We start from the raw sequence: 143,479 nt of genomic DNA on the forward strand, positions 1-143,479 counted from the left end.
GCTCCAGTCTTAATGGAAAAATCCAAACTCATCAAGCCGCAGCAGCACAACAGGTGTGTCTGTTGCAATGGAGACCAGCTGCACAGCGGCCATGACAGTGAATCAGCACTTTTTAATGGAGTGCGCATGGTTAAAGAAATGTCGTGTCTCGAGAACCCAGAGGTGAAATTAAAAAACATTTTCTCACAGTCACATTCAGAAGCCTTTCATGAATTTAATGGTGCAGGAATCATGTCTGTAGGATCATCCATTCAGCCAAAGCGAGGGTGCGAACACGAGTGAAGTTTTGGATTCGGGCGTCTCCAAAATGCATTGGAGCGGATGGGAGAAAATTTTGCACTCTTCTCAAACAAATGCCTCTGGAGAGAGAACCGTTTGTGATAGAGACAAAATGACTCAATTGTACGGGTCACAAGAAAAATTCCTACGTTTTGAGGGGTTATTGTGCAGATTGAGCCAGAAATGTGGCCGTACGGACGAGAAAATAATTTTTTTTTTTGGTTAAAATTCAGAGCCTCCCGCACTCTAACTGCCACTCTCCCACTCTAGCTTTTCCAATACACACCCATTATAAACTCCAAAAATGGCTGAAATTCTCTCCATACTTGAAGGCTCACAGTTTAAATTTGGTGAAAGATCTTGAAATGATATAACATACCTGAATAGAGGACAAAAATGCCTACGTTTTAAAAGTTAAATGACTTGTCTACGTGAAAGTATGACAAAGTTAAAATGGTTGAAAGTTGAAGGAGTTGAAAGGTCAGTTGAAGGGTTTTCCCATCCACTTCAATGTTAAAAATAATTTTAAAAAGTTGAAATATTTCAAAAACTTTATAAAATTTGAAAAAGTTTAAAAAGGTTGAAGAAAGGGTTTAAAAAGTTGAATAGTTTAAAAGTTGAATGGTTAAGATCGGTTAAGATTTGAAGAAGTTATAAGGTTCCAAAGTTTGAAAAAATCTCCATCCGTTAACATGGGGCAAAAAGTTGCACAAAAGTTAAAATATTTCAAAAAGTTGAAGAGATATTAAAAAGCTAGAACATAGCACCCATGTCCTTAAAAAGCTGCACAATTTGATATATGAACGGTTCAAATCGGACAAAATTTGTAGGAGGAGAAGCGTGCCAAAAAACGGCGGAAGAAGTCAGAGGAGGAATTTAATCGTGTGAATGCCTTCAGCCTTCAGCATTCACACAATAATGAGACTGTTCATGCCAGCAAGTGTGTTGAGGGAAGAGATGTTCTTCGGGCTCCAGGGACAGGAGACACCGCTCCAGTTTAATCCGTCTGTGCGCATGCGCAGTGCGCACCGTCTTCTCTGAGCCGCAGACAACGCAGTAGACAACTGCGGTCAAGCCCGCCCTCATTTCAGAAAGCACGGTCAACCTAGCACTCAATTGATTCTGTGGTGCGCGCATACTTTGTGCATTACGGGAACAGCGTTTTCACAGTGACTTCACAATAAAAGCTGGGTTAAATTGAATGTGATCTTACTTTTGATTTGGTTAACCAAGTTACGCTCTTTAAGTTTTCACGACCTGGACTGACAGGCACAGTAAAATAGATAATCTTCTGCGACAATGTCAGAACTAAATCTATCAAATCAAACACCAACACACACCAAACACCAACAGACGCCAATAACAAATACCCTGTTACCAACAACCCACTCCACTTCTGTCTGATAGAACCACACCCCCCCCCCCCCCCCCCCCCCCCCCGCCCCCGCAGGGTCCCATTCAACGATTGTCATCCAGATCTGATGTGTGGTTTCAAAATAAGAGCCCTCTGAAAACTGACATTTTGACTCATCCAAACGAATTCAAAGATGCATTGCTCCAAAACGCCCTGTTGCCGAGATACCATTCCACTTCTCACTGATAGACGCCCCCCCCAGGGTCCCAGTCACCGAGTGTCATCCAGATCTGATTTGTAGTTTCAAAATAAGAGCCCTCTGAAAACTCACATTTTTGACTCATCCAGCCAAATTCAAAGTTGCATTGCTCCAAAACGCCCTGTTGCCGAGCAACCATTCCACTTCTGACTGATAGTACGCCCCCCCCAGGGTCCCATTCACCAAGTGTCATCCAGATCTGATGTGTATTTTCAAAGTAAGAGCCCTCTGAAAACTGACATTTTTGACTCATCCAACCAAATTCAAAGTTGCATTGCTCCAAAACTCCCTGTTGCCGAGCAACCATTCCACTTTTGACTGATAGTGGGCCCCCCCAGGGTCCCATTCACCAAGTGTCATCCAGATCTGATGTGTATTTTCAAAGTAAGAGCCCTCTGAAAACTCACATTTTTGACTCGTACTACCAAATTCAAAGTTGCATTGCTCCAAAACGCCCTGTTGCCGAGCAACCATTCCACTTCTGACTGATAGTCGGCCCCCCCAAGGTCCCAGTCACCAAGTGTCATCCAGATCTGATTTGTAGTTTCAAAATAAGAGCCCTCTGAAAAAGCGCATTTTTGACTCATCGAGCCAAATTCAAAGTTGCATTGCTCCAAAACGCCCTGTTGCCGAGCAACCATTCCACTTCTGACTGATAGTCGCCCCCCCCAGGGTCCCATTCACCGAGTGTCATCCAGATCTGATGTGTATTTTCAAAGTAAGAGCCCTCTGAAAACTCACATTTTTGACTCATCGAGCCAAATTCAAAGTTGCATTGCTCCAAAACGCCCTGTTGCCGAGCAACCATTCCACTTCTGACTGATAGTGGGCCATCCCAGGGTCCCAGTCACCGAGTGTCATCCAGATCTGATTTGTAGTTTCAAAATAAGAGCCCTCTGAAAACTCACATTTTTGACTCATCCATCCAAATTCAAAGTTGCATTGCTCCAAAACTCCCTGTTGCCGAGCAACCATTCCACTTCTGACTGATAGTCGGCCCCCCCAGGGTCCCATTCACCAAGTGTCATCCAGATCTGATATGTAGTTTCAAAATAAGAGCCCTCTGAAAACTCACATTTTTGACTCGTCATACCAAATTCAAAGTTGCATTGCTCCAAAACGCCCTGTTGCCGAGCAACCATTCCACTTCTGACTGATAGTACGCCCCCCCAGGGTCCCAGTTACCGAGTGTCATCCAGATCTGATTTGTAGTTTCAAAATAAGAGCCCTCTGAAAACTCACATTTTTGACTCGTCCTACCAAATTCAAAGTTGCATTGCTCCAAAACGCCCTGTTGCCGAGCAACCATTCCACTTCTCACTGATAGTCGCCCCCCCCAGGGTCCCAGTCACCGAGTGTCATCCAGATCTGATTTGTAGTTTCAAAATAAGAGCCCTCTGAATACTCACATTTTTGACTCGTCCAACCAAATTCAAAGTTGCATTGCTCCAAAACGCCCTGTTGCCGAGCAACCATTCCACTTCTGACTGATAGTCGGCCCCCCCAGGGTCCCATTCACCAAGTGTCATCCAGATCTGATGTGTATTTTCAAAGTAAGAGCCCTCTGAAATAGCACATTTTTGACTCATCCAGCCAAATTCAAAGTTGCATTGCTCCAAAACGCCTTGTTGCCGAGCAACCATTCCACTTCTGACTGATAGTACGCCCCCCCCAGGGTCCCATTCACCAAGTGTCATCGAGATCTGATGTGTATTTTCAAAGTAAGAGCCCTCTGAAAAGCGCATTTTTGACTCATCCAGCCAAATTCAAAGTTGCATTTGCTCCAAAACGCCGTGTTGCCGAGCAACCATTCCACTTCTGACTGATAGTACGCCCCCCCCAGGGTCCCATTCACCAAGTGTCATCGAGATCTGATGTGTATTTTCAAAGTAAGAGCCCTCTGAAAAGCGCATTTTTGACTCATCCAGCCAAATTCAAAGTTGCATTGCTCCAAAACGCCCTGTTGCCGAGCAACCATTCCACGTCTCACTGATAGTCGGCCCCCCCAGGGTCCCATTCACCAAGTGTCATCCAGATCTGATGTGTATTTTCAAAGTAAGAGCCCTCTGAAAAAGCACATTTTTTACTCATCCAGCCAAATTCAAAGTTGCATTGCTCCAAAACTCCCTGTTGCCGAGCAACCATTCCACTTCTGACTGATAGTCGGCCCCCCCAGGGTCCCAGTCACCAAGTGTCATCCAGATCTGATTTGTAGTTTCAAAATAAGAGCCCTCTGAAAAAGTGCATTTTTGACTCATCGAGCCAAATTCAAAGTTGCATTGCTCCAAAACGCCCTGTTGCCGAGCAACCATTCCACTTCTGACTGATAGTAGGCCCCCCAGGGTCCCATTCACCAAGTGTCATCCAGATCTGATGTGTATTTTTAAAGTAAGAGCCCTCTGAAAAAGCGCATTTTTGACTCATCCAGCCAAATTCAAAGTTGCATTGCTCCAAAACGCCCTGTTGCCGAGCAACCATTCCACTTCTGACTGATAGTCGGCCCCCCCAGGGTCCCATTCACCAAGTGTCATCCAGATCTGATGTGTATTTTCAAAGTAAGAGCCCTCTGAAAAGCGCATTTTTGACTCATCCAGCCAAATTCAAAGTTGCATTGCTCCAAAACGCCCTGTTGCCGAGCAACCATTCCACTTCTGACTGATAGTCGGCCCCCCCAGGGTCCCATTCACCAAGTGTCATCCAGATCTGATTTATAGTTTCAAAATAAGAGCCCTCTGAAAAAGCGTATTTTTGACTCATCCAGCCAAATTCAAAGTTGCATTGCTCCAAAACGCCCTGTTGCCGAGCAACCATTCCACTTCTGACTGATAGTCGGCCCCCCCAGGGTCCCATTCACCAAGTGTCATCCAGATCTGATGTGTATTTTCAAAGTAAGAGCCCTCTGAAATAGCGCATTTTTGACTCATCCAGCCAAATTCAAAGTTGCATTGCTCCAAAACGCCTTGTTGCCGAGCAACCATTCCACTTCTGACTGATAGTACGCCCCCCCCAGGGTCCCATTCACCAAGTGTCATCCAGATCTGATGTGTATTTTCAAAGTAAGAGCCCTCTGAAAAGCGCATTTTTGACTCATCCAGCCAAATTCAAAGTTGCATTGCTCCAAAACGCCCTGTTGCCGAGCAACCATTCCACGTCTCACTGATAGTCGGCCCCCCCAGGGTCCCATTCACCAAGTGTCATCCAGATCTGATGTGTATTTTCAAAGTAAGAGCCCTCTGAAAAAGCACATTTTTTACTCATCCAGCCAAATTCAAAGTTGCATTGCTCCAAAACTCCCTGTTGCCGAGCAACCATTCCACTTCTGACTGATAGTCGGCCCCCCCAGGGTCCCAGTCACCAAGTGTCATCCAGATCTGATTTGTAGTTTCAAAATAAGAGCCCTCTGAAAAAGTGCATTTTTGACTCATCGAGCCAAATTCAAAGTTGCATTGCTCCAAAACGCCCTGTTGCCGAGCAACCATTCCACTTCTGACTGATAGTAGGCCCCCCAGGGTCCCATTCACCAAGTGTCATCCAGATCTGATGTGTATTTTTAAAGTAAGAGCCCTCTGAAAAAGCGCATTTTTGACTCATCCAGCCAAATTCAAAGTTGCATTGCTCCAAAACGCCCTGTTGCCGAGCAACCATTCCACTTCTGACTGATAGTCGGCCCCCCCAGGGTCCCATTCACCAAGTGTCATCCAGATCTGATGTGTATTTTCAAAGTAAGAGCCCTCTGAAAAGCGCATTTTTGACTCATCCAGCCAAATTCAAAGTTGCATTGCTCCAAAACGCCCTGTTGCCGAGATACCATTCCACTTCTGACTGATAGGAGGCCCCCCCAGGGTCCCATTCACCAAGTGTCATCCTGATCTGATTTATAGTTTCAAAATAAGAGCCCTCTGAAAAAGCGTATTTTTGACTCATCCAGCCAAATTCAAAGTTGCATTGCTCCAAAACGCCCTGTTGCCGAGCAACCATTCCACTTCTGACTGATAGGAGGCCCCCCCAGGGTCCCATTCACCAAGTGTCATCCAGATCTGATGTGTATTTTCAAAGTAAGAGTCCTCTGAAAACTGACATTTTTGACTCATCCAACCAAATTCAAAGTTGCATTGCTCCAAAATTCCCTGTTGCCGAGCAACCATTCCACTTCTCACTGATAGTAGGCCCCCCCAGGGTCCCATTCACCAAGTGTCATCCAGATCTGATGTGTATTGTCAAAGTAAGAGCCATCTGAAAAAGCGCATTTTTGACTCATCCAACCAAATTCAAAGTGAGATTGCTCCAAAATGCACTGTTGCCAAGCCACCATTCTGACTGATAGTAGGCCCCGGGGGCTGCTGCGTGTGATTTTGCCTGCCGCTGCAAGGCATGATGGGACGCGGGACTGGGTTTTGGGCCATTTCTTGCCGGTTTGCGTATTCTGTGTGGTTTATTTGTGTTTCATTTATTATGCATGTGTTTTGTTCATTGTTGTTCTCTGCTGTTGCCGTGTTTTCCTTCATTTTGTGTTCCTTTTTGTGTGCACCGTGGCTCAGGGGGACCTTTGGGGGAGGGATGCGGCCTTCGCGCCGCTGGGGAGGGCCTGTTGCTTGTGAACCTAAAGGTCAAACTCAGTCTCCTTCGTTGTCTCCGCCGCTCGAAATCGCCACATTGGTGTCAGAAGTTGGATGGAGCCACGGCAAGCTTCAGATAGAAGACGCCCGGAGAACGCAGGAAGGATCGCCGCGCAGTGGGGGACTCCGAGCCGGCCCGACGGGTCCAGCGATCGGCCGAAGCACCGTCCAGAAGCGGCGAGGATGGCTGAGGACGGTGGCGATCGCGTGGATGCGGGAGCTCGCCCACCCACCGCTCCAGCGAGAGCCGCCGTCAAGCTGCCGAAGTATGATGGCACCGGCTCACTGGAGCGCTTCATCAAGCAGACACGAGTCGCCGCAACGCACAACAGCTGGAGTGGCCAAGACACCGCCGCGCATCGAGCCCTGGCCTTGGAAGGCAAGGCCCAGCAAGTTCTCTTCGACTTCGTGCCCGGACAAGAGCGGATCCTGGCCGCATTAATCACCACACTCGAGCGGCGCTTCGGGCGGTGCACCATACAGGCCGCTGAAAGGGAAAAGCTGAATAACCGCCGCCGCCTTCAAGGAGAAGGGCGTCTTCTTTGGCGGCGTTAGCCAGTTGAACACGGGGCGGCGGTGATTTGGCGCCGACCCGCGGTGTGGAGGAGATTGTCTCGGTTAGTTCTGCTTCCCAGAGGGCCTTCTCCAGGGTCTGTGGTGTAGCGAGCTGCACATGCTGATGCAGCCGCCTGGGGCGGGAGTCCTTGCTGGAATGCATGGATTTACTCCAGTTACTCCAGCATGCTTACGGGGAAGGTGGGGAAGCCCTGCCGTGCGAATAACTGGACGTCAGTGGTGAAGGAGCCCAGGTTTTCTCCTTGGCGACGGCGGCGGTTATTCAGCTTTTCCCTTTCAGCGGCCTCTATGGTGCGCCGCCCGAAGCGCCGCTCGAGTGCGGTGATTAATGCGGCCAGGATCCGCTCTTGTCCGGGCACGAAGTCGAAGAGAACTTGCTGGGCCTTGCCTTCCAAGGCCAGGGCTCGATGCGCGGCGGTGTCTTGGCCACTCCAGCTGTTGTGCGTTGCGGCGACTCGTGTCTGCTTGATGAAGCGCTCCAGTGAGCCGGTGCCATCATACTTCGGCAGCTTGACGGCGGCTCTCGCTGGAGCGGTGGGTGGGCGAGCTCCCGCATCCACGCGATCGCCACCGTCCTCAGCCATCCTCGCCGCTTCTGGACGGTGCTTCGGCCGATCGCTGGACCCGTCGGGCCGGCTCGGAGTCCCCCACTGCGCGGCGATCCTTCCTGCGTTCTCCGGGCGTCTTCTATCTGAAGCTTGCCGTGGCTCCATCCAACTTCTGACACCAATGTGGCGATTTCGAGCGGCGGAGACAACGAAGGAGACTGAGTTTGACCTTTAGGTTCACAAGCAACAGGCCCTCCCCAGCGGCGCGAAGGCCGCATCCCTCCCCCAAAGGTCCCCCTGAGCCACGGTGCACACAAAAAGGAACACAAAATGAAGGAAAACACGGCAACAGCAGAGAACAACAATGAACAAAACACATGCATAATAAATGAAACACAAATAAACCACACAGAATACGCAAACCGGCAAGAAATGGCCCAAAACCCAGTCCCGCGTCCCATCATGCCTTGCAGCGGCAGGCAAAATCACACGCAGCAGCCCCAGGGGCCTACTATCAGTCAGAATGGTGGCTTGGCAACAGTGCATTTTGGAGCAATCTCACTTTGAATTTGGTTGGATGAGTCAAAAATGCGCTTTTTCAGAGGGCTCTTACTTTGACAATACACATCAGATCTGGATGACACTTGGTGAATGGGACCCTGGGGGGGCCGACTATCAGTCAGAAGTGGAATGGTTGCTCGGCAACAGGGCGTTTTGGAGCAATGCAACTTTGAATTTGGTTGGACGAGTCAAAAATGTGAGTATTCAGAGGGCTCTTATTTTGAAACTACAAATCAGATCTGGATGACACTCGGTGACTGGGACCCTGGGGGGGGCGACTATCAGTGAGAAGTGGAATGGTTGCTCGGCAACAGGGCGTTTTGGAGCAATGCAACTTTGAATTTGGTAGGACAAGTCAAAAATGTGAGTTTTCAGAGGGCTCTTATTTTGAAAATACACATCAGATCTCGATGACACTTGGTGAATGGGACCCTGGGGGGGGGCGTACTATCAGTCAGAAGTGGAATGGTTGCTCGGCAACAGGGCGTTTTGGAGCAATGCAACTTTGAATTTGGCTGGATGAGTCAAAAATGCGCTTTTCAGAGGGCTCCTACTTTGAAAATACACATCAGATCTGGATGACACTTGGTGAATGGGACCCTGGGGGGGCCGACTATCAGTCAGAAGTGGAATGGTTGCTCGGCAACAGGGCGTTTTGGAGCAATGCAACTTTGAATTTGGCTGGATGAGTCAAAAATGCGCTTTTCAGAGGGCTCTTACTTTGAAAATACACATCAGATCTGGATGACACTTGGTGAATGGGACCCTGGGGGGGCGTACTATCAGTCAGAACTGGAATGGTTGCTCGGCAACAGGGCGTTTTGGAGAAATGCAACTTTGAATTTGGCTGGATTAGTCAAAAATGTGAGTTTTCAGAGGGCTCTTATTTTGAAACTAGAAATCAGATCTGGATGACACTCGGTGACTGGGACTCTGGGGGGGCCCACTATCAGTGAGAAGTGGAACTGTTGCTCGGCAACAGGGCGTTTTGGAGCAATGCAACTTTGAATTTGGTAGGATGAGTCAAAAATGCGCTATTTCAGAGGGCTCTTACTTTGAAACTACAAATCAGATCTGGATGACACTTGGTGACTGGGACCCTGGGGGGGCCTACTATCAGTCAGAAGTGGAATGGTTGCTCGGTAACAGGGCGTTTTGGAGCAATGCAACTTTGAATTTTGCTGGATGAGTCAAAAATGTGAGTTTTCAGAGGGCTCTTATTTTGAAACTATAAATCAGATCTGGATGACACTTGGTGAATGGGACCCTGGGGGGGCCCACTATCAGTGAGAAGTGGAATGGTTGCTCGGCAACAGGGCGTTTTGGAGCAATGCAACTTTGAATTTGGCTGGATGAGTCAAAAATGCGTTTTTCAGAGGGCTCTTACTTTGAAAATACACATCAGATCTGGATGACACTTGGTGAATGGGACCCTGGGGGGGCCGACTATCAGTCAGAAGTGGAATGGTTGCTCGGCAACAGGGCGTTTTGGAGCAATGCAACTTTGAATTTGGCTCGATGAGTCAAAAATGCGCTTTTTCAGAGGGCTCTTATTTTGAAACTACAAATCAGATCTGGATGACACTTGGTGACTGGGACCCTGGGGGGGGGGCCACTATCAGTCAGAAGTGGAATGGTTGCTCGGCAACAGGGCGTTGTGGAGCAATGCAACTTTGAATTTGGTAGGACGAGTCAAAAATGTGAGTTTTCAGAGGGCTCTTATTTTGAAACTAAAAATCAGATCTGGATGACACTCGGTGACTGGGACTCTGGGGGGGCCCACTATCAGTGAGAAGTGGAACTGTTGCTCGGCAACAGGGCGTTTTGGAGAAATGCAACTTTGAATTTGGTAGGATGAGTCAAAAAAGCGCTATTTCAGAGGGCTCTTACTTTGAAAATACACATCAGATCTGGATGACACTTGGTGACTGGGACCCTGGGGGGGCCTACTATCAGTCAGAAGTGGAACTGTTGCTCGGCAACAGGGCATTTTGGAGCAATGCAACTTTGAATTTGGCTCGATGAGTCAAAAATGCGCTTTATCAGTGGGCTCTTTTTTTGAAACTACAAATCAGATCTGGATGACACTCGGTGACTGGGACTCTGGGGGGGCCGACTATCAGTGAGAAGTGGAACTGTTGCTCGGCAACAGGGCGTTTTGGAGCAATGCAACTTTGAATTTGGCTCGATGAGTCAAAAATGCGCTTTTTCAGAGGGCTCTTACTTTGAAAATACACATCAGATCTGGATGACACTTGGTGACTGGGGCCCTGGGGGGGCGTACTATCAGTCAGAAGTGGAATGGTTGCTCGGCAACAGGGCGTTTTGGAGCAATGCAACTTTGAATTTGGCTGGATGAGTCAAAAATGCGCTTTTTCAGAGGGCTCTTACTTTGAAAATACACATCAGATCTGGATGACACTTGGTGAATTGCACCCTGGGGTGGCCTACTTTCAGTGAGAAGTGGACTGGGTTGTTGCCAACAGGATTTTTTTTTTTTTTTTTTTGTTTTTTCTTTGGGCGTCTGTTCGTGTTTGGTGTGTGTTCGTGTTTATTTTGATACTTTGTATTGTCGCAGTAGAATATCAGTTTCACTGTGCCTGTCACTCCAGGTCGTGAAAACTTAAGAAAACTAACTCGGCTAACCAAATCAAAAGGAAGATCTCATTCAACTTAACCCAACTTTTATTGTGAAGTCACTGTGAAAACGCTGTTCCCGTAATGCACAGAGTATGCGCGCACCACAGAGTCAATTGAGTGCTAGGTTGACCGTGCTTTCTGAAATGAGGGCGGGCTTGACCGCAGTCGCAGACAGCAGATGGGAAGGAGTCACATCCTGCTCTCCGTCCTTTATGGACCTTTTCAGTCATCATATTCCTCGGAATCGTTTTGCTCCGTCATGCAACCTGCTGATTCTGATGTTGGTGATCTTTTGCAGCCGAAATACACAAGGTATGGAGCTTTTCCTGCCGTCTTTGTTCCGTTACAGTCCAGGCCGTGAGCACCTCCGTCATTCTTCATATAATGTTATTAAAGCGACAGAGAGTTAAAGTTCTGCAGAGATCACGAGATGAGTGAAGTTGACTTGTTCTGAAGGTGAACATCCTGGAGGACACCTATATTCTACTGTGTACAAGGCGGCAGTCTTTGTTTTTGTCATGTATTATAGATGCGGAAACAGCGGACTTTTCAAACTTTTCAAACAGATGGCGCGCGCCTTCGACAACCGTTGTCTACGGTGTCCATCACAGTACAAACTTCTGTGTACATTAAAACATAATCAACTATTTGGGTCAATACACCACAGTTTTCTTTCGTTAGTGGGTGTAAGTGTGTGCGTGTGTGTGTGTGTGTGTGTGTGTGTGTGTGTGTGTGTGTGTGTGTGTGTGTGTGTGTGTGTGTGTGTGTGTGTTTGTGTGTGTGTATGACGACACTGCATTGACAAGGAAAACCTCAACATGCTCAAAAAGGAGTAGGAAAAAGCATGTTATAAAATGCTGTTTTTTTCCAATCAAAGTTCAATCACCACAAAACACAGCAAAGAACGCAAACATCAAGTAAATACGCTGATTCACGGTACCAGCTCTCTATCCCATCTTCATGTCTTATTTCACTGTAATTCTGTGATTTTCAGAAAATCAATTTAAAAAAGAACTTAGAAAATTTAGAAAAGAACAAGCAACACAAAGAAAAATACAAAGCACAGTTTTAGTCATTTGATTTTAAGAATGTGTCGGTTATTTTTCAAGATTTCCTTTATTTTATTTACTAAGTTAGAATAATACCTTTGAAACTGTTACAGTCGGGTCGGAGGCTCAGGCGCAGACGACACGGGAGAACAGATGGCAGGTGAAAAAAAACGGATTTATTCGGAGAACAAAGGTGAGTCCAGAAGCTGAGTCGGACCAAGCTGGGTCCGAGGTGAGTCTGGGCATGTTCCAGTCCAAGGTTTGGATCCGAGTCCGGAGGTACTTGGAGCAGGCGGGCGGCAGGAGCGGCAGGAGGCTGCGAGGTGAGCGTCAGGCAGAGCGGAGAGCAGAGGGAAAAACTGAGTGAGTTCACGAGAGCAGGTCGAAGCAGGCACGTCTAAAGGCCTATTCATACTCCACAAGAACATGAACAAAGTTCGGCAAGGGAGGCGGTGCGAGAAGAAAGTAACGTAATTTTGTTCTCGCACCGCCTCCTTGCCGAACAAATTTCGGCAGCCTCGCGCCCTCCTCGTGTAAGAACTTTGTTCGGCTGGGTGATCGAGAAGTCTTCTCTGATTGGTCAGATTTTCCTGCTTCACATTGACACTCCCACTTATTGTCAAAGCGGAGCTGAATGAAGAGACGGTATTGAATGGAGCAGAAAGCTCCAGGTTTTGCAACAGTCCCTCATAAAGTCAGCCGATTTCATCTTTAGAATTATTTAACTGTCCAGGTAGGCTATATGATTACATTACTTGTACCTCTTTCTGTTTAACAAAATGTTACCACTGTTCAACGGAGAACTACACTGAAAATTATTCTGGACTCAGATCATTTTTAAACTGATTTTATTTAATGACTGAAGTGAACACATTTCCAAAAGATGGATTTCACCACTCTGATAATCTTCAACCATAATGGCTTTATTGCCAAGATATCACAAACACATTTCCCCGAAAAAATAAATAAATAAATACAACTTGCATAGTCCTCACATCTCTCCCAAAAAAATTGAACCAGAATTTAAAAAACGATATACTTCTGAATGAAACGTTTTTAAAAGACATGGCAGAAATTATTCACATTGATTGCTGTATTTTTTGTGTGTGTTTATTTTCATTCAAAAGATAACAAAAAATATACATAAAAGAAAATAATACAAGAATGAAAGAAAAAGGAGCAGAAAGAACAATAACTTGTAATGTCTGCCCCTTCTTTCATCATTCCCAATATTTACAAACATCATCATCTTTTTCACCTGATTTTACACGAGTTACATTTATTTAAAATATTTTTTGTTGGATTCTTGATTTTAAAATAAATTAATAACCGTCCCTATAATTCCCTCCTGCCAGGCTCCCGTCCCAGAGGAGTCTGGAAAATTCCAGAAAGTCATTTCTTGGGATGATCAGAGTCCTGACGTTTCTCTCTGGTCCTGGAGGTTGCTGGTTCCTCCACCCTCTGGTTCCTACACCTTGTACACTGCCACTAAGCAGGAGCAGCAGTGCAGGTGGAGTTGGTGGATGTATCTCATGGGTGGTGCAGCAGCTGCATCTGTGCAGATCATGATAAAAATAATTTTCAATGCCTTGCCTGTTAAAGAGATTTTTCTTCAGCGTGCCACTGGATCTAGAGACGGATCAAAAACACACAAGGTGTCTTAATACCTGATGATTTGATGGTCAAAGCAGGAGCAAAAAATCATGTAGAAATTGAAATATATTCGGAATTATTTTTATAATGATGTATAAATAAAATTATGTATATATATATATATATATATATATATATATATATATATATATATATATATATATATATACACGTGTGTATAAATTAATATTGGAGCAGCGCATATCTGTCTGCTATTGTAACAAATGTGGCTCCTCCAAATACTCTGAATAATAATTTAGACACGTATTACTTATATTAAGTTTTTTTGGGGGGGTATTACTGGCTAAATAGATGAACATTGAAATATAATAATGAAAGAACAATAGAGAAACTGATGAAGCTCTCACGATCAACTCTGCAGCTCTCTGATCTTTTTGCCATCCAACCTGCCTTGCTTCCAGCCAAAAAAATAAATAAACTTTTACAGCTGTTGCAGAACAAAATGGGCTTATTTCTGTTTATTTTATGTACCGACAAGAGATTAAACGATCAACAATACCTGAATGAGGACAGTGAAGTGGTGAATTCTGTTGAACCAGGAGACTGGAGTCCTCTTTTCTTCATCTGCTCATGGAAGGCAAGCTTCAATAAGTAATCCTCCACCAATTCTTCCATAAAGACGCCATTGTTACACTATCAGCCATGTAGAGTTGCTGGATAAAGTTGCTGGAAAAGCGGAGCCAGCACTGAGGGGGCGTGGCCTCAGAGGGGCGTGGCCTTTGAGTTCTCGCTTCGGCTGGAGTATGAAATGTCAGCAGGCTGCCGAACTTTCTTCGGCAGCTTGATGACGTCATCCTGCCGAACTTTGTTCTTGTTCTTGTGGAGTATGTAGGGGCCTTAACACACTTTAGCAGAGGTTAAAGGGGAACGGTCGTTTTTACAATCTGGACCTTATTTCACATTCGTCACAACAACATTTACGCACCCGTTTGACTTTCGTGTGATTTGCAGTTGGTTCGGAGATAATTAGATGCTCCCATATCCATATAACGGCAGCGGGCGGGGCACCGACATGCAGCCGTTACAGACGCTCTTTTCTCTTATGTTTGTTGTGGTGTGGTAGATACATGTACATTTATTAAGTCAGCATCACTTAGCGCTATTGGGAAGTCTGTAAACCGGCTAGATTAAGCAAATCTCCAGGAACTCTGAAGCGATGATGTCATCACACTGCGCCGTGGCGCACTGTGTTTGTTTACATGGAAGTAGCGTCTCTGCTCTGCAGTCAGACCACGGCATCTCGATCGCTTTTTTAGGCAGTCAGAGTTTATTTTCAGCTGGTTGTAACTTTGGTACAATGGTTCCAGTGTGCATATATCCTGGCTGTGAAAGTAAAATGACCAGCTGGACGTCACTGAGCTCACAGGCTCCCACTTCGTGACCGGCATTTATTGAAGCTATGGCTAATAGCGCTCAACACGGACCCCAGCATCACAGTTCAAACTTTACCACATTTGGATTATCGGGTGTGTAGTGCCCACTTCACATCGGAGGACTTCTTCCCAGTTCAGGAATGAAATGAAGGCCAGAAGATCCAGAGAATGAATCTCAAAAAGAATGACATTCCAGCGGCTGCAGGAGGAGAGCAGGTCGAGGTAACGTGATGCTAATAATATTCATTTTTTCCTTTACTAATGTCTAGAGTTGGCTAGAATGTTATAAACTTGTTCCTACTCCTTTTGAGCAACAGTGTACAGAATATTTTACTGTTTATGTACAACTCTTGTCATTGACAGATATACTTGTATCATCCTTTGTTGTTGCTCAAATGAACTAAACAGTAAAACCTCTAGACATTAGTAAAGAAAAAAATGAATAGCATAGCTTCATGTTACCTCGACCTGCTCTCCTCCTGCAGCCGCTGGAATGTCATTCTTTTTGAGATTCATTCTCTGGATCTTCTGGCCTTCATTTCTTTCCTGAACTGGGAAGAAGTCCTCCGATGTGAAGTGGGCACGACACACCCGATAATCCAAATGTGGTAAAGTTTGAACAGTGATGCTGGGGTCCGTGTTGAGCGCTATTAGCCATAGCTTCAATAAATCCCGGTCACGAAGTGGGAGCCTGTGAGCTCAGTGACGTCCAGCTGGTAATTTTACTTTCACAGCAGGATATATGCACACTCAGACCATTGTACCAAAGTTACAACCAGCTGAAAATAAACTCTGACTGCCTAAAAAAGCCGATCGAGATGCCGTGGTCTGACTGCAGAGCAGAGACGCTACTTCCATGTAAAGAAACAGTGCGCCACGGCGCAGTGTGATGACATCATCGCTTCAGAGTTCCCGGAGAGTTGCTCAATCTAGCCGGTTTACAGACTTCCCAATAGCGCTAAGTGATGCTGACTTAATAAATGTACATGTATCTACCACACCACAACAAACATAAGAGAAAAGAGCGTCTGTAACAGCTGCATGTCGGTGCCCCGCCCGCTGCCGTTATATGGATATGGGAGCATCTAATTATCTCCGAACCAACTGCAAATCACACGAAAGTCAAACGGGTGCGTAAATGTTGTTGTGACGAATGTGAAATAAGGTCCAGATTGTAAAAACGACCGTTCCCCTTTAAGATCCAGCGCTGATTACAGCCAAGGACACCACTTAAAATATGGACCGGGAGAACAGCTGAACTTCATCAGGCTGATGAGCTGGAACCACGCCTCTGAAAAACCCGCTCCAGCACCGCCCACCTGGAAATCAAACAAACAGCCTCCCCAGAGGAGGCCGGGGGGGCTGGCCATGACAGAAACAAATAGAATAATAAGTTTGAAACAATCTGCTCTTCTGTGCTTTCTTAAATGTAATTCAATGTATTTCATAACCAGAAGTAAAGTACAATTTGATACAAGTGTTTTATCTTTTTCAAAGTTGCCCTAGCCAGAAAAATAGCCAAGATCATCTGGTTTTATTTTTAACATTGAAGTGACTCAGTATCACAGAAGTCTTTCTGAATACTGAAAGATTTGCCTTCATTTGTTTTTTACAACAATCCTATGAACATGATGGATGGCAGGCAGAACACAGGATTGATCTTGTGTTGTTAAAGCGCAGAGTTCTCCCAAAATGACCTCAAACGGTTCACATCTAAAGCTGTAGAACTCGTCCACACCGTCCAGTAAAACATTTACTCAGGTCCAACAGGACCTGTGTTTGTGTGTTTTATTGTTTCATTTTGTGCAGTTTTTTTATTCACACCATTACTATTTCTTTGTCGCTGTTGCAAATCATCCTTACTTACAGACCGGTAGAACATATCTACAGACAGTTCTTTCTGTTTGTATGTGATGATTAATTTGCTTTAATTTATCTTCTATTCTGCAGCATCTTCATGACTTCAACTCCCTCATTGTTCAGGCCCACAGGGTTTTGATTCCTGTATAATTATGTAGTTATGTCTCTGTTTCAGTGATGTTGTTGTTCTTCCAGGTGTCTCAGTGACTGGTGGAGACCTGACCGTGGTGGAGGGACATGATGTTACTTTACCCTGCAAGATGACTCAGGAGAAGAGACTCACTCAGATATCATGGAAGAGGAAGACCAGAGGAATGCCTGGAAATCCTTTTTTTTTCACCATTTCAGAAGGAAACGGTCAAAGTTTTGTCGATGGTCCTGATCCTCGAATCAGTTTCATTGGACATTTTGCAGAGAGGAATGGAACTCTACAAATATCCAATGTTTCGTTAAATGATGAAGGAAGCTACACGTGTATTTTTTCTTTGTTTCCCAGTGGAATTTACAGTACAGAAATACCTCTAGGAGTAGAAGGTACATGACATTTAGTATGTGAGGTACATGAGAGAAAATTGCTGGTCTTGCCTTCTTGCTCGTATTTTCACCTTTCTGTCTACTTTTCATTCTCCTCCAGTCCCTCCAGCTACAAGCCTCAACTCCACCCTTCTTGTTTTGGGAAATGAAGAAGTTCTTCTTGCCACCTGCACAGCTGCTGCCTCCCGGCCCGCTGCGCAGCTGCGGTGGATCACTGGCGCTCTTGAGAAGAATTTAAGGGAAACGACCAGCGTCACGGAGCACGGTAATGGAACCACGACCACGGTGTCGTCGCTGTTTGGAGTGCCGAGGAGAGAAATCAGCGGTCATGAAGTGCAGTGTGTGGTCAACAGCTCGGCCCTGGCAGAAGAACACCGCGAGGCTTTCACCTTACAGGTCTTCTGTAGGTACTTTCCTTCCTCACTTGTTGATGGATGTTCTCATTCCAGTTCTTCCGTTACTTTATCAGTTTTATCAAGATAGTCACACTCATGTAGTCAAGAATGTTTACAGCAGATAGACATGACAGGACGTTTAAAAAGATAAAAGATTGTGATCAGTGTCAGAGGGAAGCAAGTTTGAACCATCTGTTTATCTAAATGTCATTTCAGGCTTTGAATTAATTCTTATTGCTCTGCATGTTGTATTTTGAAGATACTTTATTTTGTGACTGTTTGACTCACAGTCATGAAAACCCTAAGAAGTCTTCTGTGGTGAAGAAATCCCTTCAGTCACCTTTTAATTTTTGAAAACTCTTCTTTTACAAGCGACTTCAAAAAGAGTCAAATTCAAAAAATTGAAACCAGACGATATAATATCAAAAGGATGTGCCTGAATGAAGCATGTTTATATGGAAGATTTGTTTTTCCACCCAAATGTCAGCTTTTCAGTTCACTGCTGCAGACGAGGATCTGTGAGACTCTAACATTCTCCCCTCTGCTGTGGTTTGGTCTCCACTTCATTCGGCATCATTCTAATGAAAGAAGTGCAGTGCTGTGGCTTTTTTAATTTGACACTTCAGAAGTCGAAAGCAAAATTAGCACATCTGCATAAAAAGCTGCATCGACTGCTGAAAACTTTCGCAGCTAAAAGTAAGATCCGGTTTCTTTAAAATTTGCCAGTGAAGCAGAAAGAGCGTCTTTTCAGTGTCAGCTTCACGGACATCTCTCTTCAAATGTGTCATTGAGTCGCTGTGCAAAGGCCGAACCTGTTTTGATCCAGTTAATCTGTTTTCACTGCAAACTCAGTGTTATTTGGGACATTCACAGCTGCTCTGTTGCCAAAGGCAGAAGTCGCCACCAGGATCCAGTTCAACTTTTGTTTGTTCACAGCAGCATTTCAATGTCAGCACTCTTTTAGTAACACAAACCTATTTGTTGCTGAGCAGTAAAAACCATTTTTGTTTAAGAAATAACATTTTAACCAAACTGCTGGTTCAGAAAGGGACAAACCCCTTTTTGGGTTAACTTGTGTGGACACACACGGGGAGAACATGCAAACTCCACACAGAAAGGTCCCCACTAGCAACACTAGGGTTAACCCAACATCTGTTAGTGTGTACTGTTGGGTTAAATTTTGGGGCTATTTGTAGAAAGAGTAACCAATTTTCTAAGTTAGGCTTTTATTTTAAACCAGCTTCTGGTTTTTCAAGGTTTTGGACCATTTTTGGACTGTTTTTCAGAGAGCAGCCCATTTCGATTGTAAAGTGGGGCGTTCTTTTCTTTCTTTCTTTCTTGAGTCACTCATGTCAGCAGGGAGTTGTTCAGCAGGTGGCAGTTTGCTCCTCCTCTCATCATTTCCATCTGTTACACCTCAGCTGCTGCAGGCTGTGTCAGTAGTGGTAAACTGGTGGAAGATACCCGATCAAATTCAAACACGACTGACTTCACTAGAGGAAATCTTGGACATGATGCCTTCAAATATAATTTTTTATGTTTGAAGGAAAAAAAGAGGTGATAGTGTTTGGCTCCAGTGGCTCCAGACAGTGACTTTATGTTGGAGTCAGCCAGTCGTCACTCCCACGTCTCCAGGAGCTTCAGATCGCTGCAGACCGACTGCTGAGTGGAGCACACCAGAGGGAACACATCACTCCCATCCTGCCTCTCCTCCACTGGCTGTCCGTGCTCTTTAGACTTGATTTGAAGATTCTTTTGTTTGTATTTAAATCTCTGAGTGGCCTCGCCCCGCTTCACCTCTCCACTCCTGCCGGGGCCTCAGGTCAGCTGATCAGCTGCTCCTGGAGGCACCGAGGTCCAGACGGAGGCTCAGAGCTTTTCCTGTTGTTGCTCCTAAGTGTTGGAATGAGCCACGGCCCGTCAGACGAACCCCTGAACTCATCTGAAGACACTTTTTACTCCTTGACTTTTATCCCAGTTTGAGACTCGGCTCCTTTTTTTATTGTCTCCATTTTATTGTTTTCGTTGTATTTTTATTCTTTTATTGCTCACACCTGATGCTTTAAAGTTTTTATCTGTATTTACTGTGTGTACAGCACTTTGTTGCAGCGGTCTTTGTTTTTAAATACTTTATAAAGTTGAGGTGAGATCATTCATTTTCAGTCACACCAGAGAAAAGCATCTTGTGGTTGCAGTAACTGTGAAACTATTTCTGTGAATTCCTCTTTTAAGCATGCTGGAGCTGCTGTGAATAACTCTCTCACTCTTGTCCTGTTTGCAGTTCCCCCCATGAACGTGACCATCGTAGAAACGTCAGACGACACGCTTGAATGTGTTTCTGAGGGAAACCCAGAACCGAGCGTCAGGTGGACCAGGTACAGTTATCTAAATATCAATCTACACACTTTTAATCAAACTGGACTATTTTGTTTTGATGTTGAAATTCACCTGTATCCTGTAAGATCCCCCCCCCCCCCCCCCACACACACACACACACACAAACAAACACACACATACAGATGATCAAATGTTGTGAACTATTGACTCCTGAACTCAATGTGAAAATGTGTGTCGTCTTTTTGAATCTATAAATACACACATGGGAACCTGGTTTTCATAATGGAGCTTGATTTTATTTTATCTGCAGTCATGAAACTGATGTTTGCAAATGTTAAGCCAGGTTTACACTTGCACGATTCTGTGGCATGCATTGCCACGAATCGAGTCGCAAACGGTCGCAAACCACTCGTAAAGTGATGTGAAGTGTGCGTAAACCCGTCGGGACTGCGTGCCATGTTGGAACAAGAATTTTGAAATGTTCAAAATTTTGGTCACGACAAAATATCGCGAACCGGCCGTGAACTATGCGCCAACTGTCCGTGAACGCGTCGGGACAATGCGGGAGAATGCGTTCCAGTCGTGGCCACCGGCGAGTACCTGGAAAAGGGCCCCGTGCGGGGGATTTTCGACCCACTGTCGTTGCAGCATCAAGTGTAGCTCCTTGAATTTGTCATTGAAATTGACTGATGTCAGCCGTCCGTCGGGGCCCCCTTCAGCTCAGGGCCCTCGGCAGCGCCTTTTCTGCTGCTCTTCAACACAGAGCAGCTGCAGGTACAGGATCTTCTCTTCTCTGCAGTGATGGAGTCTCTGGCATTCAGCATGTTGTCTGTTCCACAGCAAATCCAAAAATGACCCGGGGTTGGGGAAGCCCCCTTTTTACTCATATATGACGCGCGTAATTGCGCGCGCAACCACGTCGTGCCGGTGCGGGAAGCTCGTAAACTATGCGCAAACTATGAGTGAATTTGCCGTGAATGCGTCGTGTCAGTTCGCGACACTGACGGGCGCATTTGTGAACTGTCCGTGAACTGTGCGCCAACTGTCCGTGAACTGGTCATGAACTGTGCGTGAACTAGTCGTGAACAGTGCGGGAGTCTGCCGGTTCGTGACTCCAGATTGGCACGCCTTGCCACGACAACATCATGGCATAAAGTCGTGCAAGTGTAAACCTGGCTTTAGAAAAGCAGAAGTGAGCAGTCCGCTACATCCACAAGTTGTTCCTCTTGATTTTCACTCTAACCCTCAGAGGAACTCCACACGGTCACTGCCCAGTTGGAATTCTCCATATTTTCTGCGTTGGGTCTTTTTTCCTTTTCTGCTTTGCAAACTAATTGGCTAAATGCTTGTATTTCGTTACCCGTCATAAACGTTGCCAGGTGAAACTCCTGATTCTGCATCAAAAAAAGGATGAACAAAAATATGGAGAGTTCTGACACAACTCATAAAAAAAAAATGTATCTTTGAAAATTTTCAAGTGAAACAAGAAAGGCTGAAAAATTTTTCAGTTTGTTTGATAAGCTTATGTTATTGGAATTTTGTAGTTTGTCATCTCTCATCAGTTACTCAGACTGTGGAACCATTTTATCAACCATGTTTCTCGTTTTTCTCGCCTGGGCACTTTTTAAAATAATGTATCTATTTCATCACCCATGAGTGGGAATACTAAATAAAACATTTCATTAAAGGTGCTGTAGGCAGGATTCGGCATCTCCACCATTTGACCCATCTAAGATGGCGATTTGAAACCCAGCACAGCCAATCCTGTCCTGTTTTCTCTGACATCACACCCTTACGCAAGTTAAGCCCCACAAGAACGTGGGACGAACGCCCCTCGACCAATCACGGTTAGAGCCTCAGGGGCTCTTCTGATTGGTCAAAGATACCTGGAGCTGTCGAGATTCCTTTTCAGCTCAGAACAGAGACAGATGGAAACGCTGCGCCCTCGCAGTAGTGCAATTATACTACACTCCTAAAGCATTATCAAAGGATACTCTAACATTTAATCCAAAGAAAACACAGAAAAATTAGCATTGACTAGCAAAATCCTGCCTACAGCACCTTTAAATATGTTGCTTGTGCTTTTTCCCCACACGTGAGTAAAAGTTTCATCATGGAATATACTTCAAGACATTGAAAGTCATTCGTCATTAATCAATACATCTGCAGTTTAATTTCATGATGGAGACTTTTATTCATGTTTGCTGAAACTCTCTGCTTTTTTCGCTGCATTTACATCCAAAACAAACATCTCCAGCATTACTGTAGAAGCTTTACTGTTTTTCTTTATTGTTATTTGAACTCATATTTTAGATCAATGAACTGAAACAAATATTAGAATCTAACATCCAATAGTAAAAACATGTTTCATACATTAAACAGGTTGAGGAGAGCTCCTTTTCTCAGAATACAACCGACAACAGAACTTTTGTTTGCAATTCCATGATGGCAGGTGATGTAGGTAGGGTGACCACCTGCTAATGAGTCCAAAGGGGGACAAGGGGTATGATTCTGAGGGACAATGTGGGACACCGCCCAGCGTGGTGGCGCCCCCACCCAGGGGGCAGACTCACTCACTGATACCGGTATACCAAGTTCCAGCAGATCCCACTTTACATGGTGTATTAATGTTAATTCTTGTTGCCCTGTTCCCCTAACAGATCTAATTGCTGCTGTATGCTCATAATAGGCCATCCTTGTTAATGAGAACTTAGCTTTCAATGTGTTTTGCTTTTCCCAGGTTCGTCGACCTTTTGACTCCAAATCACTTGTGAATCGCATTACTACAGTGTTTGATTCAGACATGTCATTTTGTTTTAGCTTTTGATATTTTCAATCATTTGTTTTAATATTTTTAGGAAAAATACAGTATTTTAGCTCAATAACTCCTAGGTTATTTGATATACTGTATCCAAATCACTTGCGAATCACATTACTACACAGTCTGGTTCAGACACACCTCTTTGTTTTCTCTGGCAATGTTCCTAATGATTTTTATTAATATTTTTATGAAAAAAGTTTTTTTTTCTCTATAGCTTGCAGGTTATTTTACCTATTTACTCCAAATCACCTGTGAATCCCATTACTGTAGTGTCTCTTTCAAACAACGCGTTGTTTTAGCTTTAAATATTGCAAAAATTTTATATTAATATTTGTAAGAGAGATAAAGTATTGTAGCTCAATATCTCCCAGTTCATTTGACCTATTGACTGAAAATCAGCATTAGCACAAGCTTTCCTTCATTTACTTTGTTGTTCAGTTTTGTTTTTTATCAACAGTATTCATCTGTATTCTATTAATTATGAATAAGGCGAGTGTGATCCAAGGCAGTAGTTTTGCAATCCTCTTGTTTTCGCTTTTACCGTAATGCGTGAAATATGTGTGCACCGCTAAACAACGTCGGCTCACCCCAGAGGTGGGACAGTTTGTGTCTCCATGATTTAGAGAGCCCAGTCCTCAAGGCAGGGTCACCCACACTGAACAGGTCAGAGACTAGAAACCAGACAGACTTCATAAAAACCAGAAATGTGCACAGAAAATGCATGTCAGTCAAGATAATGTATTAAAAACTGTCCTGTGGTCCAGTTCTTTGTTGGTCTGATTCCTCTCTCAGACCCTCCATCTCATGCTGGGTCTTATGTCTCTCTTTCAGATCTAACAAGACTTTACCCGAGTCTGACTTCAGAGTTGATGGTGGGAAGCTGACGTTTCTGCGATGCGCTTCTGATCTGAAAGGCTTCTATCAGTGTGAGGTTTCAAACCCATACGGACAACAAAGCCAGCAGGTCTACTGGACTGTATGTTCAGGTGAGGCTCAGGCACAGTTTTACATAGTAGATTGGTGTTGCTGATGTTTTTAAATAAACGTGGTATTTTTCTGTGACGTTGTGCTTCCAGAGGCTTGATAGGATAGTGGGCCCAGAGGGAACGACTTCTGTTCAGGATGAGAATTTATTTTCTCTTCTTTCAATGAACGACACAGAAATGCTTTAAAGTTTAACTCAGAGCTGACAGAAGTGGCGACTTTAGTCTGTTACCAACACAACAGAGACTAATGGCTTAATGGATGACTGCTCACCCTCCACCCAGTACACAACAGACAGTGGTTGTTCCATTAAGAACTTACAGCAAGTCCAGTCATGTTAATAAAGCTCATGGTCTTGGTAATCGACCCTTTGATGCTTTGGCTGCTCCAAAACTTGTCTCAACAAGAATATTGCTGTGTGTATCAGAGTTGAATGGCGTTTGGAGACAATGGTAGTGATGTAAATGTCATGCATAGTCTCAAAATGAAGGTCACAGCCAGAGCAAAAACTAAATATAAAAGCACACTTAGAACAGGGGTCAGCAGCCTTAAGTGTTCAAAGAGCCATATTGGGAGCCGCAAAAAATTAAAAGTCTTCTGTAAGCTTTATATGAAGGCAACACATGCTGTAAGTGTATATTAGCTATATTAGCCTATCAAAATTAGTAAGTTAGCTACAAATACATAATGAGCATCTTGATTGAATGTTATTTTCCCTGCAGCATCCTGGAAAGAATGAAACACCACATGACTACACTGCTGTACGATACTTGGTGCTTTAAGTTTAACTTCCATTACAATATTAATGTATTATGTTTTGTCATATTGATGAAATTATAAAAATACAGTAAAGAAATCACATTTTTGGTGTCACTTTTATTTTGAGGATTTGAAAAAACAAATGGAAAGTGCCTATTATTAATAGGCCTCCTGTAATGTCAGACCTTCCCATGTAAATAAAGTGCAATCCTCTTCAAAAATTCAGTAATACAATCCTCTTCTCTTTTCCATTATCTGGGTAACAGTGCAATGAAACACCTGCAGTTAAAACACAGCCTGCGGGGGGCGCTGTGGAGCATGCATAGGGAGTAAGCGCGTCCTGACCAGCTCCTGCATATATTTCGTTAAAATAAGTTGGCGAACTACTTTTTTGCTCTCAAAGCCCAGACTTGGTTAGCAATACCATCGGGATGACAGGGAGAGGCAGATCTCGCCAGGAGCGGGCCGAGAGGGGCCGCCAGATGAGGGCTTCGGACAAGACCGATGTTAGCCCTGATGCTAACCCGCTACCACAGAACATCAGCGACGACCCGGAGGAGGAGGAACCGTCCCTTACCTCCGTGATGAGACTGATTGAATCCTTCCGAAACGAATCCCGAGCCTCCATCGGTACACTCCAGTCCACGCTTGACTCATACGCCTCTCGCCTCACGGATGTTGAATCGTCACTCCAAGATATTGACGGCAGGGTCGCCGAGCTGGAGGCTAAATATGAGGCGCTGAGCAAGAGCAATGCGATGTTGGTGTCTAAGGCCGAGGACTTGGAGTCCAGAAGCAGACCATCCAATCTGAGGATCCTGGGAGTCCCCGAAGACATCGAGGGGCCTCAGCCAACATCTTTCATGTCAGTCTTTTTTTCTGAGCTACTGGGCATTGATAACTCCGATTCCCTCCCGTTGCTGGATATAGCCCACCGCTCACTGGCCCCTAAGCCCAAACCAGGAGCCCCGGCACGCCCGATGATTGTTAAAGTCCATCACTTCCAGGTTAAACAACGGATCCTCCGGCTCGCGAGAGAGAAAGCTCCACTGATGTACCGCGGACAGCAAGTGCGCATCTTCCCGGATTTCACCGTGGACGTCGCTAAACAGAGAGCTGCATTCAGCAGCATTAAGCAGAAGCTCCGAGCCGCTGAGGTCAGATACGGCCTCCTGTTCCCCGCACGTTTGCAGCTCACATTTAATGGCGAGAAGCATATTTTCAATACTCCAGGCGCTGCAGAAACTTTTTATGAGGAGAACATAGCACCAGTTCGACCACAGCGGCCGGTCCCGCGTCTTCTGACCTGGATGTTTAACTCTTCTCCGGGGTACATTATCTCCTGTACCCGGTCAACCAGGCGGACTCGGATATATTATTTTGGACTATCAGCTCGGTACCACTGTCTCCTGCTTCGGGGTGAGTCGCAGACTTTGAAGATTTGAGCTGTAAAACAATCTGGCCCCACAAACTATACTAAATAATACTGTATTATGTTTACGACTGGGGTTGGTTACAATTTCTCTCCCTCGTGCCTCCTTTTTTTCTCTTTTTCTCATCTCAGTTTAATTTCTCATTTGTAATTTCTTCTTTGTAGTTACGCTAACGCTTATATCCTTTTGGAGTACTGGTCTAGTGCACAGTTTAGATGCACAGCAGTTTAGGTTTTCGGTGCTTCGTTTGGGGAAGCACTGGGGTGGTTGGGCCGGGTTTTATTAATATTATTTGTGTTTGGTGTCCATTTCCCACACGTGTGGGGTTTTTTTCTTTTTCTTTTTTGCTATCTTAGGGATGTATTCAGTTTTTCAAACCCTGTTTGATTATGGCTGATGGTTCAGTAATTAAACTCTGCTCATGGAACGTGCATGGGATGCAGAACCCTGTTAAACAGAAGAAAATTCTTATTTTTTTAAAGAGGGAAAAGGTACAAATTGCTTTCATTCAAGAGACTCATCTGGATAACTTAGATCACCACAGATTAAAGAGGGATTGGGTTGGCCAAATATTTTACTCTTCCTTTACATCGAGGAGCAGAGGTGTGGCTATTCTGATTCATAAAGCCTTACCTCTCACAGAGGTGAAGGTCAGGAGTGATCAATTAGGCCGTTATGTAATGATCTCAGGATGTCTTTATGGTGATAGGGTTTCTTACTTGAATATATATGCCCCACCAATATGTCCATCTGACTTTTACACCAAAGCTTTCTCTCTGTTTTCTGACTGGATTGTCGCTTCCTCAGTAATTGCAGGTGATTTTAATTGTTGCCTCGATCCCCGTCTAGATAAATCCCATACTAGGTCGAGATCTAATAACAGTGCTAATCAGTCACTTCGAGGCTGCTGTAAAGATATGGATCTTATTGACACCTGGAGGGCTCTCCATCTCACAGATAAACAGTATTCATTCTTCTCTAAAGTACACAATTCCTCTTCAAGGATTGATTACTTCTTCACTCCTAGTCAGGCTCTTTCAAAAGTGGTTTCATGTTCAATGGGTAATATTGTTATTTCAGATCATGCCCCTCTGTATTTAGTTATGCACAGCAAAGAGCAGCGCCCCCCACCACAGTGGCGTTTTAAAAACCACCTGCTTAAAAACCCAGATTTTTTAAAATACTTTAATGAGCACTTCAAACTTTTTCTGGCTGAGAATGACACCTCAGATGTTTCTCCCAACGTACTCTGGGAGACAGCCAAAGCTGTGTCCAGGGGCATTACAATATCCTTTTCCACTCACCTCAAGCACAAGAAGGAAGCAAAACGGTTAGATCTGGAGCAGAAATTGGAGAAGCTCCAGAGAGAATTCGACCTTAATCCCACCAGTGACTTGAGATCTCAAATTGATTCCGTAACAGTAGCGCTGGACACACTTATGTCATCAGAGGCCCAGAAAGCCCTGTTTTTTGCTAAACACAGAATGTATGAGTTTGGAAATAAGTCCAGTAAATACTTGGCAAATTTAGTTAAGTCCAAATCTAACTCACAGGCTATTTCTGTTATAAGTGATGAGACAGGTAAACTAATCTATTATAGTAAGGATATCAACAGACGCTTCCAGGAGTTCTATGAATCTTTATATAAATCTGAAATTGAGCCTCAATCTCAGCCCCTGATGCAAAACTTTCTCTCGGTCATTAATTTACCTCAAGCTTCTCAGACCCAGAGAGATTTCTTAAACAGCCCCATTTCACGAGAAGAAGTTATTGCTTCTATCAATAAACTGCAAAATAATAAGGCTCCGGGCCCTGATGGCCTTACTCCTGAGTTTTTTAAATCTTTTCAGAACCTGCTAATTGACCCTCTGCTTAAAATGGTATCATATTCGTTTATTTCTGGCCACCTCCCGAATACCATGATGGACACCAATATTTCGCTGATTCTGAAAAAGGACAGACCATCAGAGGACTGTTCCTCATACAGACCAATTGCTTTGCTCGATGTAGATAGGAAACTTATTGCAAAAATTCTAGCTACAAGATTAGAGCAGGTTCTCCCAAATCTTATCTCTATGGATCAATCCGGTTTTATACAAGGACGTAATTCTTGTAACAATATTAGAAGACTGTTGAATATCATCCAATCCAGCACTAACTTGGAAACTAAAGCTGTCGTAATCTCTCTTGATGCCGAGAAGGCTTTCGATAGAGTTGAATGGCCATATTTACTGAATGTCCTCTCTAAATTCAATCTCGGAGATGACTTCATTAAATGGATCTCTTTATTATATGATTCTCCTCGTGCATCCGTGATTTCGAATGGCTTGAAATCCCCTTCATTTTCAGTTGCCCGTGGCACACGCCAGGGCTGCCCGATTTCCCCTCTTCTGTTTGCACTCGCTATTGAGCCCCTGGCAGAGGTAATAAGAAGTGACCCTCAGGTAGTTGGCATCACTATAAGCTCTCAGAAACACACTATTTCTCTCTACGCGGATGATGTTCTGCTTTTTTTAAGCAACCCTGAATCCTCTATTATTAGAATTGTTGAGATCATTGGAACCTTCGGACAGTTTTCTGGCTACAAGATTAATTATTCAAAGTCAGAAGCTATGCCCCTAACTTCCCATACCTCCTGGTCTTCCTTTAGTACAGCCCCCTTTCGATAGTCACCTTCTGGGTTCAATTATCTTGGCATATACATAACTCCCTCCCTCTCAGATCTCTACAAGGCCAATTTTGTTCCTCTAATCCGTAAAATTAAGGAGGACCTGGCCCGCTGGACCAGTCTTCCATTATCTCTTATAGGCAGGGTAAACCTTTTTAAGATGAATGTTTTGCCCCATCTGCTTTACAGGTTTCAAATGGTTCCAGCTCTTCTGACCAGAAAGTTTCTCTCTGTCCTAAATAGCTCATTATCGTCCTTTTTGTGGAGGAACAAACGCCCCAGGCTAAAATTACAAAAGCTGCAACTTCGCTTGGGCGAAGGAGGGCTATCTCTACCAAATATGAAATATTATCAATTGGCTTGCCTTGGCCGTTACCTCTGGGAATGGCTTCGAAATGACCCCCGAACCACATGGTTTAACATCGAAGCCGCCCCTTTGGATCCAATCCCTCTCAAGAATATCATTTATGTTTCTAAAAAATGGGTGTCGAATAAGGTGAGGGGAAATTATCTCCTGCAAAATACTTTGAAAGTCTGGAGGAATCTTAAGAAGATAGGGACTCGAGGGGATTTGCTCTCTCTTTCGACTCCCATACTTTATAATCCAGACTTTCCTCCCGGCCTTGATGGCAGTGCTTTTCTTCTATGGTCTGAGAGGGGCATCAGTACAATAGGTGATCTAATAGCTGATGGTACGGTCATTTCCTTTAATCAACTAGCTGAACGGCACGACCTTCCCTCCAGACAATTTTTTAGGTACCTGCAGGTTCGGAGTTTTATTTTTTCAAAAGCAAGGTTACATCCTGGTGGGTTCTTCTGCTGTCCCACAGAGGAAGTTTTACAAGATTCAGAGCCCCGGAAACTGATTACCAGGTTGTACGGTGCTCTGTCCTCCCCAGCTGATGGCACAGGCCACCTTAAACGGCTCTGGGAGGCAGATCTAGGGGTGTCAATCTCGGATCATGACTGGGGCGATGTATGGTTGGGCTCTGTTGGCTGTCTGTCCACCAACAAAATCATGGAACTTCAATTAAAAATCATTCACAGACTCCAAATCACTCCAGTCTTAAGGAACAAATTCAACCCCACACTCTCCAAGTACTGCAAAAAATGTAAGATCTCAGAAGGCTCATACGACCACTGTATCTTTGACTGCCCCCTTATTAGGAATTTCTGGTGCAAGGTCTGTAAAGAAATTTATGATATATTTGGTCGAGACCTGAATTTGACCCCACTGTCTTGTATCCTTGGTTTACATCCTGCTTTGAACCTTAATTCTTGCACGTCGCGTCTGTTGGAAGTCCTTCTGTTTGGTGCTAGACGATGTGTCCTACTGCAATGGATCTCTGACAAACCGCCTAATCTCTCACAGTGGTTGCAGAGTATAAGAGAACTTATTCCTTTAGAAGCAATGGCCTACTGGCTAAAAGATAAGCCTCTGTTATTTTATAAAATCTGGCATCCATTTCTGAGTTACATTGGTGTAGAGAATGCTCAGACTCTACAGACAGGCCTCTACGGACTTATTTGGACTGATATCCCCAAAGATAGCAATATTTAAGTTGTAAATCAACCAAACTTCTATACCCGTAATACCCAGATTTTTGTGAACAAGGTTGAGCTTTTTGTATTGAATGTTTATTTTTTGTTTCCACCGCGTGGGACTGTCCTTGTTCTTGTTTGTTTGTATGTTGGATGTTTGTATAATTTGGAAACTAATTAGGGGGCGGCTGTGGTTCAGTGGGGAGAGCAGTCGTCTTGCAATCGGGAGGTTGTTAGTTCGATTTCTGTCTCCCCCTGTCTGCATGTCGAAGTGTCCTTGGGCAAGACACTGAACCCCGAACTGCCCCCAGTGGATGGACTGAGCGCCTTGCATGGCAGCCGCCTCCACTGGTGTGTGAATGTGCGTGTGAATGGGTGAGTGCGTTAATGCAGTGTAAAGCGCTTTGGGCTCTGTCAATGCAGTGTAAAAGCGCTATATAAGTGTAGACCAATTTAAAAAAAAAAAAAAAAAAAACAGCCTGCAACTGTACAAATAGAACAGCAGCCTTTTGAAAAGGTAAATAGGTTATATAAAATGAAAATAAGCAGTTTAATTTTGATTTCAGTGCATTTCTGTGCATTCTGCAAATGCAAAGTTAGGTAGCCTAAGTCAGTGCAAATAAATAAAATGCAGAACAATCCTTTTCTATTTTCCCACTGATGGCAGCAACAGACACAAATGAAAAGGCCACACTTGGAAACGAGTAAAAAAATAGCCTGCAATTAAAAGGCAGCTTGCTTAAAAAAGTAAAAGACAGTAGAATAGCTTTCTGAAAATGTAAAGCATGAAGTTAAGATAAGGCAGTTTAAATTGGATTTCTGTGCATTATCCTCTTCTCTGTAGTTTTCTGCAAATAAATAAGTCAGTGAAGGGTGCAGCGCAGCAGCATCCTCTTCTCTTTTCCTCCTCCTCTCTCAGCAACAGACAGCACAACACCAGCAGCAATCCTCGGACCTGAGCAATAAAACACAATAATCTCCCTGCGTGTCATTCAAAATACTGACAAAAATCGGAAATCTCTTTATAAAAACAGGCACTTTGATGACAAATATGTGTCTTTGACAGGATTGTGTTCTCACCCGTTTAATGTGACTTCTGTTTTCGGACATCACTGGACAACTTCTCAACATCGGACATGTGAGATGAAACTTCAGTCTTCACACAGGCCTGCAGCTCTCCTCTGAGGCGGGCGGTATTTGCGCCTGCCGTTTCTCTCACCGTCTTTGCGGAGAGAGGCGGTTTTCCTCGCGTTATCTCTCGGATTGCAACAAAACTTGCAGCAGTCGAGGAGTTTGGAGATGCAATTCACTTCTTAAATCGATCTTTGTGCTCCTCTAATTTCTTCAGAAGAACTTTTTCTCTCTCTGCGAACTGGGTGGTCCGCTGCAAATGTAGCATGCCTTCCCTGAAAATGTCTTTCCAAATGACTAATTTTGTTATTTGACAACTTCTCGTTACAAAGCAAACATGCAGGCAATCTCCACATTGGCAATAAAAGCAAATGATTCAGTCCATTCTTACTTGAATATCTATCTTTCTCTTTTTACCTTTGGGATCCATGGCCCATGACAGACCTGCCGGTTTGTTTACAGCAGCCACCTGCCTGGTGCCGCGCCCCAGCGCTGTCGCAGGCTGTGACGTAAATCTTCGTTGACATGAATGTTGAAATGTATTATTTATTAAGCACGCCTTTACAGCATTGTAAAACTCTAAGAATGTTTCTCATGTTTGTCCTCCTACAGAAACCATATTCAAACAAAAATATATCCCCCCATATTTTTCCATTTTCATACATTTTTGAAGAAGCTCCAGGGAGCCACTTGGGGGGCGCTAAAGAGCAGCATGCGGCTCCGGAGCCGCGAGTTGCCGACCCCTGACTTAGAATGTTAAACAATGTATTTCCTGCTTTAATGACAGATGATTTCTTGAAGTCATTCTTTATTCTTTTGGTGTTTTTTTGCTTCCAGGATCCAACCCTGCTCCTTGGATCTTATTTGGTTTTTCGTTTTTCCTGAACGTCATCGGTGCAGTGTGGTACTGGTATAAATCTGGATACATTACAAGGTACTCAGCCCAATACCCCACAATTTACTCAATGAAATGTATGAATGTACATGGATATATGACATGGAACTTTTGTTGTGTGATTCTTGTTTTTCAGATCCAGTGGGGTCCTCAGGGTTCCGACTGATTCCAACTCAGCAGAAATGGTTAGGTTTGCTCTGCTCTCCTGTATTTTCATGTCTCCCTCTTTAAGTACAATTTTTTCCTGATAGAATTATTGGAGATATGTTGCATTTTACCTCTGGAGCTTTTGATGAGGAGCATTGCAGCAGGTTTTTAGATGTTTATCTTTCTTGGAGCTTGTGGTGGAGGGGCTTGGCTCAGCTGGGGTGCAGGACGGAGGGATGGCTGCAGTGGCTGCAGACGGGGATGTGGTGAGGGATAACTGTGATCTCCTGTGCCTGATTACTGACTGGCCCTCAGCCCTCCTTCTTCCAGGGCCGGCAAAGTTTTAAAGCCGCTCCAGCAGACAGTGAGGGGGGAATGGATGGCAGCAAGGGCGAGCGGCGCTCAGCCGACGTCGGAAAAGTCGCAGGACTTGGTAGCTGGAGGTCACCGAAAGAGGGCCTCCAGCTGTTCTTTAGTGTTTTGGATTTTGAAAAGCCTCCCCAGGTGTTGGGGTTTGTGTTTGAATAAAGAGACTTAAAGGGGAACGATCGTTTTTACAATCTGGACCTTATTTCACATTCGTAACAACAACATTTACTCACCCGTTTGACTTTCGTGTGATTTGCAGTTGGTTCGGAGATAATTAGATACTCCCATATCCCACGAGATGCCGTGGTCTGACTGCAGAGCAGAGACGCTACTTCGATGTAAACAAACAGAATGAATGTGCGCCACGGCGCAGTGTGATGACATCATCACTTCAGAGTTCCCAGAGAGTTGCTCAATCGAGCCGGTTTGTGGACTTCCCAATAGCGTTAAGTAATGCTGAGTTAATAAATTTACATGTATCTACCACACCACAACAAACATAAGAGAAAAGATCGTTTGTAATGGCTGCATGTCGGTGCCCCGCCCGCTGCCGTTATATGGATATGGGAGTATCTAATTATCTCCGAACCAACTGCAAATCACACGGAAGTCAAACGGGTGAGTAAATGTTGTTGTTATGAATGTGAAATAAGGTCCAGATTGTAAATACGACTGTTCCCCTTTAAACTTGCCATTGGCTGTCTCCATTCATGCTGCAGAACCCCGCAGATGGTCAGCGAGCCGTTACAGAGCTGTTGAATCGCTGTTGTTTTAATGCTCTTTCCCTTTTGAGTGTTTTAGTCTTGAGATCTACAGACAGTCTGTAGAAAAGCCTTTCTGTTGGAGAGAGATGTTATTTTGACCACTTGTTATTGGCCCAGTTTTCATGAGTGTTTTTTACAATCCGATTGAAAACAGTCTAATTAAACGCGTTTGTGTACATGGACGGCTAATAAAGTGGTCCTCGTTCAATCGTCGTATAAATGGGCCCTGGCTGAAGAGGATTACATGGTGTCCTCCACAGTGGATGACATATCTGTAACATGCACGTCAGGTTTCTTGTGGAACTTTCAAGTTCTGATCTTTAGCTTTGCAGTCGGCAGTCCTCATCGCCCAGCAGTGCGGTTTAATCTGCTGTCACTGGCCGGCTGGCTTCTGTCCCATGGGGCTCCGCTCCACCTGCCGGCCCTCCGCTCTGCCGGTCGTAGCGGCCCGCTGGTCGTCGACCACGAAGCTCTTTGATCAACTCGCTGTTCGATTTGCGGCCATCTCGCCTCTCCATCCAAAAGTTTTTCTCAGCCACCATCCGGTTCTTCTGCTTGTGTTTGACTTTCCTGATTCCTGCTTCCTGTTTACCGGGCACATCACTGTCCCTCTGAACGCATGCGCAGAACAAATAATCCGCCCGTACAATCCACCCCTCCGTCACCAGTTTTTTATATGAGACGTACGATCGGCGTAGACGACCTCGTACAATCAGATGCGAAAGATAATCCGCTCTGAGTGAAGCGGATCCACTCAGGTGTTTATATGAAACATTTACAATCCCACCTTCACCTTAACATCTGATTATAAGGAGGATTTTGTGGCCCATGTCAACGTGCCTAATGTGTCTGTCCCCAGGTACCAGGCACTGGGAGAGGAAGGGATTCTTCCGGCTCACATGAAAATGGTGAAGTTTAGCCTGTTAGTCTGTATTTCATGGCTTCATTTTCAGTACAGCTGATAGAATTGCTTGAGCTATTTTGCTTTTTACATGTGTAGCTTTCATTTGTCTGTTTCCAGGTCCCTCAGTGATGTCTGCGGCTTCCTGATGCAAGAAGCTGAAAGCAGGTTGACTGGAAACTTGCTGTCGTCGTATCTGTGGCTTTTAACTGATGTAAAATTAAAATCTGATTGCAGAGTTTGGCAACCTTTTAAATTCTAGTGTAGCGAACAGCTCAATGGTAGTTATTCCCTATCGGAACAATAACATAAAATACGATGAGTAATTGGTCACCTGAAGTAATACAGTATCTGGTAGTCTTGTTGTATTAGTGACCTTAATCCTTTTCTCTCAATATACGTTTGTGGAATATTCAGTTAAAGTAAGAAAGTCAGTGTGAGTCGTGCATACCATAACTCTTCATATCAATAATGCAGCACTGGTTCTTTTCTCTACCTGTTAATCATTTATTAATTACTGAGTACATTGTAGCCGTGTTGGAGCCAGAAAGCATGTGTCCATTAGGGTAGATTACAGCCTTTGTTTTTTTCATTAAACAGTTTTGATTATTGTTTGCATAATTTAGACCCTAAAATAACTTTCAACTAAAGTCTCACGGTAATTTACCAAATTATTGATGAAGGTTATTAAAAGTCATTTAAAAGGTTATCGTTACATATTTGCCAAAAACTTCCTTTGCTGTGGCCACAGAGCAGGAAGTACAGCAGATGTTTGCTTTGAAAACTTGAAGCTGTGGATGAGTAGCCCCACACAAAGCAACGGCTTTAACGGTCCAACGTCTCCTGTTTGTGTGTTTTCAACAACTGATTGTGTCTGAGAGCGTGAAGGCTTCAGGTTACATCGACGTGTCAGACTTCCTTTCATGTTCGGTGCTTTGTATATTTCAAGCTTCTGATTCCACGTTCCTCTAAGTTAAAAGTTGGTCCAGAATATTTCAGTTTTAGCCGTCATAGTGTGAGTGTGTTCCAAAGTTGTTCTGGTTTTCTGATCTCAGACCTGCTCATGAATCACTCCAGCATTTAAGCTAGGGTCGACGATTTTGGAAAACTAGCATGTAGCACGAATTTAGCATCTCCCAAGGCTCCGCCCAGCTCCCACCCCATTGGAGGAGCTCCTGTTGGGAGCGAACGCACTGGACGCGAAAGCGCCGCGCACGCGGAGTTTGTGATCGCCTCCAATGTCATTAACCTTTCTGACTGCCTGCACACAACGTGCATATGAGCGCAGCACGCCTGCTCTGCTTTGTTCTATTTTTCACGCGAGCCGCGAGCGCCGAGAGCACCTTGGCAACGCGCGTGCGCGCACCGAACCAGGGCCAGTGCACGCCATTGAAATGTACACGCTGGTGGAACGGCAAGGGATTTGATTGGTTCTGCGCCTTACGATTGGTCGGAGTTTTTACTGTCCTGTGGCAGCTACAGTGGTCAGATTTCTTCCGCACCTTTTTCCGTCCACATAATGTATTGGCTTCTCCCAGGGGGCGAGGAGCATTTCACTCAGTATGACAAAAATGCTTTTGGACAACATCGTCTACCCGAGCTTTAAAGGTGTAATACAACATTTTGATTTCCGGGTGGATCACCTAAATAATTGGTGGGTCTGTTTGTCAATCATTCTGACGAGCTGCTTTCGTAAGGCGGTTCTCCGTGCTTGCGCCCAATCAGCGTCTTCCTTTTGCGCATGCGCATTCAGAGTGTTTATGTAGCCGGTGAGCTTCTGAGCTCGTACTTACCGACGGCGAGTCTGACATAATGAAACTGTAGCTGTTTCGGAAAAAAAGCTTTATTTATGAGCGAGGCGGATCGCAGAAACTGTAAACAGAGCCGTGCACGCCGGAGAAGAGGAGATCGCGCTCGTACACTTCCGCGTTTCCTGGGAGAAGCAGGAGAGCCGGGCGGATGGTCTGGCGCATGCGCGTTGTTCAAAAAGTGAGTAACAGACGTGGGGCTTCGTCTTTTCGAGAAAATGTTGTATTAGACCTTTAATATGTACTTTAATTCTGAGTCTTTTTAACCGGCTCAGCTAAATTCCAAAGCCGTGCACCTTAACCTTCGACACAGGCTCCTTGTCCAAACAGGACCTGAATTGATTAAAACGCTGTTTAATTGTTATCAGATCAATAATTTTGTGCCTTTTTATTCACGATCGTCGGTATTTGTACACATGATTCAAATAAATGTGCAATATGAAGGTTAAGCTGGCCAACTTTTGACATCACTGTCTACCTATCCCACTCCCTTTCAAGCACTTTATATGAGCTATGCAAGCACATGTATTACTTGTCCAGTTACGGTTGATTAAATGATCCCTGTATTGAAGTCATGTTTGAACGTCATTGCCTGAAATAAACTGTTAAAGCGATACTTCAACATTTTGGCAAATTGGCCCATTTAGCGCAATTATTTAGTCATTTCGAACAGTATACTTACTTTTTTTTGTGAGGGCGAGCTGTTGTTTATTCAGAGGTGAGTCGCGGACGGTTTTCAGGACGGACACAATGGAAGTAGATGGTATTTTGGTTCCCCCTCGTCAAACTCATCAAATACACAATCCAACAACCCCAAAACAGTTTGGTGGGCAAATTATAATCCGCACATTCACTACGCTGTGAAACACCAACAAATAATATTGTAGTGTTACGACACTGAAGCAAATACTGGGAACTACTTTTTCTTTTGAAATCACTACGCCCAGACAAGTAGTTCCGTCTTAGCAATCTTCGCATAAACAACTCAATCTCATAATTTTGCATTAATACTTCACAGCGTAGTGAATGTGCAGATTATACTTTGCCCACCAAAGTGTTTGGGGTTGTTATAATGTGTATTTGATGAGTTTGACGAGGGGGAACCAAAATACCATCCACTTCCATTGTGTCCGTCCTGAAAACCTTCCCCGACTCAACTCTGAATAAACAACAGCTCGCCCTCACAAAAAAAGTAAGTATGCTGTTCGAAATGACTAATGAATTGCGCTAAACGAGCCAATTTGCCAAAATGTTGAAGTATCGCTTTAACTAACAAAATAACCTGTCTGAAAACATGTTTATTTGAAAAGCAGCTTTTGTTTCTCCTGCTGTGGTTGATTTGGATGTGTTCAATATATCAAAAAGAGGAGCAGCTTTTTTCAGTTTTGTTTGTAGTAAAGTTTTTATTTACTGACGTTACTGTTGCTCATTCTGATTAGATGTGTTTGCATTGTTGTCATTTAATGATTTTTTTTTTGTTTTTGCTTTTTGTAATTGCACTTGTTCAATTGTAATCTTCTTTCTCTTGAATTTCTTGTGAAATTTTGAAGACTATCAGGTGAAGTGTTCTCACTGCGCTATACTGGAACTTGTCCAGTTGAATGTCATTTATCAGTTATGGCCAAATCTCACAACAACGGAAAAGGAAAAGCAGCTGAACTTAGATAAAGACCAAATGTATGTAATGCAAATGAAAGGAGCAAAGCTTCATGAGCACAGAATCTTTCTGAAAAATTTACAATAAATAGATGTTTGACTGTTGCTTCAGAGTGAATTTCCTCAACCACATGATGGAGTGAAGGATATCCTGTCACATCTGGTTAAAAGCGTTATTTTAGTGAGTTTGCATTCCTGTCGTTACTCTTGAAACAGTAGAAAGTTTCCAATTGATTGACTTTACTGGTGGGAACGTCATTTCTTTGGAGGAGGCTGGATCTTCAGGATGGGATTTTTACAAAGACCCATAAATACATAAAATATAAACACTGGTGGAATGAAGTTGTCTGGGAAATAATCACCAGGAGGAATGATACACAAAGATTTGAATCCGGATGTTTCATGCTTGAACATGCCACCGATTGAACAAAAAAAATTGGGAATATTTATTACACTGTAATTTTATGTCTCCTGTATGATCTCTGTAAGGACGACGTGCAGCTGGTAAGTCAGCTGCCCTGCAGGTGTTTGGATATGATTTGATAAAAACAGGAACAGCTCCTTGACTGTGAGCCAAACTCGGCCTCCTCACTTCAAACGGGAACAGAATTAATCATAAAGCACTGAGAACAGAACAGTCTGTCATTTCTAGAAACAACAAAATTGTAAGTTTAGCACTCAGTGCAGTCCAGTCCGTCCAAGTACATTACAATTATATGGTAAAAAAAAAATGTGAAAGAAGAATAAAGTGTATAAAAACTGCATGTTCCACAGTGTTGCTCTCAGTTCAGGGTTTTAAAGAGAGCAGTAAAATGCCTGAAAAGCACTCAGAGTAAAAAAAACAACAAAAAAATCTGTCAGATCATGACCCTGTTCCTGGGCCTTTTCAGGTCCTTCACCGTCAGCAGAAACAGAAAACTGTGTTTACTCAGTAAATATTTACCTCTTCTCTGGAGACATTCTGACTCTGTCACGTGACACAATCTGTCCCCAGTTAACCTCACTCAGTTCCTCAAGCTCATCCATTTATCTCACTCTTTGGACCTCAACTTTGAGGACAAAATGTTCTCTTACTGTCCAAAGTATCAACTCAGCTTCATGTTACGACTGATTGTTTCATATAAAAAAAAGTCACATTTAAGTTCATATATTTTGGATGTTGAAAATTCCTTTTGATGAAATGTTGTGATTATTACGTCAGCCTTTTCATTAATGCTTGAATCATGTTTGTGGACGAAACTGTTGAGTCTGTTCAAAAAGAAGACCGAAGTTACTGAAGTGAAGAGTTTTGGTTTAAATTAAAGGGCAGCTGATTGAGCATAAAAGAGAAGAGTTTTCTCTCCATTATTGCGTCTTGTTAGTTACTTTGGTTTGTCGAGAAATTTCTTTTATAAGTTGGCGTGCTGTGATTTTCCACTTCACCATCTGATCCTTTGTAAAGTTGGACATTTCCATCACTTTGATTCACGGCTTGTCATTCAGGGACCAGCAGAGAACCGCTGTGCTGGATCACCCCAAGAAAAAACAACCTTTTTTCTGGAATCCAGTCATTTCCATTTCTTGGGAAACCCTGATCAGTTTGAGACAAATCTTATGAAAGTATTTCATTGAAGTTTCTCCACCAGATTTATTGTTAATAACTTTTACACACTGAGAATGTTGGAGGGATACTGAACTTTAAAAAAAAACACACACACATTATATTTTCAAATTGTGAAAGATTATTATTATTTTTTTTAAATAGTGTTCAATTTAGTCCTTAAAAATGGAGAAATAGGCCATTCATGAAGACGAGATCACTTCAAAAGTGATTTTCAGCAGTTGACGCCTTCTGTACATGATTTTTTTTTTTTAATGCGTCAGTTTCACTTTTCCACCTCCCCGGTCCTCCCTGAAGAGACGAGTATCGAGTATCGAGTGTGACGACCTCCCATGTGGCAGGCAGAGCAGTGTTTCACCACAGTGAGTGGGCGGGGATGGGTGGGGCGGGGTGGGCTGAGGTGGCAAACAGTGAAGTTCTTACTGATATATCCTATTTTCATGTATCATATTCCATAAGCAGTCATTTTATCTTTGGTGGGGGCAGGACAGCTGCGGAGCGACACCTCTGCAGATAACACCACTGGAAGGCAAGCAAAAACTAAAAAACTGCAGATAACATCCATAAACCGAGTGGAAACTATGAAGATAAAGAGTCTCTCGAGAAGCAGTGTGTAAATTACAATACAGAGATTTCTCCATTCTGTACATTTTTGTTTTTTGTTTTGTTTTTGTGGTTCATATTGTGACTTCTGACCTGTTTCAGAAACTATTTTAATGATTTTGTTCTGTTTTGAAAACAATAATAATAATAAACTTTATTTATATATGACCTTTCTAGAGCATGAAGTCACAAGGTGCTTTACAAAAACATAAAACAAGGCATAAAAACACAGAGCAGAAATTGACATAAAGCCAAAACAACAAATAACACAAAAGCAAGTCTAAAAAGACAGGTCTTTAGCTGCATTTTAAAAGTGTCGACAGTGTCCACTGATCTTAGATTCGGTGGGAGGGAGTTCCACAGACTGAGTGCCACAACCTCAGTCTCCTTTGGTTTTCAGCCTTGAACGAGGAACTCCCAGCAGGCCCTGATCAGAGGACCTCAGGGACCTGCTGGTGACATCAGGCTGTAGCAGATCTCTGATGTAGGCCGGTGCCTGACCATGCAGAGCTCTGAAGTGACCACAAGGACTTTAAATTGTAACCAAAATGTAATGGCGAGCCAGTGAGGAGAAATTAAAATTGGAGTCACATGGGACCTTTTGGGGGTCCTGGTCAGAAGTCTGGCAGCGGCGTTTTGGACCACTTGTGGGCGATCCAGAGACACTTTGCTGAGACAGATAAAAAGGAAGTTGCATTCATGTTTGGATTCATATACACAGGCCAGAGGTTATTTTTCCTACCTTGACATGTTTCGGCTGCCAAGCTGCAGCCTTCCTCAGAAGTGTCACGTGATGTTGTCTGGTCAGCTGATTTATACAGGTTTTGGCGCCAGCTTCCTACTGGGTGCAGTAGGACGACAGCGCCATCTGCAGTCCGACTTCTTCAGAACTGTGTCCCAGGTATGGGAAAGTTGATACGCCCCCTCTGCCCGGTTCACAGTCTGGGGGGCGCGTTTCCGGATCTCGATGGCCTCCCTGATCCAGCGATGGTACTTATTGCTTTCCGTGCTGATGATCTGGGCATGATCCCAGTCCATGAGGTGGTTTTCCCTCTTGCAGTCTTCGGAAATGGCAGACTTTAGCTGTTCCTGCTCTGCCTGTCGTTTGGAGGAGCGTGTGCATGCTTTAGATGTTTCTTTTTCGCATTCAGTGCGATGTTCTTTTGTTCTGATGTTGAAGGCTCCATCAGGACGATCGAATTCGGCAACTTGAGCGGGAGGAAGATGGGAAAATACAACAGACTGTGGACGCCATGTATGCAAGCCATCTCTCCCTACGTCGCCAAGCCAAGCTGAAAGCTCTCATTGGGAAGAAGTGCATAGTTGACTGTTTTTTCGATGATGTACCAACACAAGCACTGTGGGACACAGGCTCACAAGTTACCATCATCAACGAAAGCTGGAGAAGATCTTGTCTCCCACACACCCGCTTGAGAAGTACACAGGAATTTCTGGATGAAAATGAGACTTTGGTTGGACATGCAGCAAATCAGACACCCATCCCCTTCATAGGCTGGGTTGAACTGAAATTCAAACTGGGCTCAAGTAAAAACCAACAGTCAGAAATGCTGGTGCCAGTGCTTGTGTCAGAGGAGCCTGGGGTAGCAGAACCTCCAATCATTGGATATAATGTGATTGAGCAACTGGTGATGGATGGAACGGAGCAACACCCAGAGATTACAAAAACTGTGGTAAGAGAAGCTTTCAGTATTGACTGTAAAAAAGCTAATGTGTTGATTCACCTGATGCAGAGCAGTGACAACAATGAGGAAGAAGGTGTGGTGAAAGTTGGCAGATCAAAGACCATTGTTCCAGCAGGACAGACCAAGGAGGTGAAATGTAATGTAAGAACAGGTCCCCTCGCTGCTAAACAAGAGGTCCTGTTTGTCCCTGATCAGATTCCACGGTGGCCAGATGGTTTAAATGTTGCTGAAGCTGTTACCTGTCTTTCAAAAGGAAACTGGTCTAAAGTAGCCATCCCGGTCATCAATGACAGCCGCCGTGACATCATCCTTCCCCCTCGGACAGTGTTGGGTCAGCTGCAGCAGGTGAGAGCTGTCTACCCAGCCCAGGTCAAATCTGCCAATGTCAGTGAGGATGAAGCCCAGACAACAAGCACTCCTGGAAATACGGTCAGTACAGCTACCACACTTCAGAAGCAGATGATGACACACAGACAGTTAGACCACAAGAAACCTGAACAATGGGATCCTCCAGTGTCAGTTGATCACCTTACCCCAGATAAACAGGCACAAGTCAGACAGATGTTGCGTGAAGAATGTGGAGCATTTTCAAAAGATGAGAATGATGTGGGATGTATCCCGTCACTACAGTTAAAGATCAGGTTAAGTGACACAACACCAGTACGACGCACCTACACCTCAGTACCAAAACCACTCCACAAAGAGGCGAAGGAGTATTTGGAGGACTTGTTAAATAAAGGATGGATTCAGAAGTCCAGGTCATCCTACTCCTCACCAATTGTTTGTGTGCGCAAAAAGGATGGGAGTTTGCGATTGTGCGTGGACTATCGGGAGCTCAATCGAAAATCAATCCCAGACCGCCACCCCATCCCTCGTGTGCAGGATGCATTGAACAGTCTGAGTGGTAGTGCCTGGTTCTCTGTACTGGATCAAGGGAAGGCGTATCACCAGGGTTTTCTGGAGGAGAGCAGTAGACCACTCACAGCTTTTATAACACCATGGGGTCTGTATGAGTGGGTGAGAATCCCCTTTGGCCTGTCCTCAGCTCCTGCAGAGTTCCAGCGCAGTATGGAGGAGTGCATGGCTGGTCTCCGGGATGAAGCCTCCCAGCCCTACTTGGATGATAATCTGGTGCACAGTAAGACTTTTGAAGACCATCTTAGTGACTTGAGAGAGGTGCTACGTCGCTACCAAGCACATGGTGTAAAGCTCACACCCAAGAAGTGTGAAGTGTTCAAAGACAAGGTGAAATTTTTGGGAAAGATTGTATCCAAAGACGGCTATTACATGGATCCAGCGGAGATTGCATCAGTGCAGGCCCTAAAAGACCGCAAACCAGAGACTGTGGGAGATTTAAGAAAAATTTTAGGGTTTCTCTCCTATTATCGGCAGTACATCCCAAACTTTTCCTGTATTGCCAAGCCACTGTATTCTCTGTTGTCGGTTGAGAAAGCGCCCAAGAACCAAGTCCAAAGTTCAAAAATGAGAAAGACAAAAGGGAAAAGACCGAAGTCGGAACAGTTGTCTTCAATCCGACCGGTAACCTGGACAGAACAACACCAAGCAGTGCTCTGCAAGCTGCTCGATCACCTGCTGTGTCCACCACAGGTTAGCCAGATTATGAGAAACCTTTTGTGCTGCACTGTGATGCTTCGCAGGAGGGACTGGGAGCAGTATTGTACCAGAGGCAACAAGGCAAACTGGTGGTCATTGGTTATGGCTCAAGAACACTTACTGCTCCTGAAAAGAATTACCATCTGCATTCAGGAAAGTTACCGCGATGGTACGGCTCGTGTGAAAGGTTCAGAATGAATGGCCGCGGGCAGCCGACATATTGAAGTGTGTGCTGATCAAGTGTGTGAGTGTGTGAAATTGTATAAAGTAGATGTAAAGATGGTTAAAATGCAATATTAAGTGCTATTTAGGACACACGTTGCTCAGGGTAGCTGTTGCTGGTGTTTGAATGGCGATGCTCAAAAAGATGTTCTGTATGTTTCAGATGTGATTAAACAGCATATTTCGAACCCCCTCCCTGCATGCCTGGACATTTTGAATATGTCTGCACGGGTGTGCAACACTAAAAGCAAATGTTTCCCAATCAATCAATTGGCCTTAGACATACCACCATCGTCTATTCCTTTTGATTTAGACAGCAAAGGATTCAAATACCTCGGTATAATAATTACACGTTCTATGCGAACAATGCGGGAACAAAATTTGAACTCGTTGACAACAGCAGTGAAATCAGATTTACAAAAATGGAATTATCTACCGTTGTCTTTGGCAGGTAGAATACAAATTATAAAAATGAACGTTTTACCAAGATACTTATATGTCTTCCAGTGTCTTCCAATATTTCTTCCCAAGTCCTTTTTCACAACTATAAATGAAAGTGTCTCTTCATTTATCTGGGCTGGTAAACGCCCAAGGGCGAATCGGCTGTTATTATGCGGGGACAAGACAGAAGGAGGTCTCGCTCTACCGAATCTTATAAATTACTACTGGGCTGCCAACGTGCACAAAATGTTATCATGGTTTGCATTTCCTCAATCTGTTTGGTGCCAAAGTGAGTCAACATCCTGCTCTTCATCATTATTAGCTTTAACATGTAGTACGTTACCCATCTCTCCGTCAAATTTCACTTCCAATCCGGTAGTATCTGCAACTCTAAAAATTTGGACACAAATAAGACGTCATTTCAGATGGCTTACTCTTCCTCTTGTAACTCCCATCTGTCGTAATCACTTATTCACTCCAGCAAAGATAGATCCACGATTTATTACCTTAGAACATAAAGGACTGCGCAGTTTGGGAGATCTTTACATTCATGGGTCGTTCGCTAGCTTTGATCAATTAATTCCCGCTTTTAATCTTCACAGATCAGATTTTTTCGGTATCTTCAGCTGTGGGACTTTGCAAAAACGCACGTTACATCATTCCCACATATTCCAGCACCCAGTGGAATAGATCTGGTTCTTAAAGCGAAAACTTTAACAAAGGTCATATTTCCTATTTGTATAAGCTGTTTTCTTCAATTAATGACAATACTGTCAATAAGATAAAATCAAAGTGGGAATTAGAACTTAAGTTGAGCCTGTCCGAGACTCTATGGAACGGGGCTATAAAAAATGTTAACTCATCATCGAGCTGCGCGAGACTCTCTTTAATACAATTCAAAGTTCTTCATAGATTACATTATAGTAAGGAAAAACTCTCTAGACTTTACCCGGGTGAAATTGATGATAAGTGTAATAGATGCGAACAGACTCCATGCAATCTTACTCATATGTTTTGGTCTTGCCCCAAACTGTCTAAATTTTGGCAATATTTCTTTAAAACAATTTCAGAAGTACTGGGTATAAACATAATCCCTTCTCCATGTATCGCTATTTTTGGCAGACCTCCAGATAATCTTCATACTACGACCATTCAGAATAATGTTATAGCTTTTGTTTCCTTGGTTGCTCGTAAAAGAATTCTGTTATTATGGAAATCCTCTCAGCCACCGTCTATTAAAGTTTGGTTACATGACATTCTATCTCTTTTGAAACTCGAGAAGATCAAGTTTTCACTCAGAGGTTCATTAGACAGATTTTACATTCATTGGAGACCACTACTCAACTACTTTGATAAACTACCAGCACGAGAATTTTTTTTGCGAAGACCGACTACATGATCATGCTCTTTATAGATGCCCTCTGAAGCGGGCCACCAGCAGCAGATAACGCTCTCTAAGAACTCTTCACCCTGTAACACTCCAGCAAAGTTGGTTTATTTTCATACCAAGGAGTAGGCAGCCCTCATTAACAGTACATGTTTTGGTTCAGTCAGCACATCTAACATTCCTCCTTCCCCTCTTCTTCCCTTTTCCCTTTTTTTTTTTTCTCTCTCCTGTTTTGTTGTTTTGATTTGTTTTGTTTTGTTTTGTTTTATGTTATGTTTTATCCTGTTTTGTCTAGATTTGTTTTGTTCTGTGTTTTTTTTCTTTTTTTTCCCTCTCTCTTTCATTTAATTATTTGGTCTCCCTTCCTTAAGGTTACACTTTAATTATCTAAAAGGATTATCTTGTGGGGTAGGGAGAGGGTTTGTTTATTGTCTGATTATGTTCACTTAACTTTGTAAAAAGAAAATATGTTATATTTTTCTGAACAGTTTCTTTGTGACTTGCATTTCATAAATAAAAACATAAAAAAAAAAATTAAAAAAAAAGAGAAATAAGTAACAGAACCGTCTTTTATTAGCCCAGTTATCTGGCTACTTACCCGTTTAAGGTGGAAAGCCATGTTGTTGTGAAGTGATATGAAAGGACACAATTTGCATTTGACTTTTTTTTGGATCATCTTTGCCTTGGTCTGAAGTTCTGGGGGGGGGGTTTTTCGACATTGTCAATCAATCAATCAATCAATCAATTTATTTTTGTATAGCCCAGTATCACAACAACAGTTGCCTCAGAGGGCTTCAAGATGTTACATTTGTCGGTAAAAGTAAAAACAGTGAATAAGCATAATGGTAATATGTCAATATTTACAGTAACGAGACAGAACGAAGCAACCACCGCCTTCGACCCTCACATCCGGCAAGAAAAAACTCCAAAAACCCAGTGGGAAAAGAAGCAATCTTGGGGAGAACCACAGTATGGAGGGATCCCTCTCCCAGGGACGGACAGCTTTGGCAACAGCTAGCATGAGACAATAAGAAGTAAAGCCTAGGACAATGTTGAGGACAGTTCGTTGGACGGTCCAGCACAAGAACCACGGATCCCAGCAGTAGAACCGAAGCCAGTCCACGGGCAGGACCGACAGGAGTGTCCTCCCGGTCCGGACGGAGCTTGTTCATAGGCCTTCATAATAGTGGAGTCAGCAACTGAAACTGGAGAAGACTCCCCCTCGAAGGGGGGGACAGCAGGTGAAAAGCAATGAACGGACTAAAGGGAATAACATTCAGACATTAGAGGATAGGGCTCAGTGCACTGTACTTCCCACAGCATTCTAGCTCCTGGGGCAGCTTTGTGGATACTTAACTGTTTAAACTAGTATTTAGTTAGTTTAGTTTAGTTTAATTTAGTTTGGTTTAGTTTAATTTTGTTTAGTGTAATTTGGTTTGGTTTAGTTTAATTTAATTTAGTTTAGTTTAGTTTAGTTTAGTTTAGTTTAGTTTAGTTTAGTTTAGTTTAGTTTGGTTTAGAATCCCTAGCTGACCTGATCATAGGCTGCATCGAAGAGAAACGTCTTGAGCCTAACCTTAAATGTGGAGACTGTGTCTGCCTCTTTGACACCACTTGGAAGCTGGTTCCATAAAAATGGTGCCTGATAGCTAAAGGCTCTTCCACCTAGTGTCCATTTAGAGACTCTAGGAGTCACCAGTAACCCTGCATTTTGAGAGCGAAGTGCTCTGATTGGTTGATAAGGCGTTAAAGCATCTTGGAGATAGGTTGGAGCCATCCCATTTAGGATTTTGTAAGTGAGGAGAAGGATTTTAAATCTAACTCTAAACTCGACTGGAAGCCAGTGAAGAGATTTTAGAACGGGAGTAATGTGTTCACGTCTTCTAGTTCCAGTTAATAATCTGGCGGCTGCATTTTGAACCAACTGAAAGTTTTTTAATACACTTTTTGGGCAGGCTGCGAGAAGGGAGTTGCAGTAGTCCAATCTCGCAGAAACAAATGCATGGATGAGTTTTTCTGCATCGCTTCTAGGTAGAATGTTTCTTATTTTAGCTATGTTGCGCAAGTGGAAATATGCTGTTTTACAAGCCAGGTTGATGTGTGCTTTAAATGAGATATCCTGATCAAATAAGACCCCGAGGTTCCTCACAGTAGAGGAGGAGGATACACTGACGTTATCTAAGGTAATAATCTGTTTGGATAGACACTCTCTCAGTTTATGGGGGCCTAGTATAATGACCTCTGTTTTGCCAGGATTCAGACGGAGATAGTTCGTAGTCATCCAGGTTTTAATTTCTCTGATACAGTCACTGAGTCTGTCTATTTGATTAGTTTGATCAGGTTTCATAGATAAATACAGTTGTGTGTCATCTGCATAGCAATGAAAATTGATATTGTGACTTCTAATTATGTTCCCTAAAGGAAGCATATATAACAGAAATAAAATTGGCCCGAGCACGGACCCTTGAGGAACCCCATAACTGACCTGGGGGCACGGTGAGGACTGTTGGTTAACGTGAACAAATTGGTACCTATTAGATAAATAGGATTTGAACCAGCAGAGGGCTTTTCCTCTGATGCCAACCTCACATTCTAACCTCTGCAGGAGAATATTGTGGTCGATTGTATCAAAAGCTGCACTGAGGTCTAGGAGAACCAGGATTGAGACTAGACCTGCGTCAGCCGCCAATAGCAAGTCATTAGTGACTTTAACTAACGCAGTCTCAGTGCTGTGATAAGCTCTATATCCTGACTGAAATTTCTCAAATAAACTATTGTCCTGTAGGTGGCGGTAAAGCTGTTTAACCACAACTTTTTCCAGGACTTTTGAAATAAAAGGCAGATTTGATATCGGTCTGTAGTTAGCTACAATATCAGGATCGAGATTAGGTTTTTTCAGCAGTGGTTTGATTACTGCGAATTTAAATGACTGTGGCACATAGCCATTTTCTAGAGAGGTATTTATTATAGTTATGATCGTATTTAAGATAACTGGAAGGATATCTTTGAAAAGCTTAGTTGTCATTGTGAGCCTTTCAAAGTTAAGCCAAATCACCACCAAGATGCTGCTCTGTGATGGAGCTCTGCGCAAAATCGGATTGTGCCACTCACCATGGTGGTTCATTCACAAACACTAAATAGATAGAATATTGAATAAAAGTACAAGTACATTTTTCCACAGTATATTTAATAGGCTAACATTTATATCAAATAGGCTTTATATCAGGTTTATTTGGAAAAAAACAACAACAAGCAATTCTATGTAAAATCAGTCATTCAGCACCACCATACAGCTGTAATGGAATGGTCCTCGTTTAATAACCACATTTTTTCGATGCTTCGACTGCGTGATTGGCAGTAGAATCAGGCCCCTTCGAATGAATCGTCGAATCGTCGACTATCTGAGGACACCCCTACATGAAATCACAATTTCCACGTGGATAAACTCCAACTGTATTTAAGCTCCTACAGAGGTGGTTCATACGTACAAATATCTCGTTATCTGGCTTGATGACACTCTTTTCAACCCCACATGGATATGGCAAAGAAACTCAAACTGAAATTGGATTTTTTCTTTAGGAATAAGTCCTGCTTCTCTTTTAACGTGAAAAAAGGCTTGTCACTGCAACTTTTTTATCAGTTTTAGATTATGTAGATTTGTTTTATATGGATGCTACTGCTCCATTTCTTTACAAGATAGACAGTCTTTATCGTGCTTCCTAAGCCGAGACCCATCATTGTGACTTGTATTCTTGGGTGGGATGGCCTTCCTTGTCCACTAGGAGACTTGGACATTGGTATATCTTCATTTACAAGGCCATGCTCGGTCTGTTGCCCTCCTTCATCTGCGACTCAATCAGTCAGAGAAGTGTTGACTCTCATTGTCTGCGCTCAAATGATTATCTCTTGCTCTCTGTTCTATTTGCCCGCACAGAACTCGGAAAAAGAGCTTTTGCGTATTCAGCTCCCTACACTTGGAACAAGTTGCAAAAGGATTCTACATTGAGTGAACTCATTCCCTTGAGCTCTTTTACAACAAGGCTGAGAGCACTTGAGACAGCATCTTTTACGTGTCACTGTTATTAATTTCAGTTGTAATTTGTACTGTGTATTGTAGTTTATTACTCTGTAACTCCCAGGACTCCCTTGAAAAAGAGGCTTTTAATCTCAACGGGACTTTACTGGCGAACTAAAGGTTAAATAAAAATAAATAAATAAAAATGCAAAAAGTTGGAAACATCAAGATGCTGAACATGTTCCTGCAACACCTCACAAGTTACAAAGTATATCTATGATTACAAAACACACACACACACACACACACACAAACACACACACCATTTGTTGAAATAAGAGCATGTTTTAAAGTCTCTGTTTTACCAACTGTAACTGTCTAAAGGACATTTTTGCTGAAATTTATTTGTTTCAATTATTGGCTTACTAAAAAGTGATTTAAAAATATATTACCTTTAAATTGTTTTTTTTTTCTGGCAGTCCATAGATTTTTTTCGATGAGGACGAGCTCCTTCGATCTCGAGAGAGATCATGGACAAGCCGGGGCCAAGTTTATGGAGGAAATGAGATGCCCAGTCGACAGATCCCCCTTCTCAGCCTCGCTGGTAGTGTCCAACGGAAACGACAGGCTCTTACAGTCGGTACCAGCTTGGCCACAGGAGTTGGCGGAAGGTGCCGCAATCCAAGAACCAACCGCCTTTGGGGCTCCACTCCGGATTTTTCTGTAGGGGGGGTCTCCCTTAGCCTTTTAAAAATATTGGTTGATTAAAGACTGTATTGTTCCTCATGTAAAGTTAAATTTATTTGATTTGGAGGATAGGTCACGTCTTCGAGTTCAGAGGTCACATGTGTGGTGGACACCAACATGGCTAAAGAGCGAGTGCATACGGTCGCAAAACCTGGGACGACGTGCCTTGTGGGGACCTTTTTCTGGTCCTAATGAGGAGAAACAGTGTTTTCTTGACCATGTTGTTGCTGAAAAAGGTCAAAGTGCAACAACATTTCTTTAGGGTTAGGCATTGTTGTGGTTTGGGTTAGGGTGAGGGTAAGGGTCAGGGTTAGGAGTTAGACATAAATGGGAGTCAATGGAAGGCCCCCACAAGGATAGAAATACGAACCTGTGTGTGTGTGTTGTGTGTTCAGAACCCATCAGTGTTTTACATACATGATAAAATCTCAAACTTGAAAACATTTGAAAAGATAAAACATGATGTTTAGGGCTTGATTTATTATTGATTTTTCACTGTGAAGATATTTCTTTGTATTTCTACTGTAAATTTTGAAATAAATGTAATTTTTGACAATGCTAAAATATTGTTGTTTTCATACACCACTAAAGCTGCCCAGAAGTTTCTTTAAAAACTTTGAAGAACAAGATGTTGAAAAAAGCAATACATTTCCAAAGCTCTGGTTGTCTCATTTTCTGTTCCTTTCTGAGTCTCTCTTATGTTTCCTCCTCTCCTTCTAATCCTTGTTTATGCTTCTCAGTTCATATTCTTGTTTCAGACGATGTTTATGTTGTTTTGTTTAACAACCATAATTCTCTTCTACTCTTTTCATGAATTATATTCATGTCTTTGTTCTCACATCTGCTTCCATGTTTCAGGCCTATATAGTGTCTTTCAGAGTTCTTTCTCTCCTCTCACCTGATGTGTCTTGTGTCTTTACCTTTGAGTGTTTCTCTGTGCTCCTTCTCTCTGATGACCTCCGTCTTGTCAAGTCTTTACTACTGTTGAATGTACAGAAACCCCACCATTATCCATGTGTCTCAGGTTATAATGAAACATTTAAATATTGCTGAGTTAAGTTTTTTTTTATCTGATAGATCAATAAGAATCCATCATTCAGTTCTTCTTTCTCTGTTGTAGCCGGCCTGTCAGCATTCAGCTCACATGAAGCAAATTCAGCCACTCAAGTCCTAAACATTCACAATGGAATAGAGACAGAAGGCAAGGAATAAAAATGAAGTTCAAACCGTATTACATTTTTTCACAAAAGCCAATCCTCTAAACCAAATGACACATTTACTAAATCTCGCCATCATTTGCCAATATCATAAACACATTTCACATGAAGACACAGGTTTATGAAAGGCAACCATACACTAGAGAACCTCCTAAGGGTGAAGGAGCTGGCTTGTGTTGACATCCCAGTGGAGGCCCTCCAACAGGGGTGTTACGGAGGGCACCTTCCCCCCGGTCCGACGCTCTGTGACAGCAGCAACAGCACCCCCCCCCCCCCCTCGGTCCGACGGTCCATGTCAGTCGTAACCCCTGCTGAATGAGGGCCCTACTGGATTTTGAGTTTTGCCCCCCCTGATAAGACAAATGCCCACCCACACCTGGCATCCTAGTAACGCCACTGCCTTCCAAGGATGGATTCGCCATTCCAGGGGTTTTTTCCTGCGGTGCCTGGCAAGAGAGAATATAGCCTGCGATGTGGATGAGGTGATGTAGCCTGATGCAGCTCAGCGACATGATGCCACACAGTGATTTTGGTGAGTGTGTGGTATTAATAAAGTAAATAAAAAACATTCACACCCTGAACATGTTTTCAGGAGTACTGTTTGTACAATAGATTTTTGCAATGAGTTGTGTTACAGTCGTGTACATGCAGTATTTTCTATAGATTTATAATCTTCATATGAAACTCACAAATCTAAATGCCTGATCCTCTAGAAGTCTAAGAAGATCCGTTACTGTAAAGTTTCTAAAAATATGCATTGGCAGTTATGACACAAAAAACCTTCTTGAGCATTGTGTTTTCAATTGTCTTGCTGTAGTGTATAATGATGTGTACGAGTGTAGTGCTTATATTTTTGAAAGCTTCGAGCTGCTCTTTTGGTGTGAAAGTTTGAGTTTTGAAGTGAGAAGGTGTGGTTGTGTTTATGTAGCTTTAGAAAAGGGTGTTGTGTTTAGACATTGGGGAACACAGAGGAAACGTTTGTGAAATGTGTTTTAGCATTTTAGAAAAACTGTAATAAATCACAAAAAGGTGCATAACAGTTAGAGACTTTTAGAGACTTTTAGAGACTTTTAATTCCACAGGGAGGAGGGAGGAGACGAGACACAGTGGGTCAGTGGGACAACTGGAGCATGAGGTGAGACAGACTGAGACAGCAGGTGGTGCTGAAGACACACAGGGGAGATAAAGGAGTTCCTGACATTATTATCATGAGTCAATCTGCTGCAGAACGAAAGTCATAAAGACCTGATATCCGGTTCACACTTTTCATAAAGGGAAGCAGCTTCTTGACATGTAGAGTTAGAACATGCTGCTGATGTTATCAATGATGACAAAAGTCATCTGTCATGACAGAGTGACCATGTAACCAATCAGAAACCTTTAAGTGATATAAATACTTTCTCACGGTCTAGCCGTGTGTCAGAGATCTGACCAGATATGGTCACATTTGAATTGTCTTATTGTTTAAAACCAGTTACAGAAAACATACATGGACAAATTTTGCATTGGGACATTAATCTGGCAATTTATACAAATATATAGTAAAAGAACAACAACACAGTTACAAAATTAAGGATGATTGTCTGAAACAGTGAAAATATGTGATTTTCACAAAAGAAAGGTAAAACTAACTCAATATTACTCATATGTGATCTCTGTCTCAGTCTTATTGCTGCTTTCTTCATCATGTCATCAAGGATGCAACATAAGAAGCAGCCATGGAGATTTTCTGAGGAGTTTAAATCTGAATCCACCGCATGTGGATTAAATGTTCTTGGAATCAAAATACTTTATTAATCTCTGGAGGAGATTCATGAATTGACATGAAGAAGTGGTCTTCCTGTGGTTTACTGTGTTTATCAGCTACATTTTCTTTTTCATATGTTGAAATCAGTGACGGATCAATGATACCAAGTTATACATGTATAATTCTTTGCTGTTCATACTGCGAACACATGATTTCATGTTCTGCTCTGAGCTGAGTAAAACAGCGACTAACCACTTCCTCGTGTGGAGCCTCCTCTGCAGATGCATTCAGGGCTGATGAGACTCTTCTCACTCTCTGTCTGAACGACACAATGTTCAGTTCAAACCAAGCAGCTCTGCTCTTCTTCCAGCTGCTGGGGATGCATCGTGTCTTTGGAGGTACGGCAAGGTTTACATTACTGATAACAAATTCAATTCAAGTCCAGATTGTCTTTAGTGCTGACTGGATGTTTTCTTTAGGGGATGTTTCAGTTCAGCAGAGGAGGACGGTGGTGTTCAGAGGAGAACCAGTAGAGCTCAACTGTAATATTTCCACAATACCTGCAAATCAATTCTCCTGGATGAAAGACAAAGTTCTGATTTTTGCCTTCTCTAAGAATGAGACTCTTTATAACCTCTCCTCTCCAAGACAAATCATACATCAGGACTCTTTTACCAAGCTCAGTATTCTGAATGCTCAGGCTGAAGATGAAGGACTTTATTCATGCTCTGTAGCCAGGATGGATGGTTTTTATGAAACTGAATGGAATGTAACTGTGACTGAGAAACCTGAGAAAGGTAGGTAAACCTTCTGGATGGCTCAATAACTCCACAGCAGATAAAATATAATCTAAATTCTGTCTGAATCTAATTCTCTTCTGTTTTGATGCAGATTCATGGGAATTTCTGATTATACTCGCAGCAGGATTTCTTCTCTGCTGCATAATATTAACTGTCTGCATCTACAGGTGAGAGAAAGTTTAAGATGATCTCTAATTCAAGTCTGATTCACACATTCATTAAATTCTTTCTGTTGGAGGAAGATGTTCAATAATCTGGATATTCAGGTGTTAATGAACACCACACGCAGTTAAATAAACATTGAATTACACAATATGCACTCATATAATATGGTCTGTCTTTAAATTAGCAAAAGCCCCAAATGTTAAACTATAAACAATTTTCAGTCTTCTAAAACCAAAGTATTTAACTTATGATTTAACTCATTTATTTAATATTTGTTTACCACAGCATTCAGTAACATCTGAAGATGGTTATTTTCAAGACATCATATGACTTATCGATTGGAGAGCTTCAGAGAGTTTCAGCTCAGAAAAACTCGCCAGATGGAACATGTGAAAAAATACACAGAGACCAGTGTGACTGAGATGACCACGCACACACACACACACACACACACACACACACACACACACGTTTGTACTTATATCGTTGTGAGGACACTCGTTGGGATTACAGTCAGGTTGGCACCAAACCAAGTCGGCCCTGGCCAACTCGGCACCGCCCCCGGGATACAGTCAAGTCGGTATCAAGCCAAGTCAGCATCGCGAGGGGGGGGGGCTCTCAAGTGGCCGAGTTGGTTGGTGCTGACTTCACTGTAAGCTGCTTACCAACTCGGCCAAAAGCCTTTTTTTTTTTTTTTTTAATCACGATGCTGGCTGCGGCGCGACGATTTGCACAGTGTTTTGACGATCTGTTTGAACCGAGTAGCTTAGCTACAAGCGCTTAGCCGCTGTCTGGTCATGTGACCGGTCCCCAAGGCATTCTGGGAATCATAGTGCAACGATGCCTGCATCATTATTATAACTGTGCAAATCCTCACGTTGCAGCCGGCATCAGCTCCAGGATTTGCACAGTTTTATAATAATAATGCAGGCGACTGGTTTGATCAAACGCCGCCTGGTCACATGATGTGGTCACATGACCAGACAGCTGCTCACGCTGCGCGCTAGTAGCTAAGCTACTCGGTTCAAACAGAAAGTCAAACATGAAGCTCCAGGTACATTCTCCACCTCTAGCCTGTCATGATTCACCATAATCACACAGTTTGTCCTCCAGTCCCCCGCCTGCTACGTGAGGAGAAGTAGCGTGCGAAAAAAACTGTGCAAATCATTGCGCCGCAGCCGGCATCGTGATTTAAAACATAGCAAAAAAAAAAAAGAGGCCGTCGCACCGCAGCCATCGTGATTAAAAAAAAAAAGGCTTTTGGCCGAGTTGGTAAGCAGCTTACAGTCAAGTCGACACCGACCAACTCGGCCACTTGAGAGCCCCCACCCGCGAGGCCGACTTGGCTTGATGCCGACTTGACTGTATCCTGGAGGCGGTGCCGAGTTGGCCAGGGCCGACTTGGATTGGTGCCGACCTGACTGTATCCCCACTCATTGACATATTGCATTTCCTAGCCCCTAACCCTAACCATCAAAAATAAATGCCTAACCTGAACCTATGCCCTAAACCCAATTGTAACCCCAAATCAAAAACCAAGTCTTGACCCTCAAAAACGTCAAAAAAGGCCTTTTGAAAAGTGAGGACCGGCAAAAATGTCCTCACTTCACAAAAATGTCCTCACTCTGTTGGTGAAAAACTAATTTTGGTTCTTACCTTTTGGGTATGTACAAGAACATACACACACACACACACACACACACACACACACACACACACACACACACACACACACACACACACACACACACACACACACAAACACAAACACAAAAACACACACATACACACACACACACACACACACACACACACACACACACACACTTGGAATTTCTTCATATCACAAACATTTAAAATTCATAGGTCAGTTTCATCACCGAAACATATACGTAATATTGCTGATCTGAAAAATATTGTTTGTGTCTCACTCAGTTCACTGACTTCCTCTCCAGGATGAGAACCGACGATGTGAACGACAACAGGACCCTCACTAAAGTTTTTTATCATGGTCTGCAAAGGGAAGAGGTTAGAGGAACATTGTGGTTACTTTTTTCCGTGAAGTCATCAACACTTTGTCCAAATATATTTCAATGTTAATCTATTTTCCACTGTGCAAACTTAAGTTGTTGTCGGGTTTCACCTTTTCTGCAGATGATCTTGACGTCTTCAAACCGGTGCTGCCAGCAGGAACAATCACACGTTATATATAAATGCAAGACTCTGTGAGGTCAACTGAGCAAACAGAATCTCAGATGAGAACTGGAAGAAAGAAGAAACCTGTTGGATCAGAGTTCAGCAAAAGAAGATGTTTGGACATGTTTGAAAAGTAATAATAGTGTGTGTGTGTGTGTGTGTGTGTGTGTGTGTGTGTGTGTGTGTGTGTGTGTGTGTGTGTGTGTGTGTGTGTGTGTGTGAGAGAGAGAGAGAGAGAGAGAGAGAGAGTGTATGTGTATTAAAAACTCAGTAGTAAGGAGCAGAATGAGTTTTTACTATAATCAACACCAAAAGAGTGTAGACATCTTTGTGAAGTGAGGACATTTTTGCTGGTCCTCATTTTTCGACAGACTTTTTTGGACCTTTCGAAGGGTTAAGGCTTGATTTTTGGTTTAGAGTTACAATTAGGTTTAGGTTAGGTTGAGGGTATGGGTTTGCCTCGTAAACCAGACCCGCCCACTCCTCATCCGTTTGGATTTGGAGTTGAGCTCAGTCTGGGTAGGAGCCCATAGAAGGGGATTTCACTTGGTCTGAAACGACTGAGCCAATCAGCGTTTCCGCTTTTTGTTTTCAATTTTTTTTGGCGAATTCCAGTGGCTAAACCGGAAGTGACGCTATCGCTGCGCGTAGCGGAGATGACGGACTTTAACTTTAACCTTTTTCTGACAGCTGCAATAAGTAAAGTTATAGCCAAAATACTAAGAATTACAACAATCAAGCAAGAGCAAGAGTCTGAAGGGTCTGCACTTGGTGAGTTTCTAACAGGAAAAGACGTTTTCGCGTGTCTTTGTGTGTAAGGAAGCAGGAGCTAATGAGCTAATGCTAACCCTTAGAGAAGCGAACGCATTTTATTGACGTATTTGTTTTGAAGCGCTGATTGGCTGAAGTGCGCTGTCAGTCAAAGGAGTAACCAACACCCCCTGCAAGAAGTTTCAATGGGCTCCTAGCCAGACTAAGCTTAACTCCTAATCCAAATGTGGATGAGGAGTGAGCGGGTCTGGTTTACGAGGCTAGGTATAGGTTAGTTTGGCATTTCTTTTTGATTTTGGGTAAGGGGCGAGGAAATGCATTATGTCAATGAGTGTCCTCACAAAGATAAAAGTACAAACGTGTGTGTGCGTGTGTGTGCGTGTGTGTGCGTGTGTGTGCGTGTGTGTGTGTGTGTGTGTGTGTGTGTGTTTTCAAAACCCATCAGTGTTTTATGCAAATAATATAAATCTCAAACTTCAAAACATTTTGAACATCATCTACGTAACAAAAGTCAGTATGGGTTTAGGTCAGCTCGGTCAACATCGATCGCAATAATTGAGGCAGTGGAAGAGATTTCGTGTAGCCTAGAAAAAAGAAATGTGCGGTCGGAATATTTATGGATATCCAAAAGGCTTTCGATACTCTTAATCATGGCATTTTATTAAAAAAAATAGAAAGATATGGTATTAGGGGAGTGACTTTGGGCTGGATTCAAACTGTTTATTGGGGAGACAGCAGAATGTGAAGATGGGCGAAATTTCCTCTGGTTGTTTGGACATTGCTTTTGGGGTCCCACAGGGGTCTGTACTGGGTCCAAAATTATTTATTTGATATATTAATGACATATTTAATGTATCAAAATTGTTTACATTAATTCTCTTTGCAGATGATACTAACATATTTTATTCCAGAGATCATTATAGCAATTTAATATATAATGTAAATAATGAATTAGTAAAATTAAACTGTCCTTAAATTTAAATAAAGCCAAAGTTATGTTCTTTGGGAATTGTAATAGAAGTCTGGACCCAGCAATAAATATAGATGGTGATTATTTAGAGGTAGTGTCAGAAATCAAATTCTTAGGAATTATTATTGAGAGCAAATTAAACTGGAAAGCACACTTAAGACATATCCAAAATAAGGTATCTAAAAGCATTTAAATTATCAATAAAGCTAAATATTTCCTAGAACACCATTCATTGTACTTATTATATTGCTAATTAGTTTTTCCATACTTAACTTGGGCAAACAATTACAGAAGTGTCCTGCATCCCCTCTTCATTCTTCAAAAACGTGCTTTAAGAGTTATACATAAGGTAGGTTATTACGACCACACTACTATCTTATTTCTGCAGTCCAAACATTTAAAGCTTCATGATTTGGCTAATTTTTACACTGCTCAAATTCTGTTTAAAGCCAGTGAAAAGGTACTCCCAGTGAACATTCAAAAGCTTTTTGTCGACAGGGAAGGTCAGTATAGTCTGAGAGGGCGTGGCAACTTAAAAGTTCCAGCAGTAAGAACCAATCGGAAAAGTTTTTGCGTTTCTGTGTGTGGCGTCAAACTCTGGAACCAACTGGGATCTGATCTCAAGCAATGTCCAAATATTCACCAGTTTAAATCAAGATATAAAAAAATACTTCTTACTAATTACAAGAATGAAGACAATGAATAATGTGTGTGTTTATATACGTGTATACATGTAGATGCATGTATTTAAAAAAAAAATCTTCCAATGTTAAAACTGTATGGAAATTAGGGGTGATGCGATGCTAAATTATATCTTCTGATGTTGAAATTGTATAGGAATTGAGGGTGACGACGGTGTTACATTTTTTTTTCTTCAATCTATTTCTATGTATAGGAGAACATTTGCGAAATGTGTGTCATACATATTGCAGCAGTCTATGTGTCTTGAAGAAAAAAGGGGTGGGTTTAAATAAGCTTGTCTTCTGCCCACTCCCTTTTGAGCTGGAGCTGATTCATTAATGTTTTTTCTTTTCTTTCGTTGTTTCTGTTTTTGGTTTCCTCAAAGCTGAAGTTTGTTTTATTTCTTTTGTTCTTTTTCTTTTTTGTCCTGGCTCAAAATAAAGACATTCATAAATCATAAATCATAAAAAAAATGTTCAGAAAAAAAAGCAATAGAATTCCAAAGCTCTGGTTGCCTCATTTTCTGTTCCTTTCTGAGTCTCTTATGTTTCCTCCTCTCCTATACTTCTAGTTCATATTCTTGTTTCAGATGATGTTTATCTTGTACTATATTGTTTAACAACCATAATTCTCTTCTACTCTTTTAATAAATTATATTCATGTCTTTGTTCTCACGTCTGCTTCCATGTTTCAGGCCTATATTGTGTCTTTCAGAGTTCTTTCTCTCCTCTCACCTGATGTGTCTTGTGTCTTTACCTTTGTGTTTCTCTGTGCTCCTTCTCTCTGATGACCTCCTTCTTGTCAAGTCTTTACTACTGTTGAATGTATAGAAACATCATGATTATTCATGTGTCCCAGGTTATAATGAAACATTTAAATATTGCTGAGTTAGTTTTTTTTATCTGACAGTTCAGTAAGAATCCATCATTCAGTTCTTCTTTCTCTGTTGTAGCCGGCCTGTCAGCATTCAGCTCACATGAAGCAAATTCAGCCACTAAAGTTCTAAACATTGACAATGGAATAGAGACAGAAGACAAGGAATAAAAATGATGTTCAAACTGTATTAATCAATCACAAAATGGAGCACAACATTTAGAGATTGAACCTTTCTTGGCTTTATGTCCATGTGTGGCATGTGCATGTTGAGTGTTCAGCATCACTGATTCATAATAACATTAAAAGAACAATATCCATCCATCCATCTTCTAAACCACTTCTCCTTCTCAGGGTTGCAGGTGGCTGGAGCCGATCCCAGCTGCTGTGGGCGAGGGCGGGGTCCACCCTGGACAGGTCGCCAATCTGTCGCAGGGCTGACACATGGAGACGAACTACCATTCACACTCACACCTCGGGGCAATTTAGGGTGATCAATTAACCTGACATGCATGTTTTTGGGCCATGGGAGGAAGCCAGAGAACCTGAAGGGAACCCACGCACACATGGGGAGAACATGCAAACTCCACACAGAAAGGCCCCGAGCCCCGGCCGGTAATTGAACCCAGGACCTTCTTGCTGTGAGGCAAGAGCGCTAACCACTGCAACAATAAATGTACAAATTAGAACATTCAGTGAAATACGTCAACCGACAGTCAATATTCATAAAAACAGGGCAAGATGCACAACATGCACAATTACAGGAAAGTCAGAGAAGATGTTGAAGAGAGTAAGAATGGGTGATGCAGAAAACACTCTGAAATAAAAGAATTAAATCAACAGAAAGAGAAATAGTGAAATGAATAAACTTGCTCAGCATGAACTCACAGCACCATGAGGATAAAGGACAAAGTGTAAAGCCAGGTTTACACTTGCACGACTTTTTGCCACGATGTTGTCGTGGCAAGGCGTGCCAATCTGGGGTCACACAAACTGGCAGGCTCCCGCACTGTTCACGACCAGTTCACGAATAGTTCACGAATGCGCACGAATGCACAGCCGTCAGCGTCACAAACTGGCACGACGCATAGTTTGAGCATTGTTTACGTGCTTCCCACATTGGCACGACGTGGTTGCGCAATTCGGCACGCCATATAAAAAGGGGGCTTCCCCAACCCCGGGTCGTGGCATGGCAGTGCGTGCCTCAAAATTCTCATCCCAACATGGCACGCAGTCACGACGGGTTTATGCACACTTCACGCCACTTTACGAGTAGTTTGCGACACGATTCGTGCCAATGCGTGCCACAGAATCGTGAAAGTGGAAACCTGGCTTAACTTTCCCTGAAAGTCACAGTTTAAGTTAATTCTAAGGACAGAGGTGATCATAGCTCCTCCTGCTGGTGTGTAGTACAATTATAGCACTTCTTCACTGAATGAGAAACATTTTAACTTGTATTCTGTATGAACCCTCCACTGCCATTTCCCTCTGTCCAGCATTTCTGTGAAGATATTCATACTCTGATCCTCTCAGTCAGATGCTTTGACACAGTGGTGTGTGTTGTGGTTATTGACCAAATTGAAATTATCAATAAAAAATATGAATGGCTGAACCGAAAATGATTCGGCAGGCATATTGAGGTGTGTTGTTTATGTTGCACGTGCACAAGGATGACACCGGATGTCCACGTGCCAATGGAATTTATTTTTATACAGGGGCTCTGCAAACGCAATACAAACAATAAATGTTTGGAACATATATGCTGCTCTCTGCCCCGAGTCCGCTCCTGTTCTGGCTTCTTCGTGGGTTTTTTTCAGTTTTCTAACACAAATAATGCAAAACTAAACAATAATACTACAAAGCATAACATGAAAACACATAACACGGCCAGATCAGCACTTGATGCTAGTGATAGTCTCCCTCTACTGATCTCAAACACATTAACTACATAACACACAACACTGTGAAGCAAGGGTAGACTTCCTCAAAACATATCTATGGCACTTGTGCACTTAACTCACCTGCAAACGCAATACAAACAATAAATGTTTGGAACATATATGCTGCTCTCTGCCCCGAGTCCGCTCCTGTTCTAGCTTCTTCGTGGGTTTGAGAAACAGCACCACTTTCCTCTAAGAATACTCATGCTGCCTCCTACTGGCAGATTTGAGTATTGCCCGAGATCCACAGCAAGCAGGTGAGCAGTGACACAAGGCTTACAATGACATCAATTGCAATAAAATAAAAGTGGGGGGGCAAGACAATCAACAAAACTACAACTCTGGACATCAAAATAACAAACTGAATGTCCAGGGTGCCACACCCCTCCCTACTTACAAAAAGAAAAAAAATGCTGATACATTTTTTTTTTTAAATACTCCATAAGCATATTTTGTTGCAGCACTGGTGTCTCTTCTTGAAAATCACTATGGTTCCACACACACTGATGGTCCTTGCCCATACAAAAAACATTCTTGACAGTGCATTTAATGTTAATAACATTTGCTCAAAGTACTGCACAATTGATAGACCATGACACATTTTTGTGAGGGAAAACCCAACATTTGTTTTCAATGTCTGTAAATAACATTCCCCTGCTGGGATATCTTAAGTCCTGTAAACAGACCCCATCTTCGGCCAACATTTTACTCTGGTCTGCTACCACATTATCCTCCTCTTTACAGTTTCAAACGCCACAATGTTCATTACATTCATAAATACTACAACATGCACTTCAGGAGTATTATTACATTTTTTCCACATTCTTTTTCTAGTTTCCAATCTCAGTCTCTGGTCTGTTAACAGTTGCTGCTTGAGTTATGAGAATGTGGGTATGTCTGAGAGCGTCCATGGTCTCCACAGACTCTGGAAACAGTGTCGTGGTTCGCTCACCTCAACGCTGTCTATACCCACTTGTCTTAGGGTAGGCCGTCCCAGCTCATCATAGGTCAGTGTCTTTGGCTGCCGTCGCACTCTCTGAGGATGGATGTGTTGTGCACGAGGTGGTGATTCTGGGTCAGTATCAGAGTCTCCCATTGGTTGATGCTGCGCCTCCTGACCAGATGTTTGCTCTCTTGGTTGCTCCTGGAGGTCATGATGATCTTGAGATGCTTGCAGCTCCAGCTCCTCCTCTCCTCTCACATCCTGCAGCTCTGGTTCACAGTCTCTTGCCTGCTGTTCTCCCACCTGTTCAGAGGCTTCAGTTGCAACAGTTGGGGCATCCACTTCACTTCCCTGGTTATGACGGTGTGAAAACGTCCACATGATTTCACCTTCATCCTCACTTTCACTGTTTGTGTCCTGAGACTGTGACTTTTGCTGGGTTCTGCGTTTGTCTTGTTTCAATCCTCTTTCTCTTTTGTTCTGCTGTTTTCTCTCTGTTTCTGTCACAGGTAAGCTGTCACATAGGAGCAGCAGGTTTCTGTGGACTGTGCGGCTTCTTCCACCTCTCTCTGGTTTGATGTCATACACAGGGATTTCTGGGCTCTTTTGACTCACTACCACATACACTGCATCCTCCCAGTGTGAACGAAGCTTTCCAGGCCCTCCTCTCTCAGTGAGATTGCGGAGCAGAACCCTGTTGCCAGGAAGAAGTTCGGTTCCGTAGACCTTTTGGTCATAGTGTCTTTTGCCTCGAGATGCTTCTTTTTGAGCTGCTGCTGATGCAATCTCATAGGCCTCTTTCATCCTGGACTGCCACTTCATCACATAGTCCTCATAGCTCATTTGCTGTTCCTGTGATGTCAAGTTGAACAGAATGTCCACAGGGAGTCTGGGTGTGCGGCCAAACAACAGATAGTAAGGAGAGAACCCAGTAGCCTCGCTTCGAGTGCAGTTGTAGGCGTGGACTACTTTGTTCAGTGAGTTCTTCCAATCTGCTTTTTCAGCATCAGTCAGCGTTCTCAGCATTGACAAAAGGGTTCTGTTGAAGCGTTCCACTTGTCCGTTACCTTGCGGATGGTATGGAGTTGTGTGAGAGCCACGCATACCACAGACCTTTTGCAGTTGGGAGAACAGCTGATTCTCAAATTCTCTTCCCATGTCATGATGGATCCTGACAGGAAAACCAAAGTTGAGAGCAAAATGGTTGAACACCTTATCCACCACTGTTTTTGCTGATTTGTTTGTAGTTGCATAAGCCTGTGCAAAGCGTGTAAAGTGATCCATTACCACTAAGATGTACTCGTACCCATGTTTGCAGGTCTCAAGATGTAAAAAGTCAATAGACACCAGTTCAAAAGGGTAAGTAGTGGTAATGGAAGTCAGTGGTGCTCTGGTGGTCTTGCTTGGCCGCTTTCTCTTTAGGCATTCACAGGCGTGCATCACAAAGTGTTCAACATCATTTTGCATTCTCGGCCAGTAGAACCGGTCTCTGATCAGCCCTAGAGTTCTCTCTACTCCCAAATGTCCCATTTCCTTGTGGAGCTCTGTGAACACAATGTCATGGTATTCTTTAGGGAGCAGGAGCTGATCCCTTCCATTGGTGCTCCTGTATAAAACTCCATCCTTATCCACATGCAATCTGCTCCATTGTCGCAGCAGGATTCTGACCTCAGGTGGTTCCGTTTTCAAAGCACGACCTTTTGGCAGAAGGCCATTTTGTTTGATTTGCAGAACACGACCAATTACTGCATCTTTTTCCTGGCTCACCCTGATTTCTTCTGGTGAGAGAGATTTTCCTGCAGACATTGTTGTGGGATCTTGAACAAGACTGATGGCACTCTGATTGACAACAGTGAGCTCACAAGCTGAGCTCTCTCTCTGCAACACTGTACTCTCTACAGCAGCCCTGATTACATCCTGCTTTACTTCTGCTGTGCACTGTGCCATGTACCTGTTGATGTCGAGGGGTAGTCGGGAGAGGCCATCAGCATCTGCATTCTTTTTGCCTGGTCGGTATCTGATTGTGAAATTGAAGTCCGCCAATTCACCCACCCACCTATGGCCTGTTGCATTCAGTCTGGCTGTTGTGAGGACATAAGTTAGGGGGTTATTGTCCGTGTACACAAAGAAATGTGGCGCGTAATAAAGGTAATCTCTGAAGCGCTCACAAATTGACCACTTCAAGGCCAAAAATTCCAGCTTCCCAGAGTGCATATGATAATTTTTTTCAGCGGGTGTTAATGTTCTTGAACCATATGCAATCACTTTCATCTTGCCTTCTCTTGGCTGATATAACACAGCCCCCAGGCCCTCTTGAGAGGCATCACAGTGGAGGATGAATGGCTCAGAAAAATCAGGATAGCCCAAAATAGGTGGTTCAGTCAGGCAGTCGATCAAGTTGTTTAGAGCATCCTGGTGGCTCTGAGTCCAACTGATGGGTGAGCTGGGTGGTGGACGGCCCTTATGCTTTGCACTAACCCTTTTTCCTTTTGGTTTTGATGCAGGTGGTGTGGTTCTGTCTGGAGGCAGGGTGAGTAGCTGGTACAATGGCTTTGCCACTTTAGAGAAATCTGGGATATAAACCCTGTAGTAGGAGAGGAAGCCGAGGACTCTGCTCAGTTCTCCCACTGTGGATGGTGGTTTATCCTTGAGGGCTTGGACAGGTGCTACCTCAGCTGGATCCATGGTATAACCCTCCTCTGACACCATCCGGCCAAGAAAACGCACTCTCCGCTTGAAGATGTCACACTTCTTTGGGCTGAGTTTGACACCATGTTTCTGGTATCTCTGCAATACAGCACGGATATGGTCCAGGTGGCTGCTGAAAGAAAGTGAGTGGACGAGGTTGTCATCTAGGTATGGCTGGCAGACAACGTCACGAAGGCCTCTCAGACAGTCCTCCATACTCCTTTGAAACTCTGCTGGTGCTGAGCTGAGGCCAAATGGAATGCGGTTCCACTGGTACAAACCCCAAGGTGTTATGAAGGCTGTGAGGGGACGACTTTCAGATTCCAGGAACCCCTGATGATATGCTTTTCCCTGATCAAGGACCGAAAACCAGGAGCTGCCATGCAGGGAGTCAAGCATATCCTGGATCCTCGGAATTGGATGTCTGTCTGGTACTGATTTACGGTTGAGTTCTCTGTAATCACAGCATAGCCTCAATTCTCCTGTCTTTTTTCGGACACAGACAATTGGGGAGGAGTATGGTGACCTTGATTCTGAAATCCATCCCCGGTTCAGTAGATCTTGGAGGTACTCTTTCACCTCTTGGTGCAGGGGTTTTGGCACTGATATGTAGGTTTTTCGAACAGGAGTAGTGTCATGCAGTGTGATGTGCATGCTTAGGCTGGGGATGCATCCCACGTCCTTATCATCATAAGCAAAAGCATGGCACTCCTCCCTTAAGAGCTGTTTCACAATCTGCTGCTCGTCATCAGTGAGGTGGTCTAACTTGACAGGTGGATCCCACTGGGAGGGCTTGTTGTTGTGCTGTGGGTGAGTGGTTACCTCATTTAACTGTAGAGGATGTTGCACCATGTTCTGTTCAGGTGTTTCTGGTATCTTGTCAGGAGGCTCCATTGTGAGAGGATACACCGTTTTCGTTTCTTCCAGGTGGCCCAGGAATGTGCGAGGGAATATGGTGACATCCGTCTTGGTGGTGTTTGCAATTGCCACTGGGATGCATGCAAACCTTGCTTCGCTGATAGTGACGAGCCCCTCCTGGATCACCAGACCTTCAGGCAGCTGTGAAGAGACACTTGGAACAAACAACAGGCTCTCCCCCGCAAACTGGGCTCCAACCTGTGCGTGAACATAAGAAGTGGTTATCTGTTCAGCAGCTAGACGAATTCCCCTCTTGCCTGTCTGCACTGTTCCAACACTTTCATATGGATCTGGTGTCTGGAGTAACTTTAGCATGGATTTCGCTGTGCCTGCAGTCACTGAGAAGATTTCACTGATTTTTTGAATGTTCTGTAATCTTGGTTGTCTCTTATCCCACTTCCCCACTACTTCCTCAATCACATTGAATCCAATAATAGGCTGTTCTGCAACATTGGGGTCACTGGATACTAGCAAGGGGACTAAGAGTGTTCTTTTGGGGCAATTGTCACAGTCCAAATAAAACTCAGTCTCGATCCATCCATCATATGGAATTTCACTTCCATTTGCAGCCAATGCTACCAGTGGTTCTGTCCCCAAAAGCTCAGAAAGAGGCTTGACAGTGCTCTGTGGGAGGTGCTGTTTGCGCCACTCATTGTTGATCAGACTTGCCTGAGCTCCAGTGTCCCATAGAACCTCAACTGGTACGTTGTCCAAGTGGCACTGGACCGTACATCTTCTCCCAATGAGGCCGATGAGCTTGGTTTGGCGTTGTGAGGGCATGTAGCCACTAGATGGCGCATTGCCGCTTTCACTGTTGTCTGGCTGTGGGGTGTCTGGAGGAAAATCTGTGTTTTCACCTGATAGTCCTTGTGAAGGGGAGAAGGTGTTTGGCAGGAACACAGAACTGACTTGGGACCTGGAGGGCTGGTGGGCTACTGGGGGTCCCGGGTCAGCAGCCCTCTCCCGTTTCCCTGAGTGAACCTGGTCTGCCTGCAGCCACGAGAGAGATGACCTTCCTGTCCACAACGATAGCAGTGTCTACATGTGTCGCCAACCTGAGCCTCTCGGCACGCTTGACATCCTCTGGCCCATCTTGCTGCTGGTGGTGCTGGAGTGGTGGTCTTGGGTTTTGGCTTTGTTGCTTCTAATGTGTCGCTGACCATTTTCCTCACTTCCAGAACTTCCGCCTTGAGACCCTCGATTAGTTTTGCCACCTCTGAATCTGGGTTTTTACTTTGCCCTTGTTTTTTCTTTGTGAGGGCTCCTGCACCTCCTGCCACTTGAGTCTCTTCAGTGGTGCCAGCAACAGTGTTCAGCGGAGGCTGTCTATTGTTGTGCTGAAGCTCAGTTTGTATTTCATTTACTCGTGGTGGCTTGACTGTTGTGTTCCTCCGAAGCTTGTTTTGGCGCTCTAGCTCAAGACTGGCAGCCTCATTTATCTTCTCAATGAGAACCTCATCAGTTACTTTGGGGTTGCTGAGGTGAGGTTTTAATTGAAACTTCACTGCTTCACTAAGCAAACCAGTCTCGAGTGATCGCAGGAACTTACGTTGGATTAAGTCCGAGCTGAACTGCTCCTCTGTGGCCTCATCACCTGACTTCCAGAGCAGTTTCTCCCTGAGCTCTATTGCTCTGAAAAGGAAGTCTTGAGCAGATTCTTTTGCATCTTGGGATATGTTCATGAGCCTATGAAGCAGGTCAGATGAAGAATCCACTTTATAATGTCCTCTTAGTATGGTTCTTAATGTGGGAAGTGTGAGGTCTCGCTTCACTTCCAGCAGATCACGAAGATGAAGGCCAGGGCTTACTGCTTTAATCACAGCTTCAATGATTTCTGACTCTGAGTAGCCCTTCTTAAGGCCGGACTCGATCTGGTTGATCAGACTGGTAAAAGATAATTTTTCCTTCTGTCCAGCCTCCCCGATTTGACCCCATATCCTGAAATCTTTCCTCAATGTCACCTCTGGTGTGAAGGATGAAGGCTGACTGACTTCTCTTTCTTTTGCAATTCTGCTCCCCAAAGCTTCAATCTTCTCCTCCAGAACACGACGTGCTTCTGCCTGAGCCTGCTGAAGCTGTGCATACTCTTGCTGCAATTTTGTTATTTCACTCGATTCTGGTTGTTGTATGTCTTCTTTGTCCGTAATCTGTGTTTGTAATGACTTTATCAGTGACTGGAGATCACTGATGCACTGCTGGAACACAAGAGATTCCTCCTCCTCCTCAATTTCATCCAAAGTTTTCTCCACAAGCCGAATCAGGAACCGACGGGACTGTCCGTTGAATCCCTTACCTGATGGCTCGCTGCACTTCAGATGCTGACACACCTTGATGAGTTCTGGTTTCTCCAGGTTCCACAACACGGCACTGATCTCATCTTTGAGTTCCTCCATCTTGGTCTTGCGTTCTTTCCTTGTTGTCTAGGTTCGTCTCTGAAGAAGGGACTGAATCTTCGTTCTCCACACAATCCCTCCTGGCTGGCTCGCCAGAATGTTGCACGTGCACAAGGATGACACCGGATGTCCACGTGCCAATGGAATTTATTTTTATACAGGGGCTCTGCAAACGCAATACAAACAATAAATGTTTGGAACATATATGCTGCTCTCTGCCCCGAGTCCGCTCCTGTTCTGGCTTCTTCGTGGGTTTTTTCAGTTTTCTAACACAAATAATGCAAAACTAAACAATAATACTACAAAGCATAACATGAAAACACATAACACGGCCAGATCAGCACTTGATGCTAGTGATAGTCTCCCTCTACTGATCTCAAACACATTAACTACATAACACACAACACTGTGAAGCAAGGGTAGACTTCCTCAAAACATATCTATGGCACTTGTGCACTTAACTCACCTGCAAACGCAATACAAACAATAAATGTTTGGAACATATATGCTGCTCTCTGCCCCGAGTCCGCTCCTGTTCTGGCTTCTTCGTGGGTTTGAGAAACAGCACCACTTTCCTCTAAGAATACTCATGCTGCCTCCTACTGGCAGATTTGAGTATTGCCCGAGATCCACAGCAAGCAGGTGAGCAGTGACACAAGGCTTACAATGACATCAATTGCAATAAAATAAAAGTGGGGGGGCAAGACAATCAACAAAACTACAACTCTGGACATCAAAATAACAAACTGAATGTCCAGGGTGCCACATTTAGCATGAATCAAAGAACTGTCAAGGTTTTGTGAGTCTCCTTGAAGTCCGGCACTAATGGGTGTGACTCTGTTTGGCACTGCTGTCAAAGTGTGAGCTTCTTCTACCTGTTTTTCTTCACACAGAAGTGTGAAACTTTTGTGTGCATATTCTGAAGAGATGTGACATCCTGTGGTTTTAGCAACAGCTGAAGGGTTGTGTTGGACATTTACAAATGGAAATATGAATTACTAAAGTCAGTGAGGCTTTACAGCACTGTGACACACATCATGTGAGTTTTGTCTAATGAATTCTGATTAAATGTTAAATTAAGACTATTTAAAATTAAGAGGTTTTCTGCACCAGAGATCAAAGAGGGAGGCTAAAACAGATAAATAAAATATAGGTTTGTGTATGTTCAAACCAGGACAGGACACAGGATGTTGCTTTTCAGGACTGCAGTGACTCTCTGACAACATGGAGGAACATTCATCATCAGTAATGCAAAAGATTTTAAACATCATCATTCTGAACATGTTCCTGCAGCATCTCACAAGTTACAAAGTATAGCCATGATTACAATACACACACACACACACACACACACACACACACACACACACACACACACACACACACACACACACACACACACACATACCATTTTTTAAAATAAGAGCATGTTTTAAAGTCTCTGTTTTATCAACTGTAACTGTCTAAAGGACATTTTTGCTGAAATTTATTTGAAATGTTTATTTTCCATTCTTGTCATAATTTCCTTATTTCAATTAATGGCTTACTAAAAAGTGATTTAAAAATATATTACCTTTAAAATTTTTTTTTTTTTTCTGGCAGTCCATCGATTTTTTCGATGAGGACGAGCTCTGTCGATCTCGAGAGAGATCGTGGACAAGCCGGGGCCAAGTTTATGGAGGAAATGAGATGCCCAGTCGACAGATCCCCCTTCTCAGCCTCGCTGGTAGTGTCCAACGGAAACGACAGGCTCTTACAGTCGGTACCAGCTTGGCCACAGGAGTTGGCGGAAGGTGCCGGAAGGTGCCGCAATCCGAGAACCAACCGCCTTTGGGGCTCCACTCCGGATTTTTCTGTAGTGGGGGGGTCTCCCTTAGCCTTTTAAAAATATTGGTTGATTAAAGAATGTATTGTTCCTCATGTACAGTTAAATTTATTTGATTTGGAGGATAGGTCACGTCTTCGAGTTCAGATGTCATGTGTGTGGTTAACACCAACATGGCTAAAGAGTGAGTGATTACGGCCGCAAAATACTAACTTTCCACATGGTCCAGGAGGCACACATGGTAACTTTAATTTTATACATTTATATTGTGTTGTATGTGTTCATAATGTTGAATAAGTGGTCCTGGAATGAACAACTGAATGTTTCCTGTTGATATGCTGATGTGATGGAACCTGTCTAAATGCTGGACGTTTTGTGAGACACTTTAAAAACAGAAGAGCTGTTTTTTAAATGTTTTTTATTTCTTTATTTTTGTAGTTCTCATGGTGTCTAAGGAGGAGTAGAGATTGAATAAAACTGGAAAAAAGACATCTGTATGTCTGCCTGGCCTTTCTTTGGACGGTGTAACTTCACCAACTTACATCTGTATAATACTGCGTTCCATCACAGAGGGCCACATGCAACACTGCCCTCTGGTGGCAGTAACAGTCTGTGATAAAACATCAGAGAGGTGAATTATCCAAACATAGAAACACTGGAGTGTTTGACTCTGACCTCCAGAACCTCTGAGAGGAACCTGGGAGTTACTGTTGACCAGGACTCATCCTTCAACTCCCAAGTCAAACACATCTTGAGGACTGCTTTATTCCAGCTGAAATGTGAAGGAAACTAGACTCCCAAACAGGTTGATGAAAATTTGGACTAAAAAAAAATCCTCACACATAAATGGCGCAAAGGTAAAAATATCAAAGATAATTACAGAATTATACAAGGTAAAAGACTTGTTGGATGACAAAACACTATACTGGTTTACATCCTATCTCACAGACAGGACTTTTATGGTGAGTCTGGACACCTGTTCTTCAAGGGTCCATGGGGTCACATGTGGGGTGCCCCAGGGTTCAATTTGAGGTCCTATACTTTTTAACCTTTACATGCTCCCTCTTGGCGCTGTCATCAGGAGACACAGAGTCAACTTTCACAGTTATGCTGATGATACACAGCTGTACATCTCTGTGTCTCCTGATGACACAAAGCGATAGACGCACTTTTCAACTGCATTTTCGATATCAAATCCTGGATGGCAGAAAACTTTCTCCAGCTTAACCAGGATAAAACTGAGGTTTTGGTCATTGGTCCTGAGGCCCTAAGAGAGAATATTTCACCTAAACTACAAGAATTTTCTATTAATCCATCATCGCAAGTGAAAAATCTGGGTGTGATCTTCGACTCTGAGCTGAATTTTATCCAACACATTGAGAACATCACCAGAGTCGGTTTTTATGTTTTTTTTCCAGAAATTGCATCCTCAAAAGTGGGGTCGTGCTATAATCGCGGACTTACGGTAGATGGTCAATACGCATCTGCGCCGCTAGATGGAGCCAAAGTATCACTGACCAGGGAGCGAGTGATCTGATGAAAAATGGCGGATCATCTGGAACAAAGGGGCTCGAACGCTGGACAACTGAGCAAACAACAGAGGTGAAGTTATGATAAACTGATGGTGATCAACGCAGCAGAGTCATCAAACAACTGCCAAGCCGCCAGGAGATATGGTGTAGCAGAGCGCCTCGTTCTTATTAGAGAGCACAGAAAATACGCCTACAGATGCTAACACTATGAGAAGAGCTTTCCGTGGTCCCAAGAGCGACGCTTCAGAGAGACTGATAGAAAGGTGAGTGAATACGTCACTGAAAAACGGAAAGACGGAATGTCCACCACCAGAGCCGTGATTCAGCTTAAGGCACTGGAAAGTTATTTACATCATTTATGCAGTTTTGACCCCTTGAGGCTTCTTATTTGTTGCTTATTTTGAGAAAGAGAATACTGTAGTAATATTTTTTTCATTTTATATCTCGTGAAATGTTCTCAGTTGTGAGTTTTTTAGTTTATAATAGTTGTATAATAAAAAGTTGTTTTATGAGTGACCTTATTGTCTTCAGCATTTTTTTTCTTTTTTCACAAAATGACCTTTGAAAAATAGGGGTCGTGTTATAATCGGAGTCGTCTTATATTCGGGCCAATACGGTAGGTCACTTTTCTCACATTTAGCTAATTTTTCTTTCATTTGAGAGAGATTTGTTAAAAATGTGTAAAAATAAAAAAATCTATATCTAAATGTTAAATCTAAATGTCAAATCTAAATCTAAATGCTAAATCTAAATATAAATGTTACATCTAAATATAAATCTAAATGTTAAATCTAAATGTTGAATCTAAATATAAATGCTAAATCTAAATGTTAAATCTAAATCTAAATCTAAATGTTAAATCTAAATGTTTAGAAAATATGCAAAGTAGGCAGGTCTTCCACGCCTCTCGCACGAGCCTCTGATCACGAAGCCCCGCCCACAGCAGCAGCGGGGAAGAGGCAGAAACATGGCGGACGAACTCCTATCTGGCGAAGAGAGGGCGGTTATGGCTGGCGTACGGGCTGCTCTTGCGAGTGTTGCTCCACTGGTTCCTTCTAAACCACATACGGTAAGTGATTCACAGCAAAGATTTTTTTATTGCTATATATGATAAACGTAACCCCGTTTCGCCATAATAGTGCAGTGTTTGGCAACATGGCAGCCCGCTCGCCAAATGACATCTGAGGCGCCAGACGATTTTGAAAATCTGAGGCACCTGTTTCGCGTAGGCAGTAACATCGTCCACTAACTTCTATCCAGGTCCTCCTAAACTGCCTCAATTGCCCGTTTGAAAACCTCTGCGTGCTGGCAGCAAGCTGATAGCTTAGTTACCAGCGTCTCGTCAGCTGTTAGCTTAGCTGTTAGCCACCTCACGCAGCCTGGATCAAGTTGCCCCTCGTTTAGCGGGTACCAGTAGCAACAGTGAACATGCTGTGCTGTCATTGCTGTTAAAAAATAATCTCCAAGCAGCTGACTTTAGCTTGATTGCAAGCAAAGGTTTGCCTGGTAAAGATCTTTACAAAATTCACATTCTATATCCTCCATAGATGGCCGCAGGTCCAGGACTTAAGCTACATATGGTAAAATCTCAAATATGTTGATGTGTTGAGATCCACAGTGTCACCTGTGCTGAACTCAGAGAAATCTGACAGCCTGTACAGCACCTTTATTTGAGACTGAACCCATACTATAAATGTCTCTTAACATGATGTGTATATATTTACAGTAAAACCTTTAGTGACTAATCTTCATTTCCATATGATCCACTTCTCCAAGTTGTCTTGGAGTTGATTCTTTTATTGATAAGTGGTCATTTAGTGTAGTTATTACTTGTAGTGATTTGAAGCAGAGTATAGAAAGAGATGTCAACTGAAACAGTGTTTTATAGGTTCGCAAGTGATTAACTACTTGAAATTGGATAATTACTTTGGCCCAGTCTGCCTACTTTGTGTTAGGAACAGGGGCTCTTCCAACTCGCGTGACATTTGAAATATGGCCCTTTGTTTCAGGTTTCCACACCACAGATGCCTCTGGCGGGGCCCTCACATGTATCAAGCTTTGCCACTACCAACACGTCATTGAGATCAGTAAGTAAAGCTGTCATATGTGGCCAAATAACGTGATGTAGGACACACTGGAAATGAGAATAGGTTGATAGGTTGTGTGCCAATCAGGATGGCTGTGGGTGAATTGTTTTACACTTTTTTTTTTTTTTTTTTTTTTTTTTTTACAGGGTGATGATACCTTCATCTCCAGACCCACACCCATCCTCAGGATCATTCGCACATTAAAGGAGTTCAAAGCTGCATTTAACCATCATACAATTTCCTCTGAAGGGAACGGAACCCCTTGATCAGCTTTTCACACTAGCCAGACACCTCCTGACAATGAACTTTCGAGAAATGACAGGACAGTGATACAGTGGACACTCTGTTTCTTCTGCCCTGTTAACCAACAGGACTTGCAAGAACTTGTGGCAGTGGACCCACTTGAAAATGATTGGAACAAGGGAAAAACAATATATCGCAGAGTCAAAAAAATTGTATTCCACAGATTATGGATGTGTAATTTTTATTAGTCAAAGCAACAGTCCCAATGTAACATAAGCAGAGTGGTGAAAATCTTTTGTAAGTAGTTACAGTGAAATATTTGTAAATAGTCAACATGAAATATCAGTCAAATCATGTCGGAGTACTTGTGTTAATGAGTTTTTTCCACTTGCACATTTGTCTTTGTCGGTCTTCAGACTGCACTGCACAAACGACTCCAGTCATGAGAGCTACCACAAAATGGTAGTCTAATGCATCATCATCTCGCAGATTCTTTTCATTAAAAATATGAAGCTCATTTAATTGATCATGGACAAAATTTCAAATTGTACCATCTGTTTAAGTTATGATTTTATTGCTTTTATTTCACTGTAAAGCACTCTGGTCACTTTTTCTGTGTAAAGGGCTATACAAATAAAGATTGATTGATTTGAGCATGTGCATGCAACTGGAAAGCATTTTGTATGATCATGAATGAAAGTCGGTTTTGGGCTGGGACTAAATCCAGTTGCAGGAGTTTTGCTGCTTCCTGTTCCAAAAGCCAAAACGTGTCCAAGATTTAATGTCTGGATGAATGCCTTTCCAGCTTGACTGAGGTCCCTGGTGTGTCGGTGTTCCTCCACCTCCTTATCTACAAAGGGTGAAAAAGGTACGAAATAGAAAATAGCAAAATTACATTCGTACATGCATGCATAAAAGTCACTCAGGTATTGCACTCAGAACGAGAATGCATTCATCTTGTTATCTAACAAATGAAATGTCAACAACGTGATACTATTATCACATTCTATGCAGTTACTATGATATCAGCTTGTACAGACCCCCCACCCTTACCTTCAGTAAATGTTAGTATATATGCTTTCCAGTTGCATGCACATGCTCAAATCAATCAATCTTTATTTGTATAGCCCTTTACACAGAAAAAGTGACCAGAGTGCATTACAGTGAAATAAAAGCAATAAAATCATAACTTAAACAGATGGTACAATTTGAAATTTTGTCCATGATCAATTAAATGAGCTTCATATTTTTAATGAAAAGAATCTGCGAGATGATGATGCATTAGACTACCATTTTGTGGTAGCTCTCATGACTGGAGTCGTTTGTGCAGTGCAGTCTGAAGACCGACAAAGACAAATGTGCAAGTGGAAAAAACTCATTAACACAAGTACTCCGACATGATTTTACTGATATTTCATGTTGACTATTTACAAATATTTCACTGTAACTACTTACAAAAGATTTTCACCACTCTGCTTATGTTACATTGGGACTGTTGCTTTGACTAATAAAAATTACACATCCATAATCTGTGGAATACAATTTTTTTGACTCTGCGATATATTGTTTTTCCCTTGTTCCAATCATTTTCAAGTGGGTCCACTGCCACAAGTTCTTGCAAGTCCTGTTGGTTAACAGGGCAGAAGAAACAGAGTGTCCACTGTATCACTGTCCTGTCATTTCTAGAAAGTTCATTGTCAGGAGGTGTCTGGCTAGTGTGAAAAGCTGATCAAGGGGTTCCGTTCCCTTCAGAGGAAATTGTATGATGGTTAAATGCAGCTTTGAACTCCTTTAATGTGCGAATGATCCTGAGGATGGGTGTGGGTCTGGAGATGAAGGTATCATCACCCTGTAAAAAAAAAAAAAAAAAAAAAAAAAAGTGTAAAACAATTCACCCACAGCCATCCTGATTGGCACACAACCTATCAACCTATTCTCATTTCCAGTGTGTCCTACATCACGTTATTTGGCCACATATGACAGCTTTACTTACTGATCTCAATGACGTGTTGGTAGTGGCAAAGCTTGATACATGTGAGGGCCCCGCCAGAGGCATCTGTGGTGTGGAAACCTGAAACAAAGGGCCATATTTCAAATGTCACGCGAGTTGGAAGAGCCCCTGTTCCTAACACAAAGTAGGCAGACTGGGCCAAAGTAATTATCCAATTTCAAGTAGTTAATCACTTGCGAACCTATAAAACACTGTTTCAGTTGACATCTCTTTCTATACTCTGCTTCAAATCACTACAAGTAATAACTACACTAAATGACCACTTATCAATAAAAGAATCAACTCCAAGACAACTTGGAGAAGTGGATCATATGGAAATGAAGATTAGTCACTAAAGGTTTTACTGTAAATATATACACATCATGTTAAGAGACATTTATAGTATGGGTTCAGTCTCAAATAAAGGTGCTGTACAGGCTGTCAGATTTCTCTGAGTTCAGCACAGGTGACACTGTGGATCTCAACACATCAACATATTTGAGATTTTACCATATGTAGCTTAAGTCCTGGACCTGCGGCCATCTATGGAGGATATAGAATGTGAATTTTGTAAAGATCTTTACCAGGCAAACCTTTGCTTGCAATCAAGCTAAAGTCAGCTGCTTGGAGATTATTTTTTTAACAGCAATGACAGCACAGCATGTTCACTGTTGCTACTGGTACCCGCTAAACGAGGGGCAACTTGATCCAGGCTGCGTGAGGTGGCTAACAGCTAAGCTAACAGCTGACGAGACGCTGGTAACTAAGCTATCAGCTTGCTGCCAGCACGCAGAGGTTTTCAAATGGGCAATTGAGGCAGTTTAGGAGGACCTGGATAGAAGTTAGTGGACGATGTTACTGCCTACGCGAAACAGGTGCCTCAGATTTTCAAAATCGTCTGGCGCCTCAGATGTCATTTGGCGAGCGGGCTGCCATGTTGCCAAACACTGCACTATTATGGCGAAACGGGGTTACGTTTATCATATATAGCAATAAAAAAATCTTTGCTGTGAATCACTTACCGTATGTGGTTTAGAAGGAACCAGTGGAGCAACACTCGCAAGAGCAGCCCGTACGCCAGCCATAACCGCCCTCTCTTCGCCAGATAGGAGTTCGTCCGCCATGTTTCTGCCTCTTCCCCGCTGCTGCTGTGGGCGGGGCTTCGTGATCAGAGGCTCGTGCGAGAGGCGTGGAAGACCTGCCTACTTTGCATATTTTCTAAACATTTAGATTTAACATTTAGATTTAGATTTAGATTTAACATTTAGATTTAGATTTAGCATTTAGATTTAACTTTTACATTTAGATTTAGATTTAACATTTATATTTAGATTTAGCATTTATATTTCGATTCAACATTTAGATTTAACATTTAGATTTATATTTAGATGTAACATTTATATTTAGATTTAGCATTTAGATTTAGATTTGATATTTAGATTTAGCATTTAGATTTAGATTTGACATTTAGATTTAACATTTAGATTTAGATTTAGATTTAACATTTAGATATAGATTTATTTTTTATTTTTACACATTGTAGAGCCCTTTCCCTATAGGGCTGCTACACTTTGAGTCCTTTGAGGGTGTAGAGGGAGAATCTCGGACGCGTGCCCGTACGGCGCATCAATCAATCCAGTTTAGCTCTTTTTGCGTTTGGGTGCTGCGACCCATTTATTGCCATGTGTTGTTAAATCCACAGGTTACAGGGGTAAAGATTTGGTCGGGTGAGCTTACACAAGTGCCACTTCCATAAGCCACAAAACCCACCATCCACACGCTGCCTGGACACGGTGAAAGACTGTTACCTGTCCCTCTATCCACACCTGCCCCTGATCAACTGTGTGCTCCCTTTGTACTTCCCCTTACTGCTCCCCCTGGTGGTTAACTAACGAAATGATAAATGGCTCCTACACACCGGCCCCTGAATTGTTTCTGTCAGGATGACGGGACAATTCAAAACATAAACACATAATGGAGCCAAACAAATCATGTAAAATAAAGCAAAGCAAACCAGAAAGGAAAACACACAAAAACCTTTGTGCATGTCCACCAACAATACTTCATAAATTGCAACTCATGTTGCGTCCTCTTGGAGACAGAGTTTGCACCAGCCTGTCCAGTACACCAAGTTTTAGTTTGAAGTAGTGAAGAACATAATAATCCACTCCCATTACAGCACTTCAAACTTCCATTTCCATTATGACTTCAACGTCTTTCCACAGTTCAAAGCTGAAGTCTCGGAGCTCTCAAACAACGTGTGGAGGCAGCATTCGGCCCCATCACTCTGCTCCTTGCTGCCTTCACCACCTCCTTCAGCGTTCTCTTCGCCACCTCCTCCATCAAAGACATGGAATGTCCAGTACAAGCCCTCCAGGCGACATGGTGGATTTTGTATCTCAGCATGGAGGACATGGTGAAGTTGCTTTTGACTCGGCTCATGTCCAGACCTCCAGCTGCCACATGTGCGGTCTCCAGGATGTTCATGTGTTGGTATTTTTAACACCTGAGGTTCTGCAGAAACTGGTTCTGGCTCGGTTTTCTGTAGACTTCTCCAATCTTCAGGCCCATCACTCCCAACAGGCTGTGAAGCCTTTGAGCCCGTTTCCTGTTCTGAGAGAACGACCTGAGGTGAACCTGGAAATCCCAAGTCAGCAGACTTCACGTGCTTATTTTCTGTCCCTGCTGCAACATCATGCTGAGAACCTTTCTCGTCAGCCTTGATATGACTAATGTCAAAACCATCCAAACATGGCCACAGCAGGTCCCCCTCCTTGATGTTGCCCATGCTCACAGGCATTTTCTCCTGAGGAGATCTTTCTTTTCCGGCCCCTGTTCGACCATCCGCTTCTGGGTGCAGGAGTTTGCCGCTGCTTGGTGATTCCGTGGACTGCTTTGAGTCCGTGGTAGCTCTTTCCACTGTTGTGTTAAGAACAGTGGTAGTTAACTTGCCACATGTTTCCTCACAAAGAAGCTCCTCAGCTTCATTCGGCTTCCCGGATTCAGGAGTGCTCTCCACCTGGTCATCGCTAAACATGTTGATCTTCTCAAGTTCTGCATCCATCGCCAGCTCCGAGTCCACCTGCGCTTTCCTCTTGTTGACTTGAGAGTCCAGTACTTTTGTTATCAGACACCTTGTGTTGGAGTCCTGTTTTAACTGTTCAAGTGCTGGTTCTTCTGGTGGTTCTGTGATCTGTGGAGGTTCTAGTTCCACCTGGCCAACACAGTACCGGGATTCCTGACTCCTCGCAACTTTACCTTTAGCTGCGAGGTTTGATATTTGTGCAGTCAACGCAGTCATTTGAGTCTGGATCTCCAGCCTTTCCCTTCTCCTTCTCAGGTCCTCTGCTTCCCTCTCCAGAGCATGTTTCTGCTGTAAGAAAGCAGCTCGAGCTTCCAGAGCGGCTCTTTCAGCCTCAGCCTGCAAGAGCATAGTTGAAGCATAACTATGGCTTCTCCTAACCTTGACAGCAGGCTTGGAGAGAGTTTGGTTTTTCATCATGGCTGCATCGAGCATGACGGCTGCAGCGGGTTCATTCATACTCACACCTTCAAACTGTACCCTTATTTCCATATTTCCAAATGCACGGCCAATAACGTATTACAGAAAAACCATAAACCAATAGATCACTTTTTCACAGTAAATCAGTTCATTTAAAGACAAAAGGAAAATGTAAATTCTTCAGTAATTGTTTCAAAAGTCCAAACGCACAACTTAAATTCTGCCCATGAAAATAAAGTCACTTCCTTCAAAACAATGTCTGTAACTCAAGCTTCATTTTCATTGTGGCACTTTTAGTTAAAGGCCAAAGAGTGTTTATGGTCGTGCACCAGGTACCTTCCTTATGTGAACTTTTTTCCCTCGTCTGTCCGCTGCTGCGCCTCTGTTGCTCCGCTGCGTCCAGACGTCCTCTGCACCAATGGGTGGTGCACTGTACGGCTCCGGCTCCGTCACTGCCGTGCCTCCACCGTGCTGCGCCGCGCTGGTTGGCTCTGCTCCGCCGCTCGGTGGTGCCGCTCGACCCCGTCGGTCAGAATTCCGCTGCCCAGCTCCGACGCTGCCGTGCCTCCGCAGCGCTGCGCCAATTAGCGCTGCTCGGCTCTGCTGCTGCCTGCTGGTGTCGCTCGCTGCCGCTCCGCCGCTCGCTGGTGCCGTTCGACCCCGCCAATCGTGGTCTTCAGCTCGGCTCACCTCGCACCACGGCGCCCAATGCACCCGCGTGGACCTCGCCAATCGTGGTCCTGTGCGCTTCCATGAACGGCGGTGCGACGCTCCTGCAGCCTCCAGCTGTTCCGCGACCAGGAAGTCCGCAGCTGATTGCCAGTCAATCAGCTGATTCCTTGTCCACGATCCTTGTACAGGAGTCTTTCACTTAAAATGTAGAGCCCTTTCCCTATAGGGCTGCTACACTTTGAGTCCTTTGAGGGTGTAGAGGGAGAATCTCGGACGCGTGCCCGTACGGCGCATCAATCAATCCAGTTTAGCTCTTTTTGCGTTTGGGTGCTGCGACCCATTTATTTCCATGTGTTGTTAAATCCACAGGTTACAGGGGTAAAGATTTGGTCGGGTGAGCTCACACAAGTGCCACTTCCATAAGCCACAAAACCCACCATCCACACGCTGCCTGGACACGGTGAAAGACTGTTACCTGTCCCTCTATCCACACCTGCCCCTGATCACCTGTGTGCTCCCTTTGTACTTCCCCTTACTGCTCCCCCTGGTGGTTAACTAACGAAATGATAAATGGCTCCTACACACATTTTTAACAAATCTCTCTCAAATGAAAGAAAAATTAGCTAAATGTGAGAAAAGTGACCTAAATGTGAGAAAAGTGTCACCTAATACACAGTCAGTGAAATTTTACATTCGGCGCCCCATATGATTCGACTACCAATCACGCAGTCGAAGCATCGAAAAAATGTGGTTATTAAACGAGGACCATTCCATCACAGCTGTATGGGGGTGCTGAATGACTGATTTTACAGAGAATTGCTTGTTTTTTTTCCAAATAAACATGATATAAAGCCTATTTGATATACATGTTAGCCTATCAAATACACTGTGGAAAAATTTACTTAACTTGTACTTTTATTATACTCTATTTACTGTTTGTGGATGAACCACCATGGTGAGTGGCACAATCCGATTTTGCAGAGCTCCTTCACAGAGCAGAATCTCGGTGGTGATTTGGCTGAACTTTAAAAGGCTCAAAATGTCAGAAAAAAACAGAACTTCAGACCAAGTCAAAAATGATCCAAAAAAAGTCAAATGCAGATTGTGTCCTTTCATATCATTTCACAACAACATGGCTTTCCACCTTAAACGGGTAAGTAGCCAGATAATTGGGCTAATAAAAGACGGTTCTGTTACTCAATTCTCATTTTTAATGCTGATGCTTTTATTTAGTTTAATTGTAATATTTTAGGTTATTATTATATTATTATTTTTATTTATCTAAAAGGCTAATTCTATTTAATTTAGTGTTTGTTTTTGCATGGATGTTGCGCTGCGAAACGGACCGACACAGTGCAATTAAGCCTATTTCATTTAATTTGAGCAGATAATGTGAGAAATTGTTTAGCCAAAAAATGTGAGCTTATCTGCAGAGATTATAGATATAAATAAATGACATGCTTTAGCCCGTTTGTTAGAAGAGGGTTTGGTTCTGGTCATTTGAACTATACTTCATTTGTTTGATGTTTAGAGTCACCGACACTTTGTTCCAGTCTGTGTTTCAGTGTGTAGGGAAAAAAATAAGTGTTGTTTTACCTGGCTGCACTGCTTTTTTATTTATTTATTTATTTATTTTATTCTTAGTGCAATCAGGGCTGGCTGTAGGCATAGGCGCGCCGACGCTCCGTGTACCTTGTGAGCACCGCTCTGCACTGTGCTGCGCTGCTCCGACGCCCTGTGTAGGCATGCTCCGCGGCCCCACGGCTCCCCCGCTCTGCCAAACAAGATGATACATTCGACTATCAGTAGACTATTGGCAGAATCGGACGAATCAGATTCGACTATGGAAATTCTTAGTCAGGGACACCTCTAGTAATTGTATAAAAGTATAAATGCAAACACTACTTTGGATAAAATAACTGTGTTTTAATTCACTGGCCTGAAACTGATTTTAGTCACAGTTTATAATCCTTCATTTTATCATTTATCCAGGAAATGAAACTCTAAAATCATAACGAAATCACAAAATGGATCATTATGGTTCATAATAGATGTGTTTAACAAACACAAAGCAGTTGTGTTTCGGGTCTTTAAATTAGGGCCCGACCGATTCATTGGCCGGCCGATATTATCGGCAGATATGAGCCCTTTTCAAAATATTCATCATCGGCCGGGTTTTTGCCGACAGAACGCCGATATACGCTTAATTTCTCATAAAGCAGTAAATGTTGAATGAAGTGTCGGGAGTCATGCAGAATAATGTCCTTGCACCGTTTGTCCACCAGAGGGGGCTCTGACTCCATTCACATCCTTAGTCCTACTGCTGTTTTCACAGCTAAGCTGAGAAAGCTAAGATTCAGATTCAGATTCAGAAAACTTTATTGATCCCAAAGGGCAATTTGTTTGCAGCACATCTCGAGTCGTTTCACATGTAAATACAACATGAGACAGTTCAGTTTAACCCCAAGTGGAACTCAGGTTGAACAATATTAAAACAAGCAATACAATAACAATTTAGGAGCTGGAATTCAATAATTTGATTGCAGAAGGCACAAAAGAGTTTGAAAAACGGTTAGTTTTCCTAGCTGGAGCCAAATACCGGCGTCCAGAAGGCATCAAGATAAACTCTGGAGTCAGAGGATGAAGAGGCTGAGCCAAGATGCTGTGTGCTTTACTCAGCAGCTGCTGCTCCCACAGAGAATGCAAGTCCCTCAGTTTAACACCTGTGATTTTAGAGCAGGTCTTGACAATGTTCTGCAGTTTGTTTTTGTCCCTCACAGACAAGGATTGAAACCAACAGATAAAAGAAAATGTGAGTAAACTCTCAATAAACGAGCAGTAAAAATTATTTAAAAGAGTTTTGTTCACATTAAAAGAGTTCAACCTTCTTAACAAGTAGGTACGCTGCTGCCCACGTTTGACAATGTGCTCAGTGTTCATGTCAAATCTTAATTTGTCATCCATCACCGTGCCCAGATATTTATAACTATTGACAATTTCCACGTTTTCTCCATGGATGACACTGACACTGTGGGAGGAAGTCCGTCTAAAATCAATGACCATATCCTTAGTTTTTAAAACATTTAGGTCAAGGTAATTTTCCTCGCACCACTTAACAAAATGGCCTAAAGCAGGACCATGATTTCCCTCCTTTCGTGACAGTAGAGAAACCAGAACTGTGTCGTCTGAAAATTTAATCAGAAATCTGTTCTCCTCAGCGGATCTGCAGTTGTTGGTGTAGAGAATAAACAGAAGAGGAGACAGGACACAGCCTTGAGGAGACCCCGTGTTGGAGGTGGTGGGAGGAGACAAGCAACCATTGACCAGAACACGCTGGACCCGATCAGTGAGAAAATCTAAGATCAATGACAACAATTGGTCCGGAAGGTTAAAATCTGAAGCCAACCTTTGAATCAAAATGTGAGGCTGCATTTTATTAAAAGCAGAAGAGAAGTCTGCAAATAAGAGTCTGACATGGGCCCCTGCGTTTTCAAGGTGCTTGTAGATAGTGTTAAGTAAGAAAAGCTTTGCGTCCTCCACCCCTTTATTTGATTGATAAGCGAATTGCAGTGGATCTAGTCTCCCTGCTGTAAAGGGCAATATGTGGGCTTTTAATATTTGCTCAAAGCATTTCATGACGAGTGACGTGAGTGCGACTGGTCTGAATTCATTCAGCTCTCTTGACTTGTTGGATTTTGGAAGAGGAATTACTGTTGAGGTCTTCCATAGAGAGGGAATTTTACAGCGATCCATACAAGACTGGAACAGCCTGGAGAACACACCACTGAGCTGTGTGGCACAGTGGTGCAGGGTACGACCACAGATGGCATCAGGGCCCCTCGCCTTCCCTGTTTTGACCTTCTTAAAGAGGGCAGAGACATGACTCTCAGAAATTACAATCTCACTTACAGGCTTGAGAGTATTCCTGCAATCTGACACATTTTCCTCCACATCAACTCTTTCAAACCGAGTGAAAAAAGAATTAAAAGCACTTGGCAGTTCAAAATCAGACACACCATTAATTGTGACAGGCTTCCTGTCCTCCTTTTGATGGCTACCAGAGGCCATGTTTTTAATCCCACGCCAAGCTGCTCTGATATCACCACTGGTGTACTGGGCCTCAACTTTCTCTTTGTACTTAAGTCTGGCCTTTCTAAGTTCACCTTTCACTTCTCTGGAGATTTCTTTCTTCTCCCATTGATCACCAGTGCAATAAATCAATTTCTTCTTATTGATAGCTGATTTGAGCTCTTTAGTTACCCATGGCTTGTTATTTGGATAAATAACAACCTTTTTTGACGGGATAACTGAATCCACACAAAACGTGACATAAGAAGAGATAGAGTCACACATTTCATTAATATCATCAGAAGAATCAAAGAAGCAGTCCCAGTCTGTGCATTCAAACGAAGCTTGAAGAGTAGAAATGCTGTCCTCAGACCAACATTTCACAGTCTTTTCCTCGCGTGGCAAGCGCCTGAACACAGGGACATACCGCGGCATGAGGTAAACACAGTTATGATACGATGATCCAAGTGGAGGAAGCGGCATTGACTTGTATGCTCCATTCACACTGCCATAGCACAGATCTATGGTCGTGTTCCTCTGTGTTGTGGCACAGGTGACATATTGTTCATAAGTCTTCAGAGTATCTCCCAGACGACAGTGATTAAAGTCCCCCAGGATAAATTTTGGGGCGTCAGGGCAGATACTGTCAAGCCGGTGCGTGACGTCACCGATCAGCTGTGCAGCGGCTGCAGCGTCTGCACGCGGGTGAACGTACACAATGGTGAAAAATAACTGTTGAAACTCGCGCGGCAAGAAAAAAGGCCGGAGAGAGATGCACAAAAGTTCTATGTCAGGTGTGCAGATCTTCTCTCGCACCACCACAGTGTTACAGTACCTTTGGTTAATGTAGCAGCACACTCCTCCTCCGCGTGACTTGCCAGTAACTTCCTTGTTACGATCCAGTCTCAGCGGAATCCCAAAGCCGCTCAGTGACAGATCCTCATCCAGGTCGGAGTCGTTGAGCCAGGATTCAGTAAAGACAAGCAGGCAGGCATTCCTGATCTCCTGTCGGACTGTGATCCACGCCTCTACCTCATCCAGTTTGTGGCGGATCGACTGTGCGTTCCCTAGCACGATCGGCGGCAGAGCCGGGAGCCGACGCCGGTCCAGAAGATCCATCCTCTTCAGTCGCCGGATTAATCCACCACGTTTACCCCGTTTGCGGCGCGCGGGTTTAGCTGCCGTGCATTGGAGCTCTGGTGGGATGCCAGGAGGCGGCCTGACATGAAGCGTGGGGAACCGGAGCTGAAGTAAAGACTCCCGGCTAAAGGTGATGCGCGGGAGAAAACCAATCCGGGTAGGTTCACTCGGCTCGTAACACGTACAGAGCACGAGAAGCAGTCCCCACAAAAGCAGCAAGTAGTCCAATCTGAGTAACCACATTGTTGATCACTGACAAGGTGACACCTCAGACGCTGTACAAACAACCGAAACAACACTCGAGGAGCTGCCGGGTCGCACGCTATGGAGCGTCCCCCGGAAGTGAGCTTGCAGTTAAGCTACAACCAGGAAACATTGCAAACATTACTTTAGCCTTACCGAGCGGACGTGCATGTTTATTGTTGATGCCCCGTTTTCCCAGTGAACGACGAACGTGAGTACCATCCACCCAGCAGAGTGCATGTTCCCTGTCAGCTGTGATCTGTGAGCTTTTCCATGCGGTGCGGTGTCATGCCGTGCGGTGCCAGCCTTCCTCATTTGGGAGGATGATGTTGGTTCATTCTTGCCGCTGTTAAGTTGTCCACATGTAGTCATTCAGTAGTTTAAATGAATGTTTTTTTCCTGAATGATTAACCAACAGAGTGTCAGCGGGAGCGCTTGTTTCTACCCCCGCGCATTTCATGCGGGCGGAGTTAGTCTATGTTATGTTGTTTGTCATTCAATTAGATCCTCCAGGCATCCGCGATTCTGTGATCGCAGAATTTTTCGCGGAAATCATGTCTGTCTGCGGATTCACGGACCTTCCCTGGATTTTAATGCGGAATCTAAACTTTTTCTCTGTAGATTCCTGGTGGGTGTATTCACTGGGGGGGAGGGGTGAATAATGATTATCATTACTGTCTGTGTTCAGCAACCGTCATGATGTCATGTCACTGTTAGTTTTACTTTGGCAGAAACTACTACAACGTGACTGGCTGTAACAGCATCTCACTGTGTGTGTTGTTATGCAGTAATATTAGTGTTGGACTATTTGTGATCATTATATATTCAAAATGCAAGTCTGTCAAAGACATGTTTTTGTACTTGAAAATTCCTCTCTGTTGTAAAGTTAAACAAATACTAAAGGACAAAGTGTTGTAAAACAGTAAAATATTCTGCCTGCAATTTATATTTTTGCTGTTGTAAATGTTTAGGGACCAAAACAGAAGTTATTTTATTCATTAAATAATTTTTAAATGTATCGGCCGATATATCGGAGTTTTTTTCTGTCAAATATCGGAATCGGCATCGGCGGTCGGGCCCTACTTTAAATGACTGTCAGCTGTCCTGCTTCAAGTTGCTGAACTTTGGATTGAAACAGTTTAAAGTGAGAGTTCCTGTATATTCAGATCTGACTGCAATAACATGTCTCAAAACATTCAGAACATTTGATTGATTTGTCTCACAAAAAATACGTCATTTGATTTAAAAGGAGAACATTCTATTCAATTAATTAATCAATTCTTTGGTTCTTGGGCAAGGTCTCATTCTCAATAAAACTCCATTTTAGAAAAGAAAACTTGTAAAAATTAAGATCACCAGTGGGGGGCAGTGTCATACAAGGTAGAGTTTTTGAATCAATTGAAAGTCTAATTTATACCACAGTGGACAATTGCAGTTTTCCAGCAGCACAGAGAAAAGAAATACAAATACAAAAGAAATGTGAAATGTCAAAAAATTCCAAAGCCCAAGATATATAAAAAAATTAAAGATAATTTAAATGTAAATTTAAGATAGATATAATTAACTAACGGATATAACTAACAGACATAACTAAATATAATTTAAATATATGTTTAAGACAGACACATATGCATATTATAATAATAATAATAACAGATGTAAATAAACAGAATTTAAATCTACATTTCAGGAAGACACATATGTACAATATCACTGAAAAATGTGAGAAACACAAAAAGATACAAACACAGGAGTTTCACAGAGCTGAATGGATGATGGATGGTTGCACTTGATAAATTAAGGTGAAGATTGTCTTGACACTGAGTGTGTGGTGTGTGTTTGGTTTAATTGGAGCAGAGCTGATTGTAGAGTCTGATGGCAGCAGGGAGGATGGACCTGCGGTAACGCTCCTTCACAAACCTTTTTCTGCAAGCCAACAGCTTTTGGTCCAAATTTTCTTTTCTTTCTTTTCTTTCTTTCAAACACACAGAAGTGAAATAACTTATATTCCCATACCACAGTTTAATTTTATCTAACTGAATAAGTTATAATTAAGTTCAAACATTTCTGTAAATCCTCACCACCTTCTAAAGTGTTTGTGTCCTCCATAAATAACTAAAAATTGAAATCTCCCGGACCTCCTCCACCGCCTCCTCTCCACTCCTGACCTCCTGCCTTGAATCAGCCAGCTCACTGCTTCCCTGTTTCTCACCAGTTCCACCACCAGGCGGCGCTGTGGTGCAGGATGGGAACCAGACCAGCTCCTGTTTGGACAGTTTGTTTATTTAAATGTATGTTCTGTCTTTTTGTCCAGTTTTTTTTTCTTTATTCACTTGTGTTTGTTTGTTTTCGTTTTTAGAAATCAAGCTTCTTCGACAACTACTGCTGTTGCTAAACCTTATAAAAATATATTAGACAGTATTTGTGAACAGTTACATTTGCTGAATTTCTGTACGCTGCTCAGCGATATTATGTAAATACATTATATACATATATTACAATATTTATCATGTATATACATCCGACCATTTTCGGTATTTCAGCATTTCTTCTTCCTTTCTGCAGCTCCACTCGTAAATCTTCTCCTGCTCGTGTCTGGGTTCATGCTGTTTACAGTCGTGAGCTGCCAAGATGTCCGCCACTCCCCACAATGCAACGTGTGATCCCAAGCCCTATTGTCCTATACATTGTTATAAATATATTAAGTCAATACATAGAATAGGAGTTATGTTTTGTTTTTGTTTTTTTTTTGACCGCTCAGCAGCCACCTCCTCACGAATTATTCAAACATTATGTACTCCCTGAGTGCTATGCATCGGTTCTGTTTATGTTTAGTTTAATTATATATTATGAACAAGAAAAGAAAAGACCATCGACTGAACTCCCTCGTCTGTCTCCTCTTTCTCTACTTCCAAAATTATGAATTAAAAACAAACAAAAACAAAAATGAGGCTCTGGGGTCTCCAACCCTGTTCCTGGAGCCCTATCCAGCATGTTTTAGTTCTCTCCTGCTTCAACACACCTGAATATTCTGTACCAAGCACAGAGCAAAGCCCAATAATGAGACTGTTCATGCCAGCAAGTGTGTTGAAGGAAGAGATGTTGTTCGGGCTCCAGGAACAGGAGAACCCGCTTTGTCTGTCTGTACGCATGCGCGCCGTCTTCTCTGAGCTCCGGACAGCAAATGGGAAGAAGTCGCATTCTGCTCTCCGTCCTTTATGGACCTGTTCAGTCATCATATTCCTCGACATCGTATGGCTCCGTCATGCAACCTGCTGATTCTGATGTTGGTGATCTTTTGGAGCCGAAATACACAAGGTATGGAGCTTTTTCTGCCGTCTTTTCTTCAAATAATGTCATGAAAGCGACAGAGAGTTAAAGTTCTGCAGAGATCACAAGATGAGTGAAGTTGACTTGTTCTGAAGGAGAGCATCCCGGAGGACACCTATATTCTACTGGTGTACAAGACGGCAGAGTCTTTGTTTTCGTCCGTTCGCGCGCGTGTGTGAGAGAGAAAGAGAGAGAGAGAGAGAGAGGGAGAGAATTGACGACACGCAAGGAAAACCTCAACATGCTCAAAAAGGAGGAGGAAGAAGCATAATGTTATAAAATGCTGTTTTTTTCCAATCACACAAAGTTCAATCACCACAAAACAGCAAAGAACGCAAACATCAAGTAAATACGCTGATTCACGGTACCAGCTCTCTATCCCATCTTCATGTCTTATTTCACTGTAATTCTGTGATTTCAGAAAATCAATTTAAATAAGAACTTAGAAAATTTAGAAAAGAACAAGCAACACAAAGAAAAATACAAAGTACAGTTTTAGTCATTTGATTTTAAGAATGTGTCGGTTGTTTTTCAAGATTTATTTTACTTTATTTACTAAGTTAGAATAATACGTTTGAAACAATCTGCTCTTCTGTGCTTTCTTAAATGTAATTCAATGTATTTCATAACCAGAAGTAAAGTACAATTTGATACAAGTGTTTTATCTTTTTCAAAGTTGCTCTCGCCAGAAAAAGATCATCTGCTTTTATTTTTAACATTGAAGTGACTCAGTATCACAGAAGTCTTTCTGAATACTGAAAGATTTGCCTTCATTTGTTTTTACAACAATCCTATGAACATGATGGATGACAGGCAGAACACAGGATTGATCTTGTGTTGTTAAAGCGCAGAGTTCTCCCAAAATGACCTCAAACGGTTCACATCTAAAGCTGTAGAACTCGTCCACACCGTCCAGTTAAACATTTACTCAGGTCCAACAGGACCTGTGTTTGTGTGTTTTATTTTATTCATTTTGTGCAGTTTTTTTATTCACACCATTACTATTTCTTTGTCGCTGTTGCAAATCAGAACATTTCTACAGACATTTCTTTCTGTTTGTATGTTATGATTAATTTGCTTTAATTTATCTTCTATTCTGCAGCATCTTCATGACTTCAACTCCCTCATTGTTCAGGCCCACAGGGTTTTGATTCCTGTATAATTATGTAGTTATGTCTCTGTTTCAGTGATGTTGTTGTTCTTCCAGGTGTCTCAGTGACTGGTGGAGACCTGACCGTGGTGGAGGGACATGATGTTACTTTACCCTGCAAGATGACTCAGGAGAAGAGATTCACTCAGATATCATGGAGGAGGAAGACCAGAGGAATGCCTGGAAATCCTTTTTTTTTCACCACTTCAGAAGAAAGCGGTCCGAGTTTTGTCGATGATCCTGATCCTCGAATCAGTTTCATTGGACATTTTGCAGAGAGGAATGGAACTCTACAAATATCCAATGTTTCGTTAAATGATGAAGGAAGCTACACGTGTATTTTTTCTTTGTTTCCCAGTGGAACTTACAAGACAGAAATACCTCTAGGAGTAGAAGGTACATGACATTTAGTATGTGGGGTGCATGAGAGAAAATTGCTGGTCTTTCCTTCTTGCTCGTATTTTCACCTTTCTGTCTACTTTTCATCCTCCTCCAGTCCCTCCAGCTACAAGCCTCAACTCCACCCTTCTTGTTTTGGGAAATGAAGAAGTTCTTCTTGCCACCTGCACAGCTGCTGCCTCCCGGCCCGCTGCGCAGCTGCGGTGGATCACTGGCGCTCTTGGGAAGAGTTTAAGGGAAACGACCAGCGTCACAGAGCATGATAATGGAACCACGACCACGGTGTCGTCGCTGTTTGGAGTGCCGAGGAGAGAAATCAGCGGTCATGAAGTGCAGTGTGTGGTCAACAGCTCGGCCCTGGCAGAAGAACACCGTGAGGCTTTCACCTTACAGGTCTTCTGTAGGTACTTTCCTTCCTCACTTGTTGATGGATGTTCTCATTCCAGTTCTTCCGTTACTTTATCAGTTTTATCAAGATCGTCACACTCATGTAGTCAAGAATGTTTACAGCAGATAGACATGACAGGACGTTTAAAAAGATAAAAGATTGTGATCAGTGTCGGAGGGAAGCAAGTTTGAACCATCTGTTTATCTAAATGTCGTTTCAGGCTTTGAATTAATCCTTATTGCTCTGCATGTTGTATTTTGAAGATACTTTATTTTGTGACTGTTTGACTCACAGTCATGAAAACCCCAAGAAGTCTTCTGTGGTGAAGAAATCCCTTCAGTCACCTTTTAATTTTTGAAAACTCTTCTTTTACAAGCGACTTCAAAAAGAGTCAAATTCAAAAAATTTAAACCAGACAATATTATATCAAAAGGATGTGCCTGAATGAAGCATGTTCATATGGAAGATTTGTTTTTCCACCCAAATGTCAGCTTTTCAGTTCACTGCTGCAGACGAGGATCTGTGAGACTCTAACATTCTCCCCTCTGCTGTGATTTAGTTTCTTTATTCGTCATCATTCTAATGAAAGAAGTGCAGTGCTGTGGCTTTTTTAATTTGACAGTTCAGAAGTCGAAAGCAAAATTAGCACATCTGCATAAAAAGCTGCTTCGACTGCTGAAAACTTTCGCAGCTAAAAGTAAGATCTGATTTCTTTAAAATTTGCCAGTGAAGCAGAAAGAGCGTCTTTTCAGTGTCAGCTTCACGGACATCTCTCTTCAAATGTGTTATTGAGTCGCTGTGCAAAGGCTGAACCAGTTTTGATCCAGTTAATCTGTTTTCACTGCAAACTCAGTGTTATTTGGGACATTCACAGCTGCTCTGAAAACAAAAAAAGGCAGAAGTCGCCACCAGGATCCAGTTCGATTTTTGTTCATTCACAGCAGCATTTCAATGTCAGCACTCTTTTAGTAACACAAACCTATGTGTTGCTGAGCAGTAAAAACCATTTTTGTATGAAAAATAACAACATTTTAACTCAACTGCTGGATCAGAAAGAGACAAACCCCTTTTTGGGTTAACTTGTGTGGACACACACGGGGAGAACATGCAAACTCCACACAGAAAGGCCCCCACTAGCAACACATACATTGGGTTAACCCAACATCTATAGTGTGTACTGTTGGGTTAAATTTTGGGGGTTTTTTTAGAAAGAGTAACCAATTTTCTGGGTTATAGGGCTTTTATTTTGAACCAGTTTCTGGTTTTTCAAGGTTATGGACCATTTATGAACTGTTTTTCAGAGAGCAGCCCATTTAGATTGTAAAGTGGGACGTTCTTTTCTTTCTTTCTTTCTTTCTTTCTTTCTTTCAGTAGTCACTCATGTCAGCAGGGAGTTGTTCAGCAGGAGGCAGTTAGCTCCTCCTCTCATCATTTCCATCTGTTACACCTCAGCTGCTGCAGGCTGTGTCAGTAGTGGTAAACTGGTGGAAGATACCCGATCAAATTCAAACACGACTGACTTCACTAGAGGAAATCTTGGACATGGTGCCTTCAAATATAACTTTCATGTTTGAAGGAAAAAAGAGGTGGTAGTGTTTGGCTCCAGTGGCTCCAGACAGTGACTTTATGTTGGAGTCAGCCAGTCGTCACTCCCACGTCTCCAGGAGCTTCAGATCGCTGCAGACCGACTGCTGAGTGGAGCACACCAGAGGGAACACATCACTCCCATCCTGCCTCTCTTCCACTGGCTGTCCGTGCTCTTCAGGCTTTGTTTGAAGATTCCTTTGTTTGTATTTAAATCTGTGAGTGGCCTCGCCCCGCTTCACCTCTCCACTCCAGCCGGGGTCTCAGGTCAGCTGATCAGCTGCTCCTGGAGGCACCGAATTTTGACGCTGGATAATGGGAACTCTGCTGCTCGACTGCTGTTGGATATGTCCTCCGCCTTTGACACAGTAGACCATGAAATTCTGCTGTCTCGTCTGGAAATGTGTGCTGGTGTCAAAGGCACGGCCCTCGATTGGTTTCGTTCGTATTTGGACAACAGAACTTTTTCTGTCTATATTGGCCTCAACGAATCCAAGCCTGCTCCCCTGAAATGTGGTGTTCCTCTGGGTTCCATTCTCGGCCCAATTCTTTTTGGCATCTATTTATTACCATTGGGATTGATTTTTAGAAAGCACAATATTTCATTTCATTGCTATGCAGATGATGTTCAAATTTATGTGCCTTTTAAGAATAATTCATCTTCCTTCGAATCTCTGAAATGTTTGAAAGACGTCAAAGACTGGATGGCTCTGAACCATCTGCATTTAAATGATAGAAAAACTGAGGTTGTAGTGTTTGGTGATCCGGCCTCTCTTGAGGGTGTAGACACTGCTCTTGGCCCTTTATTTTCTTTAAAAAAGCCTTCTGTGAAAGACCTTGGTGTTTATTTAGATTCTGCTTTTAAGATGGATAAACAAATCAACGCAGTGGTGAAAAACAGCTTTTTCCAGTTGCGACTGCTTTCAAAGTTAAAATCTTACTTGCCGGCCAGAGACTTTGAGAGAGTCACGCATACGTTCATTACAGCTCGCCTGGACTACTGTAATTCTCTATATTTTGGTTTAGACCAGGCATCTATGGGAAGACTGCAGTTGGTCCAAAATGCTGCAGCTCGTCTGCTGACTGGAACTAAGCGTCAGCAGCACATCACTCCAGTCCTGGCCTCATTACACTGGCTCCCAGTTTTTTACAGGGTCCAGTTTAAAGTTCTCCTCATTGTATTTAAATGCCTCAATGGCCTGGCTCCTGATTATTTGTGCGAGCTGCTGTCTGCTCACACTCCAACCAGAACCTTGAGGTCATCCTCCCAGCTATTATTGGATGTTCCCAGGTCCAAACTGAAGAGCAGAGGGGACCGAGCCTTCTCTGTGGCGGCCCCTCGGCTCTGGAACAGTCTCCCTCTGCATGTCAGAGCTGCACAGACACTTCAGCACTTTAAAACTTCATTAAAGACTTATCTTTTCTCTCTGGGGTTCAACGGGTTGAGCTGAGCATTCACTGTAGTCACTGTCTTTTAATTTTTTAATGGATGTTTTTCTTTCTTTTAATGTCATTTGTATTATTTTATTGTTGTATTTATATTGCTTTATTTTTATTGTGAAGCACTTTGGGCTTTCAAGTTGTAAATGTGCTATACAAATAAATTTGACATTGACATTGACCGAGGTCCAGACGGAGGCTCAGAGCTTTTCCTGTTGTTGCTCCTCAGTGTTGGAATGAGCCACGGCCCGTCGGACGAACCCCTGAACTCATCTGAAGACACTTTTTTACTCCTTGACTTTTATCCCAGTTTGAGACTCGGCTCCTTTTTTTATTGTCTCCATTTTATTGTTTTGTTTTGTTTTTTAAATTCTTTTATTGCTCACACCTGATGCGTTGAAGTTTTTTTTTTATCTCTATTTCCTGTGTGTACAGCAATTTATTGCAGCAGTCTTATAGAAGATAGAAATAAAGCTGAGGTGAGATGATTCATTTTCAGTCACACCAGAGAAAAGCATCTTGTGGTTGCAGTAACTGTGAAACTATTTCTGTGAATTCCTCTTTAAAGCATGCTGGAGCTGCTGTGAATAACTCTCACTCTTGTCCTGTTTGCAGTTCCCCCCATGAACGTGACCATCGTAGAAACGTCAGACGACACCCTTGAATGTGTTTCTGAGGGAAACCCAGAACCGAGCCTCAGGTGGACCAGGTACAGTTATCTGAATATCAATCTGCACACTTTAAGACAAACGGGACAATTTTTTTTTATCTTGAAATTCAGCTGTATCCTGTAAGACCTCTCCCACACACACACACACACACACACACACACACACACTGATCAAATGTTGTGAACGACTGACCCCTGAACTCAATGTGAAAATGTGTGTCGTCTTTTTGAATCTATAAATACACACATGATGGGAACCTGGCTTTCATAATGGAGCTTGATTTAGTTTTATCTGCAGTCATGAAACTGATGTTTGCAAATGTTAGAAAAGCAGAAGTGAGCAGTTCGCTACATCTACAAGTTGTTCCTCTTAATTTTCACTCTAACCCTCAGAGGAACTCCACACGGTCACTGCCCAGTTTGAGTTCTCCATATTTTCTGCGTTGGGCATTTTTCCTTTTCTGCTTTGCAAACTAATTGACTAAATGGTTGTATTTCCTTATCCATCATAAACGTTGCCAGGTGAAACTCCTGATTCTGCATCAAAAAAGGATGAACAAAAATATGGAGAGTTCTGACACAACTCAGAAAAAAATACATATCTTTGAAAATTTACAAGTGAAACAAGAAAGGCTGAAAAATCTTTCAGTTTGTTTGATAAGCTTAAATGTTATTGGAATTTTGTAGTTTGTAATCTGTAATCAGTTATAAAATAGACACATCATATGGTGACATTTTACAAAAGCTGTTATATATGTAAAAAGAAGTGAGATAGTCATCTGACTGCTACACTGTCAGAAAAAAGGAAGCATAACACGTGACTGTGGAACCGTTTTATCAACCATATTTCTCATTTTTCTTGCCTGGGCACTTTTTTAAATGATGTATCTATTTCATCACCCATGAGTGGGGATACAAAAGAAATCATTCATTAAATATGTTACTAGTGCTTTTCCCCACACGTGAGTACAAGTTTTACCACAGAATATACTTCAAGACATTGAAAGTCATTCATCATTAATCAATACATCTGCAGTTTAATTTCATTATGGAGATTTTTATTCATGTTTGCTGAAATTTCCTGCTTTTTTAGCTGCATTTACATCCAAAACAAACAGCTCCAGCATTACTGTAGAAGCATTACTGTTTTTCTTTGTTATTTGAACTCATATTTTAGATCAGTGAACTGAAACAAATATTAGAATCTAACATCCAATAGTAAAAACATGTTTCGTACATTAAACAGGTTGAGGAGAGCTCCTTTTCTCAGAATACAACCGACAGCAGAACTTTTGTTTACAATTCCATGATGGCAGGTGATGATAAGCATCACCTGCTTCCTCTAATTACATGTCAGTTTTAACCCAAAACAACAGTTAACCATACCATACCAGCTTTATTTATAAAGCACTTTAAAAACTTTACAGCCGGCCAAAGTGCTGTACACAGACAAATATAAATCACAAAAATCTCCATCTCCACACACAGACTCCAGGTGTGGCAATAAACACGTTAGATAAACTTTTTTTTTTTCATGCAGTTCTTGAACCTGGAAGTCACCGGTTTCTGTAAAACAGGAGAAATTACAACTCTTAAAGTGAGTTAGAGACAAAGGGCTTTATTTCAACGGCCCAGCGCAGAGTGGTGGGATTCTTTCTGCTTTTGCACATTTCTGGTTGAGAGTTATGATGCACATAAAACAAAACCTGTCTGTCTTGTACCTTGGAAGTTCTAATATAGGAGTTTTTTTTTTTTTTGTTTCAATTTTCTGTTTCTGTTTTGTGGGGGGGGGGGGGGGCATCATACTTAATCGATAAATTATCTATACACACACATTTGCATACAATCGAGTCAGTGATGAGTGAGTGGTCCTTCAAGGTACATGACAGTTTTTCTTTGATGTCCATCATTACTCTGAATCAGAATTGTGCAAAAGCACAAAGACAAACGAGCTGAATTCATCTCTGAGTCGTGACAGAGCAGCATGTCGGTCACAGCAAAGCGAGGAAAGGAAAAGTAATTCTTCTTTCTTAATTATACTGCACTTTGTGTCACGCATTAAGGCGAGGAGAGGTGGGGACTTCCAGTTTGTTGACCAGATTGTCGACAGCAGAATTAAGAAGCTCCCAGTCAAGTAATTAAAAAAAACCAAAGAAACCTCTTTTAACTTCAACTTGAGGGTGGAATAATTCTCAACATGGATACAAGACTAAACTCAAAGACAAAAGCAAAGAGGATGTGGTCCAAAATGCTGTCAGTTTTAAGTTCTCATGTGGTTCTTTAATTTGTTTATTATTGGCAAAGATTTAACAGATGTTTTTCTGATACACATTACATTGCGGCTGACCGTGCACGTTGTCCCCAGAAAACAGCTTCAAAATGCTGCTACATGTCCTTTAACAAAGCATTTTTTGCTGTGTGTGTGCGCATGCGTGCGCGTGTGTGTTCCATTACTAAAACCTTTATAAAGCCGTGAATACGGTGTTTCAAATTAACTGGTGTCCTTGTTACCTGATGACCGACTTCCTTTAGCATTTCCTGCTGCTGCTGCTAGTAGCCGCAGATGTTGAAATCAGACTCATAAAAGGTCTGACACGACTTTTTGTCTGGTTTTTAATATCTATCAGCAACAAGGGACGTGAAAGAAACCCAGTCGCCAGTTAAAAGGGACTCAGTTCTTCCAAAACACCGGCTCCGCTCCGGTTTCGCGACACTCCTCCTCCGCTAGTTAGCTGCTGCGTTCAGGTGACTGGAACTGCTGCGGAAAAGTGAAACTCGGTCGTTAACACTAAAGCAGCGGTGACAGCTGGACTCAGGAGTGACTCAGGAGACACGTGAAGGAAGCGAGGACAATTTGCACAAAGGAACGACTCTCAGACAGCTGTGCACCGGCTCTCGTCGTTCACTTGAAAGAGCCGTTCAAACGAACGACTCGTTCATTGAACGTCGCAGCACGACGAGGGTAGCACATGTGTTTCCTCCCGGTTCCATAGCTGCGGCGCACCAGCCTAATTTACCGGTATTTTTTTTCAGCGTGACAAATACAATGTGTGCCGTGAATGTGTGACGACACACCGAAATGCGTGACACTTCAGAGCCCTGCTGCTGCATCGTGTTGTCAGACATGAGAACGTCCACGGTCCGCATTTATAACAGCGCTCACAGACGTCTGCAGCTTTTTGCGTAGTTTAATGAGGCGGAGCGTACCAGCGTATTTTGATGTCAAATTGCGTACCTGCTACGCAAAATGCGTACAGGTTGGCAGGTCTGGATGTCGCTGGAAAAACAAGAAAAGCTGCAAGAGAAATTGACAGACTTGGAACAAAAAACGAGAAGGAATAATATTCTCACCTGGGGGAGCTGAAGGAGGGAGACCCTGTTCAGGAATATATGGATAAACTTACTCACACAGAGTTGGGGGTGGCCGAGGACGTTGAACCGGAGATACAAAGAGCACACAGGGCTGTAGTGAATCCACAACCCAACAAGCCCCCGAGAGCGATCATTGTAAACTTTCTAAGGTTAGAGATCACAGAGAGCATCCTCAGGATGGCTTGAAGGAAGGAGGTGAAAGCAGAAGGACGGAGAGTGACTTTTCATCAGGATTACGCGGCCGAAGTGGCGTCAAAATGTCGAAATGAGGAATCCGGTTTCAGTCACCGATGGACACATTGAGGGTCCGCTGTCTTGAGGGAGTCCAAGTTTACCACAATGCCCAAGATGTAGCTGGGGCGATGCGTCAGAAGGGATGGCAGATACCGGATCCCGGAGATGAGGAGCCGACACCGACAGAGAGACTGGAGGCAGCGTGTCAGTGGATCAGAGTGGAGAAATGAGGACGAGAGGACCAGAGAAGACTGAGAGGGACGTACTCCGACACAGGGTGGAAGAGAAGCAAGGAAAAAACAAACACCTGGTTAATCCTAAAACTGAAATATTTCATGTTTTTTGTTGTTTTTTTTACTTTCCCAGATGGATTTTGAACAACCCGCAGATGAGTAACCTAGAAAATAAATCTCAATGAACATTACATTATGCAAAGTAATTTAGATTCTTGGGTTAAATATTGTCTAGTGTGACCTCGTTATGTTCAGGATTATAGTTAGTTTTTTGAGTAAAGGGAAATTAAGAAAGGTTCATTGGACCACCTGTGATACATATATCATTTGATAGAGTGAGGTGGACGTATCTATATAATGTCCTTAAAAAACTTTGTTTTAGTGAGGACTCTGCGTAATGTATTGAAGCATTGTATCAAGAGCCGACAGCAAGAGTGAAGGTTAGTGGGAATCTGACTGGTCGAAATAAGTTAGAGGTCAACCAGACAGGGATACTGTTTATCCCCAACACTTTGTGATCTATTTATAGGACCGCTTGCAAAGACAATCAGACAGAAGCAGAATATTGAGGGCGTGGAGGTCGGTGGATCAGAGCACACACTGGGCTTATTTGCTGCTGATGTGTGAGCAAACATAGGACAACCAGATGTCAGTTTCCCCAGACTAAATAATAAAGGGAAGATGGACAGGGCGGTTTCAGCACTGTTTCACACGCTGTTGTAGAGTGGGCAACATTTAACATTGTTTATAAAGGAAAAGTGGCAACAGGAACTTGAAGTTGAGATGTCGGAGGAAGAATGGTACAATGCAAGATGCAACATTCTGGGTCAAGATTGTAGCGGGACTTCAGTTGGAAATACATCATCAGATTCTTCACAACCCCAAAGATAAAAGGGAGGTGTCTTCCAGAACAGAAGAGGGTTGGACGTTATGTGGACAGGAGGACGCGGACCATACTCACATGTTTAGTAATTGTCATAAAATAGAAAATATACATTTAAACATTAAAAATAAACATTTGGAAGAAGCTTAGTCGTTTCTGAAAACAACTGCTGGTTGCACAGCCCCAGAGTGTGCTGCAGTGACTCCAGATCAGGGTTTGCTTCACTCCTCCTGGATCTGGATCTCTAAAGGACTGACTTGTTGCAGCAGTCCTGAACCTTCAGCAAATAGCTTGGTGTCAGTGAAGCACAAGATGATGACACTTTCTGTAATGATGCGAAGCAATGGGAGGATTTTTAAAATGTGGGTGTTAGTTCATGAGCCCCTTCTGTCCCAGAGGTGGGACAGTTTGTGTCTCCATGATTTAGAGAGCCCAGTCCTCAAGGCAGGGTTTTCTATGCTGAACAGGTCAGAGACTAGAGACCAGACAGACTTCATAAAAGCCTGAAACGTGCACAGAAAATGCATGTCAATCAAGATAATTTATTAAAAACTGTCCTGTGGTCCAGCTCTTTGTTGGTCTGATTCCTCTCTCAGACCCTCCATCTCATGCTGTGTCTTATGTCTCTCTTTCAGATCTGACAAGACTTTACCCGAGTCTGACTTCAGAGTTGATGGTGGGAAGCTGACGTTTCTACGATGCGCTTCTGATCTGAAAGGCTTCTATCAGTGTGAGGTTTCAAACCCATACGGACAACAAAGCCAGCAGTTCTACTGGACTGTATGTTCAGGTGAGGCTCAGGCTCAGGTTTACATAGTAGATTGGTGTTGCTGATGTTTTTAAATAAACGTGGTTGTAAGCAGCGTGGCGTGAGCGGCTCAGGGACAGTGAGCACGAAGGGATGAGCCAAGTTGAGTGGTCCACTTCTTTTTTTATTTTCTTGTGCAAAAATCAACCATAAAGTGCAAAGTGCCAAAAAGTGCAAAAAAGGTGCATAGGAGGATCTCCCAGGAGCTTGGCTTCACCACAATCACGGTCTCTCCCCACTGAATGTCTTCAGGCCCTTAAATACACTCAGCTTAATAGGGTAAAACCATTAAAACTCCAGGAGGTATAAAACATAATATTAGCTCTCTAAAACTATGTTAAAATCCTCCACTATAAACTCATAATACTAACCTAAACAAAACAAAACCCATACTTAAGAATAAACCAAACTATCGACCCAAATAACTACACGAAATCCTAAACCATATCTAAAATCCGTGAAACCACCCCCACCCATTTCCACTCTTGGACCAGCCCAGAACTTTCTTTAGTGGTGTCCGTCCCCCGGGGAATCTTTTGGCCGGACACCACTCCTGAACACAAGAGCAGAAAGGTGAGTTAAAAATCACACACACTCCACCACATTCACACCCCCAACACCTTCTCCACACTCACTGCATGCATGCCAACACCTAAAAGAAAAGCTAATTAAAAACAGGCACATATATTGCACATTAACCAATCTTGATTTGTCATTTGTTTGTCCTGCAGGTCCGCCGCCACGCCCGACCAGACCCACAGACAAACGGTCTCCAATAAATAAATAAATAATTTAAAAAGACAATCGTTGTGCAAATTATTCTTTATGTGCAAATTAGCTTCTTTAAAGTGCTGTGCATTAGTGCAATGTGAATGAGAGAAAGTGTCTGTGTGCAAATTGCAGTGCTTTAACCAGTGACGAACGGCCTGTTCGTCACAGTGGTATTTTTCTGTGATGTTGTGCTTCCAGAGGCTTGATAGGATAGTGGGCCCAGAGGGAACGACTTCTGTTCAGGATGAGAATTTATTTTCTCTTCTTTCAATGAACGACACAGGAATGCTTTAAAGTTTAAAGTTTAACTCAGAGCTGACAGAAGTGGCGACTTTAGTCTGTTACCAACACAACAGAGACTAATGGCTTAATGGATGACTGCTCACCCTCCACCCAGTACACAACAGACAGTGGTTGTTCCATTAAGAACTTACAGCAAGTCCAGTCATGTTAATAGAGCTCATGGTCTTGGTAACCCCTCTTTGATGCTTTGACTGCTTCACAACTTGTCTCAACTAGAATATTGCTGTGTACAGTAGAGTTGAATGGCGTTTGGAGACAATGGTAGTGACCTTAATGTCATGCGTAATCTCAAAATAAAGGTCACAGCCAGAGCAAAAACTAAATATAAAAGCACACTGAAACACTTCAAATGTTAAACAATGTATTTCCTGCTTTCATGACAGATGTTTGCTTGAAGTCATTCTTCATTCTTTTTGTGTTTTTTGTTTCCAGGATCCAACCCTGCTCCTTGGATCTTATTTGGTTTTTCGTTTTTCCTGAACATCATCGGTGCAGTGTGGTACTTGTATAAATCTAGATACATTACAAGGTACTCGGCCCAATACCCCACAATTTACTCAATGAAACATGTGAATGCACATGGATATATGACGTGGAACTTTTGTGGTGTGATTCTTGTTTTTCAGATCCAGTGGGGTCCTCAGGGTTCCAAATGATTCCAACTCACCAGAAATGGTTAGGTTTGCTATGCTCTCCTGTATTTTCATGTCTCCCTCTTTAAGTACAATTTTTTCCTGATAGAATTATTGGAGATATGTTGCATTTTACCTCTGGAGCTTTTGATGAGGAGCATTGCAGCAGGATTTTAGATGTTTATCTTTCTTGGAGCTTGTGGTGGAGGGGCTTGGCTCAGCTGGGGTGCAGGACGGAGGGATGGCTGCAGTGGCTGCAGACGGGGATGTGGTGAGGGATAACTGTGATCTCCTGTGCCTGATTACTGACTGGCCCTCAGCCCTCCTTCTCCCAGGGCCGGCAAACTTTTAAAACCACTCCAGCAGACAGTGAGGGGGGAATGGATGGCAGCAAGGGCGAGCGGCGCTCAGCCGACGTCGGAAAAGCCGCAGGACTTGGTAGCTGGAGGTCACCCGAAAGAGGGCCTCCAGCTGTTCTTTAGTGTTTTGGATTTTGAAAAGCCTCCCCAGGTGTTGGGGTTTTGTGTTTGAATAAAGAGACTTAAACTCGCCATTGGCTGCCTCCATTCATGCTGCAGAACCCCGCAGATGGTCAGCGAGCCGTTACAGTGCTGTTGAATCGCTGTTGTTTTAATGCTCTTTCCCTTTTGAGTGTTTCAGTCTTGAGATCTACAGACAGTCTGTAGAAAAGCCTTTCTGTTGGAGAGAGATGCTATTTTGACCACTTGTTATTGGCTCAGTTTTCATGAGTGTTTTTTACAATCCGATTGAAAAGTCTAATTAAATGCATTTGTGTGCATGGACGGCATATAAAGTGATCCTCGTTCAATCGTCGTATAAATGGGCCCTGGCTGAAGAGGATTACATTTTATCTTCCACAGTGGGTGGTGTATCTGTGACATTTGCTTCAGGTTTCTTGTGGAACTTTCAAGTTCTGATCTTTGGCTTTGCAGTCGGCAGTCCTCATCGCCCGGCAGTGTGGTTTAATCTGCTGTCACTGACCGGCTGGCTTCTGTCCCACGGGGCTCCGCTCCGCCTGCCGGCCCTCCGCTCTGCCAGTCATAGCGGTCCGCCGGTCGTCCACCACGAAGCTCTTTGAACACCTTACTGTTGTGCGATTTGCGGCCATCTTGCCTCTCCATCCAAAAGTTTTTCTCAGCCACCATCCGGTTCTTCTGCTTGTGTTTGACTTTCCTGATTCCTGCTTCCTGTTTACCGCGCACATCACTGTCCCTCTGAACGCATGCGCAGAACAAATAATCCGCCCGTACAATCCACCCCTCCGTCACCAGCTTTTTATATGAGACGTACGATCGGCGTAGACGACCTCGTACAATCAAATACGAAAGATAATCCGCTCTGAGTGAAGCGGATCCACTCAGGTGTTTATATGAAACATTTACAATCCCGCCTTCACCTTAACATCTGATTATAAGGAGGATTTTGTGGCCCATGTCAACCTGCCTAATGTGTCTGTCCCCAGGTACCAGGCACTGGGAGAGGAAGGGATTCTTCTGGCTCACATGAAATGGTGAAGTTTAACCTGTTAGGCTGTATTTCATGGCTTCATTTTCAAATCATGGAACAAATGAATTAAACCTTATTAAGAACAATCCATCGTCACTGTTTCTCTTGGCAACAGATGAGCAGGAGGTTATAAATACAGTACTGAAATGTAAAAATAAGTTCTCTACCGACTATTACAATATTGACATGTTCTTAGTAAAAAACGTAATTTTCAATATTGCAAAACCGTTCACTTATATTTGTAATTTATCATTTCAGTCTGGCCGTTTCCCAAACAAAATGAAAATCGCAAAAGTAATTCCGGTATTCAAAAATGGTTACAAACACTGTTTCACAAATTATAGACCGATTTCACTATTGCCACAATTTTCTAAAATTCTTGAAAAACTCTTTGACTCTCGACTTGATAAGTTCCTAGAGAAACATAACATAATAAATGATGGTCAGTATGGTTTTAGAGCCAAGCGAACCACCTCAATGGCACTAATTGAAGCCACTGAAGAAATTACTACTGCACTGGATCAGAAAAAAATTGCAGTTGGTGTCTTCATTGATCTCAAAAAAGCATTCGACACAATCAATCACTTCATCTTAGTAAATAAACTGGAAAAATACGGGGTTAGAGGTGTAGCTGGGGACTGGATTAAAAGCTATTTGACAGGAAAGGTACAGTTTGTAAAAATGGAGAAGCATGTATCCGAGCAACTTGGCATTGTTTGTGGTGTCCCCCAGGGATCCGTCTTAGGGCCGAAACTATTTAATGTGTATATCAATGACATCTTTAACGTATCTCAATCCCTAAAACTCATTCTTTTTGCGGATGATACAACCATATTCTATAGTAGTAATGATTACAATGAGCTTGTAAAAACTGTGAACATGGAACTCAATAAAATAAAAACCTGGATGGATATAAATAAACTGTCTCTAAATATAAGTAAAACTAAAGTAATGATGTTTGGTAATTCTACAACAAAGTCATTTCAGCAAATAGTTATTGAAGGTACTGAAATTGAAAATGTTTGCGAGAATAAATTTTTAGGTATTGTAATTGATAATAAATTATCTTGGAAAGCACATATTAAACATATAAAAGCAAAAATATCCAAAAGCCTCTATATTATAAATAAAGTAAAACAGTGCCTTGATGCACATGCCCTCCGTACTCTGTATTGCACGCTGGTACTCCCATACCTCACGTATTGTGTGGAGGTGTGGGGGAACACTTACCAGTGCACAATATATCCCCTGGTCATAATGCAGAAACGAGCTGTGCGGATCATACACAAGGTTAGTTTTTTAGAACATACTCACAATCTTTTTATTCTGTCTAAGTTATTAAAATTCAATGATCTTGTGAAATATAACACACTAATTATTCTGCATAAAGCATTTAATAAAACATTGCCAAATAATATACAGCAGTTTTTCAAATTAAAAGAGACAGTTCACAATTTAAGAGGGTATGGAAATTTTAAAATACCAGAGACAAAATCTACCCGTAAACGTTTTTGTGTATCGGTATGTGGGGTTAAGTTGTGGAACAACCTGGACACTCAACACAAGCAATGCCAAAATGTTCATAGATTCAAACTCCAATATAAACGTACAGTTTGGTTGAAGTATATAGAATATAGGTCTTGAATTCACATTAACATTACTGAGTGTGTTTTGTTGTTTCTTTAATAATCCAGGTATACTGTTCATTTCCACTGTTGGTATACTTGTATACAAGTCTGTATATGTTATCGGTTACCAATGGTAACGCCACCTTGTTTCAAAATTTTCGTTATGTAGATCCAAATCAATGAGTTATTAGTTTCCATGTGTATATACAACTACGGAAGTGAGAATTTTATTTTATTTTTTTCTGACTATATTATGTTAAGGATAATTGGGGGTGGGATTAAATAAGTTTTCTTCTTCCCACTCCCTTTCAGGCATAATGAAATCTTCTGTTATTCAGTTATTTGTTACATTGTTTATTGTTTTTGTTAATTTGTTTCCTTTCCTTTACCCTGTGCATTATTGTACAGCAATTGCCTGAAATGAACAAAATAAATGAAATGAAAAAAATTTTCAGTACAGCTGATAGAATTGCTTGAGCTATTTTGCTTTTTACATGTGTAGCTTTCATTTGTCTGTTTCCAGGTCCCTCAGTGATGTCTGCGGCTTCCTGATGCAAGAAGCTGAAAGCAGGTTGACTGGAAGCTTGCTGTCGTTGTTTCTGTGGCTTTTAATTGATGTGAAATTAAAATCCGACTGTAGAGTTTGGCAACCTTTGAAATTCTTGTGTAGCGAACAGCTCAATGGTAGTTATTCCCTATTGAAACAATAATATAAAATATGGTGAGTAATTGGTCACCTGAAGTAATACAGTATCTGGTCATCTTGTTTTATTAGTGACCTTAATCCTTTTCTATCAATATTCGTTTGTGGAATATTCAGTTAAAGTAAGAAAGTCAGTGTGAGTCATGCATACCATAACTCTTCATATCAATAATGCAGCACTGGTTCTTTTCTCGACCTGTTAATCATTTATTAATTACTGAGTACATTGTAGTCGTATAGGAGCCAGAAAGCATGTGTCCATTAGAGTAGATTACAGCCTTTGTTTTATTCATTAAACAGTTTTGATTATTGTTTGAATAATTTAGACCGTAAAATAACTTTCAACTGAAGTCTCACGGTAATTTACCAAATTATTGATGGAGATTATTAAAAGTAATTTAACAGGTTATCGTTGTTTATTTGCCAAACTCTTCCTTTGCTGTGGCCACAGAGCAGGAAGTACAGCAGATGTTTGCTTTGAAAACTTGAAGCTGTGGATGAGTAGCTCCACACAAAGCAACGGCTTTAATGTCCAACGTCTCCTGTTTGTGTGTTTTCAACAACTGATTGTGTCTGAGAGCGTGAAGGCTTCAAGTTACATCAACGTGTCAGACCTCCTTTTATTTACATGTTTGGTGCTTTGTATATTTCAAGCTTCTGATTCAATGTTCCTCTAAGTTAAAAGTTGGTCCAGAATATTTCAGTTTCAGCCGTCATAGTGTGAAAGTGTTCCAAAGTTGTTCTGGTTTTCTGATCTCAGACCTGCTGTTGAATCACTCCAGCATTTATATGTACTTTGACTTTCAGTCTTTTTAACCGGCTCAGCTAAATTCCAAAGCCGTGCACCTTAACCTTCACCACAGGCTCCTCGTCCAACAGGACCTGAATTGATTAAAATACTGTTTAATTGTTATCAGATAAATAATTTTGTGCCTTTTTATTCACGATCGTCAGTATTTGTACACATGATTCAAATAGATGTGCATTATGAAGGTTAAGCTAACCAACTTTTAACATCACTGTCTACCTGATCTGAAAACATGTTTATTTGAAAAGTAGTTTTTGTTTCTCCTGCTGTGTTTGATTTGGATGTGTTCAATATATCAAATATATCAAAAAGAGAAGCAGATTTTATCTGTTTTCTTAGGAGTAAATCTTTTATTTACTGACTTTACTGTTGCTCATTCTGATTAGATGTGTTTGCATTGTTGTCATTTCGGATTTTTTTTTTTTAAACTTTTTTTGATCTTATTCTTTTAATCTTATTTCTCTTGAATTTCTTGTGAAAATTTGAAGACTATGAGTTGAAGTGTTCTCACTGCGCTATACTGGAACTTGTCCACTTGAATGTCAGTTATACATTATGCATACATACAAATCGCTTAACAAAGGAAAAGGAAAAGCAGCTGAACTTAGATAAAGAATTAATGCATGTAATGCAAATGAAAGGAGCAAAGCTTCATGAGCACAGAATCTTTCTGAAAATTTCACAATAAATAGATGTTTGACTGTTGCTTCAGCGTGAATTTCCTCAGCCACATGATGGAGTAAAGGATTTCCTGTTACATCTGGTTAAACCATTGTTTTAGTAGTCGTGCATTCCTGTCATTGCTGTTAAAACAGCAGAAAGTCTCCAAGTTTTTCACTTTACTGGTGGGGAAGTAATCTCTGTGGAGAAGGCTGGATCTTCAGGATGGGATTTTTACAAAGAGTCATTAATATTTAAAATATAAACACTGGTGGAATGAAGTTGTCTGGGAAATAATCACCAGGAGGAATGATTCACTAAGATTTGAATCAGGATGTTTCAAGCTTGAACATGTCACCGATCAGACAAAAAAAAGTGAAATATTGATTACACTGTAATTTTGCTTCTCGTGTGTGATCTCTGCAGTCATTGTGAAGCATTCAACTTACAGATATTTAACTTTGATGTGATGTGAAAAATATTGAAAAAAATCATATTTTTCTTTCACAAAAAGTATTTGGGGCCTGGGGTCGAGGCAGTAACACCACAATGAATTATTGTCAGGACGACGTGCAGCTGGTAAGTCCTGCAGGTGTTTGGATATGATTTGATAAAAACAGGATCAGGTCCTTGACTGTGAGCCAAACTTGGCCTCCTCACTTCAAACGGGAACAGAATTAATTATAAAGTACCAAGAACAGAACAGTCTGTCATTCCAGAAACAACAAAATTGTAAGTTTAACACTCAGTGCAGTCCAGTCCGTCCAAGTACATTACAATTATATGGTAAAAAAAAAAAATGTGAAAGAAGAATAAAGTGTATAAAAACTGCATGTTCCACAGTGTTGCTCTCAGTTCAGGGTTTTAAAGAGAGCAGTAAAATGCCTGAAAAGCACTTGGATTTAAAAAAGAATCAGTCAGATCATGACCCTGTTCCTGGGCCTTTTCAGGTCCTTCACCGTCAGCAGAGACAGAAAACTGTGTTTACTCAGTAAATATTTATCAGCGGGTTAACTGGCATGTGAAGGCAAACATTCAAAGCTGCCTTTTTTTTGTGTTTTTTTTTTGTCGCTTCCTGTCACTGTAAAGCAGAACCCGCCCAGCTTCACACTTTAAGCCCACTAACAGGAAACGTGGGCTTGAGACATTCTGACTCTGTCACGTGACACAATCTGTCCCCAATTAACCTCACTCAGTTCCTCAAGCTCATCCATTTTTCTCACTCTTTGGACCTCAACTTTGAGGACAAAATGTTCTCTTACTGTCCAAAGTATCAATTAAGCTTCATGTTACGACTGATCGTTTCATATAAAAAAAACTCACATTTAAGTTCATATATTTTGCATGTTGAAAATTCCTTTTGATGAAATGTTGTGATTATTACGTCAGCCTTTTCATTAATGCTTGAATCATGTTTGTGGATGAAACTGTTGAGTCTGTTCAAAAAGAAGACCGAAGTTACTGAAGTGAAGAGTTTTGGTTTAAATTAAAGGGCAGCTGATTGAGCATAAAAGAGAAGAGTTTTCTCTCCAGCATCGCCTCTTGTTTTATCATGAAACTTCTGTTATGTGTTGCCGTGCTGCGATTTTCCACTTCACCATCTGATCATTTGAAAAGTTGGACATTTCCATCACTTTGATTCACGGCTTGTCATTCAGGGACCAGCAGAGAACCGCTGTGCTGGAACACCCCAAGAAAAAAACAGCTTTTTTTTCTGCAATCCAGTCATTTCCACTTCTTGGGAAACCCTGATCAGTTTGAGACAAATCTTATGAAAGTATTTCAGTGAAGTTTCTCCACCAGGTTTATTGCAGTAACTTTTACACACTGAAAATGTTGGAGAGATACTGAGGTTTAAAAAAAATTCCACATTATATTTTCAAATTGTGAAAGATTATTTGGTTGTTGTTGTTTTTTTTTTAATTGTGTACAATCTCGTCCTTAAAAAGTGGATAAATGGACCATTCATGAAGACACGATCACTACAAAAAATTATTTTCTGCAGTTGAAGCCTTCTGTACATGATTTTTTTTCATGCTTCAGTTTCACTTTTCCACCTCCCCGGTCCTCCCTGAAGAGACGAGAATGCAGAGTATTGAGTGTGACGACCTCCCATGTGGCAGGCAGAGCAGTGTTTCACCACAGTGAGAGGGCGGGTGGGGATGGGCGGGACGGGGTGGCTTAAGGCCACAGGCAGTGGTGTCGTTGCTGATATATCATATTTTCATTTATCATTTCACATAAACAGTCATTTTATCTTTGGTGCGGTCAGGACAGCTGCCATTTTAATGAGACTGAGATCAAATGTATGTTATGTCAGTTACCCGCTTTCAAGCATTTCACGAACATAAGAGGAGTTTCTATAACATTCTCCTTTATTTTGTTTTTTCTGTTATGTAGTTACTAACTTTGTGTAGTTATTTAACATTTAATTCTTCTGTCCTTTTGACATTTTAACTTTCCATTTTATGTATTCTGTGTTCTACCCTATGTAGAGTGACACTGCAAGATATTTTACCGTGGGATGAATAAAGTATTACTCTTTTTTTTATCATGTTCTCCAGGAAGAAAAGAGACTTTTCTGCTGAATTCCGTCACTCCCTTTAGCTGACCTGCAGCACTCTGCTGTGGTTTTACTCCTACGCCGTCTCTCCTCTAATAAACAGGGTCTGTAGGAGCACTGAAACTCCTACAGTCTGGCAACAGCTGTTCGACATTCCAGATGTCTATCACCCTGATCTGATGGAAAAAAATAGCAGTTCTGACATTCAGTATATACCTACAGAAGGTTTGTTTTGTACTATTTAAAAATAGAGGAGCCATGTGGCAGAGGGAAGGTCTGTCACCTGACCTGACTCATAGAAACTCACGGGACAGGATGGAAACAGGACTGAGGGTAAAGTGTCACCAATATCAGAATGTTGGGGTTTACGATTGGTAATTGGGAATAAATTACTAAAGTATTGATTACTGAGAGTAATGGATTACTTTAGGTAATTTAGTTACTTATTAATTTGGGTAAATTTTGATTTACCAATTAATAATTGCAGGTCATTAACAGTGGATCACCAATAACAATCAATTATGGCATAATAAACTGTTTAAAGTGAAGCACCAAGTAATTTAACCCAACATCAATTATTATTAATCAGAATAAATGGTTATTTATTCGTTAATAATGTTAAATAATCAGCTATTTGGGAATGGAGTAGACCACAGAGTGATTTAACCATTAACTTATTGATTAACAAGGTGTTATTAATTAATCAATAATGCCGCAAATTACCAATTACTGGAAATGGGTAAATTACAGAAAATGAGCTGAGGGAAGTTGTGAATTATGCATTAAATGAACCTGTGGGTTATTTAATTAATAATTCTGGGGCACCACCTCGTCAGAGGAACATTCATTACCAATTTTCAGTCTCAAAGATGGAAAAATAATTTAAACTGGATGTTAATCTTTGGATAAACAACCGTTAAATTATCAGGGAAGGTGTGAGATCGAGCATAGACTGTCCAACCATGGGCATTTGTCACAAGACATCCAAAAAGAAGCAGGAATCGTTCAGTTCAGTTAATGAGCGTTTATTAACAATGTCTATTACTAATTAACACATGATCAACAAAACAAAACATTCAAACTTGCAAGTCGTGTGTGTGTGTGTGTGTGTGTGTGTGTGTGTGTGTGTGTGTGTGTGTGTGTGTGTGTGTGTGTGTGTGTGTGTGTGTGTGTGTGTGTGTGTGAGCGTCCGGAGACGCACAGGAAGGGGCGTTAACCCGTTCGGAGCGTGGCCCGATGGGGTCGGCTGTGTGGTCCTTCTTCCTGGAGGAAGAGGAGGTGTGTGTGATTGTGGGCGTGAGCGTGGGTGTGTGTGTGTGTGTCGGAGCGGCCACCCGAAGCGACAGGGGTCGATCCTGAGTCACTCACGAAGTAGGCGTGACTCGGGTCACGTGCGGGTGTTCGTGAGTGTGCGGATCGCTGAGGAGTCGGCACGTGGGTGTCCGCATGCGCGGTAGAGAGAGAGAGAGAGAGAGGATGAGGGAACGCCCGACGGGCGGCGCATCTGTGGACCCCGCGATCCACGCTTGCGTAGATGAGAGAGAGAGGGAGAGAGGATGAGAGAGCGGGGGAGTCTCTCTGGGTCCCGGGTCTGGGCTCCGCGAACTGTGTGAGAGCGGAGCGACGGTCCCTGTCCGGCTACCACGGGAGGGGTAGCGGGGAGGGGCGGAGTGAGAGAGTGAGAGAGAGAGCGAGCGGGCGGGCGAGCGGCGCGCGTGCGTGCTCTCGACTCGAGGTCTACCGCGCGGTTCAATTCCCTACTCTCGGGTTAGTAAAGAGGAAAGGCGGAGGAAGATGAGCCTGTCTTCCTACCTCACACGCACAGATGCAGGGCTAGCCGGCATCTTGCGGGTCTGATCTGTGAGGAGGAAGCGCGTGCTCGTGAACGTGCGCACGGGAGCGCACGAGGAGAGAGAGAGATGGAGAAAGATGAAGAAAGGAAACAAAGGAAACAACAATGCATATATCATGAACGGCTTCAGTCCTGGTTCACAATAAAAACGCACAAGCATTGAATCATCACCACTATCTAAGCTGCCTAAAGCCCAGGTCTCAAACCTTGTGTGGTGGGGCTTTAACAAGCGGCTCTCCGCAGCTGTGGGTCCTGTGGCTGATGAGGTGTTCGGTGGGGAGATCAAAGCCGTCGCTCTGATCTCGATCGGGTTCTGTTGCGTCCAACAGAACCTCGGGCTCTTGGAGAGATCCACGTGGAGGAAGAGGTCCCGGTTCCTCTGTCCGGGTCCTCAGTTGGGTTTTGGCTGCAGGGGGAGGAGAACGGAGGAGCTCTGAGCCGTGGTCCGGCTGGTGTCTTCGGTCTGCTCCGGGGGAGTCCCTGCCGTTCTGCTCCGCTGGGAGAAGGGGCTTCACCGGTGAAGAGAAACTGGTCCCAAAAGTCCCGGCCAGCGGGTCCGTTAGGTACCGGATATAATCCGTTGGAGGGACGGCTGTGCGTCCTTCCTGGATAAAATTCTTTTAGAACTCTGAAGATGGAGGGCGGGATCTCCACTTTTGAGTGGCGGTCACTCAGCCAATCAGAAGGCGATCTGAGTCCTCCCTCCGCTGCTCTGGGGAGGAGCCTCACGAGCGCCCTCGTGAGGTTGGCAGTGGTATTGCACCCTTATCTGGCTTCTTTGTTCTGTGAGGACAGATAAGCGGCCATTACATGAGGTTTCTTTGTTCTGAGCACATGGTGGAGGACATGGGCAGCCATCTCAGGTTCTGGGGAACAAGATGGCTGTGGCCTCCTGCTGAGAGGAAGAAGTTACTCTCTTTGTTCTAGAGAGCTTCAAAGTCAGCTGCGTCTCCACCACAGCGGGGGTCATGTCTCCTTCATGACGGGGGACAGTATTCGCAGACAACATGACTCCGGGTCATGCCTTAGCTGGGTCTGTCCATCAGTGCGTCCCCAACAAGAACAACCAAGATTTATAGGCTGTAGTTAAAGTGTTCAACGTGTCTTCTGTTACGCTGTTTCCTCTCTTCTCAGGACTGATTTCATCAACTGTGGGATTTAGTTCCTCTTCCAGTCATGCTGTGGCCAAACACACAATGAATCAGCTCATTTTAACCTAAAACACTTTGAAAAAATGTTTTGTGATAAACTGATGATGAATTAGGAGGTGTCTCAAGAATATTGATAACAGTGATTACTTTTAAGGTGCATTTAAGTGCTCACCTATTAGACTGTCAGGTCAGTGTTTGTGGTGGTGTTAAATTGGACAGCCAAGTGAGAATGTAAAGGAAGTGGAAACTGTTAGTGTTTGTGTGGAGAATGGTTGAGCCTCTGATATAAAGAACAAGCCAGCAGGAAGTGTGGATATTTAGTTTAATAAGTAAGAAAAGTGAAAAGTCATCTGAACAAATAATCCTGTCCAGGTGACCCGGCTGGAGACACATCAGCAAAGTGCAAATCCTTTATTTCCTGCCTGTACAGGACCACAGCTGAGCAGCTGCAGCCTGGCGTGCCAGACTGACTTTATTTATGTTACACACATATAAAGACATGTATCCCTGAGCATGGAGAGACAGTCTGGTGTGCCAGGCTGGAGCAGCTGAACATTGCAATAGCAGACATTATCAAAGCTTTATCAGAGGCTTCTGAAGTAGCTTGATGCAGGATGGAAGCAATGCTTCATGGGTACTGAGCTATTTTTACCTCCCCACATCCTTTTTGTTTCACACTTATAACCACCGAGAACAACAAACATCTGCTTCTGCGCAACTCTTCATCTTGTTTTTAGCTGTACTAATTTATATTTTCACAGAACATGTTTTCCAATTAAAAAAATGTTGGTGCTTCATTGATGGAGGCAAGTCCAACACAGAATGTAGCCCCTACTAGAAAACATAAGGTGAGTTAATAATTCAAAATTATTGAAGATTTTCAATTTCATGATGAAAAGTGGGACAATAGATAAAATGTAAAACATCTAACATTTCTAACCATTGCAGCTCTTCTCCCTTATAAACTCTAAAAAATGTGAAACTGTGAATCAAAAAGTAAATGTTATCAATAGATTATTCTGATCACACCTTTACTTTTGGGACTGTTGTTTGATTTACGCTGCAGCTTCCTTTAATTCATTACCAGCCACTTTACTGAGCATGTGGACACTCAGAGTCCTGTCTTTCTCTTTTTTCCCATCCATCCATCCATCCATCCATCCATCCGTCTTGTTTTTCATTCCACATGGTGTAACAGTGGGAATTAAATGAGTCAGAAAATCCTGTCCAGACCACCGTTCCCCGAGGAGACAGATGTGTGTCGGTAGTGGGTGGACAGGAGGTGTGTGTGTGTGTGTGCGCGCGCGCGCGCGCAGAAAGGGGATGTTGTGGTTTAATTAATCTTTTTGTGTTTTCAACCTGCCAAGCTCTTTGAGCCACACCGTGTGTGAAAGGTGCTCTGTAAATAAGATGTGATTTGGGTGATTTGGTTTCGGCCCCTCCCTGATGCTTGGAACTAATCTTTTCATATCCAGGGCGTCCATTTGGTTCCAGGTCACGGTTCATGCATGGAAACGTTTGACTCACTGACAAACTGAGAGCTCTGCTCTGCTTTGCGTCGCTCTGCCCTCTTTTGACTCGTGAGGCTGCGGTTCAAGCTGAGAGCAGGAAAATTAAAGCTTTGAGCTGAAATGATGATGCAGGGCGGCTGTGGCTCGGCTGGAGGGTTGCTAGTTGCTCTTGTGTCGATGTTCCCTGGAGCAACACGCTGAACCACTAATGCAGTGGAAACGTGCTGCAAAAGTAAAATCACTTAGTCTCTCAGCACTGATGGCTTCAGAAGAGTGTGGCGTACTTCCTGTGAGTTTTTCTGCCCTGCCCACGGGCGACCACTTCCCTCTGTCCACATGAAACACCTGTCATAACAAGAGCTACAGCTTCTGGACTAAAATAGAAATAAAAGTAAAAGGTGCAGCTGGATATGCAGAACTAAGAGTCAGAGATTTTACCTTAAATTAATTTACTTAACTTAAATAAGAATGTGCAGGTGTTCCGGTGGCCGGAGAGAGAAAGACAAAAAAAAACAAATATTGTGCGCTCTTTCACATAAAGTACATTAAAAACAAATAAACTAAAAAAATATGACATTCAGAACAGGTTTTCTTAAATATTCGATTCACTAAGGCTTGTCACCAATGGAATGTTTCTTGTTTCTTTGTTCAATTTTCAAGCAGTTTTCATAAATGTCCTCAGTTTGCTGCTGAAAAACAAAAAGAAACATCGCTTAGTTCAAATATTCGGCATCAAGACAAACATTCCTATTAGTCTCTTTGCAAAACAACAACTGCAGAGTAAAAGTTTGTGTCTTCTCCACAGAGAACATCAGGGTTAATTTACTCACCATTTCTTGTATGGGGTTAACGGAAATTCTGTCAAACAAAGAAAAAGACATTTCGTTTAATCCCACTGCTGTAAAGTCACTCTTACATTCATACAGACTCATATGTTCAATCAAATAAAAGCATAAATGCGACATACTCTTTGTCCTTCTTGCAGACGGTTCTCAGGAAAATTCAAGTGAATATGAAGATCAGAAAACACACACAGACGACTGTCGTTCCCACAGAAATCATGAGGACGTCGAGCTTTTTCTCTTCTCTCTCTGGGGAATAAATACACAAAGTTCAAGTAAAAATACAAGAGTGCAAAAAAACTGCAACGCAAGGGGACACAGTGGAAACACAAACCCACTGAATTTACAACAACTGTGCAGCAAGAAGCTGAAGGACAAAAGGCCAAGAGGAAGTAACTGGACCATGAGAGTGTTTGATGGCTTCATACAGGAAGCTCATTAGTCCTCGGTCTGCCGGTTCCTGTGACTCCAAGGTTTGTTGCAAGATTTGCATGTGTGTGTGTGTGTGTGTGTGTGTGTGTGTGTGTGTGTGTGTGTGTGTGTGTGTGTGTGTGTGTGTGTGTGTGTGTGTGTGTGCCGGTTCTAGATAAGTTAGTTTTTCATACTGGTACAATATAGATAGAGTTTCAGTTGCCACCATCGTCCTAAACGAGGCGTGCACGTGTGTGCAGCTGTATTCACCTTTTGTTGTGGAGTAAACTTTGTCTGAATGTTTCACATTACAATACACTGGAATCGCATATTTCTATGAAATTATAATTCCTCTTCCTTTTGCTTTGCATTAGTTTAAGTCTGAATTTTATTTCAACTGTGTAAATAATTATGACCTTTACCGTCCTCTTGACACATGACCTGTTTCTTTGTCCTGCCGCGGCGCCCACGCTGAAGCTCTGCGGTGCAGCTTTTGAAAAGCCTGACCTGCAAGTTAAAAACTGCTAATCCAACCTCAAAGTACAGCCCGCTGATAGCATACCGGTTACAATGAGCTCCCAGTTTTGGCTGAAGATTCCTGCCACTGTAGTCGACTCGCAGCTGTAGTTTCCAGCGTGATGCTTCTGGGCCTTGTCGATCAGGAGCGCATACAGCCGAGACGCTGATGTAGAAACATTCAAGTTTAGCGCTGCGGCTTCTGGACTGTAGTGAAGCTCTCCGCCGGAGCTGTAACTGAACAGGTAAACTCCATTCATATTCCATGTCAGCTGAATGAATTTACTGGTGGAGGCGTTGCAGTGCAGGCTCACTGGGCTGCCAACCGTCTTTGAGATCTGGCTTCCCTCTGTGAAAGAAGGAACCATTTAAATAAAGGGTTTTTTCCACATTGTCACCGTCACACAGCAGCACAGATAAAAAAGAATAGCTTAATCACCATGCTGAGTTGAGCTTGGAATAAAAAGTGGAAAAAGAAAGAAGTGGAAAGCTTTTGTTAATTTTATGCATACAATTAAAAAAAAAGAAATTACTCATCGAAGCCTCATTTAAAAAAAACAAACCTCAAAGTTGTGCCTTGTTTCCTGTATAAGTGTGATTAACAAATAGCTTTACCTGCTGATGAGAACATGTTGAGTCGGCAGAATATCAAGGTCCAGTTGATGCTCAAATATTTCAAAACTTCCTCCATTTCACCTTGAAATCAAAGTATTTCATTGCAAATTATCAAATGCGGCCAACACGGGATATACAGTCGCGGGACGACAGCACCGAACGAGGGTCTCACGTTATAAAGCAAAGTAAATTCAAAGCAACGAATACAAGCAACAGATATAAACTAGGCAAACACATGCGTCACACACTTTCCGATGTCCTGTCGAGCTTTGAATATAATGAGCACATCGGCCTTATTTTAGCTCCTTCACTGCTGAACCTCACCTGTGACGTTAATCCAGAAGGAAGGCAAGAAGCGTATCTGTGAATCTTCAGAGCAGAAAGTGAACACGCAGATAAGACGACTTAACCGAAATTTGTCAGAGCCCCCCACACACCAGACGTACTCTTCAAACAGGAAATGGTGGCTTTTCTTTCTGACAGCGGAACATACACTGAGGTCTCACTGCGGCTGTCACTGGCAGTCTTGAATGGAAACAACTTTGATAAAACCATGTAACAACCAGTAATGCAGGAATGACCAACAACCAAACACCTGACAATAATTAAAATGTAATAAAGTGCCAATAAGAAGGTTTGAGCCGTCATATTGTCATAATATTTGGCCACTAATGTCAGGTTTGGTGCAGTTTGCAGAGTCTCTCCTCAGCCTGTCAGAGCAGCAGGACAGACGCAGCCACAGCATCCTGTCCTGAAGCTGCTCCTTTGGAGGTGATGCTGTGCAGTGGAGGCGGTGGGTTAATGTGCACAGCTGACAGGAGCCCGTCCAGACCATCCAGCTCTGTGCCTTCTTCACTCGTCTGTCCACATGTGTGCTGTCCTTCCTCTAATGCCACCACCACCACCTCCACCAGCACAAAGCCACATAAAAGAAGGCGGTCGCCATTACAGACTGACAGAACATCTGCAGCAGACTCTGAAAGACACTAATCTTCTGAGGAAGTTCAGGACTCTGTGCTTTCCTCCCAGGAAATTCTGTCTGTACAGTGTCAACACAGTCCCCTCTGATACTGACAGGCTCCGGCCGCCGCCTCAGTCTTCTGCAGTCCGCCTCCATATCTTCAGCCTTGGCAGTGTTGAGTTGCGCCATGTGACACAGTCCTGGATCAGATCCCTGTTCTCCTCCCTCTGTCCACTCCCCACACAGCCCATAATATCAGTGCTGTCTGTGAATGTTTTGCATCACTCCGAGCTGCCTCTGAAGTCTGATGTGTACTGGGTAAACAGGATCAGAGGGAGTCCAATCCCTGCAGCCTGCAGCGCTTCTGACCACGGGGTCAGACCTGCAGCCCCCCAGTCAGTACTGAGGTCTGCCTATAATCCGTGCCACCAATTTGTGTCCGAGGAGGCTGGATGGTGCTAAAGGTGCTGGGAAAGTCCAAAAACTGTGATTCTCACTGCTTCATTGCCTCTTCAGGTGGGAGAGAGAGAGATCAGTGTAGGATGTGAACAGTGGCGTCCTCGGTCAGGCAGGCCTTCAGCAGTCGTACAGATTCTCTTTGTGGGCCTGCTGCCTTAAAGGGGCGTGGCCTCCCCACACTCCTGGGCGAGGGAGCGTTTTCCTTTGTACTGGAGTTGGCAGCAGTTCATCTGAAGTGGAAGTGAGTTATGGAGGCCAAACCTTTCTCTCAATAACGGGTCATTGTGAAGCAGAAGTCACCAAATATTGGATTGTTCACTTCAAGAATGTTGTTGTGAGAGATGCTAGTTTGACCTGACTGTTGCTGAGATGTTACAATTGTAATCCTGACTGGACATCCGAAGGTAAAAAAAAAAAGGAAAAGAAAGAAAGAAAAGATAACAGCATACATTTCAGATGTCGTCATGTGGATTCGGGTCTCATGAGGATGTCACAGTTTTTGGCTTGTTCCTTATAGCAAAGGCTTGATTCAGTCAGTTATCCATTAAAAGTCAATGTAACAATAAGTAAGACACAGACTCAGAGAACAGCGGCTCGTTGTCTGGGAATTCAGAATATTCGGTGGGTTCAGGTGCGGCCCAGATAATGTAACATAAAGCCCTACTGTTCTCAGCATTACGTCCCTGCAGCCACAGTCACACACAACTATCACAAGTATCAAGGATCGTCAATCATGTGCACCGAAATAGAGGAACCATTCATGATAACAGATGGTTACAAGCAGCTCGGTGTTTTCCTGCTCAGTGACAAGGCCTTTTTCAGGCACTGTAGCCAATGCAGCATTGCTGAGAGGAAGAACGAACATTTACATTTTTCGCTTTCTCTCCAAGAGAACTTGACTGCTATGTTGCTTTCTCAGTGTGTTCGGGGGGGTTAGTAGTTTCGGTCTGAGGGTTTGTTTTAATCTCAAGGTGCTTTGAGATTAAAACTGTTGCTCTGGTTCTTCACAACTTTCTGTGTGCTTTATATGTCGGGGAAATTCCTGGTGAAACTTCCAGCAGACAGAATTCACAGAATCAGACTGAGAGCAAGTGAAAAGTTCAAAAACATGTTTTAATTGATGCTTTTGCCACAATAGAAACATATCACAGAATACAACCTAATCTGAGGCTGTTCAGCAGTTGTTTCAGTTCAGCTTTTACAGGGTGCAGTAAATACGGAGCTGAAGCTGAAGCAATATTAGCAGGTGTGAGATAAGGCGTGTTTGGGTTTTCCCTTCCTTGGGATAATCTCAGTTGAAGGACAGAACGCCCTGGGTACACAGGCTGTGAGGACTGCATCACGTCATCTTTACTGAGGTACTGAAACACTCTATTATACTCTACAGACTGAGATAAACTGCAGCACACACAGCGAAGTGTGTGGCGTCTGTGCAGTCCCTTCACTCCAGGAAGTTCTGCGTTGAGGTTGTTTGTACCGCAGACGAGTTTACCGCCACAACACCAGGGGCAGAGACAGATGGGTTACACGTTGCAGTCATAATAAGCAGTTTGGCACAAAGATAATCAGAGCTGAGATCCAGGTTCAAGCCAGCAGGCTGTCGTGGGGAGTCAGTTATCTCTAGTGAAACTGAGGAGTGAAACTTGGAGGAGTATCTTTAATTTAAAGTCGTGGGGAAAGAGGAGGAGGAGCAAGCAGCCAACGAAACCATAACCGTCAAACCAAAACCACAGAAAAGTCTAAGATGTCAGGCTTAAACAGGAAGAAAAAATATTCACAAAGAAAGCCTGGAGGGACAGGAACACAGAGAACACAAGGAGCACAAAGAGCACAGAAAGCTAACACACTAAAACACACACGAACAAACAAGACACACAACAGAAGCCCAAAACGTACCGCTGTGACCAAGTGAAGACAGGAGAAACACGTCAGGCAGGAGAACAGCAACAAGACACAAGGTGCATCATGACGTCCCTTTCTGACAAAAGTCTTATTTACTATGTTTCACAGTTGTTATTTAACCTTCTGTAAAATGTTTTACCCTTGCATGTGTGATACGACTGCTTAAGAAGAAAAAGTGAGTTTGGCCAGTTCTGCTGTGTTTGCTTCAAGTTCCAAGTGAGTCTTGTCCTTTTAGCCAAACGTTTCTCCTCAAGGTTATATTTGTGTTGACTGAGTTTGATGGTTTTTTTCCTCCCAGGGTAAAAGCTTGTCAAGAACTTAAAGGGCTTCAAACTGAGAGGATCTTTTCCACACTCACACCTTGTACTACCTTATAGCTAGCTTTTGTGATGATCAGTTGAAAAGGCAAATATAAGTGAAGCTGAGCTCTGTGGTAAAACCTGTGGCACAGCGTTGGGTTCCCCATGTAGATAACAGTCGAGGTGTGGCTCAGGCTTTTGATCTCACCTTTTGTTCCTGTTTCCCTTCTCGAGTTTCTGAGGCAGCTGGAGATTTCTCCAAAGACAGTCCTGCATTATGAGCTCCCTGAAGAGGAATACCTTTCACTCTGAGTTACACAAACGGTGTGAGATTGTAAATGGACCGACATATGGAATAAGAACCTCCCCCCACTTTGATGTTTATGGCTTGCTACAGGTGTATATATTTTGCTATAAGTGAACAGATATTTGTTATCAACGGGGTGTGGTTGGTGTTTTGGTTTGTTTTTTGTTTTAATAAAAAACAATATACTCCTTAAATCTTCCATGTTACATGCAGGACGCTGCTTTTCTCACATGTTTCCATATGCATAGAAATACTGACAGAAATAAAATATGTTGGATGAATATTGTCATCAGTAATTTTCAATGTTTTCTGTAAAAAAAAATAAAAATTTGAATAAATTATTTCTGGTGGCAGTATTTGAAAGTGTATCCATGTTTCATCAGTTAAAAAGAATTAACTGTGGAAAATAATGTCTTTCAGTTAGTCTGTTCTTTTGTTCTGGGTTTTATTTGCCCAAGCTGCTGCTTGCTATTTGTAAAGACAGAAACAGGTTCTGCAGGTTCTCCCCCTAGAACTGCCACCTTAACGTGGTGGGGGAGTTTGAGAGCCCGCATGATCCCAGGAGCTATGTTGCCGGGGGGCTTTATGCCCCCCAGTAGGGTCTCCCATGGCAAACAGGTCCTGGGTGACGGGCCAGACTGAGAGCAGTTCAAAACCCCCTATGAGAAGAAAAAGAACAAAGGTCGTTACGTCGCCCGGTATGGCGCAGCCGGGAACCCACCCTGGAGCCAGGCCTGGGGTTGGGGCTCGTAAGCGAGCGCCTGGTGGCCGGGTCTTTGCCCACGGGGCCCGGCCGGGCTCAGCCCGAAGGGACGACGTGGGCCTGACCTCCGGTGGGCTCACCACCCACCGAGGGAACCGTAGGGGCCGGGTGCAGTGTGGATTGGGTGGCAGCCGACGGCAGGGTGCCCGGCGACCCGATCCCCGGACACAGAGACTGGCTCTAGGGACATGGAATGTCACCTCGTTGGCGGGGAAGGAGCCCGAGCTTGTGAGGGAGGTTGAGAGGTACCGGCTAGATATAGTCGGGCTCACCTCCACACATAGCCTGGGCTCTGGAACCCAACCTCTCGAGAAGGGCTGGACTCTCCACTTCTCTGGCGTTGCCCGCAGTGAGAGGCGGCGGGCTGGTGTGGGTTTGCTTGTAGCCCCACAGCTCAGCCGCCATGTGTTGGAGTTCACCCCAGTGAACGAGAGGGTTGCATCCCTGCGCCTTCGGGTCGGGGATAGGTGCCTCACTGTTGTCTCGGCTTACGGGCCGAACAGCAGTGCAGAGTACCCGGCCTTCTTGGAGTCCCTGGGAGGGGTGCTGGACAGTGCTCCGACTGGGGACTCCATTGTTCTACTGGGGGACTTCAACGCCCACGTGGGCAGCGACAGTGAGACCTGGAAGGGGGTGATTGGATCGCACGGCCTCCCCGATCTGAACCCGAGTGGTGTTCTGTTATTGGACTTCTGTGCTAGTCACAGTTTGTCCATAACGAACACCATGTTCGAGCACAGGGGTGTCCATAAGTGCACTTGGCACCAGGACACCCGAGGTCGGAGGTCGATGATCGACTTTGTTGTCGTGTCATCTGACCTCCGGCCGTGTGTTTTGGACACTCGGGTGAAGAGAGGGGCAGAGCTGTCGACCGATCACCACCTGGTGGTGAGTTGGATTCGCTGGCGGAGGAGGAAACCGGACAGACTTGGCAGACCCAAACGTGTTGTGAGGGTCTGCTGGGAACGTCTGGCGGAACCCTCTGTCAGCATGGCTTTCAACTCCCACCTCCGGGAGAGCTTCTCTCATGTCCCGAGGGAGGCTGGGGACATTGAGTCCGAGTGGACCATGTTCTCCACCTCCATTGTCGAAGCAGCTGCTCGGAGCTGTGGTCGTAAGGTCTCCGGTGCCTGTCGTGGCGGCAACCCCCGAACCCGGTGGTGGACACCGGAAGTAAGGGCTGCCGTCAAGCTGAAGAAGGAGTCCTATCGAGCCTTGCTGGCTCATGGGACTCCCGAAGCAGCTGACGGGTACCGGCAGGCCAAGCGAACTGCAGCCCGAGCGGTTGTGGAGGCAAAAACTCGGGTCTGGGAGGAGTTCGGGGAGGCCATGGAGGAGGACTATCGGTCGGCCTCGAAGAAATTCTGGCAAACCGTCCGGCGCCTCAGGAGGGGAAAGCAGGTCTCCGCCAACACTGTTTACAGTGGAGGTGGGGAGCTGCTGACCTCAACTGGGGATATTGTTGGACGGTGGAAGGAATACTTCGAGGACCTCCTCAATCCCGTCGCCACGTCTTCCGTGGAGGAAGCAGAGGCTGAGGTCTCAGAGGTGGACTCGTCCATCACCCAAGCTGAAGTCACTGAGGTGGTTGGCAAGCTCCTCGGTGGCAAGGCACCGGGGGTGGACGAGATTCGGCCTGAGTACCTTAAGTCTCTGGATGTGCAGGGACTGTCTTGGTTGACACGTCTCTGCAACATCGCGTGGCTGTCGGGGACGGTGCCTCTGGATTGGCAGACCGGGGTGGTGGTCCCCCTGTTTAAAAAGGGGGACCGGAGGGTGTGCTCCAACTATAGGGGGATTACACTCCTCAGCCTCCCCGGGAAAGTCTATTCCAGGGTACTGGAGAGGAGGATCCGACCGATAGTCGAACCTCGGATCCAGGAGGAACAATGCGGTTTTCGTCCTGGCCGTGGAACAGTGGACCAGCTCTATACCCTCCATAGGGTGCTCGAGGGTTCGTGGGAGTTTGCTCAACCAGTCCACATGTGTTTTGTGGATTTGGAGAAGGCATTCGACCGTGTCCCTCGTGGTGTCTTGTGGGGGGTGCTCCGGGAATACGGAGTCCGGGGCCCCTTGTTAAGGGCCGTCCGGTCTTTGTATGACCGGAGTAGGAGTCTGGTCCGCATTGCCGGCAGTAAGTCGGACCTGTTCCCGGTGCATGTTGGACTCCGGCAGGGCTGCCCTTTGTCACCGGTTCTGTTCATAATCTTCATGGACAGAATTTCTAGGTGCAGCCAGGGGCCGGAGGGGGTCCGGTTCGGGAACCACAGGATTTCATCTCTGCTTTTTGCAGATGATGTTGTCCTGTTGGCTTCATCGAACCCGGACCTACAGCATGCACTGGGGCGGTTCGCAACCGAGTGTGAAGCGGCAGGGATGAGGATTAGCACCTCCAAATCCGAGGCCATGGTCCTCGACCGGAGGAAGGTGGCTTGCCCCCTCCAGGTTGGTGGAGAGACCGTAGCCCAAGTGGAGGAGTTCAAGTATCTTGGGGTCTTGTTCACGAGTGGGGGACGGATGGAGCGTGAGATTGACAGGCGGATCGGTGCAGCGGCTGCAGTGATGCGGTCGTTGTATCGGTCCGTCGTGGTGAAGAAGGAGCTGAGCCGAAAGGCGAAGCTCTCGATTTACCGGTCAATCTACGTTCCCACCCTCACCTATGGTCATGAGCTTTGGGTCATGACCGAAAGGACAAGATCCCGGATACAAGCGGCCGAAATGAGCTTCCTCCGTAGGGTGGCTGGGCGCTCCCTTAGAGATAGGGTGAGGAGCTCAGTCACCAGGGAGGAGCTCGGAGTAGAGCCGCTACTCCTCCACATCGAGAGGAACCAGCTGAGGTGGCTCGGACATCTGTTTAGGATGCCTCCTGGACGCCTCCCGAGGGAGGTGTTCCGGGCATGTCCCACTGGGAGGAGACCCCGGGGAAGACCCAGGACACGCTGGAGAGACTATGTCTCTCGGCTGGCCTGGGAACGCCTTGGGATCCTCCCAGAGGAGCTGGAGGAAGTGTCTGGGGACAGGGAAGTCTGGGCATCCCTGCTGAGACTGCTGCCCCCGCGACCCGGCCCCGGATAAGCGGTAGAAAATGGATGGATGGATGGAGGTTCTGCATGTCTCCGGGGGATGCTCGTTGCATTTTTCACAGACAGTTGAAAATGATCAGGAAGATATTCCTCATATTCCACAGCGGAACTTGGATCCCGGGGCCAATCTGACACCCGTGTGAAGGTTGTGAAGATGAGAGACTGTCACTAACTGGATGTTGTGTGAGGCGTTCCCCAGGGGCCAGTGCTGGGACCTAACCTGTTTAGAATACAACATATTCAAAGAATCTAAACGTGTCCATTTTTAGTTATTTATCGAGGACACAAACACTTTAGAAGGTGGTGAGGATTTACAGAAACGTTTGAACTTATAACTTAATCAGTTAGATAAAATTAAACTATGGCATGGGTATATAAGTTATTTCACTTCTGTGTGTTTGAAAGAACGAAAAGAAAGAAAAGAAAATTTGGATCAAAAGCTGTTGGCTTGCAGAAAAAGGTGTGTGAAGGAGCGTTACCGCAGGTCCATCCTCCCTGCTGCCATCAGACTCTACAATCAGCTCTGCTCCAATTAAACCAAACACACACCACACACTCAGTGTCAAGACAATCTTCACCTTAATTTATCAAGTGCAACCATCCATCATCCATCCAGCTCTGTGGAACTCCTGTATTTATATCTTTTTGTGTTTCTCACATTTTTCAGTGATATTGTACATATGTGTGTTCCTGAAATGTAGATTTAAATTCTGTTTAAATTTACATCTGTTATTATTATTATTATAATATGCATATGTGTCTGTCTTAAATGTATATTTAAATTATATTTAGTTATGTCTGTTAGTTATATCCGTCAGTTAATTATATCTATCTTAAATTTATATTTAAATTATCATTAATTTTTCTATATATCTTGGTCTTTGGAATTTTTTGACATTTCACATTTCTACTGTATTTGTATTTCTTTTCTCTGTGCTTCAATTGCCCACTGTGGGATAAATAAAAGACTTGCAATTCAATTCAATAACTCTACCTTATATGACACTGCCCCCCACTGGTGATCTTAATTTTTGCACGTTTTCTATTCTAAAATGGAGTTTTATTGAGAATGAGACCTTGCCCAAGAACCAAAGAATTGATTAATTAAATAGACTGTTCTCCTTTTAAATCAAATAAAGTGTTTTTTGTGAGACAAATCAATCAAATGTTCTGAATGTTTTGAGACATGTTATTGCAGTCAGATCTGAATATACAGGAACTCTCACTTTAAACTGTTTCAATCCAAAGTTCCGCAACTTGAAGCAGGACAGCTGACAGTCATTCAGAGACCCGAAACACAACTACATGGTTTTTATTAAACACATCTATTATGTAATGATCCATTTTGTGATTTCGTTATGATTTTAGAGTTTCATTTCCTGGATAAATGATAAAACGAAGAATTCTAAACTGTGACTAAAATCAGTTTCAGGCCAGTGAATTAAAATACAGTTATTTTATCCAAAGCAGTGTTTGCATTTATACTTTTATACAATTCCATCTTGAAAATTTAAATTTATGTAGACTTTCGTCTGAACAATAGTCTCATATGGACGAGCACACCGGGTGGCTGCTGGCTGTTTGGGCGCTACTAGAAAAATCTAGAATCTAGAAAAAAGAATTACTTACTGAAATAAAACAGAATATTCAAGTCAGAATTCTTGTTTTAAAAACGTTCAGTAAACACCATTAAAATTCAAATGAAAGCTTTTAAACTGCAAAGACAGCAACGACTGTCGAACTGATGAACAACTGACAAAATAAAGTCCCATTTACCAAATGAAACAACTGAATGACAGGACACCACCTTGATCTGTGCAGTGACTCCTTCATGAGTCCAGAAGAACTAACTATTAACTCCTTATGTCCAATTTGAATATACTACAGTTGAAGATTACTTGGATTACTCAAGTCAGCTTCAACTCTTTGCCTTTTTGAAAATCTTTTTGCTGCACACATCGACTCTGTCATGAAAATTTCAATCATTTTAGTTGACTGAATAACTGGTTTGTTGGATCTCTGCAGTTTTTGGTAACACTTTATTTGAAGCCCCCCTGTATAACACCTTATAAGTACATTTATAAAGTATTATAATGCCATTATAACATGTGTAGCTGTAGTTATAAACATTCATAGATGATCACAATGCCAGGACCAAACCCTAAACCCTAATCCTAACTCTAATCCTCTGCTGTATAGTGCTGTATAGTGAGTTATAAAGCATTGTGATCATGTAGGAGTGTTTATAACTACTTAGAATGTCTTGTACCGGGTGCTCAAAGTAAAGTGTTACCCAGTTTTTTTTTAACTCTTTTTTTTTGTGCAAAACTAATACTGATTTGATGTTTGCTGGCATTTCCCCAAGCTTCAGTAGGTCAGTTATATGATAGAATGAGAATCAAATAATAAAAAACGTTTGTAAAACAACTCTTTTGTTCTTAAAGTCTCTCAAAAACGTCCAGCAGAGAATGTCCAGCATTTAGACAGGTCCCAACACATGAGGTATCAACAGGAAACATTCAGTTGTTCATTCCGGGGTCACTTATTCAACATTATGAACACATTCAACACAATATAAATGTATGAAATGAAAGTCACCATGTGCGCCTACTGGACCATGGAGAATGTTAGTGTTTTGTGGCTGTATGCTCTCACTCTCAGAAAGAAGATTACAAGTTAATTATCAAATGACAACAGTGCAAACAGATCTAGTCAGCATGAGCAACAGTAACGTCAGCAAATAATAGCTTCACTACTAAGAGAAGAGAAAAATGCATCTCTGTTTGATATATTGAACACATCCAAATCAACCACAGCAGGAGAAACTACATTTCTGTGGCGAAGGTTAAAGTCCACAGCTTTGGAATTTAGCTGAGCCTGAGTGCTTTTTAGGCATTTTACTGTTCTCTTTAAAACCCTCCACCTTGAATCATACTGTGGCAAATGCAGTTTTTTAATCATTCAATTTATATGCCAGCAACATTTTTTTTTCATGTAAAAACCTATAAAATGTGACTAAAATATATATATTTTCATTTTCACTTCACAAATTCAGTTATTAATATGACAATTAATTTAACATTATTCTGTATTTAATTTTCTCAATAATTTCCTGATAAATTTTCATGCCTGTATTTGCATGATTTGACTTTCACATTTTATATCCTCCAAATGTGCCTGTATTTCATTTTCATCTGAGATTGGTTTTTTTTTTTGACACTTTTTTATTCACCGTCACATTTATGTCTTCATTATTTCCAATTTGGATTTTCTCCCTCTATTGTTCTTCCGCTCGTATTTATTCATGTCTCTTGTTTTTTCCCGTCTGTCAGCGTTTCTGCCTCAGTGTGTAAATGAGGAGGCGGTCTTTCAGGCGTGTCTTGGGGTCAGCTCTTCCCCTACTGGACAATCAACTCTAACATTCAGGCATTGAAGGGCAGCAACCGGCTGATCCTGTGGCAACGCTGCAGCGGGGATTCTCCCCCGTTAGCTGCAAGGGGACGGTGTGTGGCCGTTCCAGCTGCCACCCCAACCATTTGATGTGCTGGAAGTGTTCCTTCCTCCCTCACTGTCTGGTACCTGGGGACAGACACATTAACACAAGTGGTCAAAATAACATCTCTCTCCAACAGAAAGGCTTTTCTGCAGACTGTCTGTAGATCTCAAGACAAAAACACTCAAAAGGGAAAGAGCACCGAAACAATAGCAATGCAACAGCTCCATGGAAAATAAACATAAAAAATTGTTGCAAAGCTACTTTATCAAAAGCTCTGGATGTAAAATGCAACATATCTCCAATAACTCTATCAGGGAAAGTTGGACTGAAAGATAAAGACATGAAAGTACAGGAGATCACAGCAAACTTTACCACTTCTGGTGAGCTGGAATGAACGGGAAATCTTTGATCCCCACTGCAAGTTTCATCGTTTGTCAAGAGTCTGAAAAACAAGAATCACACAGCAAAAGTTCCACATCATATATCCAGTAAAGGAACATGAGTTTATATTCAATTCAGCTTCATTTATATATATATGTATAGAGAGAGGTGACAGCAGTGTTTTTATCTTCTGGACATCTGCTCAAATAGTGTTCAAACATCTCCACGACACGCTGCCTGCAGAGCGAGCGCTCCAGCCGGCCTCCACCCTGCCCCGTCCCGCCGGGCTCTGCTCCGGCGTCGAGGAACCGCTCTCCTGGCCGGCATCCCTGACCGAACTCGGCACAACACCCGGAGCGGTTCCTGCAGCCCGACAGGGCAGAGCGGGGCCGGCCCGACGCTCTGCTGGTCACGGCGGCCTGCTGGTCGTCGACCAAAAAGCTCTTTTAACAACTCGCCTTTCAAGTCTTTGCTCTCTCAAGGTTTTATTAAAAAGGTTTCCTCAACCACCGTCCAGCTCTCCTGCTTGTGTGTAATTCCTGCTTCCTGTTTACTGCGCACGTCATCACGTCACTACGTACGAGGGAACGCTTGGGCAGAACAAAGACCCCATCTGTACAATCCACTTCTGTCACCTGCTGTTTATATGATGTATGAGCGGATTATCGATCGGCGTAGACGACCTCGTACAATCTGATCTGAAATATAATCCGCTCTGAGTGAAGCAGCGTTTATGTGACACATTACAATTCATGTCACCTAATGGTGTGTGTATGTGTGATCAGGGTGGGCTCGGTGCTGCAGGTTTTAATCTTTTTCATTCTTATTTATTTTCCAACTGACTGATGTGTTGTTTTGTTGTTGTTGTTTTTTTTTTTGCTGGGTTTTGTTCTCCTTCTGTTGTCCTTCTAGTTTGATATCACGGAGTGACTGTTTGCTTTTCTGTGATGTATTTATGTGATTGAACATGGTCTGTTGGAAAAACCCAATCAACAAAGTTAAAACAAAAAAAAAATCTTAGTATCTCATTACAAAGAGGATTCTTTGGCCTGTTGTGTCGGCCTCCCGAACTGAAACTGGAAGCTGGTTCCACATGACAGGAGCCTGATAGCTGAAAGCTGTACCTCCTGTTCTACTTTTAGAGAACCAAGAAACCTCCAGCAGGCCAGCAGTCTGAGAACAAGTGTTCTGCTGGGTATGATGGGACTAAAAGCTCTTTAAGATATGATGGAGCCTGGTTGTTCAGAGCTGTAGGTTAAAAGAGGGATTTTAAATTCCATTCTCGATTTAACAGGAAGCCAGTGAAGAGAAGCTCATGTCGGGCTGATGGTTCTCTCCTGCTGGTTCTTGTCAGAACTCTTGCAGCAGCATTTTGCCTCAGAAACAACTTTTTTAGGCAGTTGTTGGGGCCCTGATAACAGGGTGTATTGCATGTTTCATTGAGTACATTGTGGGGTGTTGGGCTGAGTACCTTGTAATGTGTCCAGATTTATACAGGTACCACACTGCACCGATGATGTTCAGGAAAAATGAAAGACCAAATAAGATCCAAGGAGCAGGGTTGGATCCTGGAAGCCAAAAAACACACAAAGAAGCAGGAATTATGTTGTTTAACATTTGAAGTGATTCATTGTGCTTTTGTATTTTGTTTTTGCCCTTTATTTTTACATTACACACAACATTTAGATCACTACCACTGTCTCCAAAAGCCATTCAACTCTACAGTACACATCAATATTCCTGTCGTGAAAAGTTGTGAAGCAGTCAAAGCATCGGTGGTAGAGGGGGGGGGATTACCATTAACATGACCGGACTTGCTGTAAGTTCTGGAGGGTGGGTGGAGGGTGAGCAGTCACACACGTCTCGGTTGTCTTGGTAACAGACTAAAGTCGCCACTTCTATCAGCTCTGAGTTAAACTTTAAACTTTAAAGCATTTCTGTGTCGTTCACTGAAAGAAGAGAAAATAAATTCTCATCCTGAACAGAAGTCGTTCCCTCTGGGCCCACTATCCTATCAAGCCTCTGGAAGCACAACATCACAGAAAAATACCATGTTTATTTAAAAACATCAGCAACACCAATCTACTATGTAAAACTGTGCCTGAGCCTCACCTGAACATACAGTCCAGTAGAACTGCTGGCTTTGTTGTCCGTATGGGTTTGAAACCTCACACTGATAGAAGCCTTTCAGATCAGAAGCGCATCGTAGAAACGTCAGCTTCCCACCATCAACTCTGAAGTCAGACTCGGGTAAAGTCTTGTTAGATCTGAAAGAGAGACATAAGACACAGCATGAGATGGAGGGTCTGAGAGAGGAATCAGACCAACAAAGAGCTGGACCACAGGACAGTTTTTAATACATTATCTTAATTGAGTTACATTTTCTGTGCACGTTTCAGGCTTTTATGAAGTCTGTCTGGTCTCTAGTCTCTGACCTGTTCAGCATGGAAAACCCTGCCTTGAGGACTGGGCTCTCTAAATCATGGAGACACAAACTGTCCCCCCTCTGGGACAGAAGGGGCTCATGAACTAATTTTAAAACACATTTTAAAAATCCTCCCATTGCTTCACATCGTTACAGAAAGTGTCATCATCTTGTGCTTCACTGACACCAAGCTATTTGCTGAAGGTTCAGGACTGCTGCAACAAGTCAGTCCTTTAGAGATCCAGATCCAGGAGGAGTGAAGCAAACCCTGATCTGGAGTCACTGCAGCACACTCTGGGGTTGTGCAACCAGCAGTTGTTTTCAGACACGACTAAGCTTCTTCCAAATGTTTATTTTTTTCTTTCATTGCTATTTTAAGTTCTATATGTCTTATGTTAATTACACTGATTTAATCAACACAGCAACATTCTGCACAAATGTTTCAGTCTGTCATAGAAAGTGGAGAAACAAAGGACTGACTTCATTGTTTTATTAATAGATGAACATCATGTTACACTAAATACATTGATCACGATCTGTCTCAACCTTTGCGCTTCTACTGAATATGAGACAAACTTCTACAACAGGGGTCGGCAATTCGATTTGGCAGCGGGCCACTTTTTTTGGGGGCACTTCAATCGCGGACCAAGGCGTCTCCGGCTCGCGCGCGCATCCATCCGCAGACTGGAGAGCGGGGGGGGGGGGGGGGGGGGGGGGGGGGGGGGGGTGGGCACCGGACGCATTTGACGCCACTGCATTCGCGCGACAAATGACACCGCTCCGTGCTCGATGCACGATTTTTATCGCTGGTGAGTGAATTTATTGACGGGATGCGTCACGCTGGAACAAATATGCAACACAAAACATCCTGCAGAAACATCACAGCTCCTCCTCACGTCTCCTGCACAGCAGCAGTGGACAGGATTCTTCTGTCTGTCCCACAGTGTGCACCCGGCTGTCTGCGTGTCTGTGTGTGCGCATGCGCGCATTCTGATCGATGGAGCGGGCTTTGTTCTTTTTTGTTTTAATGACTGTTTTTACTGTTCAGCTTTTTTATGAATATGATAAGTGCTTTTACAGATAAAGATTGAGATTGAGATGTTCCGCCTGCCACCGTCGCTGCTCTGTATCTGACTTGAGGAAGTCACCTCCGGCTGCGGCCGAGGCGCCAGCATCGCTTCTGGCTGCCTGCTGCCCTCCGGAGGCGGTCTGAGCTCGGTGAGTTTCACTGTCTTCTGCAGGAGCTGCGCCCGGACGGCCGGTTCCAGCGCTGCTTCAGGATGACGCCCGGTTTCCACCAGAAGCGGTGAACAAGTGAGATCGCGCACGCCGCTCGCCTTGGCATCATGCCAACTGTTCGGCGTGGTCGGAGCCCTGCTGCCCTCCGTCAGTACGTGCATGAAGACCTCCACGCTGATCGGCTGTCCTGGCGCCTATTCACTTGAAAGGTTCAATTATTTCAACTCGAGCGACGAGCGATGGAGCGGCGGGCGGCAGCGAGTGGCAGTGCAAGTCGACGGGCACGCGGATTTTTCCCTGGAAACGCTCACCGCCGGCCGCTCGCCGTGTCATCGCTCGCGTCCGTCGCTCAAGGTTGAGCGACAATCGCGTCATTACATTGACTTTGTATGTAATCTCGTCGCCCGAAAAATTCGCGTCGCGTCCGGTGGAAACACACAGTTACACTCAAACTTACTGGAGAATAAACACACATGGTGAGCTCAGTGCAGCGCACTCACTTGCGCTCTATGTTCAGCAGACGAGGTGCCACTCCTCTTTATTTTTCAGTGACAAACCGGAAACCACAACAAAACAACACATCCTTCGAAGATTGTCTATTGCAACACAATGACAGATATCGCACTCCAACAGGGGTGCGTGCGTCCGCTCGAGGGCCCGGGGTAATGCGTGTGTTTGTGCGTGCGTGTTGGAATCCTCTCGCGGGCCGAATTGGACGGTTCGGCGGGTCACATTTGGCCCGCGGGCCGCTAATTGCCGACCCCTGTTCTACAAGAATGATTAGTTCATAATTAATAGCAAAGATAATAACTACTTCTTTCCTTTATGGCTCTATCTTCATAGAATAGGCACAAGCGCAGCGCACCTGGGAAGGCGAGAGTGGGGTTAATTCAGCCGAGTGTAATCTTGACCAATCAAATGAATGTCTCTCCCTTGGTTTATTTTTAAAACTGAAATTTTTATTGAAAAAAATTACGAGAAATAAATACATCCATCAGATCAACTTAGTCATAGTGTAAATAAAAAACGAACAAATGAAATGAGATCAATAAAGAGAGAAAAGAAAACCAACAGTGATATAGCAGTTCTCTCTGTTACGAATCAGTGCAGCTTCGCCCTGTTCTTTAAAGGGCAACTCCGGTTTTTAACACCTGGACCTTATTTATAGGTGTGTGCATGCTCTTATACTCACTCAGACAAACATCATGCAGCTCGGGGTCCTTCAGAAGTTATTTAGATCCAACCGATTTAGCGGGGGCCACGGCAAGGGAGCTCCAGCGCGGGACATAATCTCTGCAAAATTGCTCATTTCGGCTATATTTCTTCATCCATCGCCAGTGTTATCATAAAGTCAGCTCGTCTACCGTCTTCAGGTGGGTTATCTGACAGTTTTCGCTAAGTTAGCTACAATTAACTCCGATGGGAATGTTGGAGCCTGCAGCCCGCGTGCAGTGCACCTCCGCTGGGCACCGGAGCTCCGCAGCCTCCCAGCGAGTCAGACGGCCGGGGGGCGTGCCGGGCGGGGGGCCCCGTAGCAGGCCCGGGTTGCCTTTCAGTCCGGGGTTGGATGCTCAAAGCTCTGCTCTGCTCTGCTCTGCTCTGATGGGATCTGCTGCGCTTCGCTCTTCTCTGACACTGTGCTAACTTAGCCACAATGAGCTCGGATGCTGGAGCCTCTCCCGTCAGCGGCGCCGCAGCCGCGCACAGCGCTCCTCGCCCGGCTTGGAGACCTCCAGAGCTTCCCGCTGACGAGAGAGGCTCCAGCAGCCGCGGACGCGTGCGCGCCCCTCGGCCCGCACGCAGCGCTTGTCCGCCGGCTTGGAGACCTCCAGAGACTCTCGGTGAGGAGAGACTTCCAGGAGCGCCCCGCAGCCTGGGCGCAGTGCGCCTCCGCTGGGCACCGGAGCTCCGCAGCCTCCAGGCGAGTCAGACGCCTGGGCGCCGTGACAGCTGAGGTCGACTCAGAGTGCCTTTCTTCTGGGGAGAGGAGCTCTGCAACGTTCCCATCCGAGCTAATTGTGGCTAAGTTAGCGAAAGCTGTCAGCTGACCTACCTGAAGACGGTAGACTAGCTGACTTTACGATAACACTGGCGATGGATGAAGAAATATAGCCGAAATGAGCGATTTTGCAGAGATTATGTCCCGCCCTGAAGTTCCCTTGCCGTGGTCCCCGCTAAGTGCGGCTAAATCAGTTGGATTTAAATAACTTCTGAAGGACTCCGAGCTGCACCATGTTTGTCTGAGTGAGTATATAAGCATGCACACTCCTATAAATAAGGTCCAGGTGTCAAAAAACTGGAGTTGCCCTTATAATCCGCACATTCACTACGCTGTGAAATATTAATGCAAAATTACCAGATTGAGTTGTTTATGAGAAGATTGCTAAGACGGAACCACTGACTAAACATGGCGTCTGGGCATAGTGATTTCAAAAGAAAAAGTAGTTCCCAGTATTTGCTTCAGTGTAGTAACACTACAATACTATTTGTTGGTGTTCCACAGCGTAGTGAATGTGCGGATTATAACATGTCCACCAAAGTGTTTTGGGGTTGTTGGATTCTGTATTTGATGACATTGATGAGGGGAACCAAAAATACCATCCATTTCCATTGTGTCCGTCCGGAAAACCTTCCCCGACTCACCTCTGAATAAACAACAGCTCGCCCTCACAAAAAAAAGTAAGTATGCTGTTCGAAATGACTAAGGAATTGTGCTAAATGGGCCAATTTGCCAAAATGTTGAAGTATCCCTTTAAGTAAAATCTCTGGTGTCATCCCTTTTTTTTTTTAATATTCCATCCATTTTTCCCACTTTGAAATTTTCTGAGCTGTCTCTCGGGAGCAGTTATCATATGATGTGTGTATTGTATAACAGATTAGAGATTAGAAACTATAAAATTTCAGCAACATTTAGACTGATCAAGCAAACTTAAAGGTGCTGTAGGCAGGATTTTGCTAGTCAATGCTAATTTTTCTGTGTTTTCTTTGGATTAAATGTCAGAGTATCCATTGATAATCCTTTCGGAATGTAGCATAATTGCACTACCGCGAGGGCGCAGCGTTTCCATCTGTCTCTGTTCTGAGCTGAAAAGGAATCTTGACAGCTCCAGGTATGTTTGACCAATCAGAAGAGCCCATGAGGCTCTAACCGTGATTGGTCGAGGGGCGTTCGTCGCACGTTCTTGTGGGAGGGGCTTAACTTGCGTAAGGGTGTGATGTCAGAGAAAACAGGACCGGATTGGCTGTGCTGGGTTTCAAATGACCATCTTAGATGGGTCAAATCGCCATCTTGCTGATGGCGGAGATGCGGAATCCTGCCGACAGCACCTTTAAATATTTTGATGACTTTCTTGTTTCACTTGTAAATTTTCAAAGATATATTTTTTTTTTTTATGAGTTGTGTCAGAACTCTCCATAATTTTGTTCATCTTTTTTTGATGCAGAATCGGGAGTTTCACCTGGCAACGTTTATGACGGGTAACGAAATACAACCATTTAGTCAATTAGTTTGCAAAGCAGAAAAGGAAAAAAGACCCAACGCAGAAAATATGGAGAACTCAAACTGGGCAGTGGCCGTGTGGAGTTCCTCTGAGGGTTAGAGTCAAAACTGAGAGGAACAACTTGTAGATGTAGCGGACTGCTCACTTCTCCTGCTTTATTGACATTTATAAACATCAGTTTTATGATTGCTGAAAAAACATATTCATGCTGCATTAAGGAATCCAGGTTCCCATCATGTGTGTATTTATATATTCAAAAAGATGATACACCATTTCACACTGAGTTCCGGAGTGTGTGTGTGAGTGTGTGTGTGTGTGTGTGTGTGTGTGTGTGTGTGTGTGTGTGTGTGTGGATTGATATTCAGATAACTGTACCTGGTCCACCTGATGCTCGGTTCTGGGTTTCCCTCAGAAACACATTCAAAGGTGTCGTCTGACGTTTCTACGATGGTCACGTTCATGGGGGGAACTGCAAACAGGACAAGAGTGAGAGAGTTATTCACAGTCGCCATGCTTTAACGAGGATTTCACAAATAAAGTTTTAGTTACTGCAACCACAAGATGCTTTTCTCTGATGTGACTGAGTTATTTTACCTGAGCTTTATTTCTAAAGTATGGACAGCAGAAGCTTCAGTTTGTGCTAAATGTGAGATTTTTTCCTCATCCGGCTCCATTATAGCTGACAGCAAAAAAAGGCAGTAATTTTTCCACTCTACAAAATTTTTCAACCATCAAATTTGGGGTCAAACTCTAGTCAGGTGAAGAATAAAAAGAAACAAATGGACGAAAAACAATACAGACCTTGCCCTATGGGGCTCGGTCCCTGAAAACAAATGCTACAATTACAATAGACAACATGCTCTCTGGGGCTTGGTCCCCAATAAAAGAATCTTCAAACCAAGACTAAAGAGCACGAACAGCCAGTGGAGGGGAGCCAGGATGGGCGTTATGTGTTCCCTCTGGTGTGCTCCACTTAGCAGTCGGTCTGCAGCTACTAGAGACGTGGGAGTGACGACGTATACTCCAACAACTGCCTTATAAGCCTTCAACTGGTTCAATTCCCCCTGTGGGACAAATAAAGGACTTTCAATTCAATTCAATTCAATTCAAAAATGCTGCCGTAAGAGTTCTGACAAGAACCTGCAGGAGAGATCACATCAGCCCAGTATCAGCTTCTCTTCACTGGCTTACTGTTAAATCTAGAATGGAATTTAAAATCCTTCTCTGAACCTATAAAGCTCTTCACAACCAGGCTCCACCGTATCTTAAAGAGCTGTTAGTCCCATATTACCCAGCAGAACACTTTGGTCTCACAGTGCTGGCCTGCTGGAGGTTCCTCGGCTATTAAAAGTAGAACAGGAGACAGAGCTTTCATTTATTAATTAATGTCCATTAATGGCGATAACGTGCTGCGTTATCGCGAGAGTCTAATCGCGCGAGAAAAAAAATGTCGCCTTAATCTAATCTGTCCTGTGCTCCGAGCCCGAGAGTCACACCGCGCTCCAGCTGAGCGTCAAAAAAACACACGCGCGCTTTTAGCGGTGAAACACGGTACATTCCTTTACCTAGCCTATCAAATAAACTGTGGAAAACTTTACTTAACTTGTAGTTTTATTCAATATTCTATCTATTTAGTGTTTGTGAATGAACCACCAAGGTGAGTGGCACAATCTGGTTTTGCGCAGAGCTCCATCACAGAGCAGCATCTTGGTGGTGATTTGGCTGAACTTTAAAAGGCTCACAATGTCGGGAAAAAAGAAAAACAGAACTTCAGACCAAGTCAAAGATGATCCAAAAAAATCAAATGCAAATTGTGTCCTTTCATATCACTTCACCACTACATGGCTTTGCACCTTAAAGGGGAACGGTCGTATTTACAATCTGGACCTTATTTCACATTCATAACAACAACATTTACTCACCCGTTTGACTTTCGTGTGATTTGCAGTTGGTTCGGAGATAATTAGATGCTCCCATATCCATATAACGGCAGCGGGCGGGGCACCGACATGCAGCCATTACAGACGCTCTTTTCTCTTATGTTTGTTGTGGGGTGGTAGATATATGTAAATTTATTAAGTCAGCATCACTTAGCGCTATTGGGAAGTCTGTAAACCAGCTGGATTGAGAAACTCTCCGGGAGCTCTGAAGTGATGATGTCATCACACTGCGCCGTGGCGCACATTCATTCTGTTTGTTTACATGGAAGTAGCGTCTCTGCTCTGCAGTCAGACCACGGCATCTCCATCGGCTTTTTTAGGCAGTCAGAGTTTATTTTCAGCTGGTTGTAACTTTGGTACAATGGTTCCAGTGTGCATATATCCTGGTTGGTAAAATGACCAGCTGGACGTCACTGAGCTCACAGGCTCCCACTTCATGACCGGGATTTATTGAAGCTATGGCTAATAGCGCTCAACATGGACCCCAGCATCAAAGTTCAAACTTTGCAACGTTTGGATTATCGGGGGTGAAGTGCCCACTTCACATCTGAGGACTTCTTCCCAGTTCAGGAAAGAAATGAAGGCCAGAAGATCCAGAGAATGAACCTCAAAAAGAATGCCATTCCAGCGGCTGCAGGAGGAGGACAGGTCGAGGTAACGTGATGCTATGCTATTAATTTTTTCTTTATTAATGTCGAGAGGCTAGGACATTTACTGTTTAGTTAATCTGAGCAACAGTAGAGGATGATACAAGTATATCTGTCAAAAACAAGAGTTGTACATAAACAGTAAAATATTCTGGACACTGTTGGTAAAAAGGAGTAGGAAAAAGTTTATAACATTCTAGCCAACTCTAGACATTAGTAAAGAAAAAAATGAATAGCATTAGCATCACGTTATGTACTGTCCTGTCATGTGATTACATCAGTGTGACTATCTTAATTAAACTGATAATAAATAACAAAAGAACTGGAATGAGAACACCCATCAACAAGTGAGGAAGGAAAGTACCTACAGAAGACCTGTAAGGTGAAAGCCTCGCGGTGTTCTTCTGCCAGGGCTGAGCTGCTGACCACACACTGCACTTCATGACCGCTGATTTCTCTCCTCGGCACTCCAAACAGCGACGACACCGTGGTCGTGGTTCCATTATCATGCTCCGTGACGCTGGTCGTTTCCCTTAAATTCTTCTGAAGAGCGCCAGTGATCCACCGCAGCTGCGCAGCGGGCCGGGAGGCAGCAGCTGTGCAGGTGGCAAGAAGAACTTCTTCATTTCCCAAAACAAGAAGGGTGGAGTTGAGGCTTGTAGCTGGAGGGACTGGAGGAGAATGAAAGTAGACAGAAAGGTGAAAATACGAGCAAGAAGGCAAGACCGGCAATTTTCTCTCATGCACCCCACATACTAAATGTCATGTACCTTCTACTGGTAGAGGTATTTCTGTACTGGAAGTTCCACTGGGAAATAAATAAAAAATACACGTGTAGCTTCCTTCATCATTTAACGAAACATTGGATATTTGTAGAGTTCCATCCCTCTCTGCAAAATGTCCAATGAAAGTGATTCGAGGATCAGGACCATCGACAAAACTTTGACCGTTTCCTTCTGAAATGGTGAAAAAAAAAGGATTTCCAGGCATTCCTCTGGTCTTCCTCCTCCATGATATCTGAGTGAGTCTCTCCCTCTGCTCAGTCATCTTGCAGGGTAAAGTAACATCATGTCCCTCCACCACGGTCAGGTCTCCACCAGTCACTGAGACACCTGGAAGAACAACAACATCACTGAAACAGAGACATAACTACATAATTATACAGGAATCAAAACCCTGTGGGCCTGAACAATGAGGGAGTTGAAGTCATGAAGATGCTGCAGAACAGAAGATAAATTAAAGCAAATTACAGTAAGACGTTAATAATTAGTTCATTGTTCAATCATTACATACAAACAGAAAGAGTAAAGACATGTTCTACCAGTCTGTAAGTAAGGATGATTTGCAACAGCGACATAGAAATAGCAATGGTGTGAATAAAAACTGCACAAAATGAATAAAATAAAACACACAAACACAGGTCCTGTTGGACCTGAGTAAATGTTTTACTTGACAGTGTGGACGAGTTCTACAGCTTTAGATGTAAACCTTACTTAACTTCTGGTTATGAAATAAATTTAATGACATTTAGGAAAGCACAGAAGAGCAGATTGTTTCAAACGTATTATTCTAACTTAGTAAATAAAATAAAGGAAATCTTGAAAAACAACTGACACATTCTTAAAATCAAATGAATAAAACTGTACTTTGTATTTTTTCTTTGTGTTGCTTGTTCTATTCTAAATTTTCTAAGTTCTTTTTAAAATTGATTTTCTGAAAATCACAGAATTACAGTGAAATAAGACATGAAGATGGGATAGAGAGCTGGTACCGTGAATCAGCGTATTTACTTGATGTTTGCGTTCTTTGCTGTGTTTTGTGGTGATTGAACTTTGTGTGATTGGAAAAAACAGCATTTTATAACATTATGCTTCTTCCTACTCCTTTTTGAGCATGTTGAGGTTTTCCTTGCGTGTCGTCAATCTCTCTCTCTCTCTCTCTCTCTCTCTCTCACACACACACACACACACACACACACACGCACGCGCGCGCACGCACGCACACGAACGAACGAAAACAAAGACTCTGCCGTCTTGTACACAGTAGAATATAGGTGTCCTCCAGGATGTTCACCTTCAGAACAAGTCGACTTCACTCATCTCGTGATCTCTGCAGAACTTTAACTCTCTGTCGCTTTAATAACATTATATGAAGAAAAGACGGCAGGAAAAGCTCCATACCTTGTGTATTTCGGCTCCTGAAGATCACCAACATCAGAATCAGTAGGTTGCATGACGGAGCAAAACGATTCCGAGGAACATGATGACTGAACAGATCCATAAAGGACGGAGAGCAGAATGCGACTTCTTCCCATTTGCTGTCCGGAGCTCAGAGAAGACGGCGCGCAGGAGAGAAAAGTCAATCATCTCACTCACACCTTAAAAGACTGTTAGAATGAAAAACTCGCTTTTAAAAGGAGGAGGTGGGGACAACATGAGAGAGAGAGAGAGAGAGAGAGAGAGAGAGAGAGAGAGAGAGAGAGAGAGAGAGAGAGAGAGAGAGAGAGGTTCGTGTCAGCATTGGTTTCTCATATGAGACGAATGACTTTCAATATCTTGAAGTATATTCTGTGGTGAAACTTGTACTCACGTGTGGGGAAAAACCACAAGTAACATATTTAATAAAATGTTTGCTTTTGTATTCCCACTCATGGTGATGAAATAGATACAGTATTTAAAAAAGTGCCCAGGCAAGAAAAACGAGAAACATTGTTGATAAAACGGTTCCACAGTCATGTGTTATGCTTCCTTTTCTTCTGACAGTGTAACAGTCACAGACTATCTCACTTCTTTTTACATATATAACAGCTGTTTTGAAATGTCACCATATGATGTGTCTATTTTATAACTGATTACAGATTACAAACTACAAAATTCCAATAACATTTAGGCTTATCAAGCAAGCTGAAAAATGTTTCAGCCTTTCTTGTTTCACTTGTAAATTTTCAAAGATATATATTTTTTTCTGAGTTGTGTCAGAACTCTCCATAGTTTTGTTCCTCCTTTTTTGATGCAGAATCAGGAGTTTCACCTGGCAACGTTTACGACGGGTAACGAAATACAACCATTTAGTCAATTAGTTTGCAAAGCAGAAAAGGAAAAAAGACCCAACGCAGAAAATATGGAGAACTCAAACTGGGCAGTGACCGTGTGGAGTTCCTCTGAGGGTTAGAGTGAAAACTGAGAGGAACAACTTGTAGATGTAGCGGACTGCTCACTTCTGCTTTTCGAACATTTGCAAACATCAGTTTCATGACTGCAGATAAAACAAAATCAAGCTCCATTATGAAAACCAGGTTCCCATCATGTGTGTATTTATAGATTCAAAAAGACGACACATTTTCACATTGAGTTCAGGAGTCAGTAGTTCACAACATTTGATCATCTTTATGTGTGTGTGTCTGTGTGTGTGTGTGTGTTCTCGTATTTCTATCCTTGTTGGGGCCAAATGTCCCCACAAGGATAGCAAAACGTGGAACGACGTGCCTTGTGGGGACCTTTTTCCGGTCTTAAGTAGGAGAAACAGTGTTTTCTTGACCATGTTGTTGTTACTGAAAAAAGTAAAAGTGCAAAAACATTTCTTTAGGGTTAGGCTTTGTTTTAGTGTGGGTTAGGGTTAGGGTAAGGGTCAGGGTTAGGGGCTAGACATGAATGGGAGTCAATGGACGGTCCCCACAAGGATAGAAATACAAGACTGTGCGTGTGTGCGTGTGTGTGTGTGTGTGTGTGTGTGTGTGTGTGTGTGTGTGTGTGTGTGTGTGTGTGTGTGTGTGTGTGTGTGTGTGTGTGTGGGAGAGGTCTTACAGGATACAGGTGAATTTCAAGATCAAAACAAAATAGTCCAGTTTGATTAAAAGTGTGCAGATTGACATTCAGATAACTGTACCTGGTCCACCTGACGCTCGGTTTTGGGTTTCCCTCAAAAACACATTCAAGTGTGTCGTCTGACGTTTCTACGATGGTCACGTTCATTGGGGGAACTGCAAACAGGACAAGAGTGAGAGAGTTATTCACAGCAGCTCCAGCATGCTTTAAAGAGGAATTCACAGAAATAGTTTCACAGTTACTGAAACCACAAGATGCTTTCTCTGGTGTGACTGAAAATGAATCATCTCACCTCAACTTTATTTATAAAGTATTTAAAAACAAAGACCGCTGCAACAAAGTGCTGTACACACAGTAAATAGAGATAAAAAAAAAACTTCAAAGCATCAGGTGTGAGCAATAAAAGAATTTAAAAAACAAAACAAAACAATGAAATGGAGACAATAAAAAAAGGAGCCGAGTCTCAAACTGGGATAAAAGTCAAGGAGTAAAAAAGTGTCTTCAGATGAGTTCAGGGGTTCGTCTGACGGGCCGTGGCTCATTCCAACACTTCGGAGCAACAACAGGAAAAGCTCTGAGCCTCCGTCTGGACCTCGGTGCCTCCAGGAGCAGCTGATCAGCTGACCTGAGGCCCCGGCAGGAGTGGAGAGGTGAAGCGGGGCGAGGCCACTCAGAGATTTAAATACAAACAAAAGAATCTTCAATTCAAGTCGAAAGAGCACGGACAGCCAGTGGAGGAGAGGCAGGATGGGAGTGATGTGTTCCCTCTGGTGTGCTCCACTCAGCAGTCGGTCTGCAGCGATCTGAAGCTCCTGGAGACGTGGGAGTGACGACTGGCTGACTGAAACATAAAGTCACTGTCTGGAGCCACTGGAGCCAAACACTACCACCTCTTTTTTTCCTTCAAACATGAAAGTTATATTTGAAGGCACCATGTCCAAGATTTCCTCTAGTGAAGTCAGTCGTGTTTGAATTTGATTGGGTATCTTCCACCAGTTTACCACTACTGACACAGCCTGCAGCAGCTGAGGTGTAACAGATGGAAATGATGAGAGGAGGAGCAAACTGCCTCCTGCTGAACAACTCCCTGCTGACATGAGTGACTCAAGAAAGAACGCCCCACTTTACAATCGAAATGGGCTGCTCTCTGAAAAACAGTCCAAAAATGGTCCATAACCTTGAAAAACCAGAAACTGGTTTAAAATAAAAGCCCTATAACCCAGAAAATTGGTTACTGTTTCTAAAAAAACAAAAACAAAATTTAACCCAACACTACACACTAACAGATGTTGGGTTAACCCTAGTGTTGCTAGTGGGGGCCTTTCTGTGTGGAGTTTGCATGTTCTCCCCGTGTGTGTCCACACAAGTTAACCCAAAAAGGGGTTTGTCCCTTTCTGATC

The 143,479-nt window shown here is 43.2% G+C and overlaps 4 protein-coding genes and 1 long non-coding RNA gene across 16 annotated transcripts; 3 read left to right on the plus strand and 2 right to left on the minus strand.

The window, feature by feature from the left end:
• The first annotated feature begins 10,992 nt into the window (after window positions 1–10,992).
• On the plus strand, window positions 10,993–35,956 carry LOC115402937 (nectin-4-like). Of its 6 annotated transcripts, none has more exons than XM_030111617.1 (10): window positions 10,993–11,145; window positions 11,996–12,205; window positions 16,985–17,323; window positions 17,424–17,726; window positions 20,000–20,093; window positions 23,708–23,862; window positions 32,231–32,327; window positions 32,425–32,473; window positions 34,428–34,490; window positions 34,590–35,956. In XM_030111617.1, exons 1-9 carry the CDS (start codon window positions 11,046–11,048, stop codon window positions 34,485–34,487), a joined length of 1,407 nt encoding a protein of 468 aa, XP_029967477.1. In that variant the 5' UTR covers window positions 10,993–11,045; the 3' UTR covers window positions 34,488–34,490; window positions 34,590–35,956. The 6 variants fall into 6 exon arrangements, with proteins under 6 accessions (XP_029967477.1, XP_029967476.1, XP_029967479.1 ...); XM_030111616.1 differs by having other exon boundaries at window positions 34,428–34,476; XM_030111619.1 differs by having other exon boundaries at window positions 17,424–17,588; window positions 34,428–34,476.
• Window positions 35,957–53,530: 17,574 nt separating this feature from the next.
• LOC115402950 (uncharacterized) lies at window positions 53,531–56,567 on the plus strand. Its single transcript, XM_030111651.1, has 5 exons — window positions 53,531–53,627; window positions 53,709–54,026; window positions 54,121–54,196; window positions 56,150–56,222; window positions 56,349–56,567. Exons 1-5 carry the CDS (start codon window positions 53,561–53,563, stop codon window positions 56,421–56,423), a joined length of 609 nt encoding a protein of 202 aa, XP_029967511.1. The 5' UTR covers window positions 53,531–53,560; the 3' UTR covers window positions 56,424–56,567.
• Window positions 56,568–90,278: 33,711 nt separating this feature from the next.
• On the plus strand, window positions 90,279–107,646 carry LOC115402941 (nectin-4-like). 4 transcript variants are annotated; one of them, XM_030111635.1, is made up of 8 exons: window positions 90,279–90,745; window positions 90,846–91,148; window positions 94,776–94,869; window positions 100,188–100,342; window positions 101,867–101,963; window positions 102,061–102,109; window positions 103,550–103,611; window positions 105,745–107,646. In XM_030111635.1, exons 1-8 carry the CDS (start codon window positions 90,472–90,474, stop codon window positions 105,929–105,931), a joined length of 1,221 nt encoding a protein of 406 aa, XP_029967495.1. In that variant the 5' UTR covers window positions 90,279–90,471; the 3' UTR covers window positions 105,932–107,646. The 4 variants fall into 4 exon arrangements, with proteins under 4 accessions (XP_029967495.1, XP_029967496.1, XP_029967497.1 ...); XM_030111636.1 differs by having other exon boundaries at window positions 103,550–103,597; window positions 105,745–105,887; XM_030111637.1 differs by lacking the exons at window positions 101,867–101,963; window positions 102,061–102,109; window positions 103,550–103,611; window positions 105,745–107,646 and adding an exon at window positions 101,302–101,688 and having other exon boundaries at window positions 100,188–100,404.
• Window positions 107,647–113,275: 5,629 nt separating this feature from the next.
• Window positions 113,276–117,263, minus strand: LOC115402953 (uncharacterized). Of its 2 annotated transcripts, XR_003933174.1 has the most exons (6): window positions 117,178–117,263; window positions 116,854–116,934; window positions 116,285–116,587; window positions 115,437–115,560; window positions 115,300–115,327; window positions 113,276–115,158 (listed from the first exon to the last, which is right to left on the minus strand). It is a non-coding gene; the product is annotated as an uncharacterized LOC115402953 (long non-coding RNA). The 2 variants fall into 2 exon arrangements; XR_003933173.1 differs by lacking the exon at window positions 117,178–117,263 and having other exon boundaries at window positions 116,854–117,108.
• An 8,488-nt stretch (window positions 117,264–125,751) lies between these two features.
• LOC115402940 (nectin-4-like) lies at window positions 125,752–140,600 on the minus strand. 3 transcript variants are annotated; one of them, XM_030111632.1, is made up of 8 exons: window positions 140,436–140,600; window positions 139,026–139,367; window positions 138,624–138,926; window positions 136,044–136,137; window positions 130,617–130,771; window positions 129,976–130,072; window positions 128,496–128,565; window positions 125,752–128,206 (listed from the first exon to the last, which is right to left on the minus strand). In XM_030111632.1, exons 1-8 carry the CDS (start codon window positions 140,533–140,535, stop codon window positions 128,114–128,116), a joined length of 1,254 nt encoding a protein of 417 aa, XP_029967492.1. In that variant the 5' UTR covers window positions 140,536–140,600; the 3' UTR covers window positions 125,752–128,113. The 3 variants fall into 3 exon arrangements, with proteins under 3 accessions (XP_029967492.1, XP_029967493.1, XP_029967494.1); XM_030111633.1 differs by lacking the exons at window positions 139,026–139,367; window positions 140,436–140,600 and adding an exon at window positions 136,567–136,732 and having other exon boundaries at window positions 138,624–138,750; XM_030111634.1 differs by lacking the exons at window positions 139,026–139,367; window positions 140,436–140,600 and having other exon boundaries at window positions 138,620–138,745.
• Window positions 140,601–143,479: the final 2,879 nt, after the last annotated feature.

Source organism: Salarias fasciatus, chromosome 16 (assembly GCF_902148845.1).
Source record: "Salarias fasciatus chromosome 16, fSalaFa1.1, whole genome shotgun sequence".
In the NCBI taxonomy this organism is placed as follows: Eukaryota; Metazoa; Chordata; class Actinopteri; order Blenniiformes; family Blenniidae; genus Salarias; species Salarias fasciatus.

Coding starts and splice junctions, on each gene's coding strand:
- LOC115402950 (XM_030111651.1), top strand. CDS start 53,561: ATGTTCAGTTCAAACCAAGCAGCTCTGCTCTTCTTCCAGCTGCTGGGG. Junction 53,628..53,708: donor GATGCATCGTGTCTTTGGAG/GTACGGCAAGGT, acceptor TGTTTTCTTTAG/GGGATGTTTCAGTTCAGCAG. Junction 56,223..56,348: donor ATGGTCTGCAAAGGGAAGAG/GTTAGAGGAACA, acceptor CCTTTTCTGCAG/ATGATCTTGACGTCTTCAAA.
- LOC115402937 (XM_030111616.1), top strand. CDS start 11,046: ATGGACCTTTTCAGTCATCATATTCCTCGGAATCGTTTTGCTCCGTCA. Junction 23,863..32,230: donor CTACTGGACTGTATGTTCAG/GTGAGGCTCAGG, acceptor TTTTGCTTCCAG/GATCCAACCCTGCTCCTTGG. Junction 32,328..32,424: donor AAATCTGGATACATTACAAG/GTACTCAGCCCA, acceptor CTTGTTTTTCAG/ATCCAGTGGGGTCCTCAGGG.
- LOC115402941 (XM_030111635.1), top strand. CDS start 90,472: ATGACTCAGGAGAAGAGATTCACTCAGATATCATGGAGGAGGAAGACC. Junction 90,746..90,845: donor AATACCTCTAGGAGTAGAAG/GTACATGACATT, acceptor ATCCTCCTCCAG/TCCCTCCAGCTACAAGCCTC. Junction 91,149..94,775: donor TTTCACCTTACAGGTCTTCT/GTAGGTACTTTC, acceptor TCCTGTTTGCAG/TTCCCCCCATGAACGTGACC.
- LOC115402940 (XM_030111632.1), bottom strand. CDS start 140,535: ATGGATCTGTTCAGTCATCATGTTCCTCGGAATCGTTTTGCTCCGTCA. Junction 139,368..140,435: donor CAGGAGCCGAAATACACAAG/GTATGGAGCTTT, acceptor TTGTTCTTCCAG/GTGTCTCAGTGACTGGTGGA. Junction 136,138..138,623: donor TTTCACCTTACAGGTCTTCT/GTAGGTACTTTC, acceptor TCCTGTTTGCAG/TTCCCCCCATGAACGTGACC.